This window comes from Neoarius graeffei, chromosome 14 (genome assembly GCF_027579695.1).
Source record: "Neoarius graeffei isolate fNeoGra1 chromosome 14, fNeoGra1.pri, whole genome shotgun sequence".
Classification (NCBI taxonomy): Eukaryota; Metazoa; Chordata; class Actinopteri; order Siluriformes; family Ariidae; genus Neoarius; species Neoarius graeffei.
The window spans coordinates 56,624,058-56,745,953 of NC_083582.1; the positions used below are offsets into that span (position 1 = coordinate 56,624,058).

Consider the following 121,896-nt stretch of genomic DNA (forward strand, 5'->3'; position numbering starts at 1 on the left):
ACTGGTGCCTGGCTCTGACTGATCTGAAACATCGTTAAAATGAGGAAGCAAAGAAACTCCACAACTGTTTATTTTTGGTGGCAAGTTTAAAAGCTGACCATTTTTTCTTTATCTAGTCTACATGTAAAGATTTGCTATATAAGCTATCATATTAGACTATTATTATATACAGTATAAACACTACACATATCATGGATGTGGAAATGAAATATTCAAATATCTGCTGGATTTTAGTCGTCGACAGCAACACTGTTGACTGCAGCAGTGATTTCTTTTCGTACTGCATTCTTCTGATGTCCTATGATGACAATTTTCAGGCTGCTAAATAAAAGTAATTCGTTCAACTGGAATCGAGATGCTAGAGCTTCTTTTTTGAGGGCGGATCATTTTCTCTTTTTGGCCGTATTATGCCTTTCCATGCTGTAAAGTCTATGGGCATGGCTTCTAAACCAAGAACATTAAGAGGTGTGACTGGTTTTTAGTTGCCACATTTATCAGTATCCGATAATTCTTATGGTGTGATTGGCTAGATACTAAGCCAGTTTCATGTTTCATGAATCAGACATCAACCATGTTGGATGATGATTTCTACACTTGAATATTTGCTGTTTTCTACACTATATTGATAAATGAAGGCCAGTATGTGCATACATTTGAAGTGGAAGTATGTACTGGAAATATGTTAAATAACAAAAAAGAAATGTTTATCTAGTTAGTGGATACAATCCTGTGCTTTATGAACACTACCTTTTCTTAATGGAAGTGAAGACAATGAAGAGCCAAATGGGTGATGGCCTTTAACCCTCTCTTTAAAAATTTTTTTTTTTTTACTGGTTTCTTCCACATGGCATGGTGGTGTAATGGTTAGCACTGCCACCTCACAGCAAGAAGATTCTGGGTTTGAGCCCAATGGCTGATGAGGGCCTTTCTGTGTGGAGTTTGCATGTTCTCCCTGTGTCTGTGTGGGTTTCCTCCGGGTGCTCCGGTTTCCCCCACAGTCCAAAGACATGCAGGTTAGGCTAATTGGTGGCTCTAAATTGACCATAGGTGTGAATGGTTGTTTGTCTCTATGTGTCAGCCCTGCGATGATTTGTCGACTTGTCCAGGGTGTACCCCGCCTCTCACCCATAGTCGGCTGGGATAGGCTCCTGCGACCCTGCACAGGACAAGCGATTATGGATAATGGATGGATGGTTTCTTTCAGTAAGCTTTCTCTGATTTTCACCGTCTGTCACAGAATTAAAATAAAAAAAACTCTGTGATGGTGCAATTATTTCTGTTGGAATTATTGTTAATTAATATTATTGTGTTGTGTGAAGCTCTTGATTGGGTGTGATTGTACCTGTATATGTGTGTGTGTGTGTGTTTGTTTTGTGGGTGGGGCTTGGAGGTGGGTTGGTGGATGAGGTTTGTTGGGGGAATGGGGCTGTTCCCTATGAACAGTTTTACACTACCGTTCAAAAGTTTGGGGTCACTTTGAAATGTCCTTATTTTTGAAAGAAAAGCACTGTTCTTTTCAATGAAGATCACTTTAAACTAATCAGAAATCCACTCTATACATTGCTAATGTGGTAAATGACTATTCTAGCTGCAAATGTCTGGTTTTTGGTGCAATATCTCCATAGGTGTATAGAGGCCCATTTCCAGCAACTCTCACTCCAGTGTTCTAATGGTACAATGTGTTTGCTCATTGCCTCAGAAGGCTAATGGATGATTAGAAAACCCTTGTACAATCATGTTAGCACAGCTGAAAACAGTTGAGCTCTTTAGAGAAGCTATAAAACTGACCTTCCTTTGAGCAGATTGAGTTTCTGGAGCATCACATTTGTGGGGTCGATTAAATGCTCAAAATGGCCAGAAAAATGTCTTGACTATATTTTCTATTCATTTTACAACTTATGGTGGTAAATAAAAGTGTGACTTTTCATGGAAAACACAAAATTGTCTGGGTGACCCCAAACTTTTGAACGGTAGTGTACATATTGTGAATTATACTGTATGTCTAGTATCAACCATTCCTGGCCACTTCTGTAGTTTTCTGCATATGGTCATTCCCCTGCCCTATCCCCCATCCCTCCCTCCCTTTCCCCTCTTTTTTTTTTTACCCTTTCTGCATGGTGCGATTTAATCTATTCTCACCCTTGGTGTCTTCAGACAGATTATATCTAATAAGTCAGGTTCCTGCTGCTAGTAAGTCAATCTGCACCAAATCTCTTTTTTATTCCTCTTCTTTTCCTCATTCTGTGAGGATGACAGATGACTAGTAGTATTAAACAAATCTATTAGACACCATATCTTCTTTTGAAAGTTACAAGTTCTTTTTTTAATACTGTACTTTGATATGAGGCATAATAGTGTTGAACATTTTCCATTGCAAATGTTCTTTGCTGCATTTTTTTCTTAGATCAAATGTACCGTTTTAAAATGTCCTCTGTCACGATTGTGCTGTTTGCAGCCATAAGACTCACAACCCCAAGTTGCAGCACTGATGAAAAAAGAAAGGAAGTGGGAAAAAAACAAGGGGAAAAAGGGTCTTCTGTACTAGGAATGGCATCTCAAACCCCATTCTGTTCAGTTAAACGAGTCTCCAGGAGTCTTCTCATCCTGTTTCCATCCCTCTACTCCTAACTCCCATTACCGCTCACATCGCCCCCTCTCTCTCAACCTCTTCCCTCTTCAGCCCTCTACTCCATCCTGTTGTCATGGCAGCAGGGACTTTAGGGAACTCTGGTTAAAAAGTGGTCCCTCATTTACTGACATTACTTGGGTTGGGCCTGGACTTTCGGATTCCTCTGAGCCACAAAAATGATCATAAACACACTCACACATCACACACCTACCTACACTGGCACACAGGATGACACAACTTCTACAAAAGTCTCTTTAAGATTATAATATGTTGTTTCAGGCTCGGAAAAAGAGAGAAATAACTGGAGGATAGAAGTATTCATAACAGAACAGTGTTGAAAAGAAGAATAAACAGTGTGTTTAGATGGACACTTTAGAAAAAACAGCATGTGGTAAACACAAGTTTAAAGTGGTAAAATGTCTTCTCATACTCCTCAAGTCCACCATTAATTCCAGAGCTACATTTCAAACTGCATCGAAAAACGTTCCATGGAGTAGAGGTGTTCGACGTTTCTTACTTTTAAAAATCAACTCCATCAAGTTTCTTAAAAAAATGTAACCTAAGCATGATCTTTGCTGTATTGTTTCTTATTTCGATCTTTTCTGACAAAAATGGAGTTCCATTATTAAAAAAAAGTTTCCACACCTTGATATCAGCTCATCCTGGGGAATAACTACAGAAATATGTTTTCTAATCATATCCAGTATGTCATTGTTTACTGTGTGAAAACATGGTTATTCTAACTAAAGCATACAACCCCGATTCCAAAAAAGTTGGGACAAAGTACAAATTATAAATTAAAACGGAATGCAATAATTTACAAATCTCAAAAACTGATACTGTATTCACAATAGAACATAGACAACATATCAAATGTCGAAAGTGAGACATTTTGAAATTTCATGCCAAATATTGGCTCATTTGAAATTTCATGACAGCAACACATCTCAAAAGAGTTGGGACAGGGGCAATAAGAGGCTGGAAAAGTTAAAGGTACAAAAAAGGAACAGCTGGAGGACCAAATTGCAACTCATTAGGTCAATTGGCAATAGGTCATTAACATGACTGGGTATAAAAAGAGCATCTTGGAGCTGCAGCGGCTCTCAGAAGTAAAGATGGGAAGAGGATCACCAATCCACCTAATTCCTGCGCCGACAAATAGTGGCGCAATATCAGAAAGGAGTTTGACAGTGTAAAATTGCAAAGAGTTTGAACATATCATCATCCACAGTGCATAATATCATCAAAAGATTCAGAGAATCTGGAAGAATCTCTGTGCGTAAGGGTCAAAGCCGGAAAACCATACTAGGTGCCCGTGATCTTCGGGCCCTTAGACGGCACTGCATCACATACAGGCATGCTTCTGTATTGGAAATCACAAAATGGGCTCAGGAATATTTCCAGAGAACATTATCTGTGAACACAATTCACCGTGCCATCCGCCGTTGCCAGCTAAAACTCTATAGTTCAAAGAAGAAGCCGTATCTAAACATGATCCAGAAGAGCAGATGTCTTCTCTGGGCCAAGGCTCATTTAAAATGGACTGTGGCAAAGTGGAAAACTGTTCTGTGATCAGACGAATCAAAATTTGAAGTTCTTTATGGAAATCAGGGACGCCGTGTCATTCGGACTAAAGAGGAGAAGGACGACCCAAGTTGTTATCAGCGCTCAGTTCAGAAGCCTGCATCTCTGATGGTATGGGGTTGCATTAGTGCATGTGGCATGGGCAGCTTACACATCTGGAAAGACACCATCAATGCTGAAAGGTATATCCAGGTTCTAGAGCAACATATGATCCCATCCCGTCTCTTTCAGGGAAGACCTTGCGTTTTCCAACATGACAATGCCAAACCACATACTGCATCAATTACAGCATCATGGCTGTGTAGAAGAAGGGTCTGGGTACTGAACTGGCCAGCCTGCAGTCCAGATCTTTCACCCATAGAAAACATTTGGCGCATCATAAAACAGAAGATACGACAAAAAAGACCTAAGACAGTTGAGCAACTAGAATCCTACATTAGACAAGAATGGGTTAACATTCCTATCCCTAAACTTGAGCAACTTGTCTCCTCAGTCCCCAGACGTTTACAGACTGTTGTAAAGAGAAAAGGGGATGTCTCACAGTGGTAAACATGGCCTTGTCCCAACTTTTTTGAGATGTGTTGTTGTCATGAAATTTAAAATCACCTAATTTTTCTCTTTAAATGATACATTTTCTCAGTTTAAACATTTGATATGTCATCTATGTTCTATTCTGAATAAAATATGGAATTTTGAAACTTCCACATCATTGCATTCCGTTTTTATTTACAATTTGTACTTTGTCCCAACTTTTTTGGAATCGGGGTTGTATTTTGAGAACTTTACTCCTCTGCATTTACGTTGCTTTCTGAGAATCCATGCTATGCAAAATTGCTTACACACACACACACACACACACACACACACACACACACACACACACATATACATCCTGTACAGAGGGACATTTTCACTCCAGTGGATCGCTCTAGGCTACTGTTTGTTGTTCTTCCTAGTTTGAGGTTAGCATTTGTGTAAAAGCCTCTGTGTGCTGATCCAACTGACAGCTACTGAATAATGTTAAACATTCTGGGAGCTTCCGGCTTTCCTTCTCTTGATCAAAAGTCACATTAATATGCTGTGTTTATTTTTTAGAGTTCGACTTTCCAGCCTGATTTTATCACCTGACTCCTATGAAGGACCTTTATGTCTCGGTGTGTCCTCCTGCAGTCTTCAGGTGTTAGGGTAAACAGTGCTGTCTACTTCCAGTCGGATGCCAGGCCCAGGATGTGGAGAACAAAGTAGATGGAAAGAAAGAAAGAAATAAAAGGATGCTAATTGAAAATGTGGAAGTGTGAAGGGCATTTTTTTTTTTTTTGGCTGGGATATAAGAGTGTATCTGTGTGGCAACTGTGAGTTTCACACACTAAATCACACTAATAAATGGTGTCTGTGTTTTTTCTTCCCCAATATACACCCACACACAAAAACACATAGCTAGGGGCAAGTGAATAGCGACACACGTCATCCCTAAAGGGTTGTGTATAGGAGAAAGAGAGGGTGTGTGTGTGTGTGTGTGTGTGTGTGTGTGTGTTTAGTTAGTGAATGAAGAAGAAGACAGGCGCCACTGTTTATTGTGTGTATATTTGAGGAGTGTCACTAAAGTCTGAAAAGAGAATAAATGCTTTAGGGACACACTGAATGCAGTGTATTCTGCCCACATAAAGCTTCACTCTCAGGTTTTCAGAAACACGGCATTATATGTGTCCACTTGTGTCAAAATTGGTTTGTAGATAGACATACAGACTTTGTTCATGCGTGTGTGCGTGTGCATGTTTTTGCTTTCAAGCAACATTTCCTCGATGTCAAAATTAAAACAGTCTCAACCAAAACCCAGACCATAAACACCCTTATCCTAACACTTTCAAAGATAATTTTCAAGTCACAGTAACAAAATGTATCTTCACCCTGACACAGTGACACACTAACTAGGTACAAGATGTCCAAAATAACCTGACTATAATAAAGAATGGAAATAAATGTCAACAAGATGTCAAAATGTCTAGATATACAGCATTCTATAATGTTATAAAACCTTATAATAGAAACACATTTTGCAGTAGAGATGAATCAGGAACACTTTCTATAAAGACATTGTTTATTACATATTCTGAAATGTTTAACCATATTAGTCCACCCTGTTATTTATGAATGAACATCATACCTTTATAGCAGTACACGCCATCATGTTTCACTCCGTACTTTACATAATACCCTACATTATAAGTAATGTTTGTAGCACATGATAATGTTTCTGGTGAGTAGGAACTCTGTATACCCACTGAACCCTTTCCTCTCTGTCAGCACACTGTTTTAATTATTACTGTAATTTTCCTTCCATTTTCTGAGGTTTGCTCCACTTCACTTGCTTTCCCACATGGGGCAGTGGCCAGTCCAGCATCCGGTGCGACAGCCAGCTTCCATAGCACTTTTTCCAAGACGTGTTTCCTCTGTTTTGCACCTGTGTGCATTTAACCACACTTGGTATATAGTTCAACAAAACATATACACAATTATTATATAAAATCTAATTCCTGTTTAAAAAAATCATCCAGGAATGACTAATTTGACAGATTAGCCTTCTCCTCATAAACAACAAACTCTGTGCTGACCTTTTTAAATGAAGTCCAGCACATTGTATTTTAAATAAAACGAGACCATCAGTGATGGTGTAGCTCACTCCGGCCCCGTCTAGTCCAGAAGGAACAATCTAAAGTGGGCCACTTTGCGCAATAATTGTTGCAAGCTCTATAGACTATATACAAGCTATATATAGAAGCTATATACACCCTAGGAATACCTATCCATTTGCCAGAAAGAATCCAAAACGGTGAGGAATTGACTGAGAAGAAACGATTTTTTTTTTTGTTGAACTGCTCATTAAGGTTTAATTAGTCCATAACTTCGTTAATAATTGTAATTAAGCAAATCTGGGTAGAAGTTATATGCACCCTAGGTACCCCTACCTTCATGCTGGAAAGAATCAAAATCGATGAAGAATTGAGGGAGAAGAAGTGATTTGTGTGGAAACTGCTCATTAGGGCTTAATTATTCCATATCTTCATTATTAATTGCAATTATGCAAATTTAGGTAGAAGATATATGCACCCCAGGCAGACCTACCATCCTGCCAAAAAAAATAAAAATCAGTAAAGAACTGAGAGAGAAGGAACGATTTTCATGAAATGTGGACAACACCGGATGGGCGACAGACGGACGACGGACAAGACATGATGGCATAAGCTCATCACCTGTCAGCCGGATGAACTAATAATAATAATAATAATGAATAAAAATTTCATGTTATGCTCATTTACAAACCCTAAGAGATATTCTTTAGTAGCTACATAGAAAAAAACAAAAAAACAAATGCAAAATGTTTAAGCATTTATTACAAAGTGACAATGTTGAAACATCCAAAAGTAATTGTAGTTTAGAATGTAAAGTATATCATTAAATGTGTATAGTTATTTCAGTAACACAATATATGTTATTGTGTATCTACATACTGTATTGCCATGCTTTAAAGCCATGGTGAGCAGAAAAGCATCTCAGCACATGCAAACCATCAAACCTTGAGGTAGATGGGCTACAATAGCAGAAGACAACATCAGGTTCTACTCCTGTAAACCAAGAACCAGAATCTGAGGCTATCATGGGAACAGACTCACCCAAACTGGACAGTTGAAGATTACAATAAAATGACCTGGTCTTTTTTCAGTCGTCAACTGTCCAGTTTAGGTAAATCTGTGCCCATGAAAGCCTCAGATTCCTGTTCTTGGCTAACAGGAGTGGAACCTGATGTGATCCTGATGCTGTCGTATCCCATCCATGTCAAGGTTTGATGTGCTGTGCATTCTAAGATGCTTTTCTGCTCACCACAGTTGTAAAGAGTGATTATTTGAGCTAGTAGTCTTCCTATTTACCCTTGCAAGGGTGCTGGAGGGTGCATGGGAGTTTGTCCAACTGGTCTACATGTATTTTGTGGATGTGGAGAAGGCTTATGATCGTGTTCCTCAGGCCCCCTGTGGGGGGTGCTTCGGGAGTATGGGGTTCGGAGCCCACTGCTGAGGGCCATTCGGACCCTGTATGACCGGAGCAGGAGTTTGGTTTGCATTGCTGGCAGTAAGTTGGACTTGTTCCTGGTGCATGTTGGACTCTGCCAGGGCTGCCCTTTGTCACCGGTTCTGTTCACAACTTTTATGGACAGAATTTCTAGGTACAGCCAAGGGGCGGAGGGTGTCTAGTTTGGTGGCATCAGGATCGCATCTCTGCTTTTTGCGGATGATGTGGTCCTGTTGGCTTCATCAATCTGTGACCTACAGCATGTGCTGGGACGGTTTGTAGCTGAGTGTGAAGCAGCTGGGATGAGGATCAGGACCTCCAAGTTTGTGGCCATGGCGCTCAGCCGGAAACGGGTGGAGTGCCTACTTTGGGTCAGGGGGAGTTGCTACCTCAAGTGGAGGAGTTTAAGTATCTCGGGGAGTTGGACAGACGGATCAGGGCAGCATCAGCAGTGATGCGGACATTAAACCAGTCTGTTGTGGTGAAAAGAGATCTGAGCCAAAAGGCAAAGCTCTCGATTTACTGGTCCATCTATGTTCCCACCCTCACCTATGGTCATGAGCTGTGGGTAGTGACCAAAAGAATGAGATTGCGGATACAAGTGGTTGAAATGAGTTTTCTCCACAGAGTGGCTGGGCTCTCCATTAGAGACAAGGTAAGAAGCTTGGTCATTCAGAAGAGACTCAGAGTAGAACCGCTGTTCCTCCACATCAAAAGGAGTCACTTGAAGTGGTTTGGGCACCTTGTTAGGATGCCCCCTGGACACCTCCCAGGGGAGGTTCTCTGGGCATGCACCACTGGGAGGAGACCCTGGGGCAGACCCAGGACACACTAGAGCGATTATATCTCTCAGCTGGCCTGGGAACACCTCAGTATGTCCCCGGAAGAGCTGGTGGAGGTGGCCGGGGAGAGGGAAGTCTGGGCTGCTCTGCTTAGGTTGCTACCTCCGCGACCCAGACCAGGATAAGCAGCAGAAAATGGGTGGGTGGGTGGGTGGGTGGGTGGGTGGATGGATGGATGGATGGATGGATAGATAGATCCTGTCAGCTCAGAGCAGTCTGGTCCTCTGATCTCTCTTATCAACAAGGCGTTTCAGCCAACAGATCCTCCGCTCACAGGATGTTTTTTGTTTTATGCACTATTCTGTGTAAACTCTAGGGATTGTTGTGTGTGAAATTCCAGGAGATTAACATTTTTTGAAATAATCAAACCAACTCATCTGGTACCAACAACCACTGCATGATTAAAGTCACAGAGATCACATTCTTCTTCATTCTGATGTTTGATGTAAACATTAACTGAAGTGCTTGATCTGTGTCTGCATGATTTTATGCATTGTACTGATGCCACAGGATTGGCTGATTGGATAACTGCCTAATTGAGCAGGTGTACAGGTGTTCCTAATAAAGTTGACAGTGATTATAGATGAATTAAGTATTAAGAATTACATGCAATATACAGAAACAGATGAGTTAAAACCTGGTGAAAGGACATGGAGAGAGTATCATGACATTTACACAATACACCACTGGTAAGCCTTGGGAAAGATCAGCTTACTGTGTATTGTGAAACTGTATGTTGTGAAATATACAAACGATTCTGATTTTGAATCAAATTCAAAAACCAAAACGGCCCCTTAACATAAAAGACTGTGACAAGGATGGATAAATGAAAAGTTTTAATTTCAGAAAGAAAGAAAATTGAAAGCACATTAATAACTGCAGGCTGAAACGAATGGCAATGACTGGTGTTTGTTTAAGACAGATGGGGGATCAGCAACAGTGTAGAGTGCCGCTCTAATCTGCCTTTCTCAGTAAACAACCTGTCAGAATAACGGCTCTTAAAATAAATGAGCAGCTTGCTGCTTTTGGGGCCCTCCAAAGTGCTTTAACACACACACACACACACACACACACACACACACACACACACACACACACACACACACACGGTATCAGGCAAAAGAATGAGACAGATCATAGTAATTGTACAATTTTCAGCATTTCAGAATAAAACTGAAGATATCAGTGAAGTAGTACAAGTGGAGTGTGTAAAGGATGTGAGAAAAATCAAACTTGCTTCATGAAGCACACCACTTGGGACACAATTTTAAATTTCAAGCACAAACTTGAAACACATTGACACATGCAGGCCAATTGCTTGATTAGAGATAATCTGGATTAATCAATCATGCTGCCACTCACACACACACACACACACACACACACACACACACACACACATTATTTTAAAGCTCTTAGGAAACAGTCAGACCACCATGAGGTGAAGGAAAATCCTCCTGCCTCCCATCTTAAATGTGTGTATTGTTTTTGGTTGCATGTGTCCAGGGAGTGGAGGCAGACACCAGAGAGTCGTAGATTCAGGATCGCCAGAACGATAAGGAAGTCAGCAGGAAGGAGACATCCCAGACCCCTCTAGCGCCCAGACTGATGGACTCCCCCAATGCACATATGCACACTATGATTTCCCGTGCAGCAACACACACACACACACACACACACACACACACACACACACACACACACACACACACACACACACATTCCACTCCCCTCTCCCCACCCTTAAATGACAGAGGGACTTTTCATGGTGTGTTTCATTAAAAAAGAGAAAAATAACTTCAGCAATATCCGATGGCTCGATAAGAGAGTTGAGAACAGGCCAGGGGTTTGAGGGAGCGAGTGGGTTGCAGGCCATCTTGACTTAATTAGTCTATGTGCTCCATTTCACATAAAGTACCTCACAGCTTCTGTTCCTTTAGTTTAGACGGCTCAGAGTCAGCTGCTACCGTGGGCTTGATTATTGCTGACACACAGCCACCGTAGTGTGAACTGTGTCGAAGATGATTTTTAATGCATAAATGCTTGTTATTCTTTAAGATGTTTAAAGAATAACAAGCAGAAAAAATATATATGATATGTACTAGGAGTGGATTTTCATAAATAATCTGCATAAGCTGCACTTCTCAAGTTAAAACAGTGTAAATGCAGAGCAAATAGAGCACATTTTCTGAAGACTGTAAAATGATCTCACATTTGCATTTCCTCCATAGAATACTTAAGCTCTATGATTAACCCTGCCACTGCATGCTTAAACATAACAAGGTTTCTTTTTCATGTCCCTGTGAAGAAACAGAAGCCTGTTGGACAATAGACGTTAAACAGAAGTCATGCCTGTGTGTTTGTCTGTATGTGTGTTTGGGGAGTGGGCACCATTCATCATCTGTACACATTCCACTGTTTGCGTGCATGTGTGTGTGTGTGTGTGTGTCAGTATGTGTATGAGGGGGGTGTCAATCAGCTGCCATTTATCACTTCATGATAGTTCTTCACGTTAAGATGAACATATAGGTCTGGACAGAAAGGACAGGTGGGAGAGAAACGTACCAACATCTCACACTAACAAACAGAGGCAGCAGAGCCAGAATGAAAGCTTAAAGTGCATATCCTGGACCAATTTCGTTTTTTTTTTTTTTTCAAAATATGAAAGTATGTCCCTTTACACACTCATCCAGAAGGGTAATTTTGCACAAGGCCATCTGTCTACAGCAGAAAAAAATAAAATAACAAAACGCGTCTGGAAAAATCCCAAGGGAGTCTGGAGCCAGATTCGTGACGTTACCTGCGGAAGCGCCAGCAGGCTGCAAGAGCTTGCACGGTTTCAGTGCACAGCCTGTGTAGACCAAGTTTAGCAGCTAGCGATTTTGCATTGAAATATGGAATTGTCACCTGAGCGCAATGCTACTTCACCTTTGGATGAAGAATATAATGAGATGTCAGAAGTGGGGCTTCATCTGTTTGGATCTGATGATGATTCAAGTAGTGAAGACGACGGAGACAACACCGGGGATGTAAATAATACAGTCGTTTTCTCATAAACAAACCAGCGCTGATGTAGGATTCAGAAGGCGGCGTCCCGCACATGATGTCACGAAAATCAATGTTTGCCGGGAAATCCAAATGCCAAGTTTTTTCAGAGGCGGACCAATTCGCGTCAAATGGCTCGATTTCAACTGAATTTTTCTGGTATTGCGCAAGGTAAAAAAAATTGCACAAAATGCAAAATGTGACAGATATTTGACCAAAGTTTAATATAAAATAGGAGAATTACATTGATCTTGCTCCTGAATTTACCCGTGATATGCACTTTAGAGGTTACTCAGACTTGTGCTGTTAATCTTCGTCATGCTCCACTTCAACAAACTTAATCATTTCCCCTTCATTTTCTGTTCTGTTTTTCTTTAGGATTTGTATCTCTAATTTTATTGCCCACTCTTCAGTGATATGCAAATTCTCATGAAATGCTTGTACATGGGACATGTAGCATTAAAATCATGAGCCTTAAGTAAAGTTTCACCTTCTTTCTGAACTTCTACAAAACCACTGGCAAGTACAGAGTTTGCTTTATTGTTCATTGACTGCAGTTGGCTTTATACTGGTGTCACCAAAATATGTCATTTATATTGGTTTATGGAAATTTTCACTTCAGCAGGAGTTTTAGGAATAAACAGAATCATAACTAGTATATTTTTAATACTTAAAAAATATTTAAATTGTCTTTTAATGATTCATTTTTACTTATATATTTTTATTATTTATAATTCCTATATATAATTTTTATTATCATTTTAAGATAAGTTTCCTTACAAAAAAACTTTTACAACAAAATCACAGTTACATATCCAATCCAATTAATAACTCCAATTAAATGTTTAGTTAAATACTGTACATCATTATATTTCTTAATTTTATACTGAACCATAATCTTATTTAATATATATTTTTTGACTTTTAATATTTTTTGCTGTTAAACTTTGTTTCCATTTGTCCATGTTTGCCTTCGCTATCTTTGTGATATGTTGTGATATGTATTACAGGTCTTGTTTCCAACATTACCATCCACCCTTTAGTGATATGCAGGTACTTTTCCAGAGGCCAAAGTTAAAACACTTTAGCCATGAAATAAGAGGAAAAAAATGCCCATGAAATGATGGAGTGCATATGACTAACACTCCAACAGTTCATTCATATGAGCTGAAGATGATCTCAACACTACACATTACTTAAAGGGGAACTGAAGTCATTTTTAAACTTGCTTTATTTCTTAATTAACGTGTTATTCAATTACGTTTTCGGTTTTAGTAACCTTATATCGTGACTCGTATTGGCAAGTAAATATTATACTTATCGGCCTATTCGGTTTTTAGCCATGTTGAATGTAGTTCGTTTGGTCCACGGCAGGCGTCGCTTATCCGTGCGATCTTTACGAGACTTGTGCGAGACTTCAAACGTGAAGTGTCAGCGCCGCCATTTTGAAAACTGTTTACACAGCAGTCAGATCGCCATATCATTCCAATTTAGATTCATTTCGAGATTTGCCAGTTTCATTAGTGATGGAGATTATTCCATACGACTTCGAACCAACGTGGAGTAGAGAAGAGTTGGAAAGACGACAGGATAAGGACGAGTCCGTCGCCCTGGTATTTACGTCATTACTGTTGCACAATTAAAATGTGGCAGATCAGGCGGCTGGTGGGTTTTCAAAATAATAAATGCATGCATGTATTTTTGTGATAAATCCATATTTTACATAGCGCATTTCCCACATAATTCTCACTAAGGTTTCGGACCGGACCCGGCGCCGTGGGGGGGCCAAAGGTGGCGTCACCCCCTCATGGCTACAGTCCCGCCCCCTCAACGGAGACTCAGATCACTTAATTGTTTTCTTATGAAAATATAATGTATTATAGATGTATTAATAATTTGCATTTTCAAATACGAAATATTAAGTGGTTGCGCATTGCACAAAAATATATTTCACCCCCCCATGCAGCAGGGATGAAAATTCATCACTTCAGAGTGTTTTGTCCCCTACACGCCTAAACTGGGATCGCGGATTAAGTGGTTAGCGTTGACTCGGTGCGAGTCAGGAAGGCTATTACTGGTGCAGCCGCGGGGTCTGTTGATTTTTTTAAATTATGATTTTGGCCGCCGAGCCAAGTACCTTAGACTTGCATTGACGTTTTGTTTTCATGCCACGGAGCTATTTGTATGTATTTTAAATTTAAAGGACTTGCCTGTAGGTTTGTGTACCGTATGTTGTTTTATGTTTGGCATCTTTCCGGTTGTAACGTGTGTCTGTGAGAAAATTGGAGGGGAGGGTTAACAGGTGGGCACGGGAGTTGATAAAGCGCAACTGCCCTGGTAATATGTCACATGATTTTCCCGTACTAAAGCAACCTTCGGGGCCGTGGTTTTGTGGTTGGCGCAGTTAACTGTTTGAAACACGTTGTCAGACCGCCATCACTACTACACACTATATGAAAAATATTTGTCCCCTTGCGATTTCTAATTGCCCCCTTAGTAAACTGTTCCTGGCGCTGGGCCTGTTTCGGACAGCACTACAAAATGGCGTCCCCACTATACAGTATAGTGCCCTATATAGTGAGTAGGGAGTGATTTCGGACACAGGGAAAACTTCCAGCTTGATTACGTCAGTATTTGAAAGAGGGCACACGCATCTTTTGACAATGTTGGCAGATGTTGGTCACTTTGATTTCCGCTGTACGTTTTACTTCCGTCCTACGATGTCTCACACAGGTCTCGGCGAATCTCGTTTACGGCCATTGCTTTGACATATAGACTGATATATATTACAGAGCATATTTCAAACACTCATAACTTGCTATAGCAGTGACAAAATAGCTGTCAGAAATGCATTCCTATATTTAATAAAATGAGATAAATAGAATTTTGATAAAAAAAATTTGCCTTCAGTTCTCCTTTAAGATGATCTCAGCGCTACACATCTGGAAAAAGAGCCAACTAAGTTCAGTGTTTTTATCTATTTGATCTTGATCATATTAAAAGCAGTACCTCGAGCTCTCATCTGATCCCATGCTATCTTTGAAATAAAATAGGACCTCAACTAAATTGCATATAATGTTGAATTGTATGTATAAAGTCAATAATCAGTAAAGTCAAAGATCTCTACAACAGCAGCCAAACTTTAGATGTCAGCTAAGAATGTGGTCCCAAGGTGGGATACTTATAATGTTTTTTATTATATAATTACACTATATTACAGAACGTTTTACAATAATGCAGCCCCACCATTAAACCTAACAGAAGAAATAAGAAATAGAGAAATAGACAATGGAAAGGAAAGTTGGGATTTAGAATGTCAGAATAACATAAACTTTAGGGAAGGGGTGTCTAGTCTGGCATGGCTGGGATTAACAAAGTGGACTCTGAAGACTCTGAGACTCCATGTCTTTCTATACCTGTGTATTATAACTTTTATTTGGCTCGGCTTTACGTAAAGGAAAATCCACCCTGAATGCATACCAGTACATCCATCCATCAATTATCTGTTCTACAGGGTCACAGGCAAGCTGGAGCCTATCCCAGCTGACTATGGGTGAGAGGTGGGGTACACCCTGAACAAGTTGCCAGGTCATTGCAGGGCTGACACATTAGAGACAAACAATCATTCACACTCACAAACATGGTCAATTTGGAGCCACCAATTAGCCTAACTGCATGTCTTTGGACTGTGGGTGAAACTGGAGCACCCGGAGGAAACCCATACAGACACGGGGAGAACATGCAAACTCCATACAGAAAGGCCCTCGCCGGCCGCTGGGCTCGAACCCAGGACCTTCTTGCTGTGAGGTGACAGTGCTAACCACTACACCACCGTGCTGCCCCATACCAGTACAATATTTATAATATTAACATGTGATATTCAGTCATATCCTGGATATATTTTAGTTCAAGTTTTTGGTTATTTCATTGACATGTTGGTCTAGTTACAGTTTGGCTAACAGTTTCTTGGATTACCCACAATGCCATTCACCTACTTGCTGACAGAGGCACCAGCTCCTCATCATCATTATCTGTATTCTCTGCTCAAACAGTCAATAATATCACTGTCAAAGCCAATCAAAGCCATTGCGTGTGTGTGATATCTTGTGGTTTACTAACTAGCTGAGCTGAAAGTGATGCTGACCATGACCCCTACTTATAATATCACATTAAAATCACTGGAGATTTCTCCTGACAGCAAAACTGGAGCTTTATCCCTTGTGTTTGATTTTTTTTTTCTTCTATCCACCGTAGCTGCACTAGCAATGTCCCTCTGTGATGTCAGAGCGTCACACCACCACAGAATTAGAGAAAATAAAAATCAGTTAACAATTTAGCATCAGAATCACTTCTGATACCAAGTTGATGCATTCCTCAACTACATTAAAAGTCAAGACAGATTACAAATTACCAAAAACAGGCTGACTAATCTCTGAATAATTTTTGTAAATATTAATATAGGTCATGCAGTCTTAAACAGCTTAGGGGTCATGTAGCTTTATGAACACTAGCCTTGAAAATAATGTTACCATCCATCCATCCATTATCTGTAACCACTTATCCTGTGTAGGGTCGGGGGCAAGCTGGAGCCTATCCCAGCTGACTATGGGCGAGAGGCGGGGCACATCCTGGACAAGTCGCCAGGTCATCACAGGGCTGACACAGAGACAAACAACCATTTACACACCTTCACACCTACAGTCAATTTAGAGCCACCAATTAGCCTAACCTGCATGTCTTTGGACTGTGGGGGAAACCGGAGCACCCGGAGGAAACCCACGCAGACACGGGGAGAACATGCAAACTCCACACAGAAAGGCCCTCGTCGGCCGCTGGGCTCAAACCCGGACTTTCTTGCTGTGAGGCGACAGTGCTAACCACTACACCACCGTGCTGCCCATATAATGTTACCTTTTTTTTATTTAAAGTTCTACTTCTAGAAAATGACTGGTTAGTGTACACTTTGTTTTAATGTCAAACTTCTGCAGGTAGTTTGATATTGTCATTACTCAAATATGTTAATTACCTCTGCCAAGGAGGTTATGTTTTCGGTAGTGTTGGTTTGTTTGTTTGTTGGTTGGTTTGTCTATTAGCAACATTACGGAAAAAGTTATGAACGGATTGCTCTGAAATTTTTTCCAGAGGTGTGACTGGGCACAAGTAACAATCCATTAAATTTTGGCGGTGATCCGGATCACCTTCTGGATCCCGGAATTTTTTAAAGGATTCTTGGCGGAGGTCTGCGCTCTCCGAGTGCTTTTCTTGTTGTATTTGGTATGTTGAAGTTTAATTTTTTTCATTTTTCAATTTTTCAGAAGGAGCTTTATCAAGAGAAAAATAAAAAGAAATAAAGTTTTTTTACAATTACACTGTAAAAAATGTCCGTAGAATTAACAGTGTATTTATGTAAAATCATGACATAAAAAACTGTAAATACAAAAACAATGAAGCAGTGTGTAATTTACATCAATATACTGTAAAACTTAATTTAACAGTAAGAATATGTTGAATTGATCATTTTTTTGTAGAATTTACAAATTGTTGTAGTTTAAACACAGACAAACTGTAATACTAAAACAGAATGTGATAGTTAAAATTACATCATTGCCCTGTTAAAAAAAAATAAAAAAATGTCAGTAGAGGCTCTCCGGCACATTTCGTAAAACTCTAAATCAAATAAAATATCTAGATCATTGCTTTGTAACCATCATTTTGGAGCCACAAAAACCAATAATCGAGAACACTCGCAATTCATTCCTAGATGCTTTTTTATTGTACAATGAATATCCGTAAAATTAACAGTTATGTATTGATTATTGTACATTGAATACCTGTAATATTTACATTTAGTTATCATTAATTGTATGTGGAATCCCAGTGAAATGAACAAGTTATTCTGTAATGTTGTTTACATTTCACTGTATTTTTAACAGGATTATTCTGGCAACCACAGCTGCCGGTATTTTTCCGTAAAAACAACGGATTTTTTTTTTTTTTTTTACAGTGTAGAAATAAACATAGAAATAACTCTGAAATGTAAATTTCTTTCTTTATTTATGGGTGAGTTTTTTCTTTTTTCTTTTTCTTTTTTTTACTAAGGCAGTGTCTTAGTCTATCTACAGAACGAGAAATAGCTGTCTGTTTAGTTAAAACTTTAAAACCTATATCACTACTCTTTATGTTAAACCGTTTTTAATCCTTTTTAATATTCTGCCTTTTTTGTGCTTATTGTATATATTGCCTGCTTAGCTTAGTTGCACTGGTTGTGTAGCAATACAGCTAACAATCTTTCACAACAGCATGGCTAAATTTTTGCATGACGTCTCACTGAAGTCCTCGTGGAGCTTAGTTTGTGTTTTCCACCCTAATCACCACAGTCTACATGTCTACCTGCTCAGATACACGTGTTCAGTCAGGATGATCAGACAGCAGTCTGTCCAGGCTGTGAGACGTCACTGCTGCTGGGAGAAACCCCAAGTAAAAGAACATAAACACAGCTCAGGGCAGCTCTTTGTAACTCAATAGCTGTGGAATTCAGTAGGTAGACTTTTCGTCCTGTCATTAGCTTACTGCCGTGTCAGCGGAGGTTGCATTAAAATACCTCAATTATTAAACATCAGACCCAAACTCTGGCCTGTCACTGAAAGAGACCTTTGTAAGCCTGGCTGTGTGTATGTGTGTACTGTATGTGTATATGTGTGAATGAGAGAGAGAGAGAGAGAGAGAGAGAGAGAGAGAGAGAGAAGTGGATGACATTGAGAATATCCTGTTTCTCAGGGATTTTGAAGCCTGCAATAATGTCAGTGGACAGACTGAGCTCTTATAATGTCATGTCAATACATGTGGAGGAAAGGCAGCGGCCTGTGAAATCGTGTTTCTAAAGACCGCTGTGGCTCTGTCTTGTGTCAAACACACAGAGACCGGTTTTAATGCAGAGGAAAAGGCATCTCAAATGTCTCTGTGGTTTACTGAACATGTACAGATATTCATCAAGCACTTCTTGCATTTAGTAAGTTTGCTGCTGAAAGACATTGTTTCTTTTTCCTCGTGAGGTATTTTCTTCTTAAGAAGCTGAGGTAATTGGATTTTCCATGCTGCTTAAACACCCTTGTCCAAACCATTTACACAAACCAGGTGCTACCAGATGCATAGCTGCCCCGCTATAAAATTCATTTGTGTCAGACAGGCTGCAAAACTGAAAAGCTATAGCACAGGAAGAAACGACTTCCACTTTGATTTCTTAACTTCAGCTCCTCAAAATGATATGAAAGGATTTTTACAGATGTTAATAAATGAGCAATCATTCAAATAGACAGTAAATGCACGAAGACAGTTAAATTAGACAGAAGTGAGCCGAGATGCCCTTTTTGGTTACACGTTGCTCAAGAGAAGTGTTTATAAAACTACATTACACCTGCATTAGTGCGATATCTGGCATCAATCAACATAAATGTATATAAATGAGTTATCTGTCATTAAAGACTGCTTTCATCAAGTGACTGATTTTGGTTGGAATAAAGTTGTGTTATGACATGTTCAGTGCTGACATGAATCATGACAGTTGACTTTGTTGTACATCTGGGATGTTGGAATCACATAACAGTAACAATGTGACATAGCTCATCAAGTGGGGTCAAATAGATAAATGAAGAACTGTAAGCATTTTGAAATAATGATGTGCTGTACCCAGAACTTGGTGGAAACATTAAAAAAAATGTACAAAACTATTGCATAATCATTCAGTTATGACACTGTAATAAATAAACGTTATGCATATTTTCTATGTCCCTTAATAGTGAGTGTCATATTTCTGCTTATAATATTTTTTAATGAATACTTATGGAAGTGTTACATATGATGGTGTATTAGGGTCATTGTAGGTTAAAAAATTAGCATCTGGGATAATATTCTGAGAAAAACTCAGATCTTCTCAGCTGAAAGTCATAAATTTCCAAGAGAAAAAAAAATCAGAATTTCCTAAAGTCCTAAAATCTCATCTCATTATCTCTAGCTGCTTTATCCTTCTACAGGGTCGCAGGCAAGCTGGAGCCTATCCCAGCTGACTACGGGCAAAAGGCGGGGTACACCCTGGACAAGTCGCCAGGTCATCACAGGGCTGACACATAGACACAGACAACCATTCACACTCACATTCACACCTACGGTCAATTTAGAGTCACCAGTTAACCTAACCTGCATGTCTTTGGACTGTGGGGGAAACCGGAGCACCCGGAGGAAACCCACGCGGACACGGGGAGAACATGCAAACTCCACACAGAAAGGCCCTCGCCGGCCACGGGGCTCGAACCCAGGACCTTCTTGCTGTGAGGCGACAGCGCTAACCACTACACCACCGTGCCGCCCAAGTCCTAAAATTTAAGGGAAAAAATGCAGATATTCTCTAAAGGAGATATGCAGAACCTTTATTTTTAAATACATTTCTGAGTGGATAGTATCTCCATCCTTGACTCTTGTATGCTGCATAAATGGGAATTTAAAAAAATATATTTTTAAGAGTTAAAATCAACCGCAAAGTTGGTATTCGAGCTGCCCCGCTGAGCCAGCCAGTCCTGAGTGCGTGACGTCACGGCAGTAACCGGCTTTAAGGCCGAGGCCTTTGTCAGCTATAGACCAAAGTTATATAAATACAAATTTATGGTGAAAGTAAGAAATACCGTTACCGACTTGTTCAACTAAGACTGATTTGACTTCGTTGATTGTGGGTTGACTCTCATTAAAACAGGATAGGTGTTATAACTTATGCAACATACATGTACATGCATGCATTTTCACTGATAAAACATAAAAGGCTAATTAAATAATCAGATGAACTGAGACAATCACATTCTAAAGCAAATTAAATAATCTTATACCGGTAACTTAAGCACACAATACAAGTTACATGTATTAATCTAAATGCAGGTAAACAACGTGTTGTTTTGTATCCAAATGAGAGTTGGCGCATACCCGTCTGTGTTCTCGCTTCTTGAAGGCCGATCTTATGGCCGATTGTTTTGAAACAATCTGACATTCAGTTGTTTGTTCAGTTCTCTGTTCATTCGCTTCTTCCACATAAGGGCGAGATGGCAGCGATATCCAGTGAAGAAATCAGACGGCTGTTCTACTCATTCTCCATTCTCTCCATTACTGAGTACTCCGCCATTACTGCTTGGCTCAGGCAATTACTAAAACCCGGGACGTCACCAGTTTTAGCAACAACCGCAGGGAGGTCACTGCCCGAGCGATATGTCATGTCCCATTCCGTCCCGGGTTTTACCAACAACCCTCGGCTCACACCGGGAAAACTGGTGCAACTAAACTCACTTTCCTTTTAAAAAAAAATAAATTAATTAAATAAATAAATACTTTCCTTTTCTTGTAGTTTTATTTAATTGTTGGTACTGCCCCCTCTTTCAATACGGGCTTATAGCCAACACTCCTCAACAAATCAGAAGTCTCGTACGAGTCTTCAGTAAAACGTGCAGAGCAGAAGAGAGACCACTTCATAGGTGCCCAATGTGCCTGTGAACTTCTCGCAAAACGCGTCCAAATCTTTGCAGTTTGAGCATTCTTGGGCCATAAATCCACCTTCTGTCATGGTGCTGTACCTGCCAGCAACACATCTACATGGCATGGCGAGACATTAGCTCAAAATGGAGGATCGGAATTGCAGTCAGCTCTGTGTTTTAGTATAGCGGAAATGGCGATGAGACCGATAGACTTCCTGCTGTGACGTTATGGACGTCAAGGTCATTCACTCGGACCGCTACCTATATAAATCACTTTAATCATAAAAATTACTATATTAGATTTATTGTTAACGCTTAAAACTATTCCTGTGCCATTCTTGAGGTCTCAAGGCATTTATAAACTAAAAGTGAGGCCATGGTTCTGCGTATATGCTTTAAGATTATAAAGTCATGAGTTTGCAAGAAAAAAGAATAAAGTTTTTTTTATTCTACTCAGTGTTATTTGTACATATTTAGTATTGATAATACACTCAATTCCATTATTAAACAGTCAACATAGCGCCATCCTGTAACTTTTCTGAGAATTACAATGGAAATAAGTGTTTTATTCTTTATTGTGCTGTCTTTGGTTTAGTGTCATGTATTGAGTTCGATTGTATATTGTCCTACTTGCATGTAATTTTACCTTTATCTATCTATCTATCTATCTATCTATCTATCTATCTATCTATCTATCTATCTATCTATCTATAAGGGTGGCATGGTGGTGCCACAGCAAGAAGGTTCTGGGTTCGAGCTCAGTGGCTGGCAAGGGCCTTTCTGTGTGGAGTTTGCATGTTCTCCCCGTGTCTGCGTGGGTTTCCTCCGGGTGCTCCGGTTTCCGCCACAGTCCAAAGACATGCAGTTAGGTTAACATACTGTAGGACGGCCTTGGGCTGAAGTGCCCAAGAGTGGCGGTGCGTACGTATGCAGCGGCTTTGCTCTCCTGTGATGAACTAAATTTTGTTGTACATTTGTGCAGTGGCAATAAAGGCATTCTATCTATCTATCTATCTATCTATCTATCTATCTATCTATCTATCTATCTATCTATCTATCTATCTATCTATCTATCTATCTATCTAAAGTGCAAAGGGATTTTTGACTACATTTTCTAGAATGCACTGCAGCCGGGAATCTGGGAAATATGTGATTATTGTCTCAGAGAATATCCAAGGCTTTGCTTGTAAATTTATTAATTTAATCTCAAAGAGTATCTGAGTTTTTTCCCTTAAATTTTAAGACTTTTGTCTTGGAAATTCAGATTTTTTTTTCTCTCTCTCAGAATATCACCCCCCCCCCCCAACTCTGTATTTTTTAATTTTTTTTTTTTACCTGCAATGGCCCTAATACACTGTCATGGTTATGACACTGTAATTACAGACCTACATATGTTTCCCCTCTGTTTATTAAGCAACATGAGTTTCTTATTTATGCTTATAGAATTATAAATGCTTATGGCAATGTTATGGTCTTGTAATTACAGAGTTATATACATTTTCTCTGACTTGATTAAAGCGAGTGCAAGCTCTTTATGAAATCCTATGGAAATGCCACTACACCGCTTTGCCAAGTCAAATCTCCGGGTTATATTTTCAACAGAACTCTGTCTCTTGATTGAAGTGTTTTTTCAGCTTGACATCAATTGACAAAAGCAGTCTTTACTACAGCTGACATGTTGGAATAAGCCCTTAGATATGTTTATGTAGTTTATGTCAGTTGTCAGGAAGGGTTGATGTAGGTTTCGTGTACCATGTAGTATGAACACTGCTCTTAAGTAAACTATCACTAAATTTTCTTTCATGTCCTCATTCCCTCTTTTAATGTGCTGTAGTCTTTTTCTTTTTTCAGTGCCAGACATTTTAATGCCTGTCCCATGCGGTCTCGCAGCCCTCATTTGTGCATGCATGCAAAGTCCACAGGACTGCAGGAGGTCCCATTTCTCATTTTGGGTTTAAAAAAGGTGAGGTGTTTATGAGACCTTAATTCACCCATTGGCAGAGTCTACATGAGCGCAGCCTCTACAGTGGTCTTGTATCCAAAACTCCATGAGATATTGACACCAATCACAGCAAATGGGATATACAAAATACTGATGAAGAGAAAGATATCTTCACCTGTATTATTATTATTTTTTACAAATACAATCAATTATGAAATTATATCTATAGCCTCATTATTTGTGCTCCTGTCATAAGCTGATTTAGTATTTATGTATTGTTTATCTGCTTTTTATTTGCTTAACTTTTTATGTGAAATTTCTATTTTGGTGCCATAAACAACAAAATATCACCATAACCAAATAAATAGGCGGCACAGTGGTGTAGTGGTTAGCACTGTCGCCTCACAGCAAGAAGGTTCTGGGTTCGAACCCAGCGGCCGATGAGGGCCTTTCTGTGTGGAGTTTGCATGTTCTCCCTGTGTCTGCGTGGGTTTCCTCCTACAGTCCAAAGATATGCAGGTTAGGTTAATTAGTGGCTCTAAATTGACCGTGAGTGTGAATGATTGTTTGTGTCTATATGTGTGTGTCAGCCCTGCGATAAGCTGGTGACTTGTCCAGGGTGTACCCTGCCTCTCACCCATAGTCAGCTGGGATAGGCTCCAGCTTGCCTGTGACCCTGCAAGGGATAAGCGGTTACAGATAAAATAAATAACAAAATGTCATTTGCCTTTGAATGAAATGTGAGTTATGACACACTGACTCTGTGATAATGCTTTGTCCTGAATGCTTCATTATTACACCAACTCATTCTTGAGGACTTGAGAATTAGTGTAGCTCAGCCAGACTTTGTCAACATGACCAAGTGCAGGGCTTAGGGTATAAAATGAACCAGTTCATGTGGGTGTGAAATATCCATCCATCCATCCATCCATCCATCCATCCATTATCTATAGCCGCTTATCCTGTTCTACAGGGTCGCAGGCAAGCTGACTATGGGCAAGAGGTGGGGTACACCCTGGACAAGTCGCCAGGTCATCGCAGGGCTGATACAGAGACAAAAAACCATTCACACTCACATTCACACCTACGGTCAATTTAGAGTCACCAGTTAACCTAACCTGCATGTCTTTGGACTGTGGGGGAAACCGGAGCACCCGGAGGAAACCCACGCGGACACAGGGAGAACATGCAAACTCCACACAGAAAGGCCCTCGTCGGCTACTGGGCTCAAACCCAGGACCTTCTTACTGTGAAGCAACAGTGCTAACCACTACACCACTGTGCTGCCAGTGTGAAGTATAAGAAAGAAAGAAAGAAAGAAAGAAAGAAAGAAAGAAAGAAAGAAAGAAAGAAAGAAAGAACTGGTTGCATATTCCAGATATAAAACAACAACAACAACATTCAAAAAACAACAAAATAAATTAAAAAAAACTGCACGAATCTAAAATGCTTTCAGGCTTTACCTTTGTGTTTTTAACAAGAAAGCAAGTCCTTATTTCACTCTTGGAACCAGATGAAAGTGTAGATTCAGTCTAGCGTGTGCGTGTGTTCGTATGTATTTGTGCCTGTAAGTGGATTTGAGTGTGTTTCAACAGCACAACAAGCATGCTGGCATTGTCTAGATGTTGACTTTACCCATAGTGTGTGTTAGCTCAGTGAGTCAGGATATGACACACACTAGGCTGTAACCCTCTCCTCAGCTTGGCAGTACCAGTCGTGCTGGCACTACTGACGTCTGGGCAGAGATCTGTGGCTGCTGTATGATGCCCTAGAGGCAAATCTGGCTCTTTTTGCAATCACACACACACACACACACACACACACACACACACACACACACACACACACACACACATACAGAAAGACCAGGCTCAGAACATTCTAGCTGGAGGCAAAGAAAATAATAATATGAAGTATGATTCATTTACAGAGAACCTGAACATAGTGTGCACTGGCCCTGCGTTATTAAAGTCTGTGTCTGGACTGACAGAAATGTGAGGGTCGAGGACAAATTTTCTTCATTACAGCTTAAATTCAAGCAATTGCTCACAGACCAAATGGCAAGCCGAAGACAAAATGACAGGACCAGTTCTACAATTCAAGCAGGCACTTTCATCTCGAAGCACTTCGAAGTCTTATAATAAGTTGGATAATAAAAGTCCAAAGCGAACACAACAGTCCCAGTCAAGTGACAGAAAAAAAAACCATAGAATATCGAGCAAGCGAGGCATAAAAGTAATTTCTATTCAGACACATAATTATAAGTGATGAGTGAGCAGAGTCCTGACTCTCGTCACCCCAATCATCAGTGACAAACAGGACGTTGAGGTCCGGATGTCTTAGTTTTGCTTGGCTTGTTTGTAAAAAAGAATGTATGGCTTATGAAAAGTAATAACTGCATTGTGGTGGCGCTTTTGTTTGTCCAGTCTGGAGATTAGGAGACTGTGTGTCTCTGGTTAACTGCTCATCCAAAAAAGGGCTATTGTACATAGTAGCTTACAATAACATCAGTGGTGCCATGCCACAGGCTATCTGTCTGTGCATAAGGAAATTCACTCATAAGCAAAAAAACGAAAAGAAGAACGAGTGAGGCAGATTACTGTCCAGATAACAATGTGGAATAAACAAAATATTACTTTGTCAGGAAGAGGATAAGGATGAGATACTGCTGAATCTGTCCCAGTCTCCCAGCCTGAGGCAGCAAATAAGAACAGTAAAGATAGCTTAAGTAGAAATTATTTTTATGTTTTCACTTATGCAATACACCTCCTTGGTGCAGTTCTTAGTACAGTAAATCTGTATCATACTATATCATTTTTATAGGGCCTGCTACTTAAGATGGTCCCATATGGCCAGCCTAAAGATCACCATGTGATTATTGTGGATAGTATCACATAAACCACACAGATGGCTGTTGATGCATTTCCTTTACAGGTTTATGATTGCAATTACGATAAAGAGTTTTGCTTTCGAGTCTCCATCAGTGAGCAGCTGATAACGTCAACAAAACAGACTCTGATGCTCATACTCATACAGTATGTTGCTCGTAAGTTCATAAGTTCCTGTTTACACAATTGCACTTCTTGACTATAGAGTATACAGGTAAAAACAGGAAGTGATTTATAATCACACAATATGGTGTCACTCGGACGAGGATGGATTGCTTTTTGAGTCTGGTTCCTCCAAAGGTTTCTTCCTCAAGTCATCTCAGGGAGTTTTCCCTTGCTACTCTCATGTCTGGCTTGCTCATTCAGGATAAATTTATACACTTCAAATTTACATCCAGAATTTCTGTATTTCTCTACAAGCTTCTTTCTGACAATGTCCATTGTTAAAAGTGTGATACAAATAAAAATGAATTGAATTGAATTGAATAGTTGGCATAACTTACCTTCCAAAGCATTAAGCTGAAATATTATGTCAAACCAAGAAAATGTTCATACGTTTCATTAGTCACTGTAGAATAAACAACTGTATACAGTACCAGTCAAATGTTTGTACACCCCTACTCATTCGTAGGGGGTTGTATTTTGACTATTTTCTACAGTGTAGAACAATACTGAAGACATCAAAACTATGAAGTAATACACTACCGTTCAAAAGTTTGGGGTCACCCAGACAATTTTGTGTTTTCCATGAAAAGTCACACTTTTATTTACCACCATAAGTTGTAAAATGAATAGAAAATATAGTCAAGACATTTTTCTGGCCATTTTGAGCATTTAATCGACCCCAGAAATGTGATGCTCCAGAAACTCAATCTGCTCAAAGGAAGGTCAGTTTTATAGCTTCTCTAAAGAGCTAAACTGTTTTCAGCTGTGCTAACATGATTGTACAAGGGTTTTCTAATCATCCATTAGCCTTCTGAGGCAATGAGCAAACACATTGTACCATTAGAACACTGGAGTGAGAGTTGCTGGAAATGGGCCTCTATACACCTATGGAGATATTGCACCAAAAACCAGACATTTGCAGCTAGAATAGTCATTTACCACATTAGCAATGTATAGAGTGGATTTCTGATTAGTTTAAAGTGATCTTCATTGAAAAGAACAGTGCTTTTCTTTCAAAAATAAGGAAATTTCAAAGTGACCCCAAACTTTTGAACGGTAGTGTATATGGAACTTATATGGAATTATGTAGTAAACAAAAAAGTGTTTAAACCCCCCCCCCAATATTTCATATTTTAAACTCTTCAAAGTAGCCACTGTATTCCTTGATGACGCTTTGCATACTATTGGCATTATCATAACCCAGCTTCAGGAGGTCGTCACCTGGAAGGCTTTTCAATTAACAGGTGCCTCATCAAAAGTTAATTAGTGCAATTTCTTGCCTTCTGAATGTGTTTGAGATCAAACAGTAAACAGTAAATAATCAAAATACAGTAAATAGCCCTATTCCACAACTGTAGTAATCCATATTACATCAAGAACCGCTCAACTAAGTAAAGAGAAACGACATCCATCATTACCTGAAGACATGAAGCATCTTTTAATTATTATAAATAAAGGTGTGTCTAAACTTTTGACTGGTACTGTATTTAAGTATTTGGTCCTGTAAAGGATGGCTCCAGTGGCATGGTGGTGTAGTGGTTAGCACTGTCGCCTCACAGCAAAAAGGTCCTGGTTTCGAGCCCAGCAGCAGTCAGGGGCCTTTCTGTGTGGAGTTTGCATGTTCTCCCCGTGTCTGCGTGGGTTTCCTCTGGGTGCTCCGGTTTCCCTCACAGTCCAAAGACATGCAGGTTAGGCTAATTGGTGGCTCTAAATTGACCGTAGGTGTGAATGTGAGTGTGAATGGTTGTTTGTCTCTGTGTCAGCCCTGCGATGACCTGGCAACTTGTCCAGGGTGTACCCCGCCTCTTGTCCATAGTCAGCTGGGATAGGCTCCAGCTTGCCTGCGACCCTGCACAGGATAAGCGGTTACAAATAATGGAAGGATGGCCCATATGGACAGTCAAATGTCGCATTTGGAAGATGGTTCTGGACACTTACAGTAATGCATCTATGGCTGAGGACTACAATTGCCATGATAACTTTAGCACTGCAGTTGTCATGAACACTTTTGCACTCAAGTTTCCATCAATGAACAGTTGATAACTTCAACAAAACAGAATTCATCTCATCTCATCATCTCTAGCCGCTTTATCCTGTTCTACAGGGTCGCAGGCAAGCTGGAGCCTATCCCAGCTGACTATGGGTGAGAGGCGGGGTACACCCTGGACAAGTCGCCAGGTCATCACAGGGCTGACACATAGACACAGACAACCATTCACACTCACATTCACACCTACGGTCAATTTAGAGTCACCAGTTAACCTAACCTGCATGTCTTTGGACTGTGGGGGAAACCGGAGCACCCGGAGGAAACCCACGCGGACACGGGGAGAACATGCAAACTCCACACAGAAAGGCCCTCGCCGGCCACGGGGCTCGAACCCGGACCTTCTTGCTGTGAGGCGACAGTGCTAACCACTACACCACCGTGCCACCCACAGAATTCATGTTAAAACTATAATGATTTTCCTGGCTACATACAGTAGTTGTGGTTTGTGACTATACAGGACACTGTTATAGAAGCAAATTATTTATAATCACATTGTCTGTTATCACCCAGATGAGCATGGGTTCCTTTTTGAGTCTGGTTCCTCTCAAGGTTTCTTCCTCATGTCGTCTGAGGGAGTTTTTCCATCCCACAGTCACCACAGGCTTGCTCATCGGGGATAAATTAGGGATAAAATTAACTCATGTTTAAAGTCTTTAATTTTCTGTGAAGCTGCTTTGCGACAATATCTGTTGTTAAAAGCGCTATACAAAAAAAAAAAAAACCGACTTAAGTATTTCTATATTGGACTGTATAAAGAGCGATTGGGTAAAACCTGTCCTTTACTGCCCTCTACTGGCTGCATGGTTGTTCACGTCAAAGAGTTTAACTACTGATCATTTTTTCTCTCTTTTTTTCTGCCTCCAAATAAATCATTTTTGAGTTCCAGTCATGGCAATCTGAAGAGCTGCACATTATATTCCCAGTCCTGTCCTGATTTGTTAGGTAATAATGAAAACATCTAATGTTCATTGTAATACAAATGAGAACTGAGACAATGAAAGATAGAGAACCATTGAGAACCCATCTCATCTCATCTCATTATCTCTAGCCGCTTTATCCTGTTCTACAGGGTCGCAGGCAAGCTGGAGCCTATCCCAGCTGACTACAGGCGAGAGGCGGGGTACACCCTGGACAAGTCGCCAGGTCATCACAGGGCTGACACATAGACACAGACAGCCATTCACACTCACATTCACACCTACGGTCAATTTAGAGTCACCAGTTAACCTAACCTGCATGTCTTTGGACTGTGGGGGAAACCGGAGCACCCGGAGGAAACCCACGCGGACACGGGGAGAACATGCAAACTCCGCACAGAAAGGCCCTCGCCGGCCACGGGGCTCGAACCCGGACCTTCTTGCTGTGAGGCGACAGCGCTAACCACTACACCACCGTGTCGCCACCATTGAGAACCATTTAATTAAAACAGCGTTTCTCAACCACTGGGCCGCGAAATGGTTTCAAGTTTGAAGCCAAATACTAAATAGTTCAGGATATTGTAGTGTCCCAAATCTGGTAGCTGGTTTGCCGTATACCTTTCAAGTGGAATAAATACATTTGTGGATAAATTAAGAAGAACCAGCCTTTATTTTGTCACATTTAACACACACACACACACACACACACACACACACACACACACACACACACACACACACAAACAGAGCACAGGGGGCTGAATAAATAAATACATTTGTGGGTAAATTATATGGATCTGTGATGCCTGCTGGAAGAGAAAAGCAGGGAGGATTGAGAATCAAGTGGCTGTGGTTTGTTTACACCCGATACTAAAACTTGTAGCGTCCTAGCAACCTTCCCAAAGACGCGTACAATAGCCCAGAAACTCCTATTTACCTGGGCAAAAACGATACAGGATTTTCTTGTTAAAGAGCCCCAAATCTTTAACCCAGCCACATATAAAAAGTTGTACGCCTCCATGCTCTTCCAGGTTTTCATCTGTGTGTCCATGTAGAATGATGTCTTCAGCCCCAGGTAGACTGAGATGTCGGGGAACTCAACGGATGGATAATTTTCCAACTCTTAATGAATGAATGAATGAATGAATGAATGACTTTATTTAAACATAATAAGTTGATCAGCAGAGCTGGTGGGGTCGCGCATGTACAGATACAAATAATTTCAAACATAAAAGACTAAAAATATACACAATCTTTTAAAAAAAATTAAATCTGTTTATCTGTTAATTATCTTCACACTAAGTTAATTAAGAGTATGCATAACTATTGTCTTTGTATTTCGTTACGCTACAATAGGATCAAAAGTTTATTCTACTCATGTCAAATTTAGCTAGTAAATTTTTCTTTCATAGGAAAAATCCTTCTTAGTTAGCGTGTAAGGATCTAGTCCCATTGAGTGGTTTCTATATCCACTTCTTTTGAGTGTACTTCTTGGGTTTTAATAACTTGCTTGTTTGCTGTGCACAAACATGGCAATAAGTTCTTGTGTTAATCAACCAGACTCCACTTTTGGATCATTGATCCCTTTTGGCTGAGAATGCCCTGCATGCAGGGTTTTATGTTCACTTCTGGTACATCCATACAGTTTTAAATACAACACCTACAATTAAAAACAGTTTGTTTTTATTGCATTTATTTAATTCCTGGACTCCCATCTGTAACAGGGAGTGATGTTGCATCCCGTTTATACACGTTACAATAGATTATTAGATTCTAATAGAATAGATGAGACAAAATAATTGGGGATCTTTTTTAATGGGCCCCAACTTGTTACAAGTATGAATAGGTGGGCCTCAAGCAGAAAAGGTTGAGAACACCTGGATTAAAATATCTTGCACTGCCCTCTGCTGGATGTGTAAATGAATGTCTCATCTCATCTCATTATCTCTAGCTGCTTTATCCTGTTCTACAGGGTCGCAGGCAAGCTGGAGCCTATCCCAGCTGACTACGGGCGAAAGGTGGGGTACACCCTGGACAAGTTGCCAGGTCATCACAGGGCTGACACATAGACACAGACAACCATTCACACTCACATTCACACCTACGGCCAATTTAGAGTCACCAGTTAACCTAACCTGCATGTCTTTGGACTGTGGAGGAAACCGGAGCACCCGGAGGAAACCCACGCGGACACGGGGAGAACATGCAAACTCCGCACAGAAAGGCCCTCGCTGGCCCCGGGGCTCGAACCCGGACCTTCTTGCTGTGAGGCGACAGCGCTAACCACTACACCACCGTGCCGCCCGTAAATGAATGTATTTGAATTAATAAATTAATAAGATGAGATGAGATAAGCAGGTACAATATCTATTTAGAATGCTTTTCTCCAGTAAACTGATTTATAACTTTCATGTACTTTTACTTTTTAATGACAAGTGAATGTCTAACTGAGAAGACTGAGAAGGAAAAGTGTTTTGAGCACTTTTATGTGATTTTTGTTTAATTCTCTACTGTTTTTCCTTTTTACAAGTATGTTATACAGTTATACAGCAATACAGATACACAGAGGTTTGCTACGAAACTCTTGTAACAGCCCCACTGTAATTCATTTGTTTCATCTCATAAGCTAATTGTAAGTTAAATTATGATACAAATAAGATGTGTAAAAAAAAAACCAGGGAAAACACCATGCACTTAATAAATGTCAAGGTACTAGATGTTAAAATATCAGGTTGGGGAGAGTGGTATGAGGTGAGAATACAAAATGCGGAACTATTACTAGTGAGTCAATGAAGCCAGAAAGTTTGTTTTAAGATTTATGTTTTTCTGTTTTATATTCCTAGATTGAACATCTGGTTTATTTATCTGAAGTGTTATTCTGCCATATGTTAGAGAAGGTAAATGTGAGCGGTGCTCCTTTACGTAATTAATCTTAAATCAGTCATGAGATCAGGGACTACCTTCTCACACTCATACGTTCACTGTTACCATGACGCCAGCAGAAGACTGATAGGGAAACCCACTTCCTTTTACGTTCTTTTCTACTGAATTTATGTATGTCTCTCTCTCTCTCTCTCTCTCTCTCTCTCATACTCTCTTTCTCCTTCCCCCCCTCTCTTTCTGTTTCCATTTCTCTCCCATAATTTCATGTTCTCTCATGCTGGATCTCTCCAGTTCTGTTTCCATCAGCATAGCTGTAAGACAAAGGCCAATCTGATGTAAGATTAAAATGTAAGAACGAATAATTAGTGATACCAACTAATGGCAAACATTCATAATTCATAATTCCTATTATCGTTTCAAATGGATAATTGTTGGTTTGATGGCTCTGGTCTGTTCAGTGTCACTTTATTTCACTTTCAACTATCTGAAGAAGAGCAGGCTATAACTGTATATAAAGCAAGAGGTCATACAATATGCTGCACATGACCAAAGTGACCAAATATATATCACACTTGTACACAAGGTTTGCTCTAAAGTTATAGAATGTTTTAGCTTTCCACAGTATAGAAACATACAGTGGTGCTTGAAAGTTTGCGCACCCCTTAAAATTTGCTATATTTATGCAGAAATATGACCGAAAACATCATCAGATTTTCACACAAGTCCTAAAAGTAGATAAAGAGAACCCAGTTAAACAAACGAGACAAAAATATTTTATTTATTTATTTATTTATTTATTTAGGAAAATGATCCAATATTACATATCTGTGAGTGGCAAAAGTATGTGAACCTCTCGGATTAGCAGTTAATTTGAAGGTGAAATTAGTCAGGTGTTTTCAATCAATGGGATGACAATCAGGTGTGAGTGGGCACCCTGTTTGATTTAAAGAACAGGGATCTATCAAAGTCTGATCTTCACTACACATGTTTGTGGAAGTGTATCATGACATGAACAAAGGAGATTTCTGAGGACCTCAGAAAAAGGGTTGTTGATGCTCATCAGGCTGGAAAAGTTTACAAAACCATCTCTAAAGAGTTTGAACTCCACCAATCCACAGTCAGACAGATTGTGTACAAATAGAGGAAATTCAAGACCATTGTTACCCTCCCCAGGAGTGGTCGACCAACAAAGATCACTCCAAGAGCAAGGCGTGTAATAGTCAGCGAGGTCACAAAGGACTCCAGGGTAACTTCTAAGCAACTGAAGGCCTCTCTCACATTGGGTAATATTAATGTTCATGAATCCACCATCAGGAGAGCACTGAACAATAATGGTGTGCATGGCAGGGTTGTAAGGAGAAAGCCACTGCTGTCCAAAAAGAATATTGCTGCTCATCTGCAGTTTGTTAAAGATCATGTGGACAAGCCAGAAGGCTATTGGAAAAAATGTTTTGTGGTCAGATGAGACCAAACTAGAACTTTTTGGTTTAAATGAGAAGTGTTATGTTTGGAGAAAGGAAAACACTGCATTCCACCATAAGAACTTTATCCCATCTGTGAAACATGGTGGTGGTAGTATCATGGTTTGGGCCTGTTTTGCTGCATCTGAGCCAGGATGGCTTGCCATCATTGATGGAACAATGAATTCTGAATTACACCAGCGAATTCTAAAGGAAAATATCAGGACATCTGTCCATGAACTGAATCTCAAGAGAAGGTGGGTCATGCAGCAAGACAACGACCCTAAGCACACAAGTCATTCTACCAAATAATGGTTAAAGAAAAATGAAGTTAATGTTTTGGAATGCCCAAGTCAAAGTCCTGACCTTAATCCAATCAAAATGTTGTGGAAGGACCTGAAGCGAGCAGTTCATGTGAGGAAACCCACCAACATCCCAGAGTTGAAGCTGTTCTGTACGGAGGAATGGGATAAAATTCCTCCAAGCCGGTGTGCAGGACTGATCAACAGTTACCGGAAATGTTTAGTTGCAATTATTGCTGCACAAGGGGGTCACACCAGATACTGAAAGCAAAGGTTCACATACTTTTGCCATTCACAGATATGTAATATTGGATCATTTTCCTCAATAAATAAATGACCAAGTATAATATTTTTGTCTCATTTGTTTAACTGGGTTCTCTTTATCTACTTTTAGGATTTGTGTGAAAATCTGATGAAGTTTTCGGTCATATTTATGCAGAAATATAGAAAATTCTAAAGGGTTCACTAACTTTCAAGCACCACTGTATGTAGAGGATATTATATGGTTGCATGAAGATATGAAGTTTATTATCAAGTGGTAAGTGTGTATATTCACAAGGGAGTGAAGTGAACGAGTGAAAATAATTTCAACACGACAAGATAAAATTCATATCTTCATGTCACTGTGTAATGTTCTTTATATTATATGGACACATCCGCAAAAAAAAAAAAAACACCAAACAACCAAAAAACAAAACAAAAAAATGCAGGTTAATCAAAAGAATTTTAATTTTGAACCAACGCATGTCTAGTCAGCAGGAAAACACTGGGAGTGACGTCGTCAGAGTGAAATATCGGAAATTATTATACATACAGGACACTTTTTCGATGGAATAAAAACGTATTCTATTCCCTTCTAATGGGTTTCATTCATTTGGTTTGATAGCATGCAATATTGTTTGTATATTGCATCGTATAATAACTCATACTGGTTCAATATCATGCTCACTGAATGGAATATATCTGATGTACCATGAAAAAAAAAGCCAGCCAATATTATTTAAATATGCCACTCAGCTCCGCAATGTATTTTGTATGAAAAATACGAACTTTCAACATGTGAAGATAAACTTCATATCTTCAAGCCAACATGTGATTTTCTTTTTATTATAATGACACATTCACAGACAAAAAGTACCCAAATTTATCAAAACAATTCATCAGTTTCCTCATGAATGACATATAGAGATTTATGTCACGGTTTTGGTTCTGCATGTCCTGGATGTAGCTCGTATGAAAAATACGAGTGGGGCATTTCCCAGTAAAACACTCATGTCTGTATAAAATATAGTATATGCTGTGGATGGGCTGGCACGGTGGTGTAGTGGTTAGCACTGTTGCCTCACAGCAAGAAGGTCCGGGTTCGAGCCCCGTGGCCGGTGAGGGCCCTTCTGTGTGGAGTTTGCATGTTCTCCCCGTGTCCGCGTGGGTTTCCTCCGGGTGCTCCGGTTTCCCCCACAGTCCAAAGACATGCAGGTTAGGTTAACTGGTGACTCTAAATTGACCGTAGGTGTGAATGTGAGTGTGAATGGTTGTCTGTGTCTATGTGTCAGCCCTGTGATGACCTGGCGACTTGCCCAGGGTGTACCCCGCCTTTCGCCCGTAGTCAGCTGGGATAGGCTCCAGCTTGCCTGCGACCCTGTAGAACAGGATAAAGCGGCTAGAGATAATGAGATGAGATATGCTGTGGATGAATATTCATTATCCTGCCTGGTACATAGTGTTCCTGGGACAGGCACCACAACTCTGACCTGAATAAAGCAGTTACTGAATGAATGAATGAATGAATGAATGAATGAATGTTCACCTAACAGCTCAAAATAATCCAGATGATAAGCCTGCACACAGGAACAGATAATTTGAGGAAAATTTGATTCATAAATTTGCCAATGCAAATATTTTTTTACTATTCATGTAAATATATTTATGCAAATATAAGATGTTGAAAGGACATCCTGTGGCACATAAAATTACCAACAATGACTTTTCCTGAAGCAGATTTTCCTTTAATTTCCCATAGAAGATTATGTTTTATATTCTTATATAAATGTGTATGTACTATATATTTATGTTTGTATTTTAATGTTTATGTTTATATGAAACATTTATATTTCCTGGTAGTTTCTGTTGCTCTTTGGTGAAACGTGAAACATGAAAGACAGACAGAATCCTTGGACTGGAACTATCAACACTTCTTTGTAGAAGTAAAAGGACAATACTAGAAAAGCAAACGTACTCTTATTGGTACATGGTGTCAGCCTGACGTATCAGTGCAGCAAATACAGTACATCTATAAATCAAATATTAGCAAAGGATTAGAGTTGAAGGGAAATGCACACAGTAGTCAGAGAATGAAGGTCACACATGGTTTGGCTGACTCACTTTACATGGGGAAACTTGTGTTCTCGTACATGGGTAACATTTCATATAAACATGTCGCAACTAATTCCCTTCTGTGAGAGCTGACATGCAGAACTTTAGACTTGATAAGAATGTGTGGTTTTGTAAACTGTACAGGTCTGTGTGCTTTCCAGAATTGACTGACTGAACGTTTCTACAGAACTGATGTTTTCCATTTAACTTTCTAGTAAGGTACAGTGGTGCTTGAAAGTTTGTGAACCCTTTAGAATTTTCTATATTTCTGCATAAATATGACCTAAAATATCATCAGATTTTCACACAAGTCCTAAAAGTAGATAAAGAGAACCCAGTTAAACAAATGAGACAAAAATATTATACTTGGTCATTTATTTATTGAGGAAAATGATCCAATATTACATATCTGTGAGTGGCAAAAGTATGTGAACCTCTCGGATTAGCAGTTAATTTGAAGGTGAAATTAGAGTCAGGTGTTTTCAATCAATGGGATGACAATCAGGTGTGAGTAGGCACCCTGTTTTATTTAAAGAACAGGGATCTATCAAAGTCTGATCTTCACAATACATGTTTGTGGAAGAGTATCAAGGCACGAACAAAGGAGATTTCTGAGGACCTCAGAAAAAGCGCTGTTGATGCTCATCAGGCTGGAAAAGGTTACAAAACCATCTCTAAAGAGTTTGGACCCCACCAATCCACAGTCAGACAGATTGTGTACAAATGGAAGAAATTCAAGACCATTGTTTCCCTCCCCAGGAGTGGTCGACCAACAAAGATCACTCCAAGAGCAAGGCGTGTAATAGTCGGCGAGGTCACAAAGGACCCCAGGGTAACTTCTAAGCAACTGAAGGCCTCTCTGACATTGGCCAATGTTAATGTTCATGAGGCCACCATCAGGAGAATACTGAACAACAATGGTGTGCATGGCAGGGTTGCAAGGAGAAAGCCACTGCTCTCTAAAAAGATTCAGCTAAAAACATGGCGGACGGTAGTTGCGGTAGACTGGCAGGTGCTGCCGCTTCACCTTTCCTTAAACTATCTGGGAAACTGCCTGATCACCAAAATGATTCTAAAAACTGGACATTACAGAAATTATCTTGCAAAAACTCAAAAATCAGTGAGTACTTGCGTTTGGTTGTTTTGGTTCTGTTCCTCACGGTTACACAAATGTGGGGAAACTGGTCTGCTGCTTGTGGACGCTCATCTCCACTCGTTACAACTCCTGGGAATTACGCGGCTAGCCTCCCGTTGACTTCATGGAGTGAATACATCCTATACTCCAATGTCCTTGCAAATGGACAAGCTCGGTGTGAGCGGAATGTTAAACGGTGTAGGCAGAACGCGACCCCGGTGCCAGCTAAGCAGAGCTACTCCATTGTGTTCTGTTTATTTTTGCTGTTATGTGGAGATATTCATCTGAATCCTGGACCTGTAGTGCCAGCGAAACCGCAACAGGTGGACAGTCTAGGGCCTACACTTCAACTAGCCTATGGATGTGCGATAACAACAATGGCGGCCACTTCCGTGGGTGAAGGCCATGGACCAACGGTAACATCAATGAGCATTCCTCTCGCTGGGTTACGAGGTAGGCCTAACAACAACAACGCTTCAACAAACAGTGTAATAAATGGTGATTTTAGACAGACACTTCATCATGCCCATGTGGAAACATCAACGAGGAGCCTGGGCATTTTGGATCAAGGCCATGGACTAGCGGTAACATCAACGACGAGCCTGGACATTCCTCTCGCTGGGTTACGAGGTAACAACATCAATGCTACAAACACTGTGGATAACGCTGATCTCATACAGACTTCGGAACTTTCTTCATGTAAACGTAACACTTTGCGAACAACCGCTGCGGCTTTAAAGCAAAAACAAAACAAACTGTTTCAGACTGTAAACCACGCCGCTGTAATATGGAATAAGAAAACAAAACCTAAGGGCATCTTCAGCGGACATTTAAACATACGCAGCATCATCTCAAAAACTGAACAACTTGAGCATTTGCTGACGGACTCAAATTTGGACTATCTGTGTCTCTCTGAAACCTGGCTAACTCCAGCAACTCCCGTAGCTGTATTTAATGTTCCAGGCTACAAGATGTTTAGAAGAGATAGGAATAAGGGGAAGGGTGGTGGGGTTTTGATTTATGTAAGGGAGAAAATACAATGCAAGCAAATAGACATTCATGTTGAAAATCTTAAGTGTGTAGGGGTTAGTGTCTCACTGTCACCTGAAATGTCTTTCGCTATACTTGCAGTTTATCGACCACCAAATGCTTCAAATGATTTCTTTGACAGCATTTTTTCTGTTCTTAAACAACTTGAAGGGAAAGAAATCCTGCTAATGGGTGACTTTAACCTAAACTGGCTTGATAATGCACACAGGAAGAAGATAAAGAGTATTGCCAGTGCCTTTCAGCTGACACAAATGATTAGTAAACCCACAAGAATTCCGAAATCATCACAAACATTATTAGACTTAGTTTTTACCAATAAACCAGATAGGATTATTAAAACTTATAACTAGTCACTGGTCTGTCAGATCACAATCTCACACTGACTGCCAGGAAGTTAACTAAGTCAAGGTCACTGGTCTGTCAGATCACAATCTCACACTGACTGCCAGGAAGTTAACTAAGTCAAGGTCACTGGTCTGTCAGATCACAATCTCACACTGACTGCCAGGACGTTAACTAAGTCAAGGTACAGGAATCTCAACTCTACAAGTCACAACACTATATCCTCCATTCCAAATAAAAATCTAAAATTAGTTGAGCATGACCTAAAGCAGGTACAATGGAATGAAATTATTGGAAGTAAATCATGTGAACATTCATGTAATGACTTGGTAACAGCCTATAAAGATATATTACTAAAACACACTAAAACACTGACACAGAAACCAAAATCAAAACAAAATCTCCCCTGGTTTAACAATGACCTCTGGGACCTAATGAAGAAAAGAGATGCCGCCTTAAAAACGTTTTTAAAATCAAGGTTGGTTACCGATAATTTAATTTTTTAAAGTTTAAGAAATAAAGTTGTAACACAGCTCAGAAAGGCGAAAGCAAATTTTTTCCTTGACATCATAAGAGATGCAAAAGGAAATAGCAAAAAACTATGGAAACACATTGACAAACTTCTTGGAAAGGAAAATCGCAAGTGTGGTAAATTAGAACTCAAAATAAACAGTAGTATTGTAGATGATAGCTTGGCTGTTGCAACTCATTTTAACGATTATTTTATAAACTCTGTGCAACAGCTAGGTCAGATATTTGGAAAAATAAGCACCTCACAAATACCCATTAGCGCTACATCCTCATTAACCTCATTAACCTTGGCACCCATAAATGAGTCAAAGGTTGCAAAGATTTTATCTACGCTTACAAATAGTAAAGCAAAAGATATCTATGGAATGGACACTGCCTTGATAAAAAAAACATAAAGAATGCATAATTACCCCTTTGACTAAATTGGTAAACCAATCTATTGATGAATGCATCTTCCCTAGTGTATTTAAAAATGCTATAGTGACACCTGTGTTTAAAGCAGGTAATGCACAAGAAGTATGCAACTATCGACCAATTAGTATTCTCCCAGCCCTTTCAAAAATATTTGAAAGGGTAGTTGTTGAACAACTAACGGACCATCTTGATTATAATAGCCTTTTACATCCAATGCAATTTGGCGTCAGGAAAAAGCACTCCACAGGAACTACCTGTTGCTATTTCATTGAGAAAATAAAAAATTATCTTGATCAAGGGCGGCACAGTGGTGTAGTGGTTAGCGCTGTCGCCTCACAGCAAGAAGGTCCAGGTTTGAGCCCCGTGGCCGGCGAGGGCCTTTCTGTGTGGAGTTTGCATGTTCTCCCTGTGTCCGCGTGGGTTTCCTCTGGGTGCTCCGGTTTCCCCCACAGTCCAAAGACATGCAGGTTAGGCTAATTGGTGACTCTAAATTGACCGTAGGTGTGAATGTGAGTGTGAATGGTTGTTTGTCTCTATGTGTCAGCCCTGTGATGACCTGGTGACTTGTCCAGGGTGTACCCCGCCTTTCGCCCGTAGTCAGCTGAGATAGGCTCCAGTTTGCCTGCGACCCTGTAGAAGGATAAAGCGGCTAGAGATAATGAGATGAGATGAGATGAGATCTTGATCAAGGAGGGGTGGTGGGAGCAGTCTTCCTTGATCTTCGCAAGGCTTTCGATACAGTCAACCACGAGAAACTAATAAATAAACTAGTTAGTTACGATCTGTCTGTTGACACACAAAACTGGATTAAATCTTATCTTAGTGATCGTTACCAGTGTGTGCAGGTTGATAGTGCACTTTCCTCATCCAAGGCATGTGAAATGGGGGTGCCACAGGGGTCTATTTTGGGGCCATTGCTGTTTAGTATTTACATTAACGACCTCCCACTTGTATGTGACCAAGTTAATATTGTAATGTATGCAGATGATACTGTATTGTATGTGCACGGTAATAATGCATCTGAGGTTGCAACTATACTTTCAAATGAAATGAAAAGGGTTGTAGAATGGCTGCATAGTTCTTGTCTTGTCTTAAACACTGATAAAACGGTATCCATGTTTTTTACAAGCAAAACCAAAATCAGAAACTATCCTGAAATCACAATCAACGGGCAAGCCATAAAGAATGTAACTGAGTTTAAATACCTAGGCATCACTCTTGACCCGACTCTTAGTTTTTAATCTCATGTAAAAAAAACTCAGTAACACACTGAAGTTCAATCTATCAAATTTCAGATACATACGCAACTCTCTCACTACTGATGCATCTAGTTTATACTTAAATGCAATGATTATGTCTCATTTTCTATATTGCATCACAAGTTGGTCACAAGCCTGCAAAACGGTATTAAGACCCCTCAGCTCAATTTACAAAAGTGCCATAAAGATCCATGCCAGGAGAAAACGTTCTTACCACCACTGTCTTGTGCTTCGTAAATATAACATATTGAGCCTTGAAAATCTAATTAGGCATGCAAATCTCTGCCTGCTTTTTAAAATTATACATAATGATGCACCACCACCTTTGAAACAATTTATTTCTTTGTGCTCAGAGGTATCAACACGTACCACTAGATCAGTGCTGAGGGTGGAATGTAGTGTCCCACTACGAAAGACTACATTTGGTAAATCATCTTTTTCTTCTGTAGCCACAAATCAGTGGAATAACCTCCCAACAGAATTAATATTCTGTACAAATTTTAAGTCTTTTTCACATTTGACAAAGAAATGGATATTATCAACTCAGTTATGTACACATGGATAGAAAAGGATAGTTAGGGCATTTTATTGAATGGTATGTGTGTGTGGTGTGTGGTGGGGGTATTGGGGGGGGGTATGTGTGTGTGGGGGGGGTATGCAGATCTTGCACTTTTTAGTGTGTTTGTGGGTGTGTGGGGATTGTGAGGGATGGGAGAGTCCTGTGTGTGTGTGTGTGGGGGGGGGGGATTTGCTTATTCTTATTTTATCTTATTATGCTTGTGTATGACCATTAGGTGTGGGAGGGTATAACCTACTGAAATGTGAAGTTTTTGGTGGTTTGGAGAGCATGTCTTGCGCTCTCTCTCTCTCTCTCTCTCTCTCTCTCAAGGTTGGAGTGGTAAAATTTATACTCTATGTAAAAAGGGGGGAGTGGGATGGGATAATGCATATTTGTACTGGCTTGCACATTCCTTTGCACATTTCACTTAACTTATGGTGTGTGTGTGTGTGTGTGCGCGCGCGTGTGTGTGATTGTGAAAAATGACGCTGCTATGTATGCTTTATGAGGCTATCCATTTCTATTCTACTGGTCTAAATCACTACAAACTGTTTTAACGACAGATTTGGTGACATTTCCTGTACATTTTATTTATCTTTTTTATTACATCCACCTGCCAAGGGACTACAGGCGGAAATTAGCATGTACTGCTATAACCTGGTACAGACATCTGTCCTTACTACAAGGATAATGTTTAATTTGTACACTGTCCCTTTTAAAAATAAACTAAACTCTAAAAACTAAGAACATTAGCAAACTGCAGATGAGCAGCAAAGATCACGTGGACAAGCCAGAAGGCTATTGGAAAAATGTTTTGTGGACAGATGAGACCAAAATAGAACTTTTTGGTTTCAATGAGAAGCGTTATGTTTGGAGAAAGGAAAACAGTGCATTCCAGCATAAGAACTTTATCCCATCTATGAAACATGGTGGTGGTAGTATCAGGGTTTGGGCCTGTTTTGCTGCATCTGGGCCAGGATGGCTTGCCATCATTGATGGAACAATGAATTCTGAATTATACCAGCGAATTCTAAAGGAAAATGTCAGGACATCTGTCCATGAACTGAATCTCAAGAGAAGGTGGGTCACGCAGCAAGACAACGACCCTAAGCACACAAGTCGTTCTACCAAAGAATGGTTAAAGAAGAATAAAGTTAATGTTTTGGAATGGCCAAGTCAAAGTCCTGACCTTAATCCAGTCGAAATGCTGTGGAAAGACCTGAAGCGAGCAGTTCATGTGAGGAAACCCACCAACATCCCAGAGCTGAAGCTGTTCTGTATGTAGGAATGGGTTAAAATTCCTCCAAGCCGGTGTGCAGGACTGATCATCAGTTACCGGAAACGTTTAGTTGCAGTTATTGCTGCACAAGGGGGTCACACCAGATACTGAAAGCAAAGGTTCACATACTTTTGCCACTCACAGATACACTACCGTTCAAAAGTTTGGGGTCACTTTGAAATTTCCTTATTTTTGAAAGAAAATTGCTAATGTGGTAAATGACTATTCTAGCTAAATTCTACTAAATGTCTGGTTTTTGGTGCAATATCTACATAGGCGTATAGAGGCCCATTTCCAGCAACTATCACTCCAGTGTTCTAATGGTACAATGTGTTTGCTCATTGCCTCAGAAGGCTAATGGATGATTAGGAAACCCTTGTACAATCATGTTAGCACAGCTGAAAACAGTTGAGCTCTTTAGAGAAGCTATAAAACTGACCTTCCTTTGAGCAGATTGAGTTTCTGGAGCATCACATTTGTGGGGTCGATTAAATGCTCAAAATGGCCAGAAAAATGTCTTGACTATATTTTCTATTCATTTTACAACTTATGGTGGTAAATAAAAGTGTGACTTTTCATGGAAAACACAAAATTGTCTGGGTGACCCCAAACTTTTGAACGGTAGTGTATGTAATATTGGATCATTGTCCTCAATAAATAAATGACCAAGTATAATATTTTTGTCTTATTTGTTTAAATGGATTCTCTTTATCTACTTTTAGGACTTGTGTGAAAATCTGATGATGTTTTAGGTCATATTTATGCAGAAATGTAGAAAATTCTAAAGCGTTCACAAACTTTCCTGTACCACTGTAACTGTGCAATTACTGTTTTTACCTGAAATAGGAATGTTTAATAGATTAAACTGTACCAAAAAAAGGCAAATGTTCAATTTTAAACTTTATTGACTTCATAAACACTTATGAAAATATAAACAAAAATTATGTTCACCTTAATAAACCATATTAACAAATTCATAATCTATGTACTTTGCAGAATTTCAACACAGTGCACATTCATACCAGACTCATGGTGTAGAAACAGAGTCACATCAAAGTAAATAACGAAAAATTAACGTACACTATCAGAAACACTTTAGTGGCAGTATATATATACACACACATACACATACACACACAGAGAAAGAGAGAGAGAGAGAACATTTGTGTGTATAATTAACAAGACTACGAAACTAATACAGAATGTTTGTACATGCCACACTATAGCTGTGTTGTAATTCTTGCCTAAAGCACATGATCTATTGGGACTATTTGCACTGCAAGTACTCAACAAAAAAAACACATTCCACAGGAACAACAACAAGATTTTCCAGGAACATCTGAAAATGACAACAGTATTGAAAACACAAATGTGGGCAAACATCCAGTGTCCCATTTAGTAAATAACTTCAAGAGATATATAATGCTAAATTCTGTAATGCCATGTACTGCATCATAATGATTACATTGTGCCTAACAAAGCAGAAGTGCAATATGCATACAGCACATACAGTAAATCAAGGGTGTCTAATCCTATCAACAAAGGGCTGGTATACCTGCAGAGTTTCATTCCAACCAAACAGGATCCACACCTAATAATTCTATTGAAGACCAAAATGCACTGATCAGACATAGCTTCAGATTGGCTGGTATGAAAACCTGCAGCCACGCTGCCTTTTTGCAAATAAGACTGGAAACCCATACAGTATCTAAACAAAGGATTTGATCCAGCAAATCCTATGGAGAGTGTGTGTGTGTATAGTTGACCAATTGAGCCTGGAGGATTATATCTCAATTGTACTTCAACTATAAAACATAACAAAATGTCTACCAGCATTCATGCTTCAGCTTTCAGCTAACATTCGCTATATTTTTTCTGTCTTTTACTCTATAAAAGATTTTTTTTTTGAACAGACTAACTTTTTTTTTGACATACACTGGTGTATAATTACACCATTAACTCTTGTGTAGTCTTGAGAAGGCCTAGCCTAGAGCTTATAGAACGTAAAACAGAAGGAAACTCTGAATCCAGCACTGCTATAATGAATAACACATTTTCCAGAGACAGTAAATATTATATTAGGATTTTCCCCCCTATACTGTTAATAAATGTCTCATCAATACAGTAATCCACTTACATGCACATATGAGTACTGTATATTTTCTATAATGCAGCATTACTAAACTTTTCATCTTTATCGTCCTTTATATACTTTTTGGACCATTTTCCTGTATACAACAACAATGAGCTACTACTGATCACTGGTTTTTTTTCATTATTGAAGATGTCCTATACATAATCTCCAAAGTGAGACAATGATTTGCTCTTTTGTCTTTTTTATCGCTAACGATAGTAATGATATGAAAGCATGCAAGTTACAACTCTACTGTTATTGCTATTAGTCATATTGTTCCGGTTTCCATACATCTTTGGACTGAATGAGCACGTGTAATTTCCAGCCCATCATCAAGCAAATCAACCTTTTTAAATCAGTACTTGAGATGATTGAATTGCCAATGATGATGAAACACAAGGTTCCATATGTATGGACAGTCCATATGTACTGTATTTTCAGGACTTTGGTACCTTATACATGTCCCACCAGTCCAACAAACACAAACTAAGTGTCCACTCAAAAAGAGCTCAGGATTCCTCTAGCCGTACTCTGCAGTCGGTGGTCCCCGGACAAAGTTGTAGTAACCAGCCAAAGCGCCGAGGTCAACGTAGAGGGAACCTTTTCTTTTAAACGGGCCAGAATCTTCAGTGTACAATGATGAGGAGTCTAAAATAACAAGAGAAAAAGTGAAGGAATGCAAATAACTAGACTGACAGGATGTGCCAGCATGTGTGTGTTTTTGCATGTTTACCTTGTGTGCTATCAGTCATTTGACTGTGTTGGCGTAAAAGTGGGTGCGTGCTGTCTCCAAGAGCAGAGTCTAGACTCCAGCAACGAGGCTGGTCTTCTCGTGAAGGGTGGAGGGCCTCCTCATTCAGGAGCTCTGTGGCAGAGCTCCTCCGCGACGGGACTCTCTCCAGTGCTCGCTCCAGAAGGCCTCGCATAGCCGGACTACAGTCCTCTGATATGTCCTCCAGAGGAGGAGCCTGCTTATGGATCTGTACAGAGAGAAAAAGAGACATAAGAGAGACATTTAAGTTACTTATGAAAGCAAATAGGATTGTAGCTGCAGAACTGATTGATTATACAATGCATACACTACCGTTCAAAAGTTTGGGGTCACCCAGACAATTTTGTGTTTTCTATGAAAAGTCACACTTTTATTTATCACCATAAGTTGTAAAATGAATAGAAAATATAGTCAAGACATTTTTCTGGCCATTTTGAGCATTTAATCGACCCCACAAATGTGATGCTCCAGAAACTCAATCTGCTCAAAGGAAGGTCAGTTTTATAGCTTCTCTAAAGAGCTCAACTGTTTTCAGCTGTGCTAACATGATTGTACAAGGGTTTCCTAATCATCCATTAGCCTTCTGAGGCAATGAGCAAACACATTGTACCATTAGAACACTGGAGTGAGAGTTGCTGGAAATGGGCCTCTATACACCTATAGAGATATTGCACCAAAAACCAGACATTTGCAGCTAGAATAGTCATTTACCACATTAGCAATGTACAGAGTGTATTTCTGATTAGTTTAAAGTGATCTTCATTGAAAAGAACAGTGCTTTTCTTTCAAAAATAAGGACATTTCAAAGTGACCCCAAACTTTTGAACGGTAGTGTATCACTGACATTTGTACACCAAAAGAAGAATATTAGGGAACTGAAAACTAAGGTTGGACCAATGTGGCACACCAGTAACGTCAGTTCACTGAAACCCAATATGTCACCAAGTGTGATAACAACTCTGACATCATGGGACAACATTATGCCAAGCAGTATCTTCCCACATCAAGCACCTGAAAGACTATGACCAAACCTGCATTAAAACATCAGTTTCAGTCAAATGCCTTGACAACAAATTCACAAACAGAACCAAAAGCACTGATGTCTGTCTAATTACAGTCATTACAACAGTGTAATGACAGAATACTGGGTACAGGCTCCATGATGAAGCTAAAATGTAAACTCCAGAGGATTTAAAAAAAAAAAAAAATCTGAAACATGTAATATTTCTTTTCATTGCTAAACCATGATGCTAGATAATCATTGCCATACCCAACTACGGCGCCTATTATACTCCCAGAGGTTATATTTCAAGACCTTGGAATTATAAGCTTCTGGAGTTTTGAGTTAGAAGAGTTATCTACCAAATTAAGCATAAAAGCATACAAAAATTGAAAGTTAAAAATGTTGCATCTACTTGGATTTTATTTGGGGTCAAAGCTTTATGGCTAAATATATTATCACAGAATCATGTTACCCTATATTTTCAACGTCTCAATTTCAATTTTATATTGAAAATTTGTTTAGATTGTCCGCAACACGGTGGTGTAGTGGTTAGCGCTGTCACCTTACAACAAGAAGGTTCTAGGTTTGAGCCCAGTGGCCAACGGGGGCCTTTCTGTGCGGAGTTTGCATGTTCTCCCTGTGTCTGTGTGGGTTTCCTCCGGGTGCTCCGGTTTCCCCCACAGTCCACAAACATGCAGGTTAGGTTAATTGGTGGCTCTAAATTGACCGTAGGTGTGAATGTGAGTGTGAATGATCGTTTATCTCTGTGTCAGCCCTGTGATGATCTGGCGACTTGTCCAGAGTGTACCCCGCCTCTCACCCATAGTCAGCTGGGATAGGCTCCAGCTTGCCCATGACCCTGAACAGGATAAGCGGTTACGGATAATGGATGGATGGATGTTTAGATTGTTCAGAACTCCATATAATAACCGATAAATTGAACGATACTTTGAAGTAGGAATCCCGCCCCTCTTAAATCCCAATGTAACCCCTGGCTACAGCTCTTCGGTGATGTTTCCAGCAGTGCATATGATTCAGTTTTAAAAAGAACTCATTTTGATGAAGGAAAATGTCAAACTTCATTTATACAAGTTCCTCCAAACTACTGCCTAATAACTGAAACAGCAGAACTAAAAAGGCAAGGCTACTTTAACTACAAATAGTTTCTGCAGAAACCTTTTACAATAAAAGCATATGCAGAGTGAAAAAAAAGAAGCAGCTAGGTCATGGAAAGGAGAACTAGTGTCAATACCGAAATACAAATGACCCAGTGATACTAAGTGAACTAAAGAGGAACAACGCTAAATTGAAAGAAACTGAATCAGACTGGCAGCATTATAAGAAGAGTGTAGGAGATAAAAAGGCATAACCTTCACCATCAGGGCGTTTTCGGTTTGTTTTATGTGGTTGTAATATGAAGGAAGCATATCTGACCACATTCAAGGAAACTGCTTCCATACAGTCACAGAAATATTACTTCTGACATACATATACTGTACAGTCAGATTCACCATTTTACTCAGGTGTGCAGTTATTAATTGTTTATCGATTTACTTTGATATGTGAATCTAATGATTTTCTACTTAATTTCAGCTAGTCTTGGTGTTCAGGATTTAAAAACTGGAGAAAGTAGAAACTATATACAGGAAACCAGAAATATAACATGAATTACAAATTCTATTTATTCAATTATTTGTATAGTGCCTTTAACACCAGATACTGTAACAAAGCACATTTACAAAAATCCAGATGTAAATTTAGAGGTCTAATGAATAGGCCAGGAGCAACAGTGGCAAGGAAATAACCTTTGTGATGACATGAGGAAGAAAACCTAAAAGGAACCAAACTCAAAAGGGAGTCCCATATAAGTCCTACAAAGTCCCTGTGAGTTAACTCTTCCTGAAGAAATTATAACGTATAAGAACCAGCTCATTAATATAAACTGTCAGAGTCAATGCTGTGAAAGAAAATTAATCAACACCTTCTGACCAATCAGAACTGAGAATTCCACAGCACTGTGGTATAAAAACCAAACCTCTATTATTGTATTTTTGCCCCTATTTAAAACCCATCATATGTGATATACTCACTATGTAGAGGTACGAGGGGTATGCAGAGCGTGGGTATCTCCTCACCCAAGGTGGGCTACCGGTCTGCATGTGAATAATGGTAGTGCCCAGGCTGTAGATGTCCGTCTTTGTATTGTGTCCTCGGCACAAAACCAGCTCTGGACTCATGTACATCTGGACAAATACAAAAAAAAGACTATGATCAGAGATTTAATTCTTCTGGCCATACATTTCATATAGTTATACATAAATATCGGCTTTTCATACACTTTGCATGTTAAGCAGTAAATCTACTGGCATGCTGTGGAGTTTCAGAGGGACATTTTTGTAGATGATTACTTCCTTCTGCTGAACAGATGATTATACAAGTGTATGTAACTTAGTGTTTTCCAGATAATCAAAAAGAAATACAGGATCCATAATCGCATGAGGGACACACGAGCCTACTCCACTATTGTAACATAAACACATCAGTCAGCGTTAAACCTACTAAAACCATCATAGGAAAGGAATGAAGCACTTAATAAGAGGTGGCACAATCTGTGGGAGTTTCAGAGTCTGTCAGTCAGCAAAATGCAATTCATCTGTACAGTGGACTTTCCAGGCAGGATCAAAAGTGTGTGTGGGAGTTTCCTACTAAGGCATAGGAGTAAACGAGACACACGTGAAGCTAATAGGGGTCTTGGCATGGGTTTGCTGATTAAAGATTATTTAAAAGACACTGAAGTTTCTTCACAAGGTAAATATAAGTAAAGAATATGCTATCTATTTATTCATGTATTTCAAAAACTACATGTACTACATATGCTCAGTGTGTCGGCGCTTCTCTAAAACTGTCGAATCCTCTTTCTTGTAACAGGGTAATATCTCTCACTTGCAATTGCAACCATGAGATGAATCATGTGTATTGTTTATCTGAATGTGAATTATGGTTGGACACCTACGCAAATGCGTACGGTACTTACCTCGGTCCCTCTGAGGTCTCTAGGAATGTACACATCCTCTGTCATCTGCACTGTTAAGCCAAAATCCACCAGCACAGCTTTGGCAGACATCAGCACAATGTTACTGGCTGCAGTGAGGAAGATGGAGAGAAAGAGGGAAGAAGAAATGAGATGAAGATAAAGAGGCTACATGGGTGACATGAGACTTGGACACTGTCGCTCACTGTAATGCGAGATACGCAGTAATTGCTGGACTGAAAGGACTTCACAGAGACATAATTTCCTCTGTCCTATTATTTCTCTGACACTGAATAACAAGTTTAATCTCAAAGCCAAAATCATCTAGTAAAAGGCCAAAACTATACACCATGGTTCAGAACACTTGTTTTAGAACACCCTGTTCTCCCCCTCCTCCCCTCTCTCTCTCTCTCTCTCTCTCTCTCAAGCTGGAATTTCCAGATGTCGAAAGGTCATGAGTTTTAGTTCTTGCTTTTCACTGGCATTCAGGCTGACTTAAAGGAAAGGGAATGCTACTGGCCTTAGCTCTTTTACTTTACTATGACGGAGTTAGACTGTGGTTCCAGACTCTTCAAAAGGTAAATTACAGAGGAAAACAAAGAGCTAAGAAAACACAGCACCACTTCCTCCTAACACTGGCCTAGATTCCAGTTCTTGCTCATTTGCTGTCTGGCCTTTACCAGACAGGGGTGTAATCTGATTTACCTGAAATAAGCATAGAGGTTATATAGCTATGCATATCCTGCTTTAAGACAACTTGTGATTCATCTGAACTTTGTTTGCATAAATGCATCATTTGCATAATCACAAGAACAGTAGTAATGGACAGTATGTCTAATATGTGCACAGAGAAACTCACAGTTACTATTGCAATACTAATCACTATTCCACACCATCTTCTTTATTGAGTATTGGTGATATAATGCAATACATAGTTATGTTTACTAATGAGATTTTCTAGGAATTACACAGTTCTTTTCCCCTCCAAATTTTCTGATGAGATGTAAACAGTCGTGCAGAATAGATTGCTCCAAGAAAAAATACTTCATCAGAATTGTGATAGGAAACACTTCCCAAATAGTTAAAACCTGTAAAAGCTACCTCACAGAAAGCCGTGCATTGTTTTTTAATATGTTTTTTTTTTTGTACGTTTCCTGATGCATCAGTGACTGTTTTATATTAATGTTCAACTGTGCAGTATAGCTCGGAAAGTAGTCTAGTAAAGTGTGAACCTGAACTCTAAACCATAACAGGTTCTTGTGCTACTTTAGCCTGCGATTAAAGCCAATCAGCTACTGTGAGCACGTCTTTCATTTACAGTTTAGAAGGATATAAAGGATCTGAGAGAGCCAGAAAGGAAGACACACTGAACCCACTGGTGCAGAAGCAGAACAGAACTGAAATTGACTGTCTGTGTTGGTACAATACACCATTCACAATGTCACTTATTCAAGGACTCTGCATGTCTGGAGAAGAGAACACAGCTGTGCAGTGCATTTCCAGCAACCAACAATAAAGACTTTTATGCCTAAATCATGCCTTGAAAACTTTTTTAGCTGTGCACCTGAAATGGTTTACAAAAGACAGGCAAAGTCAAAGAGACGTATTGTCAAATTTGTAGCTGCAAAATGTGCCACACTGCCCTTTCAACAGTCGGTCTGAGTTCCTGCAACTCCTCTGATACGTACTAGTAATTTCCCATTTCAACTGCTGGTTTGTTGATACAATTAAGGACTACCCAACTGGGGAAAATACATACTAGGGTGAAATAATACCCCATGTAAACTGACCATTTTTCTTTAAAATCCTCTGCACGACTGCTTACTTCTCAATAAACTAATTCTCAAAAAAAAAAACAACAACTAAGCTCTAATATAAATATCATCCAAATCAGGAATGTAAGTGCATTAGACTCACGTTTGATGTCGTGGTGGATGATATTGTGCGAGTGCAGATACTCCAGTCCACGCAGAACCTGCTGCGTGACCCAAATGATCTCAAACTCTCTCATGGGACCGCAGCTCTCCAGCTTCTCCAGTATCGAGCCACCTTCTCCAGCCTCCATGAAGAGATACACACCCTGCTCCCACAGCAAGGCACCATACAGCTCAGCAATGTTCTCATGACGGAACCGAGCCTGGATCTCCACATCTGCTGGTTTGAAGTGCTCCAAAGGGATCTGTATATGATTACAGGGATAGGCAGAAGCTTAAATAAATAAGAATCTATATTTTCTTACCTACATAGGTTACATGCATATTTGGAGTCAAAAAGCTACTAAGCTTAAGCTTGAAATTTACACGATGCATGCAAAACGGTCATATTTGCTGCTGTACGATAATATAGGACGGGAAAGTGTAGACAAACACTTGTGGCCTCAGATAAGGGGACTCCCAAAGTGCACGTGAAGAACAGGAAGTTTTTCTCAGCTCTGAGAAACTGGTTCAGTCTTCAAGCCTTGAATTGAGTGTTACATTGATGAGAAAGATATCTAGGTCTGAATGACTTCTAACAGATAAATCGGCAAGAAGTTTAAACACTAAACTGTACATTCCTGCTGTTTATTCAGGCTATGATCCTTATAAAGATTTCTATTTTCATTCTTACCACAAATATTTGTAATCTGCCTGTATGTACAGTATGTTTGCATAGTATATCAGTCAGACGTGAATGCCATCTGCAGGATGTCTGTTTGAGTTGGAGAAGTTCCTGTCAGTTTTCTAGTTTCACCAATGGTATTTTTAACAAAAAAAAAAAAAAAAACCAACCACCAAAGAGGCTTTTAGGCAAATCAAGTCCTTCCTGATCATATTCTCTTCCTCTTAAGAAAATATTCTTTTATTGCAACAATGTCTGTTGTTGCAGCAGATTGGCTTTCTATTCCGCACGGCCTTGTGAATGTCTCATGAGCACACACATGATCTCTAGAAGTACATGAGTAAACACTTTGACTATTTTCCTTCTCTTGATCTAATTTTGCACTTGTACCGTATGTAGCTATAATTACCTACAGTTCCACATATAACAGCTTTGTTACTAATAGACTCCTATAAACAGAATCAACGTGACAAGAGGCAAACTGACACATTATGATTTTTGCTTCTTCATCACAACTATTTCAAGCTGCAGCTAAACAGGATGTATAGTAATGAGTTGATGGGAAAAGTTGTCTTGTTGCTGACAGGAAAAAAAAAAAGTGTGTACCTTTGCCTGGAAGACATTAACACAGAAGGGGAGGGAAACAAAAACTTTGGCAGACAGCACACAAATTCCTGGCAGTGCAAAAACTCACCCGTTTGCATGCCATACGCTTGCGTGTCTCGATGTCTTGTGCCAAGTGGACTTTCCCAAAAGAGCCTTTGGGAATGTGGCCTGTGCCTGGAGCCTTGTAGGTCAGCCTCCACGGAAACAGGAGCACATCCAAATCAATGCGATATCGGCCCTCTTTAATAACCATGTCTGTCTGTATGGGTGCAACAGGAAAGGGAGGTAAGAAGTGAAATTGCAACAACAACAAAAAAAACCATAAACGGCAGCCATTCATCAATTCAAACTCTGAAATAAAGGCTACAAAGACAATCAAAGGGCAGCCCTAGTTTATAACAGTATGTACCAAGCACCAAAATGATTTACAAAAACTCACAAGCTAGCATGTTGCTATGAGTAAAGAACAGACAGGAAGTGATCCTGGACCATTTTAAGACATGCACTGTGTCTGATCTTGTGTCTATTCACTAATCCCTACCACCAGAGTAGTGCATTATGGGTGGTCTGTATGGGTTTCAATGCTCAAACAAAGAAGTTGCTGACTGCTTTCTTAAACATTTTGCTGTCAGGAATCTTTCTGACAACTCTGGGCTCTCTGACAGTCTATCATGTGCATTTAAAAAAAAAATCAGTACTATTCTAACAGCTTTTTAAAAATTCATAGATTCCATTGACATGCGTCATGCACCCCACTTTTTGAACTACAAGCCTAAGAGATGCACAACACTCATAATCCACCTTTTTTGGAGGGTTAGGGCACAGAGTGCCACTTTAGACGCAATGACAGACTATAAACTGAATAAAAGTGCTCTCTTGAAGAGCCCATGCCTCACCTTGTTCAGTAGCACCCCGAGCTCCTCATCTACCTCGGAAAGTGTGGTGGCAGGTGTGTTGGACACCATGTTGACAAATGCCAGCAGGTCTGCCACATTGCCGTACCTCACTTTGCCATTCTGCACACGGGAAACCAAGTCAGGTGAAGCCGTGTCATCCGAGAGCTCGTTTTCATCCATATTATCTCCTGAAAGACCCTCCACAAGTGACTCGCTCGATTCCTCTTCGTCCTCTCTGTCCGAGCAGAGCCTCTCCACAGCCTCGATGATGTCTCCAATATTCATGTGTGCCAAGAGTAGTTCTAAGCCAACGTTTTGGTTCTTGAAATCCATGTTTTTGAATGCAGAATGCTCTGAAGTCTGAAACAGAGTTTCACAAGGGCATGCTTCATCAGTTACAGTAAGTGTGCCATTCAGTCAAGTGCATGTGTGAGGCGTTCAGGATTAAGTTGTAAAAACAAGCATACCACAAAAACTAAAAGTCAGGCGGATGTCTGACCTCAGGTAGCTCATGCCAAACTAGAAGAAGTCAGTGCGTTTGCACCTGTTTGTTGTTTGTTTTACAAGTTGAGGGGTTTTTTTTCTTTTCAAGGGGAAGGAAACAGCTGTGCGTGACTTTGTTAGGAGATCCAGTTGCTTCCCTTTTAGAGAGCTCTTTAACAACTTTTATTTAAAAAAAAAAGCATAGTGCCAAACTTAATGTATAATAAAGGTATAAATCTATTTATTTTCTATTCTGACAAAAGTCCAATCTAGTCAAAGTGCTGAGAGGCAATTATTCAAAAACAATCAACAAATACTGTATTACACTGCACATTCATAATAATAATAATAATAATAATAATAATAATAATAATAATAATATCCATCCATTATCTGTAGTCGCTTATCCTGTTCTGCAGGGTTGCAGGCAAGCTGGAGCCTATCCCAGCTGACTATGGGCGAGAGGCAGGGTACACCCTGGACAAGTCGCCAAGTCATCACAGGGCTGACACATAGAGACAAACCACCATTCACACTCACGGTCAATTTCGAGCCACCAATTAACCTAACCCTCATGTCTTTGGACTGTGGGGGAAACCCACACAGACACGGGGAGAACACGCAAACTTCCCACAGAAAGGCCCTCGCCGGCCACTGGGCTCGAACCCAGAACCTTCTTGCTGTGAGGCGACAGTGCTAACCACTACACCACCGTACCACCTACCGTATGGGATAATAAACTTTCTAAAAATGTGTGCACTCTTTTTGTATCTGTATTTCTAACACAGTATTGAATAATGTATACTTATTGGGTTATATCCTTAATCGATGTAGATATTAAAACGATCGGGCCAAAAATTCTCATCTCATCATCTCTAGCCGCTTTATCCTGTTCTACAGGGTCACAAGCAAGCTGGAGCCTATCCCAGCTGACTACGGGCGAAAGGCGGGGTACACCCTGGACAAGTCACCAGGTCATCACAGGGCTGACACATAGACACAGACAACCATTCACATTCACGGTCAATTTAGAGTCACCAGTTAACCTAACCTGCATGTCTTTGGACTGTGGGGAAAACCGGAACACCCGGAGGAAACCCACGCGGACAACATGCAAACTCCGCACAGAAAGGCCCTCGCCGGCCACAGGGCTCGAACCTGGACCTTCTTGCTGTGAAGCGACAGCGCTAACCACTACACCACCGTGCCACCCGGGCCAAAAATTCTCTTTGTTAATTTGTCCTGTACATATTTGTAACTGACTGGTAAATTTTCCTTGTCCTTCTCTTTAGTGCCTCACCCATTGCTGGATTCCTGGATCCAGCCCCCAATAATAATAATAATAATAATAATAATAATAATAATAATATATTATATATATATATATATATATATATATATATATATATATATATATAGTGTGTACTGTATATACTATTGTGATTTTATACTACTAGTTACTGTCTCTTTTTATTTAAGTGTGTCTGCAGCATTCAGAAGCTGTGCATTGTGTAAACATTACATATATCATAAACTTGAATTACAGCTTGATATGCAGATTAGTCTTTGACGTCATCTGGTGATTAGTAGAGACTTTTAAAGCACGCATTGGTTAATTTCCCCCAGAAGCTTCGTGTTTTAGCTCGAATATCCCCTGCTAAACTGTAAGAAGGCAGTGTGTCCGAGTTGTTTGTTTCATAAATAAGGGGATTTCTGCAGGGGAAGAGCAGCCCGAGGCAGAACAGCCCCCTCTCATGAAAGCAAAAGTACCGACTCTTAAAAAAAAAAAAAAAGTGTGTAAACACAGTAACACTGTCATGAAAGACACAACTGGAGGAAAGAGAAAAGAAAAGAAAACCTTGTTACAGGTCCAATCCAGTCATGAAACATCAAAAGAAAGCAAGAGAGAACGACAACACACACATTTCTATTCTACATTCCCATGTTAAACATGCCAGTATTTATCAAACACAAACAGCACAACAAACACACCTGCGGTCACTTTCAACCATATTCCCGACTTCAGTGTTTATTCAAGACATGAAGAGTGTCTGCACTCACCTCCTCTGAAGTTTAGATCCCACAGAAGCGGTGTGTGTTATGCTCCATGCTGTGAGTGAAATGGCTGCTGTGCTGTCCGTGATGAAATCAATAAGTCATGCAGTTTCGTTCCACTGCCTTTCTACATCACAGCCTCACCTCCCACGTGTGCACTTTCGGTTCTCCTTTTCACACTCATGTTTTCTCATAAGTCACTTCAAACCAAACCAGAGCTTCTTTCTTGCGCCCCCTACTGGATTTTTTCCCCCTCTTTCCATTTTGTATGCAGCTTTTTCACTTCATACTGTACACACACAGTGCTCAGTGTAAATGAGTACACTCTCTTTGAAAAGTAACATTTTAAACAATATCTCAATGAACACAAACAATTTCCAAAATGTTGACAAGACAAAGTTTAATATAACATCTGTTTAACATAACAGGAAAGTAAGGTTAATAATATAACTTAGATTACACATTTTTTTCAGTTTTACTCAAATTAGGGTGGTGCAAAAATGAGTACACCCAACAATAATAATAAACTTATGGGCGGCACGGTGGTGTAGTGGTTAGCGCTGTCGCCTTATAGCAAGAAGGTCTGGGTTCGAGCCCCGTGGCCAGCGAGGGCCTTTCTGTGCGGAGTTTACATGTTCTCCCCGTGTGCTCCAGTTTCCCCCAAAGACATGCAGGTTAGGTTAACTGGTGACTCTAAATTGACCGTAGGTGTGAATGGTTGTCTGTGTCTATGTGTCAGCCCTGTGATGACCTGGTGACTTGTCTAGGGTGTACCCCGCCTTTCGCCTGTAGTCAGCTGGGATAGGCTCCAGCTTGCCTGCGACCCTGTAGAACAGGATAAAGCGGCTAGAGATAATGAGATGAGATGAGATCTTTACCCAACAAAAACTGGACAGAAAAAAAAAATCACCAGGTCTTTTTCCTGTCTTTAGTTGTCCAGTTTGGGTGTGTCTGTGTCCCTGATTCCAGGTCTTGGCTGACAAGAGTGGAACCTGATGTGATCCTGATGCTGTTCTACTCCATCCATGCCAAGGTTTGATGTGTTGTGCATTCTGAGATGCTTTTCTACTCACCACGGTTGTAAAGAGTGATTATTTGAGCCAGGGGCGCCGCTAGAAATCTTGGGCCCTATGAAAGATTACAATTTAGGGCCCCCTCGATAAAATTTTCAAGCGTAAGCAACTGAATTTGAAGTCTGTTTTTGGCTGGCACTTCTACTTTACTATCCATGTGATCAGCTACCTAGCAAGTTTAGGTGATACAATTATTTGGTATATGAACATTTGAAATGCAGAACTGTCAGAATTAGACTGAATAGACTGTTGCCTTAAAATGAAAATTCCATGATATATATATATATATATGGAAGCGGGGCGGCACGGTGGTGTAGTGGTTAGCGCTGTCGTCTCACAGCAAGAAGGTCCTGGGTTCGAGCCCCGGGGCCGGCGAGGGCCTCTCTGTGTGGAGTTTGCATGTTCTCCCCGTGTCCGCGTGGGTTTCCTCCGGGTGCTCCGGCTTCCCCCACAGTCCAAAGACATGCAGGTTAGGTTAACTGGTGACTCTAAATTGACCGTAGGTGTGAATGTGAGTGTGAATGGTTGTCTGTGTCTATGTGTCAGCCCTGTGATGACCTGGCGACTTGTCCAGGGTGTACCCCGCCTTTCGCCCGTAGTCAGCTGGGATAGGCTCCAGCTTGCCTGCGACCCTGTAGAACAGGATAAAGCGGCTACAGATAATGAGATGAGATGAGAACTTACACAAGGCAATACTATTAAAATAATATTAATATCCCTCACAGGCCCTCCTGTCAGTGCCAGGCCCTTAGAATCGTCCTAACTCCCCCCCATCACAGCTATTACAGTCTCAGAGCAGTCTGGCCATTCTCCTCGGATCTACTGATCAGCAAGGTGTTTCAGCCAGCAGATCCTCTGCTCACAGGATGTTTTTTTGTTTTGTTTTTCGCACCATTCTGTGTAAATTCTAGGGACTGTTCTGTGTGAAAATCCCAGGGGGTCAGCTGTTTCTGAAATACTCAAACCAGTCCATCTGGTAACAAAATCCACTGTATGGTTCAAGTCTCTGAGATCACATTTTCCCCCATTCTGATGTTTGATGTGTACATTAGCTGAAGCTCTTGATCTGTATCTGCATGATTTTATGCATTGTACACATCAAATCATGAGTGAATGACTGGATAACTGCCTAACCGAGCAGGTGTACAAGTGTTCCTAATAAAGTGAACGGTGAGTGTGTATCTATTCCATTTGTCACCATGGGAAAAAAAATAAAGAATAATCTACTAGAGTTAAATCAATGTCAGTAAGGTACATTAAATTAAGCATAGAATAAATATATATGGTAAAAAAAAAAAGTTTACAAAGATGTTTACCCTTAAAACGAAACTACAAGTGCACTTCGTGTGAAGATGATTTTGAAAACGCAAACGCGAAAATTTCCCCTTTGCAGTTGCCGTAGAGTGAAAAGTGCGCATGCGCCGGTTTCAGTCCAACAATGGCGGCCTGCTTTGGGACGTGTAGGTTACAAATTAAAGGAGCAGAAAGGTTCGTTGTACTGGGCCAAAAATCAGGTTTACGAGCTCGGCGAATACTCACCGGATCCACATTTGCTACTAAAGCACAGACAGTGAAAAAACCGCTACAAACTGGTATGTTTAAATCTCTTCATTCTCGTTCACCACAGAGGCAGAATCATGCTGTCAGGATGTGAGGGAAATGACCCTCTTGCAAAAGTATTCATCCCCCTTGGTGTTTGTCCTGTTTTGTCGCATTACAACCTGGAATTAAAGTGGATTTTTGGAGGGTTAGCACCATTTGATTGACACAACGTGCCTACCACTTTAAAGGTGCACATTGTTGTTTTATTGTGACACAAACAATAACATGAAAAAACCCCCAGAAATCTGGAGTGTACAGAGGTATTCACCCACCCACTTATTCCTCAAGGCCAAACTGCTCCAACTCCTTCAAGTTACAGTGGTGCTTGAAAGTTTATGAACCCTTTAGAATTTTCTATAAATATGACCAAAAACATCAGATTTTCACACAAGTCCTAAAAGTAGATAAAGAGAACCCAGTTAAACAAATGAGACAAAAATATTATACTTGGTCATTTATTTATTGAGGAAAATGATCCAATATTACATATCTGTGAGTGGCAAAAATATGTGAACCTCTAGGATTAGCAGTTAATCTGAAGGTGAAATTAGAGTCAGGTGTTTTCAATCTATGGGATGACAATCAGGTGCGAGTGGGCACCCTGTTTTATTTAAAGAACAGGGATCTATAAAAGTCTGATCTTCTCAACAAATGCTTGTGAAAGTGTATCATGGTATGAACAAAGGAGATTTCTGAGAACCTCAGAAAAAGCGTTGTTGATGCTCATCAGGCTGGAAAAGGTTATAAAACCATCTCTAAAGAGTTCGGACTCCACCCATCCACAGTCAGACATATTGTGTACAAATGGAGGAAATTCAAGACCATTGTTACCCTCTCCAGGAGTGGTCGACCAACAAAGATCACTCCAAGAGCAAGGCGTGTAATACTCAGCAAGGTCACAAAGGACCCCAGGGCAACTTCTAAGCAACTGAAGGCCTCTCTCACATTGGCTAATGTTCATGAGTCCACCATCAGGAGAACACTGAACAACAGTGGTGTGCATGGCAGGGTTGCAAGGAGAAAGCCACTGCTCTCCAAAAAGAACATTGCTGCTTGTCTGCAGTTTGCTAAAGATCACGTGGACAAGCCAGAAGGCTATTGGAAAAATGTTTTGTGGATGGATGAGACCAAAATAGAACTTTTTGTTTTAAATGAGAAGCGTTATATTTGAAGAAAGGAAAACACCACATTCCAGAACTTTATCCCATCTGTGAAACATGGTGGTGGTAGTATCATGGTTTGGGCCTGTTTTGCTGCATCTGGGCCAGGATGGCTTGCCGTCATTGATGGAACAATGAATTCTGAATTATACCAGCGAATTCTAAAGGAAAATGTCAGGACATCTGTCCATGAACTGAATCTCAAGAGAAGGTGATAGCAATGATGCCACCAACATAGGAAACCCACCAACATCCCAGAGTTGAAGCTGTTCTGTACAGAGGAATGGGCTAAAATTCCTCCAAGCCGGTGTGCAGGACTGATCAACAGTTACCGCAAATGTTTAGTTACAGTTATTGCTGCACAAGGGGGTCACACCAGATACTGAAAGCAAAGGTTCACATACTTTTGCCACTCACAGATATGTAATATTGGATAATTTTCCTCAATTAATAAATGACCAAGTATAATATTTTTGTCTCATTTGTTTAACTGGGTTCTCTTTATCTACTTTTAGGACTTGTGTGAAAATCTGATGATGTTTTAGGTCATATTTATGCAGAAATATAGAAAATTCTCAAGGGTTCACAAACTTTCAAGCACCACTGTAGATGGGTTGCATTGGTGTACAGCAATCTTCAAGTTATGCCACAGATTCTCAATTGGATTGAGGTCTGGGCTTTGACTAGGCCATTCCAAGACATTTCCCTTTAAACCACTCCAGTGTAGCTTTAGCAGTATGTTTAGGGTCACTGTCCTGCTGGAACGTGAACCTTCATCCCAGTCTCAAACCTCTGGCTGACTCAAACAGGTTTTCCTCCAGAATTGCCCTGTATTTAGTGCCATCCATCTTTCCTTCAGTCCCGACCAGCTTTCCTGTCCCTGCAGATGAAAAACGTCCCCACAGCATGATGCTGCCACCACCATGCTTCACTGTAGGGATGGTGTTCTCAGGGTGTTGGGTTTGCACCACACATGACATTTTCCATGATGGCCAAAAAGATCAACTTTAGTTTCATTTGACCAGAGAATCATCTTCTATGCGTTTGGAGAGTCTACGACATGCTGTTGGGCAAACTCCAAATGTGATTTCTTAAGCAAGGACTTTTTTCTGGTCACTCTTCCATAAAGCCCCACTTTTGGGGAGAGTGTATGGCTTAAAGATCCCATCTCTGTTGTGGATCTTTGCAGCTCCCTCAGCATTATCTTTGGTGTCTTTTTTGCATCTCCAATTAATGCCCTCCTTGCCCGGTCTGAGAGTTTTGGTGGGCGGCTTTCTCTTGTCAGGTTTATAGTGGTGCCATATTCTTTCCATTTTGCTATAATGGGTTTAATGGTGCTCCCTGGGATATTCAAAGTTTGGGATATATTTTTTTTAATAACCCAACCCTGATCCTTCCTTCCTTCCTTCACAACTTTGTCTCTGACCTATTTGGAGTGCTCCTTGGTTCTCGTGTTGCAGAGTCAGGGTCCTTCCAGAACAGGTTGAGTTATACAGACATGATGTGACGCTTTGATTGCACACAGGTGGATCTCAATCAAGTAATTATGTGACTTATGAAGTGAATTGGTTGGACCAGCTCTTATTTAGGGGTTTCAAACGAAAGGGGGTGAATACATATGCACACTCCAGATTTCTGTTTTTGTTTTTTTTAATCTTAATTATTGTTTGTGTCACAATGGAAAAAAACAACAACAATTTGCACCTTTATAGTGGTAGGCATGTTGTGTAAATCAAATGGTGCGAACCCCCTAAAAATCCATTTTAATTCTAGCTTGTAATGCAACAAAACAGGACAAACACCAAGGGGGATGAATACTTTTGCATGACGCTGTATATGAACTGTGCACACGGCTGTCAAATCCATGATAGAGATGTATGTTTGAACTGGTAAAGACTGTTCTGATTGCTACTTGTTTTGGTTAGTTAAATCCTTGAGCTTTATCTTCACTCGCACATTCTACTCTCTGGTTAATGAAGGTTATGTTGACCAGTAATGTATTTCTTCTTTTCATAAGATTATGATCCTGACGGGTGATGTAATGGTACATAATGTTTCTCTTCTTTCATAAAGTAGTGTCATCTAAACCAGTGATGTAACGCTTTATCACCCCTTTACATTATACAGGTAGGCTAGTCGTTGACTTACGACTGTGTTTGGTTACGACTGACCGGTCATAAACCGATCTGGTCGTAAGTCGGCCTATGTTAAATGAACGTAAGTATATTGTGATGTGTAATGATATTGTAATCATCTTAAAGTCTTATTTTATCAACATTTTCTTATTTCATTACCTTGGCTCATTATTTGGTTTAAGTCAAACACTGCATACTACACTGCGTACAGTACAATTTGTTTAATATGTGTGAAACAAAAAATACGAAATACAGGTGTGAAAAATAGAAAACTTTTAGTTTGAAACATACCAAAATACAAATGTAAAACATAGCAAAATACAAAACTTAGTGACCACTGGCATCACTGGTGCTTGGCTGTGGGTCGTCTACGTCATCATCAGCTGTTGCAGCGCTCGGGCTGGCGGGAGGATTTGCTCGTTTCATAAACCAGGAGCTGGGGCGGAAACTGTATGACGGAGTGCGCGAGGGAGCGCGAGAGAGACTGCGCGTGTGCCTGGAGCTGGGGCGGAAACTGTTGTACGCGGCAAGAGGCTGGATGCTGGGCGCTGCCAGGAGCTGGGGCGGAAACTGTTGTACGCGGCAAGAGGCTGGATGCTGGGCGCTGCCAGGAGCTGGGGCGGAAACTGTTGGACGCTCAGCTAGCTCAGCTGGGAAACACTTGCCAGTCATAACCAGACGGTCGTAAAGTCGATCGGTCGTAAGTTGCATAGGTCGTAAGTCGACAACTACCTGTATATAGATAACTTAGTTTTATCAATTCAATCATCATCATCCAATCACATAGCTACAACACACTCGTGAATGTGAATATATACTTATGTTTGTCTTACAATAAACTGAGAAACATCTCTGAGCAGCTGTGTCTGTGTCAGTGACTGTTTGCTTCCGGATCGATCTGTGAGCCAGAATCTCTTATGTGGCAGAGGTCGACATTTTTAGATCATACTTTGTCAATTCAACCTCCTTCGGTACAAACAGATCAAAACCTAACAAGTTGATTTCAATGACGAGTTATTCACTGTTGGTCCCGGCAATCATAAAAGTGTACTGTGATGAAATTAATCAAGATGATATGAAATCATGTGTCAAATCACTCCGCCTTGAATTTCAAACTAATTTAGGTGCTGCAGCAGCAGCAGACAAGGAATCATTTTCTGCTGTCCAAGAGGAAAGACAAGAACAAGCTGAGAGGTCTGTCCTCATCAGCTGCCCTCCAAACATCAACCAGAAAAGGTTCTTAGACTACTTCTCCAAACACGGACACATACAGAACCATTTCTTCTATCAGTCTTATGTAAGTATCAGTGCAGCAGAATATTCTATAGTTTCCTGTGTGCGTTTGGAGCTCATGCACTCGGCCAGTTTTCTTTGGAATCAATTTTGTGCCAAAATGTTCATACAATACTTTTGAAATATCAAACAAAAACGACAAATCAAAATACAAAAAAGTCAATTTTTTTAGACTGGCAAACAAATTATTCGTGTAATCGTGCAAAATATCAGTCTATTACTCTTCAGAAACCTTTTATTTTTGTTCCGCGTCTTTCTCAGTTTTGTTTGACGTTATTTATTTTGGTTGCGATTCCAGCTTTCTAGTTTGCGCTCCCTGACTTTTTGCTTGCAGTTTTGGCACAAACTTCACGTGTGGGTGGGCTGTCCAGGAATGCATTCCCATTGGGTAACTTGTGTTTGACTGACAGCTACTCTCAGCCATTCCCCCGGAGGCTGTTGTGGCCATTTTCTACTCGGATTCTGGCGGACTGTTTGACAAGTGACCGATCCATTGACGGTAAACAAGGATCGAGTGGACTTCAGTGGCGACTATGATATTGAATTAATTCAATAAAGTGTAAATTCAATATCATAGTCGCCACTGAAGTCCACTCGATCCTTGTTTACCGTCAATGGATCGGTCACTCGTCAAACAGTTCACAGGAATCCGAGTAGAAAATGGCCGCAACAGCCTCCGAGGAATGGCTGAGCATAGCTGTCAGTCAAACAGAAGTTAGCCAATGGGAATGCATTCCTGGACAGCCCACCCACACGTGAGGTCTGTGCCAAAACTGCAAGCAAAAAGTCAGGGAGCGCAAACGTGAAAGCTCAGCTGGAATCGCAACCAAAATAAATTACATCAAGCAAAACTGAGAAAGACGCGGAACAAAAATAAAAGGTTTCTGAAGAGTAATAGACTGATATTTTGCACGATTACACGAATAATTTGTTTGCCAGTCTAAAAAAATACTTTTTTTTCCTTTTTTTGTATTTTGATTTGTCATTTTTGTTTGATATTTCAAAAGTATTGTATGAACATTTTGGCACAAAATTGATTCCATAGTTTTCCAGTCATGATCTATCATATTCCCTTGGGCTTCACAATACTGCCTCCTTGTCAGACAAAATGAAAATAACAAAGTCGTTTATTTTATTTCAACAAGATAGGTGTGATAAGTTTCATAGAGTATTACATGTAGGAAAAGTGACTAAACGATGATTGGTATAAATATGGAGGTGATTATAGGAAATCGTGCGTGTTGATTGGTCGAGAGATTGGGACTATCGCTGCATTCATGTGCTATGGGAAGATGATATTTTCCAGTTGGGAAGTGGTATTTACCAGTGTGTTGTGTTCACATGTTTTTTTTGTTGTTGACAAATTAAAGATGGTGGACCAGATTCAAGTTAGCAATAGTTAGTTAGCTATCGTTCGCAATAGCGTCTGCTCTGGATAGGTAAAAACAAACCATAACACATTTTTAAAGGAAACGGATTTCTAACGTATTATATTACACTTGTTAATGACGCAACATTGCATAGACATAAAAAACTACCCACTAGTTCTAGTAAAAAAAAAACTTTAGTAGTGTACAGTGCTTAACATTCAAGTGTCTTGTACCGCTCGCCGCCATGTTGAAAAGGTTAAAGTTCATCTCATCTCGGCAACTCGTGTATCAAAATTTTCTACGAGTTGCCCAGTGGAAAATACCACAAGAGGGGGCGTTCATGTGTGCTTTCCATGTCGGCGTTTGGTATTTACCATAATTCCCATAGCACATGAACGCAGCATATTTCTCGATAATCACCTCAAGCGACTGAGCAAAATGGCGGCCAATCGCTTCGTCACCGTAAGTGAGGAAGAATTACAAATTATGAAAGAAAATGCTGTTCCTAAAAGCACTAAAGATGTGATGAAGTTTGGTCTAAAACTATTCAAAGGTAAGGTGGAATTGTGATTGATTTTATCGATTTCAAAACAAAGTATTTTATGTGACACAAGTCTGCGCCGCGCCGTTATTACATTTGCATGCCGCTTTTGAAGTTTGAAATAGATGATTTTTAATATGATTTTTAAAAAATAATCACCTGTGTATTTGTACTAAAACAATTATCTGCCTCAGGCTCCGTGAATATCAGTGAATAATAGCTTTCACGTCGTCTCGGTTATTATTTACCGATATTCACCTCCCCTTCGGTAAATGATTGTTAAATGAAAAGATAGTAATAGTGTTCAACCCAAATGAAGTCAGTTCAACAGTTTACATCATCCTGATATAAATATTGACTAATAGCCAGTGGCGTGCACTGACATTTTGGGGGGCAAGTGCTCTGGGGGGGAAAAAGGGCACTTTTTTGCGCATGTGGAACACCTTATTATAAAAATCTGAGATTTAATCCTCCTCTTGTGTTCGGGTCGCCACTGACCCGTTTTAGTTTTTAAAGGTGTAAAACAACCACTTAATGTTAATTTATTACATCAAGCCTTTTTGACTTTGCCAGGAATCTCTAGTTGAACAAAATAGAAAAAGAAACTTTTGTTTTCCTAAATCTGAAAATGGTCTAGCAAAAAATATAATACTTATGTGCAGTTGTTTCTGTATGCGACGGGCTACTTCACGACAAAATAATTACAGCTTGGGCTTAGAGGGCAAACAATACATTTTCACTCGATTCATGTGTTACCTGGCTGGTGGGGCAGGGGAAGAGCTGACTGACTGCCCGATGTGTTGTCTGCGCTACGACAAGGCCGTGGCTTCCAGGACGCTATGCTGCTGCAACCTCACATTGAATGCACTGCACGCTTGTTCACGTAACAGAGCAAGAGAGACAGAGGTCCGGTGTGTGTGCGGAGGGGGCACACATCGGGACATTATTTTCACACACGCTTTTAATGCCGCGGCTTTTCTAAAAGATCATGTCGACATTGGCCTCAGTAAACTGTAAAAAAAAAATTCAAAAGGGCACTTTTTTGGACAGAGGGGCAGGTGCTTGAGCACCACCTCGTGTCTGTGCACGCCACTGCTAATAGCTGGTATGCTGTTTTCTGCCTTTATCACTGCCTCCATTGTCTTTCATGTTAACCGAGTAATTTTTGGGTGTTTTTTTTTTCTTCTGACGTAATTAAATCAAAATTGTTTGGCTAGATTTTTCCTGCTCTTTTCGATATACAGTACATGTTAGATATCATACACTGCCTTCAAGTCTGGACACCATTAGGGTTATGGCAAAGATTTGGCTTATTGCTTTTAGTTGTTTTCAGACACATTTTTTGAAATTTTTTTTTCCTCTTCTGTTCCAAGTGACATTCATTTAATTAACATTTAACATTTTGCCGTTGTTTTTATTTATAAATAAACAGCAAAGCAGTGGCCAAAAAAAATTTCATTTGACAGTAAATTGCCTTTTTGTCTTGCGTTACATTTCTAATGTTGCATGTTTTCTTGTAAATGACCGTTAATTTTGATGACCGTTTGTGCTTTGTTCTCCAGGGTGTTTATGCAGTGGTGGAATTCTCTACAAAGGACAGCATCAGCGCACTGAAAGCAAACTGTACCATACCAAATGTCCAGCATGAAGCCGCTGTGCCTTTCAAATCCCGTCTCCTCTCACTGAAATGGACAGGGCAAGGTGGCCAGTCAAAGGCCTCAAACACGCTGAAGTTCCAAAAGCACTTGCCTATTCCTATCAATGAGCTCACACAACATCTCTCCAAACAAGAGAGTGTAAGTTATCTGTAAAAACAGATTTGAAACAAAATGAATTGATAATTCATTTGAAAAGTGAGCAGTCCTTTTGTCTCATCTCATTATCTCTAGCCGCTTTATCCTGTTCTACAGGGTCGCAGGCAAGCTGGAGCCTATCCCAGCTGACTACAGGCGAAAGGCGGGGTACACCCTGGACAAGTCGCCAGGTCATCACAGGGCTGACACATAGACACAGACAACCATTCACACTCACATTCACACCTACGGTCAATTTAGAGTCACCAGTTAACCTAACCTGCATGTCTTTGGACTGTGGGGGAAACCGGAGCACCCGGAGGAAACCCACGCGGACACGGGGAGAACATGCAAACTCCGCACAGAAAGGCCCTCGCCGGCCCCGGGGCTCGAACCCAGGACCTTCTTGCTGTGAGGCGACAGCGCTAACCACTACACCACCGTGCCGCCCGCAGTCCTTTTGTATGCACTTATAATAACTTCTTAGTTATTATAATCGCATTGTTATGAAACAATACATCATTACACACGATGACTATTATACTGGTGTACACACTTTTTTTTTTTTTTATTATACATTCATAACAAAATGGTTATGAATAGTTGGGTCATAACTAAATATACACTTTTCAGTGTTCTCCACGGGCGCTTTTAAAGTGGCGCACCGCCATATTATAATTCTGGCCCACCACCCTTCCCTTGGCCAAAAAAAAACACGTAACTTCAGCAGTATACACCAAATAAATCGTAAAGTATTTGCTTTATTATAATTTTGTAACTCTGTAACATGCAGAAGACCATTAAATGAATGCATACGGGGCTACCTGAAGCGGCTACGTGATTGCAATAGAAAAACATCTGGCCGGCTGCATAAAGATTGTGACACAGAGCTCTGCAGATTGAAGTCTATCCCTGTGTTACACTACACCGCACCGCATTACGCTATACTGACACACAGTAACGTTGGAAGCTACCGTATAAGCTTCAGCTAGCCAGCAGCTAAATAACTTTTCGGGTGCACACGCAAGTTGCTTGTAGCGTTATTGTGCAACTGTTACGCTTATCTATCATCTTTTCTGACCATACACTGTTACAGTAGTCATATAACAGCGCACACACACACACATTAGTTAAGTTCAGGTCTTTTATTTTACGTATCTGTGATTGTGTAGGCCTCCGGTTTCCCCCACAGTCCAAAGACATGCAGGTTAGGTTAACTGGGGACTCTAAATTGACCGTAGGTGTGAATGTGAGTGTGAATGGTTGTCTGTGTCTATGTGTCAGCCCTGCGATGACCTGGCGACTTGTCCAGGGTGTACCCCGCCTTTCGCCCGTAGTCAGCTGGGATAGGCTCCAGCTTGCCTGCGACCCTGTAGAACAGGATAAAGCGGCTAGAGATAATGAGATGAGATGAGATTTAGCATTTCTTATCCATTTATTGGCCAGTTTCACTGTCAAAAAAGTCCAAAGTCTGTCAGCTTCAGGGGGACTTCTTCCCCCTGGCCCCCCACGGGGCTCCGCCCAGGACCCTGTTGGGGGCTTAGGTGGCCCCCAAACCTCCACCACCACCTTTTATTTTTGAAAAGTGGAGAACCCTGCTTTTAACTGCCAGATACACCCGAATATATATTTTCCATCTCTCCATGTGTTCCAGATAGATCAGCAGCTGCAGTGTCTGACTGATCTGTATCAGCTGACTGAGGAAAATATCAGTTTGCGCTTCTTGGTCTGTTCGCTGCTCAGAGACATTGCTGCTGCCTATTTCCCAGAATGCGTCATCAGGCCTTTTGGCTCCACTGTGAACAGCTTTGGAAAACTGGGATGTGACCTGGACATGTTCCTGGATCTAGATGGCATTAGTGGGCAGAACCAGAGGAAGGTCAGTAGATATAAGGGCCATGTAGGGGTCTGACAGTCGAAGGGTGGGACTGGGTAATCTGAGAGTAATGTTTTAATAATCTTAATCAACCAAGACTTCCTGTTTACAAGATTTCTGTGTTGGAAATTTTGCACATTATATATTACATACTATATACTTACTACCAAGTGTGGGCACATGTGAAATGCATAGAGGATATTCCACAGTGGTACGAAGATATGAAGTTTAAATACGATACGGAAGTTTATCTTCGATATTCACGAGGGAGTGAAGTGAATGAGTGAAAATACTTTCAACACGAGACGATAAACTTCATATCTTTGCGCCACTGTATAAAATTCTTTATATTGTATGGACACAGCCACAAAAAAAATGCAAGTTAATCAAAAGAATTTTAATGTTGACAACACGCATCTAGTCAGCGGGAAAATGCTGGAGGTGACCTCATCGGAATGAAATATCAGGAATTATTATACATACAGGACACTTTTTTTGATGGAATAAAAACATGTATTCTATTCCCTTCTAGTGGGTTTCACTCATTTGGTTTGATAGTATGCAATATTGTTAGCATATCGCTTGTCCTACGTGTATTCCATCACTCTACCCAATGGAGAATGAGCATGCAATATGGATTATAAGTGCAATATGCAATATTGAACGTTGTCAAGACAACACATCACGCGTCAAAGATGTAAAACTTCAGCGTTAGTGAGTGATTGTGACAATTTGTAAACAAACATGGCCATCAGGTTTGCTTCATTAAAAACGGAAGATTTTGAGAGAATTCTGGCTACCAGGTAGCTCTCTTTTATGTAGTTGCCGATGCTGATTTGAAAAGTAACTAAGTAAATTACATGGAGAAATGAATACTTAAGTCTGAGTGAAAAATACTGTGGCGAGTGTGCATGGAAGAAGAGTCTGGAGACAGAAATCTTAGGCTACATCCACACGACAACGGCAACGATATATATATATATATATATATATTTTTTTTTAAATATCGCGTCCACATGGGCAACGGATCAGTAAAATATCAGGTTCATATGGCAACGCAACGCTTGCTGAAAACGATGCAATACACATGCCACACCTCTACGTGCACTGTAAGACGGTCCCATCGGAGACACCAGAACAATAGAAGAAGTAGACGCATGCGCATAAACCCCTTCTTCTGTAGCATCAGCCACATAAAGTTTTGATTATTAGTCAGTAGCGTAAAATAGTATCTATTGTCTAAGACACTTATTTATATTTCATATTAAAACGTCTATGTAAATTAATACATAGAAAGCCTGGCCAGGCGCTGAACGTTCTTCTGCCTTCACTTTAAGAGAAATTCAGGGCGAACATGAGCCTAGGTTCTTCCCTGTCACTGTCACACGCGCACACCTTCTCACTCCCTGTCCTATGGCTATAGTCCCTTTAAATCACGTGCTCGTTTTTTGAATGGAGACGTGGAAAGAGGAATGAACGGGGGTAGATGGAGAGAGAGAGAGAGAGGAATGAACGGGGGTAGATGGAGAGAGAGAGGAATGAATGGGGGTAGATGGAAGCCGGTACGCCAACATTCTGAGATCCTCCAGAATTCTTTAATGGTCTGGAATAAATTGAATGCTACACGTTGATGGATTACTTTGTTCTTCTACGCCCTTTTTGAGGAATGTGTTGTCGGACTTAAACCAACATCTGAAGAGGTGAGATCGCTCCTTTTTTTTTTCCCTATTTTTGCTGGCGGGATTGTCATGTGGTTGTGACGTCATCGTAAACAAATCCGTTCTACTCATCCAGACGACTTCGCAACGGCGCTGTTGCCAGATTTTTCCACTCTGGGACCCGTTCTCAAAAGATTTCATTTTGGGGCACCCAAAACACCGGTGCCGTGTGGATGCCAGGCCGAAACGATAAACAATTTTATCAGATTCACCTGAATCCGTTGCCGTGTGGACAGGGCCTTAGTTTCTTGGCCGTTAGCCTGTGCTAGTTGCTCTCGATCGCACTGGCTTGACTGCGCTAGCGTTGGCCTTCGCTAACATCACTATTTAGTGCTACACCGGCTGGAAGCTAACTAGACTGCCATGCTAACAGCACTGAGTCACGGGTAAGCTAGCGTTGGCCTTCGAGAATGCTGATATGATGTGTGTGTGTGTGTGTACAGGGTGTTTCAAAAATGTTTATATTATTGGAAATGTAAATATCCCAGAAACTACATAGTCTAGGCTAATGAAACTGAACAGGCTTAATGTTGAGCAATATAAGATTTATTCCTCAAAATTTGAATGAGAAATTCAAAGGTATGTGGATTCCATGAACGATTTCACAAATTTTTAATATGCGTGCCACCTGAGACACAGACAGCCTTCCTCTTTGAGCTTTTTGTGCCGTGTCCAAATCTGCATTGCAGTTGGTGTATTTTTAGAGAATTCTCTCATAAATGCACGCTGCACAGTCTTGTTCGACTGTGTTCGAGCGTACTCTAACACACACAACTCCTTTTCTTTTCCCGTGAACAGCATTTCTATACCTAAAAAGATAAAAACAAAAAACATTACACATAAAATTTTGACCTGTTTCCACACAGACTCGTTCAGCATCATGCTAGCTGAATGGAATATATCTGATAGACCACAAAAAAAAAAAAGCCAGCCGATGTTATTTAAATATGTCACTCAGATTCACGATGTATTTCGTATTAAAAATGCGAGTTTTTCAACACGAGAAGATAAACTTCATATCTTCAAGCCAACTTGTGATTTTCTTTTTATTATATAGACACATTCACAAAGAAAAAGTGCCCAAATTTATCAAAACAGTTCATCAATTTCCTCACAACTGTGATATTGGAAAATATGTCACAGTTGTAGTTTTTCATGTCCCGGATGTCGTTAATGTGAAAAATACGAGTGGCGTATTTCCCAGTAAAACACTCCTGGGAAATACGCCACTTGAAGACTTTTGGCACTAGCTGACGTTCAGCCAAAAATTTGGGACCACTTTTAAGAAACGGATAACTTTAAGCAAGCAAAATTATAACACTGCAACTTAATAATTTAAAATGTGATGTATTTTTGTATTGAGCATGCAGATATTATAGAAATTTAGTATTCAAACAGTCTAATTAATTCTGGAAGCCCTTAGATTGGGATTGAGAACTTTTTCATCTAGATCATTCAAGTTGTAAAGTGAGATGATGTCCGATGTGCTTTTCAGCTGTTTCACTCAGTGTCCCATATAAAATTCTGAAATCCAGTAATAGTCCTTAATGCTCAGTTTTAGAAAAAGAAAATAAAGTGCCAATGGTTGTTTAATACACTGTTTTGTATAATGATATATTAAATACCATGGCTCTAAAACTTTTAATTAACTTTCACTTTATTCCTCACTTACAGGGAAGTTTAACAAAGCTGAATTACACGAGCAATTACAGTCCGTTGAATAATTTTAAAATGATTAAAGAGAGTATAAATCTAAAGTGCATTCTTATATCCACCAGGGTTCTGGTCTGTCTCTTGAGTATCAAGTAAAGCAGGGGACGTCAGAGCGGACGGTCACACAGAGTGTCCTGTCTGTTATAGGGGAGTGTGTGGACCAGTTTGGCCCCGGCTGTGTGGGTGTTCAGAAAATCCTCAATGCCCGCTGCCCCCTTGTCAGATTCGCTCACCAGCCTTCAGGCTTTCAGTGTGACCTCACAGCAAATAACAGGTACAATTCTTACTAAATCCCATCATGTTTAATGATTCAAGCAGAGCTTTAGGGCAAAGCTGAAGGTTCAGATGACTTGTATCCATCTCAAAACAAATATCAGGATGTATATGAGGTTTACAAATACAGTAGATATAAAGAGTCTACACACACCTGTTACTGTAGCAGGTTTTTTGAATGCGAAAAAAAAAAGACACTAAAATGAAGCATATCAGATCTTTTCCCACCTTTAAAGGAGAACTGAAGCCATTTTTAAACTTGCTTTATTTCTTAATTAAAGTGTTATTCAATTACGTTTTCGGTTTTAGTAACCTTATATCGTGACTCGTATTGGCAATTAAATATTATACTTATCGGCCTATTCAGTTTTTAGCAGGGCTTTGAACCAGAATTTTTTTCCAATTGGTTCGTTCCGAACAGAAACGGAATTTTAACATTTCCGGTTTTGGGTTCCACCATTAAATAGACGTTCCCGAACCGGTTAGAACAAAAAAATTTCGTTCCCGGAACGGTTAATTACGTTCCCTGTCAGCTGTTTAACAAATGGCTATAAAATTATGTCTCTGTCTCATCCAGCTTAAGCCAAATGTAGGCTAATTCTATTACAACCTTCATTAAATAAGACAAGAAATAATTCAAAACAATTATTTCAAATGTTGGCGATTTGGATTCTCAGTATGTCTTCCCATCTACACAAACAGAAAAAGTGCCAAAAATTAAAGATAATTCATTTAGTGTGTTACCAAAGGCTAGTCAGGCCCTATGCATTGATAGGCTAACAGAGGTTAACGTCATTTAATGTTCGCGAGCCTCTCATTAACGTGGACAAATATATTGATATCTTGTTTGAAATTGACGTTTTTGAATAACGATAGACTGCAATATTTACCTCTTATTTAAGACGTGGAGACGTGATAGTAGTCCACCCTCCCGCTCTCTCCATTCAGTCAGTGAACGTCACACAGGAAGTGAACCCCAGCGGGTCATAGAAACTTGCGCAGGAGAAGAATGACTTTTTTATTTGTAGGCTACAGAAACTTTGAGGAACGAAATAAAAAACGGTATTAACCAGTTACCATTATTTTTAATAAGCGTTTCTGTTCCGGAACATAAAAAATAATAAAGTTTCTGGTTTCGTTTCTGTTCCATGTGAAATAGAAAAAGTTCCCGGTTTTCGTTTTCGTTCCTTGAACCGGTTCAAAGCCCTGGTTTTTAGCCATGTTGAATTTAGTTCGTTTGGTCCACGGCAGGCGTCACTTATCCGCGCAATCTTCACGAGACTTGTGTGAGACTTCGAAATGTGAAGTGTCAGCGCCGCCATTTTTAAAACTGTTTTCCAAACAAAATATTGCACAAAAACGAGTTTAAATGACGATTACTGCCTACTTTATTCAAACTTTCCTGATTGCTATCAAAACAAACAAAACTTCCGGCTTGATTCGAAAGAGGGCGCGCGTCTTTTGCCAACGTTGGCAGGTGTCTGTCACTTTGATTTCCGCTGTACGTTTTACTTTTACGTTTTACAGTTGGGTCACTGTCATGCAGAAAGATGAAATTCCTTTTCATCTTCACTTTACTAGCGGACACTAGGGTTGGGCGGTATCCAAATTTTGATACCTTTAAACTGTCTCTGTGTTTTCCCGGGGTATACGGTATTACCGAGAAAAAAAATAATATTTTGTTTCGGCCTACTGTGTAACGTGCGCCTATGCCTCAAATGTACTATTTAAAAGCAGCATAGCGAATTGTGTGCATTGTGGTATGGATTAAGCAGCAAAGCGAATTTTGTGCATTGATGAATGGATTAAGAGATATTTCAAAGCATCACGCAACTCTTCCTTCATCTTGAAAATAGCATTCAACTGTCGTTTACACATGTCTGCGTTGAAACGCCATTTGCAGCACTATTTCACCTACTCCATCAAAAAAAAGTACACGATGAGCAGGATCATACCCTTTCAAGCATGGGAAATAAAAAAAAGAAAAAGAATCAACCAACACCCAAGTCCGTTTAGACTGCGCGATAAACCATATTCTTCAGCGCAAATGAGGCGAACCTAATTCAAATGCGTGATAGCTGCACAAGGCAAAATCATATGGGCCCACGTCATGCCATGGCGGGGAAATTAATAATCAAATGGCCTTACCTTGCTTAAAACGTTGTCTTGATCACATAACTCCTTACAATTATTCCACTTAAATCCATACGGTTTAACACACCCAACAAAGATAGCAAGCGCATTGCTAATTCCCACCAGAAACCTAACAGTTTACGCTACGATGTTTTCTTCCGTTTCTTCAGTAGATGACATTTCAAACGTTTATTACCCACATCCCAAATGTCATACGTTATATTATTTTACCTTGTTGTTACTCATGTAACCTACTCAAAACACAACTCATTGGAGAGATCTCGTGGAAGTGGAGTACCCCAGGCTATGGTGTGCCTTAGGGGACATATTAGATTTTTCGTTTGGTTTGAAACCAAAATACTGCCACACTGCCGATGTTGTATTTTTTTTGCCACTAACTCGTTATCTTGACTTGCCATCTTTCAACCGCGGTCTCAGTCTCTCTTTTTTTTTTTTTAGATAGGACAGTATAGAGAGACAGGAAATGAGCGGGGGAGAGAGAGACGGGATCGGGAAATAACCTCGGGTCGGAATCTTACCCGGGTCCCCGGATTTATGGTACGGTGCCTTAGCCATCTGAGCCATGACACCCGCGGTCTCAGTCTCTTGCGAAGCTTTCTGTCAGACTCCAAAATGTCACGCAGGGTTGCCATGGTAACGACATAAACAACCCTGCACGCGATGAAAACTTCTTTAGGAAATTGATAGAATTAGTGAAAATACGATCACACAGTTATTCGGGATGATCTTCAATTTATTATTTTATATTATGACCTCATGTACTCCATATTTATTTAGATATTATATATTTTTTTAAAATGACGGTAATGAGACCGATACCGTTGGTACTTTTGGATACCTCGGGATACCTTCTTACCGTAATACCGCCCAACCCTAGCGGACACCTGAATGTTTTGCACTATAATTGATTGGTACTTGGAGATATTCATGATTCCCTCCACCTTGATAAAAGCCCCAGTTCTGGCTGAAGAAAAACATCCATAAAGCATGATCCTGCCACCACCATGCTTCATCATAGGTATGGTTTTCTTTTCGTGATGTGCCTTTTTTTTTTTTTTGGTCCCAAACATATCTTTTTGGAATTATTGTACCTTTTGGAATTGGTCTCCTCAAACCATAACACACATTTTGCCACATGGTTTAGGGTGATTTAGTTGGGCTTGGATATTTTTTGTGAGAAAGGGCTTCTAGTCAGGGAGCATATGTAACCTACTTTGCAAAATTTGTCAAGTCTGGTTTCTCAGTATTAACCCTTTATTTACATCCCAAACAAATTATTTTTACTTGTTGTAATGTCAGCAATCACCATTTTCACCAAAAAAAGGAAATGCTAAATATCGCATGTAAAAACGTAAAAAAAAAAAAAGCAATAACCATATATCCGTATCACTTAAGTCCATTATAACATCTGTATTTTTTTTAATTACCCGTTTACTAACTTTATGTGAATAGAAATCATATATTTACATGATATTATCAAGTTAAGTTCAAAATGAGACATTTAAGTACATAGAGAACATAAAAAAGCCAGAAATATTTTACACTATTGCTACAGGACTTGAATATTTATAGCTTATCTACATTCCAGAACTCAGCTCACAATCTCTCATTTCAGAAATTTCTGTGATACATTTATTACTAAGCTGCTAGCAGTTTCTGGGGGTTTTTTTGTTTGGTTTTTTTTATATCCAAACTACATCAAGAACTCACACTTTGCCTAAGGATTCAAACAAAGATCACGAAGATAAAAGCAGTTATTGGTAACACATATGACCAGAAATAAAGCAGAATGAGCATTTTCTAAGAGCATGCATATTAAGCTACCTTCAAACGTGTCCACATGTTTATGATGCAATGAACTAATCATTTGATATTCCATATTAATGAATAAGTAAAAAAACAAATGATCCTTCTAATTCGAAATATTATATTTGACATGTGCAGGTTTCAAATTTTGTCATATAAAATCTTTTATTCAAATAAGGAATCACTTATCCCAGCTTTTTATTGAAGAGTTGGTATGTGGACACATTGTTATTAAGCATTAGCATATTAGCACAGAGCATATTTACAGGATAGGTGCAAGGATGAGGAATCTGTTGTGGTACCGGTATGTGGTTGTGTATGGAAAGTGCATGGACAGATGAACGTCAGACATCAGACATTTCTGTAACTCTATAACTAACAGGTTCACTAGTTATCTACAATTTGTAAGAAAGAGTTATATTTCATATATTTCTTAATTATGGCAGACATCTGAGACAAGCATGCAAACATACAGATAGGCAAAGATAGACACACAAAGAAGCGACTAACTTGATGAAATATTTTTGCAACAAATCTCACAGTTATGGGACCCCAACAGAAAATCAGTCACCTTGTTAAACACTTTTTTTCATCAATCTTGAAACAAACATACTTTTAGATAAAGAATCTACAGAGTAACAAACTCCTAAAAGCAAAAAGTTATGTCAGTTGAATAGACTGAGCAGCACACCACACCACCTCTGAGGTTCGAACTGATCCCACTCAATAGCTTAGGTCCTTTTAGGGTTAAATGGGTATCTAATGTATGAACCATGCTTTTGACCTGAGTAAAAAGGTTGTGTGCCACAAATAACATCTATTACGGATATAATAATCACATATTAATGATGTAATACTTTTATACCAATTTCCTATATGTGGTTTCAGGGCTCTTTTTATGTGTAAAGTTCCCCTGCATAATTACGGTAACTATGAAACAGCAGCCTACCAACATTCCAACAAGTCCAGATTTATGAATTTATATCTGAACTTGTATATTAATACCAAAAACAAGACTTGACAAATTTTGCAAAGTAGCCTCCAAATATATATATAAAAATATGAGCCATTCCACTGAATCGGTGCCATTTCCGTCCCTCGAAAATTATATGTATAAATGCACATAAAAATGTACTTTAAAATACATTTCCTTATTACGCAGAATGTCCTGCACATTGATCTGATTTCAAATTTAAGATATATAATTGTAAGGATTAATAATAACTACCTAAAACACTGAAAAATAGCATGCGTTACCTGTCCCCTCACTCTAACTTTATACTTAACTATGAAATATTATGATTAAAATCCTTCAGAAACAGTATTTCTTTTGCACTGTTGTGTGACTCCATATCCTATCCATGGTTTAAATATATTTTTTTTTCATAAGAAATCCACAATATCTTAGTTAAAATACACATTTTAGTCGTGTCCCTGGGTTTTCACTCAGTCCTGTTACCCAAACATATTACCCCATCTGACAAATTTGGAACATTCCATAAATCACATGCTCAACAGGAAGTTACATCAGTTGTGTCTTCTGAAGGCCATGGGAAGACCAAAAGTTAGTTCTCTCATTTACTTTTCTGTATATTTGATGATTTTTTAACTTTGACTGATAAGGTCAATGTCAACATACTGTCCTGTTGCTTAAATTATTTCTTAGATGATATTTGTTTATTTTAAAAATACAGATTTTTGGTAAATCACTAGAATGTGCCAAGTGTGGTCATGCTATTAGCGATGACGCCATGTGGCTTAATTCCATGTATTAGCTAATCCTAGGCTAAAAACTCATTCCTGTTACTTTCAGTCCTGTTACTCGTATAAAGAGTATGCAGCAATCTTTGACTTCCAAACCTTGTAAAAAAATAATAACGTAGCCTGAGGTTGAACAATACACATTTTGAATAGTAAAATATGTGTGTTATTATAATCAGTGTTGAAATGATATAACAAATTAAGTTTAATTTGGGAGTGGTACAACAAGCAAATGGCACCCATTCGGTGGACTGTCCCATATGTGTATATATAATGTGTGTGTGTGTGTGTTATTTACCAGCTGGGAGGTCCGTATCATGAAATACCGTGACCGAGGTCTTGAAAGTATAACCTTAATCTGGTAAATAATATATTAATTTTTTTCTTTACCAAATTCTAACAGAAAACGAGAGCGACCAAAAGGGAAAACCGAGCCCAGGCGAGCCGTCATTTTGAATCCTCATTCACAGCTGTAATGCAAATTGCTTCCTCCTCGGTATACAAGTGCACTTCCATAGCAGGAAAAAAACTACATTTTGCCGCCTATGTAAGGCAAGGCAAGTTTATTTATATAGCACATTTCATGCACAGTGGCAGTTCAATGTGCTTTACAGAAGTAAAAGCAAAACAGTAAACAATAGAAAATAAAATTACATAAAATAAATGGGGAAGAAAAATAAGAATTAAGCAATAGTAGAAATAAAATGAGATAAAATTCAATTAAAAAACAGCAGAATAAAATAGAATAAAGGTTAAGTAAAATTTAAAACATGGAGAGACTGTAAAAGTAAAGAGTTTAAAACATGTAGAGATGGGAATATTAATAATTTAGCAGAAAGCATCTGAAAACAGCTTGGTCTTTAACCTAGATTTGAAGCTGCCAACAGCAGGAGCATTTTTGATGTCCTCTGGCAGTTGGTTCCATAGCTGTACTGCATAGTAGCTAAAAGCTGCTTCACCACACTTTGTTTTAACAACAGGTTTTACCAGTAAATTTTTCTGCTGCGATCTGGTAGATCTGATTGGGTTCGGCCGCTGCAACATATCAGAGAGTTAATTGGGCCCTGTACCATTTAGAGATTTGTACACCAGCAGCAATGCTTTAAAGTCAATTCTGTAGCTTACTGGAAGCCAGTGAAGGGACCTTAAAATTGGAGTAATGTGCTCTGTTCTTTTTGTTCGTGTGAGAACCCTAGCTGCTGCATTTTGAACCAGCTGAAGTCGTTTGACGGGTTTTTTTTGGCAGGCCTGTGAAAAGGCCATTGCAGTAATCAACCCTACTAGAGATGAAGGCATGTATAAGTAGTCCCCTATTTATACAAAATTGAGTCATTCAGGATTCATCCATGTTTTTGCTCGGTGTTAGCAAGTTAGAGGTTTTTAGCTTTCTCCTGAAATGTTTTATTTTATTTTGTCTTCCTCAGGGTAGTAAAACTCGCTTTCGCTGTGAACACTGTCGTTATCACTATCCATGCTGTAAAATTAATGCTATTTTGAATCGTCATTCACAACTGTAATGCAAATGGCTTCCTCCTCGGTATACAAGTGCACTTCCATGGCAGGAAAAAACCTACATTTTGCCGCCTATGTAGTCCCCTATTTATACAAAATTGAGTCATTCAGGATTCAGCCATGTTTTTGCTCTGCATTAGCAAATTACAGGTTTTTAGATTTCTCCTGAAATGTTTAATTTTGTCTTCCTCAGGGTAGTAAAACTTGCTTTCGCTGTGAACACTGTCATTATCGCTATCCATGATGTAAAATTAATGCTATTCTCCTGAGAAATGCTGGCAAAAATTTATAAGATTTTTGATAATCTTATAAATAAATCTTATAAAAAAAAAAGATAAATGTTGACAAAAAATTCTACTATGTTTGTTGTTGTGAACGAGCGAGTCGCCAGGGGTCTGTAACCGGGGTCCGTACCGTAGGATACGGACCTACTCACCAGCCAATCAGGGCGCAGGATTTGATGGAAACTGCACTGCGAAAAAAATAAATACCGCCTGACTATTCTATCTAGCCACCCTGCCCCATAACGCAGACACGTGAGGAATACGAGAGATTGTTGTCACATGCAGAGAGCAATCAGTAGTTTGTCATTTGTTCCTGTAGCTCATTTAATAATGTTGTAGATCTCTTAGCAGCCTCTCTGGTAAGTTTTTGTCTTGTCTTTTTTTTGTAAAGTTTGTCATCGTGGTGCCCCATTTTCGCCATTTGTTGATGGTCTTCACCGTGTTCCATGGTACTTGTGATGTTTTGGAAATTCTTTCGTACCCCTTTCTGATTGATATCTTTCAACAAGTGAGATATCATACATGCTTTTCAAGCTTTTTGTGGACCATGGCTTCACCAGTCAGATGAAACCAAGAAGAGGTCAAGAAAATCCTACATAAAAACAGCTGATCTTTATTTAGGGTTCATCAAAATGAATACATTTGAACGTTGATTGTTTTTTCACTTAATTTTTATACATTGTAATTTCCGATTGAAATATCTCTGACAGGGTTTACCTTACTTTTTTTTTTTTAAATCAACAAAACCTTCCACGCTAACAGGGGTGTTTAGATTTTTATATCCACGGAAACTCACCAAATCATCTTTTAATACAGAAATATTCCCTGATTCACAGGATATTTTTAAAAGATTGTCAGACATGAAGAGTCTGTTTGCACTGAGCATGTTGGTTGTGCATCCTGAAAAGCAGCTGAGGAAAACGCTGAGAAGAATGAGAAGTGAGAGTTCACTCTACACGTGTAAACCGCAGTGAAACTACAACTTGACGCAAAGTGAAGCAGAGATTAAAAAAAAGGCGCAGGGTGAAGATCTTTCTCCTTCTCACGAAAGATCATGTATTACTAGGGGAAAGAGAAGGCGAGAGACTTCTTACGAATGTCAAGGGGAGAAAAGCTGAAATGTCAAACAGCATGCTTTACATAGTGCTTATGTCCAGTTCTATTTTCAGTTCTGATATATACATGAAGGTGACAACACAAAGAAACTCGTGCATTTTGTGGAGACATGATGTATAAATTGCTGAACTCCGATACCTCTGGGGAAAACCCCTGGGCTCTCACAAAAACGATGGAAACCATTTCAGTATAAATGGTTCTAGCAGGGCAGCACGGTGGTGTAGTGGTTAGCGCTGTCGCCTCACAGCAAGAAGGTCCGGGTTCGAGCCCCGTGGCCGGCGAGGGCCTTTCTGTGTGAAGTTTGCATGTTCTCCCCGTGTCCGCGTGGGTTTCCTCCGGGTGCTCCGGTTTCCCCCACAGTCCAAAGACATGCAGGTTAGGTTAACTGGTGACTCTAAATTGACCGTAGGTGTGAATGTGAATGGTTGTCTGTGTGTCAGCCCTGTGATGACCTGGCGACTTGTCCAGGGTGTACCCCGCCTTTCGCCCGTAGCCAGCTGGGATAGGCTCCAGCTTGCCTGCGACCCTGTAGAACAGGATAAAGCAGCTAGAGATAATGAGATGAGATGGTTCTAGCAGAAAACTGGAGATATGAAGGAAAACCATGAGTAGTTCCTTTTCCTGAGTACCCCTGCAAATGTTTTCAAGAAACAGGAAGTCACTGAGAAATGCAAACTCTTACATGTGTAGAAATATAATCAATTCAGCAGCTCTCTTGCGTAAATGGCTCTGTCTCTCTTCCTCTGTCCTCGGGTTTAAACTTTCAGCCACTGGTCTTCCTTCCTGCGTCACTTTTTCCTTGTCTGTATATAGACAGTCATGTGTTCTGTTATTTCTCAGCACTTGCGTTTTGCCTTTTCATCAATTACAGTGCTGTGAAAAAATATTTGCCCCTGCTGATTTCTTCCGTTTTTGCCTATGTGTCACATTTTAAATGTTTTAGGTCCTCCAAATAAGACAAAGACAATGTAAGTAAACACACAATTCAGCTTTTAAATGATCACTCCATTTATTAAAAGTAAGGGTTAATCAAAACCTGGATCACCTGTGTGAAAAAGTAATTGCCCCCTTAAACCTAATTACTGGTCGGGTCACCCTTGGCGGCAACAACTGCAATTAAACGTTTGTGATGACTTGCAGTGAGTCTTTCACATCACTGTGGAGGAATTTTTCCCCACTCTTCTTTGCAGAATTGTTTCAATTCAGCCACATTGGAGGGTTTTTAAGCATGAACTGCCCATTTAAGGTCTTCCCACAGCATCTCAATTGGATTCAAGTCAGGACTTTGACTAGACCATTCCAGAACCTTAATTTTATTTCTTTTGAGCAATTCACAGGTGGACTTGCTTGTGTGCTTCAGATCATTGTCCTGCTGCATAAACCAGCTGCGCTTGAGCTTTAGGTCATGAATTGACATTCTCCTTCAGGATTTTCTGCTAGAGAGCAGAATTAACGGTTCCATCAATTATGGGAAGTCGTCCAGGCCCTGAAGCAGAAAAGCAGCCCCAGAAAATCACACTACCACCACCGTGTTTGACTGTTGGCATGATGTTCTTATTTTGGAATGCTGTGGTAGCCTTACAACAGATGTACCGGGACCCATGTCTTCCAAAAAGTTCTATTTTTGACTCCTCAGTCCACAGAATATTATCCCTAAAGCCTTGGAGGCCATCAAGAGGCTTTTTGGCAAATGTGAGACAAGCCTTTGTGTTCTTTTTGGTTTAGCAGTGGTTTGCGCCTTGCGACTCTCCCATTGATGCCATTTTTGCCCAGTGCCTTCCTTATTGTAGAATCATGAACACTGACCTTAACTGAGGCAAGTGAGGCCTGTAGTTCTTTAGATGTTAATCAGGGTTCTTTTGTGACCTCCTGGATCAGTCATCAAAGCGCTCTTGGTTGAATTTTGGAAGGCCGGTCACTTCTGGGAAGGTTCGCCACCGTTCCAAGTTTTTTTCCATTTGTAGATAATGGCTCTCGCTGTGATTCGCTGGAGTCCCAGAGCCTTGGGAATAGCTTTTGTAACCCTTTCCAGACTGATAGATTTCAACTGCTTCAGATGGGTTAAATGCAGACTGCAGAGAGGAAATTTCATAAGTGTGTGATGAATAAAGTTGTGCTTTCTTTCTTAATTATTTTGTTGCACATCTGTTCTCGTAACTCTTTATTTCGCGGCATCTTTAAGCTCTATTAGCCTACTTCACATTGCCAGCCTGGTTCTACTTATGTGACATTTAGATTGAACAGGTCTGGCAGTAATCATGCCTGGGTGTGGCTAGTGAAATTGAACCCAATTATCAATTAAATTTGGTTAATTGTTTGATTGGTTAAGGGGGTAAGTACTTTTTCACATCGGGCCAGGTTGGGTTGGGTACCTTTTTTCCATCAATAAATGAAATCATCATTTGAAAACTGCATTTTGTGTTTACTTGGGCTATCTCTGTCTAATATTAAAATTAGTTTGATGACATGAAGCGTTTAAGTGTGACAAATATACAAAATCAGGAAGGGGCAAATACTTTTTCACAGCACTGTACTTGGCTGGCTAGCAGATGTCAGATATTGTTAAAATAGCTGATTTGGTGTAGCTTATAGTTTTAATGTTGATTTTGTATAAAAACTTTTAAAAGAAGCATATTAGTGAGAGGTGGATTGAAATACAGCTGCTAAGTTTTCATAGAACTTGGAGGTGGGCAGTACAGCAGTGTGATATAAATCATGTTACTGTGTACTAGGGATGTGCATGGGTGTTCGAATACAGGGTTAACAGTTTGAGCCACCAGTATTCGATTACTGAAGTCATTATTCATGAATTCATTATGCCCTACAACTTCATTAAGTCTGTGATGGGGGGGGGGAATAAAATAAAAACAGATGAGCAAGACATGCCACATCTGGCAGTATTTTCATTCAGAGCGCTGCATGTCTGATCAGAGAGTGAGCTGAATATTTCTGTAAAGTAGTACTGCTCTGTGGGGATTAAAGTTGTCGGTCCTTTTGCGTCCTCAGGGTGGCGATGAAGAGCTCTGAGTTGCTGTTTGTGTATGGGAAATTGGATGCACGTGTGCGACATTTGGTGTTTGCAGTTCGGTGCTGGGCTCGTGTGCATGGCATCACCAGCAGCATTCCTGGAGCCTGGATCACCAATTTCTCCCTTACAGTCCTCGTGGTGTTCTTCCTCCAGCGCAGGATGCATCCATTACTGCCCACTGTGGACCAGCTCAGAGACCTGGCAGGTATGCGTTGCCTCCTAGACACAATTTATTCTGGGGGAAAAAAAAAATCTGATTTGTTTTTTTTATTCTGCACAAAGACACAATTCTGTAAAGACACCTTAAATGTATATACGTCACAAATTCACAGCTTTGTGTGTCTTTGCTTTGTGTGTGTTTTTCCTAGACCCTTCAGATCATTGCATTATTGAGGGGAATGACTGCACGATTGTCAGTGACCTGAGCAAGATTAAGCTACAGAAAAACACAGATACACTAGGTATGGAGTCCTTGAACTGTTAAGGATTGGTTACTAATAAAACAAAAAAAGTTTGTGGACACCCAACCATCACACCCTTATGTGCTTGTTCCAGAATTATGGCCCTTTTCCACTACCCTTTTTCAGCTCACTTCAGCCCGACACGGCTCGCGTTTCGACTACCTTGGAGCAGGACGACTCAGCTCGCTTCAGCCCTGCTTAGCACCCAAAACTCGCACGGTTTTGGAGTGGGGCTGAAGCGAGCCAAACCGAGCTGAGTGGGGCTAGGGGCGTGAGCAGACACTCCCCTGTGCACTGATTGGTGAGGAGGAGTGTCCTCACATGCCCACACACGCCCCGCAAGCACGCTGGGATCTGTAAACCCGGAAGAAGAAGAATTACGAATTACAAGAATTTCTGAAGCCTTATGCGCCTCGCCTCATCTATACGCTCTTGCCAGTATCTGTTGGCGTTGTCGGTGACAACAAGCCACAGCACCAAGACCAGCAACACTAACGACTCCATGTCCTCCATGTTTATTGTTTACTATCCGGGTCGCGAGGCTACCGCTTAAAAGATCACTGATGTCACTGTTTGCGCCGCCTAACGACATCACGTGACCTCCACCCACTTTCGCTAACTCCACCCAATGTGTCCACTCACTTCCAGCCAGCACGGTTCAGCGCGGTTGTAGTCGAAATGCAACTCCAACAGCCCCGCTCAGCTCGACTCAGCCCAACTCAGCCGCGTTTGTAGTGGAAAAGCGGCATTAGTCTCCCTTTACTGATCTAATGACCTCCACTCTTCTGGGAAGGCTTTCCACTAAATTTTGGAGTGTGGCTGTGGGGATTTGTGCTCTTTCAGCCAGAAGAGCATTCGTGAGGACAGACACTGATGTCAAAGTTTGTGTTCAGTTGGGTTGAGGTCAGAGCTCCGTGCAGGCCACTCTAGTTCTTCCAGTCCAACCCTGGCAAACCATGTCTTTATGGGTCTCACTTTGTGTACAGGGGCATTGTGTGCTTCCAACTTTGTGGCTATGGTTTGGGGAAGAATTACATACGAGTGTGATGGTCAGGTGCCCATATACTTTTGGCCATATAGTGTACATTTGTACAAGGACTGTACATTTTTAATATAAAATGTGAAGGAAAAGCCAATTTTCTATCCATTTAAAATGATAAAGTGCAATAATAAAATTGATTCTGTTCTTATTATGATGGCAAAATGTTGTTTATTATTATTATTATAAAAATAATTCCCATGTGTCCTCAACAGAGAAACTGCTGCAGGAGTTCTTTGAGTTTTATGGGAATTTTGCCTTCAGTTCAACATCCATCAACATAAGAAAGGTGCGTAATGAGTATTATTCTGTCCACATTCACTGGATATAAGCAATCGCGTGCTCTGATTGGCTACTCTACTACTAGGCTATCAGCTCTTATACCATGAGTAGAGAAAAACAAAATGGCGGAGCTTGTTGCTGAACCAACCGAGAACGAAATAAAAACTACTCGAAAACAAACCCCCCAAAATACAAAAAAAGCAACAAAATATGGAATAAAAGTCTTTGATGGTAAGAACATATTTTTTTCAAGAATTATTATTATTATTATTATTATTGAATTTTTATTTCGCCGGTTTAAGATTTTATTTAATCGAATTTACAAAAAATAAAAATTCTCTGTTTCTCAAAATCCAATTAATGTGGATATAATAGTTATTCCACTCAATCTCATCGTACATGGCTCGGTGCTACGCGCCTTGTCGGCTATCAGCTCATGTACGACTCGATTTTGTGGAATAACTGTTAAATGTATATTCCTGAACACACACACTGCTGCTTGTTGTACACTTCTGGCTGAAAATGAGATGTAACCTTAAGGTGAAGCATCATAATCGTACTCCGATTTGCCTTAAAAAGCAGTTGTAACACAGCCCATATATGACAGATGTGAGTGGGTAGAGGATAAATGTTCTGAAATATTCACTTCCCTTGGCCACACAACACTGTATGTTTCTTTACCCACGCAAATGCACACTCACCCTCACTTTGCAGTAGCTGTGCTGATGTATTGAGGGACTGCTGCTGCTACTGCTGTAAAATCCAGACCTTGGCCTCTGAATGTGCCACTTTTGGGGAATCTATCACCAGGCCTCTGGTCATTTATCATTTTTATCATTCTGTCCATCCACTCTGTTTTACTGAGTCATCTTCCATAAAGTCTCGGCTGTGTAGGTGCAGAACCTCTGCAAGCTCAAGATCTCACAGTCTTTTAGCTTGGAAGAAATTTGAAAGTTGGTCATATTCATTTTTAAATATATTCTTTCCAGGGAAAAGAGCAGAACAAACCTGAGTCGACCCCTCTGCACATCCAGAACCCATTCGAAACAGGTCTAAATGTTAGCAAAAACGTGAACACAACTCAGCTGGAACGCTTCGTGGCACTGTGTCGTGAGAGCGCCTGGCTCCTTGAACAGAAGGAGGTGCTTAAACGAAGTGCTGGTCAATCAGCAGACGTAATCCCACCTTGGGGACTGGCTGCCCTCCTGTTGCCTTCAGTTGCTCAGTCAGCTGGGGTGAAGGGTCGCAGGAAGAGGAAGCATCATCCAGCGAGTGAGAGGATAAAGACTTTACTGGAGTCACTAAAGAGCAACAGTGGAGGAGCAGGTGTGAAACAGAGTGCTGTTAATGGTCACCACTAGGGGGCAGCATGCTTCTGGACTCTAGTGGGGCTTGCGTGTGGGTACAAAACAACTGGGAATATTTCACAAACTCAAAGCGTCTAACCAAGTGGTGTTTAGTTCAGCTGAGTTAGGCTGTGGTGAGTCCAGCCTGGAGAATCAGCTCCACTGTCTGCCTGTTTTACCGCAGCCCAGCCTGTTTGGACTACAATAACAAAACGCCACATCCACAAAAAAAAAAAAACGACAGTGCTTCTCTTTAGGTATTGTTGGCTATTTTAGCTTTGTGTAAACAGGAAGCCTGCTAACGTGTTGTTCCATTGACTAAGATGGATAGCTGACAGTGGAGATTCACTCACTGTGTTCAGATTAAAGGGATCATGGCACTGTAATGAACCAGACAGACAGCATTGTGGTATAAAGCCATATGGCTTTGCTCTGCCGTGATGTGGACTTCATCCTCCAAATTAGTCTGCATAAAGCAGAAAAACATTTACCTTTATCCTATATACATATATAAATAACTCTGTTTTATATGAGATTAAATTACTTTAACAAAATGTCTGCTTTGTGGTACTTTGACATTTCAAAATCTATCTTATCTATGGTCTTTTAAAAAAAATAAGAAAAGATTCTATAGAGTGATGCCAGCGAGGAACCATTTTTCATTTCTGACAGAATTTCGATGGACAAAAGAACTGAGGAATCATTTCTTATTCTAAATGTTTGCGTTTTTTTTTTGTTGTTGTTTGGTTGGTTGTTTTTTTTTTTTTGCTTGGTTTTTCACTTCTTTGAGGCACTAACAAAACTAGTTGTAGAATTGTCTGATGAAAGGTCTTTTGGACCATGATGATATTATAAAATTTTAGTTTTTTTTGGTTTTTTTTCCCCTCGCTGGACAAAGGGGATTATGTCGTGGCGATTTCCGTCCGTCCATCCATCCCGGGAAGGGTGCTCACCTTCTAAAATCAACTCCTCTCACAATTTTTGGAGGAATTTCACAAAACTTGGCAGGATTCTTTGTTATATGTTGGTAATACGCATATTGTAATTTTTGTTCAATTCGGTCACGTTTTACCAGAGTTATAGCCCTTGATTAACAAAATTATAATTTGACAATTTCATGAGTGTGTTTTCCTTCTGAAATCAACTCTTCTCACAATTTTTGGAGGAATTTCACGAAATTGGTAAAAAGGCATTGTTGTATGTCAGTAGTACGCTTATTGTTATTTTGTTCAATTTGGTCACATTTTACCAGAGTTGTGGCCCTTGATTAACAGCCTTGTACTTTCACAATTTCATGAACGTTTGCTTGGCTTCTGACATCAACTCCTCTCACAATTTGTGGAGGAATTTCACCAAAACTTGGCAAAAGGCTTTGTTATATGACAGTTATACACACGCTGAAATTTCATTTAATTTGGGCAAAATTTTACCAGAATTATGCCCTTGATTTTTAACAAACTTGTACTTTGGCAATTTCATCAAGGTGTCCTTGCTTTCTGAAATCAACGTCCCTCACAAGTTTTATTATCCCCCGCTGGCCGAAAGGCCTGAAGGGGGTTTATGTCGTGGCGATGTCGGTTCATCCATCCGTCCCAGGAAGGGTACTCTACTTCTGAAATCAACTCCTCTCACAATTTCTGGAGGAATTTCACGAAACTTGGCAGGATTCTTTGTTATATGTCGGTAATATGCATACTGCAATTTTGTTCAATTCAGTCGCATTTTACCAGAGTTATGGCATAGTTGCCAGTGGGGGATATTGTGCTCTCAGAGCACTCTTGTTATTCTAGAGATGGCACAATACCACTTTTTTTTTCCCCTCTTCTTCGATACCGATACTGAAACCTTGAGTATCAGTCAATACTGATACCCTTCTGATAGTTTTCTTTAAAAACTGCTAAACTTTAAACTCTCACACAAAAATCACTTGCACTGTAAATTTAATAAAGTGTAAATATAATAAAATCTGTTATAACAAAAGACATAACTCAGTTGATTGGCTTTATATGGAAGTAGTTACTGAATACTGGTAATCAGATTGGTGCCATCTCTATTTTATTATTTTCATCCATATGTTAATGGTTCTCCAGAGAACAAAAAAGATTCACTGTCCAAACGTATAGCTGACCACAGAATCAAGCTTCTGCCATGGCCATCTCAGTCCCCTGACCTGAACCTCATTGAAAACCTATGGGGTGAGCTGAAGAGGACAGGGCCTTGGACCCTGGATGGTCTGGAGAGATTCTCTAAAGAGGAATGGTCTCAGATACCTTGCTGTGTATTCTACAACCTTATAAAGTCATGTCTTGTTGGAATACCCAGCTGTGTTCAAGTTTCAACAGTCTCGCTGAAGAATTCTGAGGTAGTCCTCCTCCTTAATTATTCCCTCCACTTTTGTATAATCATGCTTAACAGTTAGTACAGTGCTGTTGTGTTCGATTGCCTCACTTTTACTCTTCCAAACATACCTCTTATTTCTGTGGCCAAAAACCTCAATCTTTGTCTTATCTGGCCATAAAACTCTTTCCTCCGGAAAGCTTGTTCTTTGTCTATGTAGTCAGCTGCAAAGTGGAACTTTGAGGTGTCGATTTTGGAGCAGGGGCTTCTTTCTTGGACAGCAGCCTCTCAGTCCATGGGGATATAATACTCGCTTGACTATAGAGTGTCCCAGCAGCTTCCAGTTCATGGCAGGCCTGTGCCTTGGTGGTTCCTGACCATCCGAACCAATTTCCTCTGTCAGCAGAGGGTGACCGTATGGGTTTTCTTCCAGACCTTGGCAAAGTGGCTACACCTCCCAATAATCTGTATTTGTCAAACAAACCCTTTTTTAATGTTGGCACAGAGAAACTACTAGCTGTAGTCAATCATGATCACTAACAGGAAGTTAAGAATCCCTGGCAAGTTAAGACATTTTGGAAGTTTCAGCACCACCGAGTTAATAATTTAAGTGGTGTATGTATAATTTTGACTCGGTGTGTATAATTTTGATCTTGCATTCATTTCAGAAAACCCAAAATAAATTGAACCTTTTGTACAGAATTCTTGTTTGTTTTTCTGTTAAAGATGTATGCATGTTCATTACTGAAAGCCCAATATTGCCATGATATTCACGTCCATGATGAGTGTATTTAAACTTCTGACTGCAACTGTAAAGCTATAATTACAAAGTAACTTTCAAACTAACCTAGAGATGGACAAAGATGACTATAAGATGACTCGAATGATAATACATTAAAAATAAGATTGAATAACCATTATAAAAAGCTGAACTAGCTTAAATGTTGAAAATAGTAACAATATAGTACTTCATACTGATTAGTACTTTATATAAAAATAGTAATTTCCAAAAATATTAGTTTCTGCATAATAATTTTACACTATTAGCAATTAAAAATAGTACAACCCCAATTCCAAAAAAAAAATAAAGTTGGGATGCTGTGTAAAACGTAAATAAAAACAGAATGCAATGATTTGCAAATTGTTTTTGACCTATATTCAACTGAATACAATACAAAGACAAGATATTTAATCTTGTCTTTGTATTGTAAACTGAAACTTTATTTGTTTTTGTAAATATACACTCGTACTGAATTTGACACGTTCCAAAAAAGTTGGGACAGGGCAACAAAAGACTGGGAAAGTTCTGGAATATTCAAGAAACACTTGTTTGGAATATTCTACAGGTTAAAAGGCAGACGGCCTTTTGATTTCATAAAACCGGTGAAATTTCGTTCCCTCTGAAATTTGGTCACTGTGATGTACATTTATTTCTGTAATATCTTTAAAAAAAAAAAAAAAAAACAGGCCATTCTGTAGCTGGGAGGTTATTTAATTTGAGGGGATTCCCTAGCAAATAATGTGCATGAAATCGCTTTCTTCGCGCAGTCAAGCAGACAGGGGAAGTCCGTGTGCGCATGCGCAGGTTTACCTTTTGGCGTAGTTGTCTTCTTCTCTTGGATTTTACAGCAGCTAGCATCCAGTGTTGCATTAGTGCCATCTACAGGTTTACCTTGACTGTGCACTGACCGTTACATCATTTTGTCGCTAGATGAACAGCTGATCACACCAAGGTGCTCGCTGACCGCCGATATTTATTAGTTTGGTCCTGCGTTTCCTTTCCTTCGCAACATAACGTCTTTTCTCACTTTCCATTACTGTAGTTGGTCTTCCACGTTACATTCGCATCCTCCATTTTCCTCTCCTGTTTCAAATTTGTGTCCCACAATGCCTTGTACAAATGGGGAAAGCCCACTACGTGATTCATGACGTAGTCTCTTGGATTGCATCATGGTAAAGCAAGAAATAATAGCGGGGAATTTAGAGCCATGTGGCCCTAAATTCATGAATTGTTCTATTAAAAAAAAAATAATAAAATTGGAAGTCTGTGATTCAAATTCAGTAGCTTTCATTCTACTAAACAAAAGTAATTGAGTGTCAGGGGAAATTCTTTTTATGACCTAAACCTGAAAAATCTGAAAGTCAGTCTACCTTTTAATTGGTAATTGGAAAAGCTCAGTTGTTCACAAGTAAGACAATCCATAATATCAAAAGATTTAGAGACTCCAGAGAAATCTCTGCAAATATGGGGCAATGCCGAAAACCAACACTGAACACCTGTGACCTTCAATCCCTCAGGTGGTACAGAATTAAAAACTGATATGATTGTATAAATTATATTACTACATGGGTTCAGTTACACTTCAGAAAATCATTGTTAGTAAAGACAGTGCATCGCTGCAGCTACAATTGCAAAGCAAAAGCCATATATCAACAACATCCAGAAGCATTGCCAAATTCTCTGGGCCTGAGCTCATCTGAGATGGACTGACACAATGTGGAAAAGTGTGCTGTGGTCTGATGAGTCAAATTGTTCAAATTGTTTTTGGAAATCGTGGACATTGTGTCCTCTGGGTTAAAGAGGAAAAGGACCATCCAGATTGTTACCAGTACAAAGTTCAAAAGTCAGCATCTGTGATTTTATGGAGGTGTGTTAGTGTCCATGGCATTGGTAACTTTCACATCTGTAAAAGCACCATTAATGCTGAAAGGTACATGCAGGTTTTGGAGCAACATATGCAGCTGTCCAGACGATGTCTGTCAGGGATGTCCCTGCTTATTCCAGCAAGACAATGCCAAACCAAATTCCGCATGTGTTACAACAGTGTGGTTTCATAGTAAAAGAGTGCATGTGCTAAACTGGCCTGTCAGTTACATTGAAAACGTGTGGCATGTTTTGAAATGCAAAATAAGACAACAGAGACTCTGGACTGTTGAACAACTGATGATGTATATCAAGCAAGAATGGGAAAGAATTTTATGTTCAAAGCTTCAACAATTCCTCAGTGTCTGCAGTTCCCAAACACTTAGTGAATGCTGTTAAAAGAAAAGATGATGAAACACAGTGGTATCCCAACTTTTTTGGGACATGTTGCAGGCATCGAATTTAGAATGAGTATATATTTACAAAAAAAAAAACAAAGCTTATTAGTTTGACTGTTAAATATCTTGTCTTGTTTTGTATTCAATTAAATATAGGGCAAAAAGGGTTTACAAATTATTGCATTTTGTGTTTGTTTGACACAACATACCAACTTTTCTGTAATTGGGATTGTAATTTATACTATTTTGTTATGATTATGCTTGTGCAATAAATATCCTGACTGCCTTCAGAATATCTCTAAAATGTAATGCTACTGTGTTAAAGGATGTGAGCATGTTTACAGTGTCTTGCAAAAATATTCATCCCCCTTGGTGTTTATCCTGTTTTGTTGCATTATAAGATGGAATTAAAATGGATTTTTGGAGGGTTAGCGCCATTTGATTTACGCAGTATGCCTACCACTTTAAAGGTGCACATTGTTGTTTTATTGTGACACAAACAATAATTAAGATGAAAAAAACAGAAATCGGGAGTGTGCATATATATTCACCCCTTTCATATGAAACCCCTAAATAAGAGCTGGTCCAACCAGTTCACTTCATAAGTCACATAATTAGTTGATTAAGATCCACCTGTGTGCAATCAGTGTCACATGATCTGTTATCTGTCACATGGTATTTGTATAAATCAACCTGTTCTGGAAGGACTCTGACTCTGAAACATTACTAAGCAAGCAACATGAAAACCAAGGAGCACTCCAAACAGGTCAGAAACAAAGTTGTGAAGAAGGATGGCTCAGGGTTGTGTTATAAAAAAAATCCCAAACTTTGAATATCCCAGGGAGCACCTAAATCCGTTATAGCAAAATGGAAAGAATATGGCACCACTACAAACCTGCCAAGAGAAGGCCACCCACTAAAACTCTCAGACTGGGCAAGGAGGCCATTAATCAGAGATGCAACAAAGACACCAAAGATAACACTGAAGGAGCTGCAAAGATCCACAGCGGAGATAGAAGTGTCTGTCCATAGGACCACTTTAAGCCGTACGCTCCACAGAGCAGGGTTTTATGGAAGAGTGGCCAGAAAAAGCCATTGCTTAAGAAAACACATTTGGAGTTTGCCCAACAGCATGTGGCAGACTCCCAAACACATGGAAGAAGATTCTCTGGTCAAATGAAACTAAAATTGATCTTTTTGGCCATCATGGGAAACGCCATGTATGGCGCAAACCCAGCACCCTGAAAACACCATTCCTACAGTGAAGCATGGTGGTGGCAGCATCATGCTGTGGGGATATTTTTCATCTGCAGGCACAGGAAAGCTGGTCAGGACTGAAGGAAAGATGGATGGCACTAAATACGGGACACTTCTGGAGGAAAACCTGTTTGAATCGGTCAGAGGTTTGAGACTGGGATGAAGGTTCACGGTCCAGCAGGACAGTGACCCTAAACATACTGCTAAAGCTACACTGGAGTGGTTTAAAGGGAAATGTCTTGGAATGTTCTAATCAAAGCCCAGACCTCAATCCAACTGAGAATCTGTGGTATAACTTGAAGATTGCTGTACACCAACACAACCCATCTAACTTGAAGAAGTTGGAGCAGTTTGGCCTTGAGGAACGGGCAAAAATCCCAGTGGCTAGATGTTCTAAGCTAATAGAGATGTACCACAAGAGACTTGCAGCTGTAATTGCAGCAAAAAGGTGGCTCTACAAAGTATTGACTTTTTTGGGGGGGGGGGATACCTATGCACACTCCAGATTTCTTTTTTTTTTTTCAATCTTAATTATTGTTTGTGTCACAGTAAAACAACAATTTTCACCTTTAAAGTGGTAGGCATGTTGTGTAAATCAAATAGTGCTAACCCTCCAAAAATCCATTTTAATTCCATCTTGTAATGCAACAAAACAGAATAAACACCCAGGGGGATGAATACTTTTACAAGACACTGTATATGTTCTGGTGTGAAACAATTAATGTCCTGTGCTGTGCTAGACATCTTTTGATTCTTTCTGTTCTTTGTAGAAGTTGCTGACAATAGCTGCTTATGTCCAAAATTTTTCCCTGGTTCTACATTACATGCTGTGTTAAGTGTTTAAAAAAAATTCTACATTGTATATAAAATCCACATTCGAAATGCCTTATTTCGAATCCCAAGTACAGCATGTTAAATAATACTATTATGAATTTGCTAATAAATATCCTCTGCATTAGTGTTATGACTGTGAAAGTGTTTTCAAAATTTCTACTTTCCTGATGTTGCATTTGGTGAACTTTTACTCATATATTACTTTTTTGAAGTTATTTTTATTGGGCCATGCAAAAACCTCCCGCACCCATCATCACCTCACTTTTGATAAATACATGTATATTAAATAAATAAATCATGATTATAAAATAAATTCATTGAAAGATGTGTAAAGTAGGCGGCACGGTGGTGTAGTGGTTAGCGCTGTCGCCTCACAGCAAGAAGGTCCTGGGTTTGAGCCCCGGGGCCGGCGAGGGCCTTTCTGTGTGGAGTTTGCATGTTCTCCCCGTGTCCGCGTGGGTTTCCTCCGGGTGCTCCGGTTTCCCCCACAGTCCAAAGACATGCAGGTTAGGTTAACTGGTGACTCTAAATTGACCGTAGGTGTGAATGTGAGTGTGAATGGTTGTCTGTGTCTATGTGTCAGCCCTGTGATGACCTGGCGACTTGTCCAGGGTGTACCCCGCCTTTCGCCCGTAGTCAGCTGGGATAGGCTCCAGCTTGCCTGCGACCCTGTAGAAGGATAAAGCGGCTAGAGATAATGAGATGAGATGTGTAAAGTACTTTTATATAACAATAAATTGCTTAACAATTGTTGTAATAATAATTATAATTGTTAATTAATACAAATTTATTAACAATTATAATTATTATTACAATTGTTAAGCAATTTATTGTAAAAGTACTTTATAAAACAATTGTTGTAATAATTATAACTGTTAATTAATACAAACTTATTAACAATTATAATTATTATTACAACAATTGTTAAGCAATTTATTGTTATATAAAAGTACTTTACACATCTTTCAATGAATTTATTTTATAATCATGATTAATTTATTTAATATACATGTATTTATCAAAAGTGAGGTGATGATGGGTGCGGGAGGTTTTTGCATGGCCCAATAAAAATAACTTCAAAAAAGTAATATATGAGTAAAAGTTCACCAAATGCAACATCAGGAAAGTAGAAATTTTGAAAACACTTTCACAGTCATAACCCTACTGTGCATCACCAGACTGTCGGTGATCAGATCTGGAGTCTAAACCTGCATATACACAGAAGGCAGCCGCAATGTGGAGCATGCAGACATTCTAGACTACAATAAATGGTTTAATAGTCTATAGTGTGGACAGAGAGTGGAGTAAATAGGCAGTGATGAAGGGAGAGAAGAAAACTAGAGAGGCCCTGTCTCCTACTTAAGTGTAGGAGTGTGCTCCAAACATCTGCTTTTCTGCCCCACGCCTGTCAAGTTCAAGGGTCAGAGAATATAGTTGAAAATATCTCTCTTCAGCTCTTCTCATCTGGAGCACCACATGCACAGTGAAGGAGTGCGAGCTAGTTATTGACTTAAAAACCAACTGAAGAGTGACTTTGCACTTCAACTGACCTGGAAGGTGAGAAGAGAGACGAAGGTCCCTGAGAGACAGCGGCATGGAGGAAAAAAAGTTAAAATAACATGGAAAGAAAACACTGTGATCAAATAGATGCTTTTTCCAGTCGTACGTTTGTACATAAAGGACTGATGTAGCGATTCGTGTTCGATTCTGACGCCAAATCAATAACGTGTCTCAGAGACCGAATTTTTTTTAAATGTATTTTTGTGGTTGTTTTGAAGTATATTTTTCAAAGGATCATTGGTTGCATAATATGACTGAGAAGCATATGCTACTCATTATAAAGAAATGGTTAAACAGGACCAAGCTTGGTGTGAGAGCAGCTCGAGGGCAAGTCATGCCATGTTTGATCATTATATGAAACCTCAGTTCAATTCTCCAACCATATTCACCACATCATGTCCTCTCCATTTTTACTGAGCTCTTTGCAGTTCACTGATCCAGCCCCCTCTGTAACAATGCTAGCGAGAACAACATGAAGAACGAAAGTTAAGGTTGCTGCACAGGACTTATGGGAAAACCTACTCAAGAAACTGTGGGTTTGTCGTGACTTTGATCCTTGGCTTTTAGGCCATCAGTCTGATGAAGGAGTTGAACTCCGAGTATGAAACAGAAAGAATCACTTTCTCTATTCTTGGCTTTAAAGCTCTCTTGAGCCTGAAAGAATTTAGAAAGGTGGCTTGAGGGTTTAAAAAAAACATGGGATTTGCAGAAAAAACAGCATGTAATGAAAATGGTCTTTGCTTTTCCATCTTAGTGGGATTTTGGTCTAAACTTCAAATGTAAGCATTTTGGAGGCTTTTGCTGGTTAAATTGGAGTTCTGGGTTTTTTTGTTTTTAAGTTATCACCTGGTAAATGCTAACGTTTTCTATACAGTAGATGATATTGGTTTGTTGCATTGTGTGTCAGTCTTATTTTTATTTTATTTTGAAATAAAAATATCAAGTATTATTATACATACAGGACACTTTTTCGATGGAATAAAAACATGTGTCCTATTCCCTTCTAGCGGGTTTCATTTATTTGGTTTGATAGCATGCAATATAGGGCGGCACGGTGGTGTAGTGGTTGGCGCTGTCGCCTCACAGCAAGAAGGTCCTGGGTTCGAGCCCCGTGGTCGGCGAGGGCCTTTCTGTGTGGAGTTTGCATGTTCTCCCCGTGTCCGCGTGGGTTTCCTCCGGGTGCTCCGGTTTCCCCCACAGTCCAAAGACATGCAGGTTAGGTTAACTGGTGACTCTAAATTGACCGTAGGTGTGACTGTGAGTGTGAATGGTTGTCTGTGTCTATGTGTCAGCCCTGTGATGACCTGGTGACTTGTCCAGGGTGTACCCCGCCTTTCGCCCGTAGTCAGCTGGGATAGGCTCCAGCTTGCCTGCGACCCTGTAGAAGGATAAAGCGGCTAGAGATAATGAGATGAGAATGAGCATGCAATATTGTTAGCATATCGCTTATCCTACGTGTATTATGTCACTCCACCCAATGGAGAGCGAGCATTGAATATGGTTTATGATATTGTATGGTTGTCAAGACAACATGACGTCACACGCCAATGATGTAAAACTTCCACGCTAGCGAGTGACTGTGACAATTTGTAAACAAGCATGGCTGCCAGGTTTGCTTCATTAAATACAGAAGATTTTGAGAGAATTTTGAAAGAAAGATGCGTTGAACACCGGAAAGGGATGTCTCATCTCATCTCATTATCTCTAGTCACTTTATCCTGTTCTACAGGGTCGCAGGCAAGCTGGAGCCTATCCCAGCTGACTACGGGCGAAAGGCGGGGTACACCCTGGACAAGTCGCCAGGTCATCACAGGGCTGACACATTGACACAGACAACCATTCACACTCACATTCACACCTACGGTCAATTTAGAGTCACCAGTTAACCTAACCTGCATGTCTTTGGACTGTGGGGGAAACCGGAGCACCCGGAGGAAACCCACGCGGACACAGGGAGAACATGCAAACTCCACACAGAAAGGCCCTCGCCGGCCACGGGGCTCGAACCCGGACCTTCTTGCTGTGAGGCGACAGTGCTAACCACTACACCACCATGCCGCCCGGAAAGGGATGTATTATAATAATAATAATAACTAGACAGGGACACTCTAACGAGTGCAAACCCCGCCTTTTCCCTATTAAAATACATTGGGCGAAAATTTCGAAGTTCTGCCATGACCTTGACCTTTGACCTCCAAAATTTAATGGTTTCCTTCCTGGGTGATTGGCAACACATGTACAAAATTTGGTCCAAATCGATCCATTGGTTCTTGAGATATCTTGCAGACACACAGACAGACAGACAGATACACACACACACACACACAGACTGACGAAGGTGAAAATAATAACCCCTCCGACTACTGTCGGCGGGGTTAATAATAATAATGGCTTTTTTCCGTGGTATATCAGATATATTCCATTCAGCTAGCATGATATTGAGCTCGCCTTTGACTCGTTCAGTATCATGCTAGCTGAATGGAATATATCTGATATATCATGAAAAAAAGCCAGCCAATATAATTTAAATATGCAATATAATTGTGCCCCTGCTCCATTATTACTCCATACTGATGTACATGTTGCTGTTTTCACATGCACAGAATTTAGTGTGGAGTCGTCTTTTCATGAGAGTCAGGACCTGAAAGTGTTTTTGAGTCTTTTCCTTCCTGGGAGGGTTGAGCCAGCCAGTAGCGATTAGCTCACTAATCTGATGGAAAATCCAGCCTTGTTGTTTTTAACAGGCTTTTTATTAGACATGCGCACGCGCACACACACGCACATGTGTGCGCACACATTGTCTTCAAGTTATAACTTACACTGGACCTCTCTGTGTACTCCAACAAGTGCAATTGCTTCAACTGTCTACATCAGCAAGGTATAATAGGAGCCTGGCACCACTGCTATAACTCACAGGAATGATGCAGAACATTCTGCTCTGTGCTGGTCCCTGTCTCTTAACAGTGAGGAAGCAATGACAGCATCAACATGGCTTCTAGGAAGACTTGATTCACAAAGACAGGCCTTTCTCCATTCAAATGCACACTGTGTGCAGTCAACTGGACCCTGATTACACACATACAGACCTTTTGTGTCCTGAGACGTTGGTCTACAGGCTACATGCAGGGTGTTTGGTCATAGGAACGGAGTCAAGGTCAAGTTGGCAACACAACATCAACCACTCACCCACCTCTGATTAGAGCGTTTGTTGATTACACATTGTTTTTAAGTCTTAAGTTTAACCTTTCTTATCAAAGCTAGAGGAAGGAAGAGGCGTGTTGAGAGAAACGGCCTGAAAGTGCTGGAAGATGAAAAAGAGGTGGACACAAATTTGGATCAACTTATCGTTCAGACTTGGTGAGAATACAGGTTTTTCATATGGTTCAATTCAGCTACTGTGTGTGTGTGTGTGTGTGTGTGTGTGTGTGTGTGTACTTCCTTCAAGATAAGCTGGAGAGGTTCTCGAAAACCTAAAAGGGTTGTAAAAACTAGACATTAGTGGAGTGTATATTGTATGTTTTGCTTTATATTCTGAAGAGGTTTTTTTTTTTCTTATTTCAAAGAGCATGTTACCTCAATCTTATTCACTTAACATTTCTCTATTAATTTGAACTATAGCATCTTGCTTATGATACTTAAAACTCTGAATAACTTCGCTCAAGCATAATTGCTGACTCCTGAAGTAGTATATTCCACCACGTTATTAAATCTAGATAAAAGGACATTTTTGTTTAACCTGGCTTACTTTTTGGGGTCCTTTTACTTTATCTGGGTAAACAGACTTGTCATGATTTGCAATGCAACACCAAATCAGAAAAAGTTGGGACGGTATGTTGAAATTGAAATTAAAACTGAAAACAAATGATTTGTAAATATATTTTTTTCCAAAGTAAACACATTTCAGACAAAAAAAGTTGAGACGGTAAAGCATTTACCACTTTGTAATGTTGCCATTCTTTCTCACAACGTTTTAAAGATGTTCAGGGCCTGAAGACATCAAGCGATGAAGCGTTTCAGGTGTTATTTTGTCCCATTCTTTTTGCAAAAAAGGTCTTGAGGTGTGCAACAGTACGGGGTTGTCAGTGGCATATTTTTCATTTCAAAATTCACCACACATTGTCTACTGGGTGCAGAGGGGACAGGCACCCTCTTCTTCCACAGCCATGCCTTTGTAATGTGTGCAGAATGTGGTTTTGCATTGCCTTGTTGAAATATCCCTGGAAAAGCTGTTGTCTTGAAGGCAGAATATGTTGCACCAAAATCTCACTCTACTATTCTGCATTAATGCTCAATCACAGAAGTGTAAGTTACCTTTGCCAAGGGCATTGACACAACCCCATACCATGACAGACCCTGGCTTTTGGACTTGTTGCTGGTAACAATCTGGATGGTTCATTTTATCTTTAGTCCAGAGCACACGGTGTCCATGTCTTCCAAGAAACACCTGGAATACTGATTCGTCTGACCACAATACACATTTACACTGTATGATGATCCAGCCCAGAGAAGTTGATGATGCTTTTGGACAAAGTTAACATAAAACTTCCTTTTTACACAGTAAAGTTTTGTGGCTGTAACTCTGTATTGTAGTGCTTGACAAAGGTTTGCCAAAGTAATCCCAAGCCCATGTGGTTATATCAGCTCTAGATGAATGATGGTTCTTGATGCAGTGCCGTCTGAGGAACTGAAGATCACGGCTGTTCAGCTTAGGCTTGAGCCCTTGCCCTTTATGCACCGAAATTCCTCCAGATTTCTTGAATTGTTTAATGAGCTTACGCACCATAGAGAGTGAAATATCCAAATTCCTTCTTATCTTTCTTTGAGGAACATTGTTTTTAAACATTTCAATAATTTTCTCATGCATTTGTTGGCAAACTGGAGATCCTCGACCCATCTTTGCTCCTCAAAGACTAGGCCTTTCCTGGATACTGATTTTGTACCAAATCGTGATTGCAATCACCTGCTGACATCACCTGTTTCAAATCACATCATTATTTAACTTTTTTTTTTTTACCTCATTATTGGCTCTAAACTCCCAACTTTTTTTGGAACGTGTTGCAGGCATGAAATGCAGGAATGGATGTATATTAACAAATGAAATGAAAAAAAATTTAAATATCTTGGGTCCATACTGTCTGCAAGGAAGTACAAGTCAAAGTAAATTTCAATATCATTGCTTTCTTTTTTTATTTGCATTTTCAATACCATCCCGGCGGCACGGTGGTGTAGTGGTTAGCGCTCTCGCCTCACAGCAAGAAGGTCCGGGTTCGAGCCCCGTGGCCGGCGAGGGCCTTTCTGTGTGGAGTTTGCATGTTCTCCCCGTGTCCGCGTGGGTTTCCTCCGGGTGCTCCGGTTTCCCCCACAGTCCAAAGACATGCAGGTTAGGTTAACTGGTGACTCTAAATTGACCGTAGGTGTGAATGTGAGTGTGAATGGTTGTCTGTGTCTATGTGTCAGCCCTGTGATGACCTGGCGACTTGTCCAGGGTGTACCCCGCCTTTCGCCCGTAGTCAGCTGGGATAGTCTCCAGCTTGCCTGCGACCCTGTAGAAGGATAAAGCGGCTAGAGATAATGAGATGAGATGAGATACCATCCCAACTTTTCCTGATTTGTGGTTTAGTTACCATCGATCAATATAATTCATTAATGATTGTTAATTGGTTCATTAATGTTCCTTTATTATAAATACGTTGTTTTAATGTTCTGATTTTTTGTATGTAGCACAAGTTAAGGTTTTGAACTCAAAATGGAAATTGCTATATAAATATAGAATATTACATTTTTCCATGTAAACCCACTCCAAATGCACACCGTGCTAATAATTAGAGGACTAATCTGAATCTGAGTGCATTGCAGGGTCGCCAAGTCTGCGTGACAAAACCAACCCAATCCCAAACCTCTGAATCTGCGCCAATCAAACCCACATTGCTTTTAAAGTCCGATTGCATAAGGTTTTGTAATTGTTTACAACAGTATTCTTAAAAGCATACCGTTAAAGTTAGTTCTTTGACCAAGTCCCTAAAATGGTTTTGTATTATTACATAGGACTATATCATAAATCGCATAACAGGCTCCATTCATGCCGTAAAAGTAGATTTTGTTCCACGTTCATATTCATTTACTGTAGTTACAGTATCTTATTCTTAAAGGATACACCTTATAATTCACATGTTAATCATAACCACAATCTACGCATGTACAATAGGATATGCATGCATTTGCAAAATATAACTAATATGACATGAAAAATGCCCAAACCAAAACCACTGTAATAAACCATAGCCGTGGTAACACTGGTGTGTTGCATGTGTGTGCAGCCATGGACTGTTCAGAATGAGTGTGTGGGGGGCTGAGCAGCCAAGATAGAGAAATAATATGAGTTTGAATAAATCTTCATAAAACCAGTTCATTTTTCCTCACGCTAGTCATACAGCATGTGTTTGTGCGCGTCTAAGGACTAACTGCCAACGCTGTTCTCATAAACTCAAATTACATGGGCACTCTTTCACATGCACAAAAGTTTCCTTTTGAGCTTTTCTTGCCTTCTCTCTCTCTCTCTCTCTCTCCATCCTCAGACAACAGCAACAGATTTAGTCAGCTCTGGAAGTTCTGCACAGGCCCTTCAGAGCTCATGTTACTTGTGGTTGTGGATCCTTAAGTAATGACACCCATTCCTGGAACTATAAACAGCAGGATCTGTCTGTTAAAAGCATTAGGATAGTAGTACGAGGGTGGTAGCTCTCCTTCTTCCTCGTTTTATTAGTGAATGACCCAATTGTAGGCTCTAATTTCACCTTTCATGCTAAATTTCCTTTCGGAACTTTGAGAAGTATGAAGATGATTCCTTCCTAGTTTCCGACCTGTAACCATTTATCGTGCAGTGTGTGTGTGCGCACGCGCGTGCATGTGTACATTTTGTACAGCTGTGAAAAAGGTTTTTATTTTTTATTGCTTTTCAGTAAAAAAGGCTTTCATTAAGGCCGTGTGATAAAGCTGTATTATGCACTAAGCCCTATAAACATTTCGCCTAACTCTTATATGTTGCTTTTCTTCTGCAAAAAAACATGAGCTACTCCTTTAAGGCATAGAAAATATAGCGTCGATGGAGGGTCACTGAACTGTGAAGTTGAGGTCGAGGACAATTATAACTCCCATCCTCTCAGGGAGTGCGGATACATACGTGGGTAGACAAACACAAAGCAAGCTCTGTCAGGTCTGGCCTTCATCGGAGATCCTCCCTACTGTCCCACACCAGTTACGTAAAGTCCCAGCATTGTCTGTGTGTGGGGGGGTTTTGTCTACACTCCAGCTGTGGTTTGCAGTCCATCTTTTCTTGTAAACACAATTTCTTCACTTCTGATGCCTATAAGAGCCATTTATAAAAAAAATTTTCTCTAACTTATTGTTGCATGTTTATTAGAAACGAATTCTGCCATGAGAGACACAAAAGAATAAAAAGTCATCTTTTTTCAGATCAGGGAATTATTCCTTCAAAGATCGTAATTAGACACACTATTGATAGCAGCACATTTACACTCGCTGACCACTTTATTAGGAATACCCGTCCACCTGCCCATTGATGCAATTATCCCATCAGCCAATCATGGGTTAATGTTCGCATCAAACATCACAACGGAGGAAAAAAAAAACAGACTTTGACCATGGCATGGTTTTTGGTGCACAACAGGCTGGTTTGATTATTTCAGGATCTGCTGATCTCCTGGGATTTGAGGGGAACAGTATCAACAGCATCATTTCATTTGACACATTTACAGCTCAATTATCTTCTAGTGTATAAAAATTAAGCACGTCTGTTTATGAGATTGATGTAGGCTACCTGAGGCACATATTAATATTCAAATCTATTAAGGGAATTGGCAATATAAATATTAAAATTAAAATAACCCTGAAATGTACGCGATGGTACAGTCAGGTCCATATATATTTGGACACTGACACAAGTTTTGTTATTTTAGCTGTTTACCAAAACATATTCAAGATAGGCGGCATGGTGGTGTAGTGGTTAGTGCTGTCACCTCACAGCAAGAAGGTCCGGGTTCGAGCCCCGTGGCTGGCGAGGGCCTTTCTGTGCGGAGTTTGCATGTTCTCCCCGTGTCCGCGTGGGTTTCCTCCAGGTGCTCTGGTTTCCCCCACAGTCCAAAGACATGCAGGTTAGGTTAACTGGTGACTCTAAATTGACCGTAGGTGTGAATGGTTTTCTATGTCGGCCCTGTGATGACCTGGCGACTTGTCCAGGGTGTACCCCGCCTTTCGCCCGTAGTCAGCTGGGATAGGCTCCAGCTTGCCTGCGACCCTGTAGAACAGGATAAAGCGGCTAGGGATAATGAGATGAGATATTCAAGATACATTTATATAATCAATATGGGCTTAAAGTGCAGCTTTAATTTGAGGGTATTCACATCCAAAGTGGAGGAAGGGTTTAGGAATTGCAGCTGTTTAATATGTAGCCGCCTCTTTTTCAAGGGACCAAAGGTAATTGGACAGTTAACTCAAAAGCTATTTCATGGGCTGCATGGGCTATTCCCTCGTTAATCTATCATCAATTAAGCAGGTAAAAAGTCTGGAGGAGTTGATTCCAGGTGTGGCATTTGCATTTGGAAGCTGTTGCTGTGAACCCACAACATGCGGTCAAAGGAGCTCTCAATAGAAGTGAAACAGACCATCCTTAGGCTGAAAAAAAGAAGAAATCCATCAGAGAGATAGCAGAAATGTTAGGAGTGGCCAAATCGACAGTTCGGAACATTCTGAGAAAAAAGGAGTGCACTGGTGAGCTCAGGAACTCAAAAAGGCCTGGACGTCCACGGAAGACAACAGTGGTGGACGATTGCATGGATCCTTTCCATGGTGAAGAAAAACCCCTTCACAACATCCACCCAAGTGAAGAACAGTCTCCAGGAAGTAGGTGTATCAGTATCTAAGTCTACCATAAAGAGAAGACTTCATGAGAGCAAATACAGAGGGTTCACCACAAGGTGCAAACCATTAATCAGCCTCAAAAATAGAAAGCCCAGATTAGACTTTGCCAAAAAACATCTAAAAAGCCAAGCCAGTTCTGGAGCAGCATTCTTTGGACAGATGAAACGAAGATCAACCTGTACCAGAATGATGAGAAGAAGAAAGTATGGAGAAGGCTTGGAACAGCTCATGATCCAAAGCACACCACATCTTCTATAAAACATGGTGGAGGCAGTGTGATAGCATGGGCACGCATGGCTTCCAGTGGCACTGGGTTACTAGTGTTTATTGATGATGTGACAGAAGACAGAAGCAGCCGGATGAATTCTGAAGTGTATAAGGATATACTTTCTGCTCAGATTCAGCCAAATGCAGCAAAGTTGATTGGATGGCGCTTCACAGTACAGATGGACAATGACCCAAAACATAGTGCGAAAGCAACCCAGGAGTTTTTTAAGGCAAAGAAGTGGAATATTCCACAACGGCCAAGTCACTCACCAGATCTCAACCCGATCGAGCATGCATTTCACTTGCTTAAGACAAAACTTAAGGCAGAAAGACCCACAAACAAGCAACAACTGAAGACAGCTGCAGTAAAGGCCTGGCAAAGCATCATAAAGGAGGAAACCCAGCGTTTGTTGATGTCCATGGGTTTCAGGATTCTCAACAAAGTATTAAAAATGAACATTTTATTTATGGTAATGTTAATTTGTCCAATTACTTCTGAGCCCCTGAAATGAGGAGACTTTGTAGAAAAATGGTTGCAATTCTTATACGTTTCATAGGATACTTTTGTTCAACCCCTTGAATTAAACCTGAAAGTCTGCACTTCAATTAGACCATGAAATGCATCAAAAAGTCAAAATCCTTCCCATGCCAGGACTTCCCAGGCAGTCTCCCATCCCAGTACTAGCCAGGCCCTTAAGGTGCATTGGGCGGCTCCGATCTCCCCTTCTATAGCTCTCGGCCTCTAGCCTATACAGCTAGGGTTACAGTGGGGGGCTGGTCCTCTGGTAACCACAAGAGTTTGACTCCCCACTTGCATCTGTATTGCAGCATGCCTTGCCAGAAGGTACCATTTTTATGATGGTCTTTGGTTATGACCCGACTGCAAGTAGAACTCGTGATCTCCCAATCGAGAGGCAGGCACGCTAGCCAGCTCGTGGTGAATGTCTTGCACACTGCTTTATAATTAAGGTATTATTTGTCTTGAGAATAATTTTAACTTGCTCTTTTTGCCCGGAGATTGATGGCTTATGCCGAACAAAAACGTGATTGCAAATCCACAGTTGAATTCAAATTTTGTTTGAATTATAAACCAGCGCTCAGAATTTTTTATGATTATTTTTACGTATTCATGGTTTGATTCTAAAGGCAGAAGATGTCCTACAAACAGCAGATGTGCGGCATTCAAGCAAGACCTTTTGAACAATTGGACAGTACATTTTGTTATTCAGGCCATACACTAATCATAAGTGCTGAAAGAAAAAAAAAAACTATCAAAGATTGGGGAAAAACGTCTTAGACTTCTAAGGGTTAATTAGGAAGAAACAAAAAAACAAAGGTGAATGGTTAGTCAGTTAGTTAGTTATTCTGTTTCATTCATTTATTATTCATTACAGGCATTTAGCAGACGTTTTTGTCCAGACCGACATACAACATATGGATAATGGGAGCAGTTGGGGGTTAGGTGCCTTGCTCAAGGGCACTTCAGCCATTCCTGCTGTTTCCAGGGAATCGAACAGACGACCTTTTTGGTCCCGAAGTTTATTTATCCATCTATTTATTTTCAATAAAGTGTCTCCTGTACCATTATCTAGTACAACGTGCTGCTGTGAGCTTAGTATGATATTCCTAATGACTAACAATGCAGAAAGTGTGAGAGTAAATAAAAGCTGCAGGAATGACTGAGAGGGTAAATGAGCAGGTATGGACTAATAAGGTCACATGAACAACGAGGTCTTTAGTGCTGTTTGTCTGGAACTGAAATAGAGGCACATCACTGCCAAAGGGGAAAAGAAACTGGAAACACGCTTCATTGCCATGACGAATGTATCACTTCAAAGAAAACCACATCTGAAAATCCATCTCCATAAGCATATACTGCAGGGTCTTATACAGTATATAATTATAATTTAAAAAAAAAATGATGGCATTCATTTATTAATTTGTTTATTCATTCATCTTTAATAACCACTTTCCTGGAGGCAAGCCAGGACCAAGTAGCTAATAAACATATCAGTTATCTCACAGTAGAATAAAAACAGCATTTCGTTAGCCACTGCATGAAAACTTTAACACTTTCCTTATTTTGAAGGTTACTACATTCTATAAACACTTCATATTGACATGATAATAAAAATGTCGAAGCTTGTCAGGTCACGTTTAAAATGTCGGCTGTGTTGTTGATCTGTGTGAGGTCAAATATCACACTCCATAAACAGGTAGCCCCAAGTTTTTCCTATTTCTACTTCAGATTTTCTGAGTTTTTGTTTAATGCGTGTCACTCAATCCAAGGACAAAAGCACTCTGTCAAAATTAGAGATATATTCTATATAAATCTATGTTTCTAGGGTTCAAATGGAAAAAACTTTGAAGATTCAGCAGACGGAATATACTGCTACATATTATAGTGTCATATCTGCTAGTTAGATAGGCCATGAATACAAAATGTAAAAAATGTTGCTGCTTTTTTGCAAACAGCTTAATCAGCAGGTGATGAATCAGCTGAAGCTTGAATGACATTTGATGTTGTTTTGACATTTGAAGGTTTTTTTTTTTTTTAAGGAATTTGCCTCTAGCAAATTTGAAACTCCAGAGTTTGCTTGGTGCCTCTTTGCTAAAGACATTACCAAGGGTCAAAGCTATAGTGCAATACTTTGCATTATTTCATTGGTTTACAAGCACATTTAAATAAAAAAAAAGAAAAATATTTTATGAGCATACTCATGTTTACTTGGAAACAAACCACAATGTTCATTAAGCTATTGCTTTTCCTGTTCAGGGTTTTCTTAATGGTAGTCCTCTCGGATTCTTGTCTTAATCAGGGATTGAAGTAAAAACGTTTCTCGTGGTGTAACAGGATTTAAAAAAAATTTTTTTTTGAGAAAGAGTTTGACTTTGTGCCTGTGTGTATGTAATTTGGGTGATTTGTATTTCTGAAATGTGGGCACTAAAAACATCTCTAGTTATTCCTGGTTCTGGGTCTAATAAATTACCTAAACTTTTATATCAGAGTTAACCAGTCTAATATTTTATTAGGTCTGACTAATCATCCACTATCTATAACACTTATCCCTCAGGGTCACCTGGAGCCAATCCCAGCTGACTTCAGGTTAGAGACACTCCACATAGAAAGGCCTCAGTCAACTGTGAGGTTCAAACCCAGAACCTTCTTGCTATGAGGCAACAGTGCAAACCACTACACTACTTGTTCATTCTTCTTCTTCGTCTAGCTTGTCCCACTTATGTGTGTGGGGTCGCTGCCATGTCCTTGACATGTCATATTAATTGGAGCACAGTTTTATGCCGGATGCCCTTCCTGCCGCAACCCTCCCGTTTCCAGGCTTGTGACCAACCATTCACATACACGTTCATGCCTATGGACAACTTAGGCTACATCCACACGACAACGGCAACGAGATTTTTTTTTTTAAATATCGCGTCCACATGGGCAACGGATCAGTAAAATTTCAGGTTCATATGGCAACGCAATGCTTGCTGAAAACGATGCAATACACATGCCACACCACTACGTGCGCTGTAAGACGGTCCGATCGGAGACACCAGAACAATAGAAGAAGTAGACGCATGCGCATAAACTCCTTCTTCTGTAGCACTAGCCTTCTTCTGTAGCATTAGCCTTTTTGAGGAATGTATTGTCGGACTTAAACCAACATCTGAAGAGGTGAGAGCGCTCCTTTTTTTTCCTATTTTTGCTGGCAGGATTGTTTTTGTTTTTGGAAAGCGCACGGGCGGTGCACGGTTTGGTACTGCTTCCGCAGTGTTTGGACTAAAGACTTTGCCCTAAGGGCTATTCTCTCTCTCTCTCTCTCTCTCTCTCTCTCTCACTTTGCACCATTACACAATAAATATTCACAGTGAAAATATTTTGTAAGCGCGTTTCATGAACCAAATTATAGGATTTGTTGACAACTCGCATCGAGTTCGTTACACTTCTACCCGGCGTGAAGCACTGACAGTCATGTGGTTGTGACGTCATCGTAAACAAATCCGTTCTACTCATCCAGACGACTTCGCAATGGCACTGTTGCCAGATTTTTTCACTCTGGAACCCGTTCTCAAAAGATTTCGTTTTCGGGCACCCAAAACGCCGGTGCCATGTGGACGCCAGGCCGAAACGATAAACAATTTTATCAGATTCACCTGAATCCGTTGCCGCGTGGACAGGGCCTTAGAGTAACCTAACTACATATCTTTGGACTATGGGGTGAACTGGACCACCCGGAGGAAACCCACACAGATATGGGGAGAACATGTAAACTCCACACAGAAAGGCCTCTGTTGGCCACTGAGTTCAAACCCAGAACCTACTCCACTACTTGTTCATTGCTTAGATCAAATGCTTTATCCTTTAAAAGGAGCAAAATTCTGGAGGCTTGCTCATCTATAAACCAAAAGCAAATATGACTAGTTTATTTGGTAAGGAGTACTCATACACTCACACAGAGCTTTTCTAGGGTGTGTGCTCGCTCATACACATCTGTGTTTAGGTAGCTCGTGGGGATGAGAAGATTGAACTTAGGGGCTGGAGGGGATCCAGAAGTTTCCTTCCGACCCCTCGGCAGCAGGTCCTAATTCCCTTCTGGTAGGCCAGGTTAGGCTGGAGAAAGTGGGCCAGGTTTGTTTTCTTTTTATTAAACTGGCATTTAGGGTATTCACATCTGCACTCTCTAACACCCTTCTCTTCTCTAACATGCCAAGGAGTGAGAAGAGGTGCAAAGAATGAGAGGCAGAGTTAGAGGACATGTACTTGTCCATCCCTGAGGAGCAGCTTCTTTCCCTCCCTGTCTCTTCTCTGTCCTTCTCCTTTGATGTTTTCCATCAAAATTAATAATGCATCTCTGATTTCCACCCTGTCCTGACCCCCATCTTCGGATTTTCCCTTTCACATTCATTTTAATTCGTCTGTCACTTTAGATATACCTTTCTCTCTCATTATCCACCCTTTCTCGAGTACTCTCCTCATCTTTCTGCTATTCTTCTTTTGCCTCACTGTCAGAACCTTGGCTCAAGATTCCACACATGCCTTTAATTTAGGAGGGAGGCAGCCCAGGAGTGCAGCTAGCTTACAGCTCAGGAATTTTCCACCCTCACCCCGATCAGCACACATCCATGCTGATGGAAGGAGGGAGACAGCGAGAGGTGTAAAGCTACTGCCCAGTTTTACCCCGCTGCTCTGACATGGCTAACACAGCCTGTTTACTTAAAGGAGATACGCAGAACCTTTATTTTTAAATACATTTCTGAGTGGATAGTATGTCCATCCTTGACTCTTGTATGCTGCATAATTGGGAATAAAAAATATATATTTTTGAGAGTTAAAATCGACCACAAAGTTGGCATTCGAGCTGCCCTGCTGAGCCAGCCAGCCCTGGGTGGGTGACGTCACAGCGGTAACCGGTTTTAAGGCCGAGGTCTTTGACAGCTATAGACCAAAGCCGGACTCGGCAGGCGAGCGTGGTTGCAATGGCCTCTTCGTTTGGATTTATTGGAGATTCTTTGGATTCCTCAGATAGTAATACATCTGACTGTAATAGTCCTGAAATTGGAGTGTGTGTACATGCTACTGCTATACACGTAGAACCGTATCAGTTCGAACCATAGGAAAGTGAATCCGATAGTGCCACGGAGGCCCCCACCTTACGAAATAAAGCCAGAGAACAAAGCCGTCTAGAGAATTGGATGGAATTGAACTGACAGTCTCATGTGACTCTCATTAAAACAGGATAGGCCTTATAACTTACGCAGCATACATGTACATGCATGCATTTTCACTGATAAAACGTAAAAGGCTAATTAAATAATCAGATGAACTGAGACAATCACATTCTGAAGCAAATTAAATAATCTTATACCGGTAACTTAAACACACAATACAAGTTACATGTATTAATCTAAATGCAGGTAAACAACAAGTGTTGTTGTTTTTGTTGTTATGTAACCAAATGAGAGTCGCATCTTACTTGTCTGTGTTCTCGCTTCCTGAAGGCCGAGCTTGTGGCCGATTGTTTTGAAACAATCTGACTTTCAGTTCTTCGTTCATTTGCGTCTTCCACGTAAGGGCGAGATATTGCTGCTGAGGCAAGCATATCCAGCGGACAAATCTGACGACTGGTCCATTCATTCTCCGTTTTCTCCATACTGAGTACTCTGCCATTACTGCTCGGCTCACACTCCAGGAGAACTGGTGCAACTGAACTTACTTTCCTTTTCTTGTAGTTTTCTTTTCCTTTAACTGTTGGTACTACACCCTCTTTCAATACGGGCTTATAGCCAATGCTCCTCAATAGATCAGAGGTCTTGTACGAGTCATCAGTAAAATGCGCAGAGCAGAGGAGAGACCACTTCGTAGGTGCCCATTCTGTGAATTTCTCGCAAAACGTGTCCAAATCTTTGCAGTTTGAACATTCTTGGCCCATGAATGCAACGTAAATCCACCTTCTGTCGTGTTGCTGCACCCGCCAGCAACACATCTATGTGGCATGGCGATAAATTAGCTCAAAATGGAGGATTGAAGTTGCAGTCAGCTCTGTGTTTTAGTATAGCGGAAATGGCGATGAGACCGATAGACTTCCTGCTGTGAGGTCACAGATGTCAAGGTCATTCACTCAGACCGCTATTTATATGAATCACTTTAATCGTAAAAATTACTATATTAGATTTATTGTTAACGCTTAAAACTATTCCTGTGCCATTCTTGAGTTCTCAAGGCATTTATAAACGAAAAGTGAGGCCATGGTTCTGCGTATCTCCTTTAAGTAATGTCACATTCGAGAGGGACAAGGGAGCTATTAAGAAAGACAAAGGCAGAGAGTGTAGGAGAGTGGCTATAGTATAAGGAAAGTTATAGCACAGAAAAATGGTTGATTCATAAATAAAAATATTTATGAATAATTGCTCTTCCAAAGAAACCCTTTTATTTCAATAAAGCACTTTTTCTGTTCTCTGATCATTGACATACATACAGTTTTAAAGAAGGGGTTACATTTAAAACCCTAAAGTGTTCTTCAGTTTGTCCCACAGATGCTTTTATAATAGACTAATAGAGGATAGATTCAAGATTAAAGAGAGCTTTATTGTCAATACGCTCATGTACAGTGCCTTGAAAAAGTATTCATACCCCTTGAACTTTTTCACATTTTTCCACCTTACAACCACGAACTTAAAAGTTTTTATTGAGATTTTATGTGATAGACCAACACAGAGTAGCACATAATTGTGAAGTGAAACAAAAATGATAAATGGTCTTCAAAATTTTAAACAAATAAGAATCTGAAAAATGTGGTGTGCATTAGTATTCAGCCCCCTGTACTCTGATACCTCTAAATACAATCCAGTGCAATCAATTGCCTTCAGAAGTCATCTAATTAGTTAATAGAGTCCTACTGTGTGTAATTTACTCTCCGCATAAATACACTTGTTCTATGAAGGCCTCAGTGGTTTGTTAGAGAACACTGAAGAACAAACAGCATCATGAAGACCAAAGAACTCACCAGACAGGTCAGGGATAAAGTTCTGGAGAAGTTTAAAGCAGGGTTAGGTTATAAAAAAATATCCCAAACTCTGAACATCTCAAGAAGCACTGTTCAATCCATCATTCAAAAATGGAAAAAGTATGGCACAACTGCAAACCTACCAAGACATGGCCGTCCACCTAAACTGACTGAGCGAGCAAGGAGAGCACTGGTCAGAGAAGCAGCCAAGAGGCCCATGATCACTCTGGAGGAGCTGCAGAAATCCACAGCTCAGGTGGGAGAATCTGTGCACAGGACAACTATAAGTCGTACACTCCACAAATCTGGCCTTTTTGGAAGAGTGGCAAGAAGAAAGCCATTGTTGAAAGACAGGCATAAGAAGTCCCGTTTGCAGTTTGCCAGAAGCCATGTAGGGGACACAGCAAACATGTGGAAGAAGGTGCTTTGGTCAGATGAGACCAAAGTTGAACTTTTTGGCTTAAATGCAAAGCGCTATGTGTGGCGGAAAACTAACACTGCTCATCACCCTGCACACACCATCCCCACTGTGAAACATGGTGGTGGCAGCATCATGCTATGGGGATGCTTTTCTTCAGCAGGGACAAGGAAGCTGGTCAGAGTTGATGGGAAGATGGATGGAGCTAAATACAGGGCAATCCTGGAAGAAAACCTGTTGGAGGCTGCAAAAGACTTGAGACTGAGAAGGAGATTCACCTTCCAGCAAGACAATGACCCTAAACATACAGCCAGAGCTACAATGGAATGGTTTAGATCAAAGAATATTCATGTGTTAGAACGGCCCAGTCAAAGTCCAGGCCTAAATCCCATTGAGCATCTGTGGCAAGACTTGAAAATTGCTGTTCACAGACGCTCTCCATCCAATTTGGCTGAGCTTGAGTTATTTTGCAAAGAAGAATGGGCAAAAATTTCAGTGTCTAGATGTGCAAAACTGTTAGAGACATACCACAAAAGACTTGCAGCTGTAATTGCAGCAAAAGGTGGCTCTACAAAGTATTGACACAGGGGGGCTGAATACTAATGCACATCACATTTTTCAGATTTTTATTTGTTTAAAATTTTGAAGACCATTTATCATTTTCGTTTCACTTCACAATTATGTGCTACTCTGTGTTGGTCTATCACATAAAACCTCAATAAAAAACTTTTAAGTTCGTGGTTGTAAGGTGGAAAAATGTGAAAAAGTTCAAGGGGTATGAATACTTTTTCAAGGCACTGTACAAGTATACAGTGCATTGAAATCCAATTTCCCTCAGGCTCCCCATGGTACACTTATCGAGAAAATAGAAGATTACAAAATAAGGTAGGATATATAAATAACTATCTATCGGGTGGCATGGTGGTTAGCACTGTCGCCTCACAGCAAGAAGGTTCTGGGTCTGAGCCCAGTGGCCGACGGGGGCCTTTCTGTGTGGAGTTTGCATGTTCTCCCTGTGTCTGCCTGGGGTTTCTTCTGGGTGCTTTTGACCAAGGCACCTAACCCCCAACTGCTCCCCGGGTGCTGGAGCATAGCTGCTCACTGCTCTGGGTATATGTGTGTGTGGGTGTGCATGCATGTGTTCACTACTTCAGATGGGTTAAATGCAGAGGACAAATTTCACTGTGCTTGAGTGTGCATGTGTCAAATAAAGGCTTCTTCTTCTTCTATAGCTGTCTAAGAAGACATTTAGCTGTCTAAACATCTAGCTATCATAGCACATAGAATACTTTAGTATCGTCTCTCATTATCTCTAGCCGCTTTATCCTTCTACAGGGTCGCAGGCAAGCTGGAGCCTATCCCAGCTGACTACGGGCGAAAGGCGGGGTACACCCTGGACAAGTCGCCAGGTCATCACAGGGCAGAACACTTTAGTGAAACACCTAAAAACTATTAACTACGTGGGGAAGCCATGGCCTAATAGTTAGACAAGCAGCTATGGGACCAAAAGGTTGCTGGTTTGATTCCCTGGACCAGCAAGAATGGCTGAGGTGCCCTTGAGCAAGACACCTAACCCGTAAGCTGTTCTGGGTACATTGTACATCACTCTGGATAAGAACGTCTGCTAAATGCCTGTAATGTAATGTGAAGAAACCTGGAGAAGCCCATTTTTCTAATAAAATAGCATCACAAACCCTATCTGATGCTATGAAAAAAAATAGCATTTGTTCAAGGAAATGAAGGGAAGGTACTATTTTTGGATTTCAGCAAGTCATAACCTTAACCAAACATTCCTTAATTTTTCATACAAAGAATTGTTATGATTTTGCAAGTCTAAGGCCATGTTGCTTAACACTGACCGGTTAAAAACACAAGAGTCTGTTGATATGGCAATTAAAAAAAGGAGATAATACAGTTTATCGTGTAGTAAGGGAGTCAGATGAGCCACAGTTAAGGAAATATTTTTTTGTATTTAATATGCTCTTACAATACCCAATGGGATGATGAAAGGAAGGCTACTAGAGTGGGAGGAACTACAGGAGACACACCACATGTGCTTACAGTGACTAGCATCATTCTTGTTTGTCTCCCTGTCACATTGTGTTCGTTTATTCCCTGGTTTGAAAGCTTACGCCACTCTTTTATTGTGAATATATGCATATTTACTTCAGCTGTTTGACTGAAATGCTCTCTGCCTCACACTCCTCATCTGCACGTTGCCCGAGTCTGAATAAGCTGAATTCAGCTGAAGAAATGCAACTTTTCTTTTTCAGTGTGTGAGGTTAAATGGCGAGGTTCTGGTGAGGAGTCCCAAAGAATTGAAATAGTAATTACAAAGGACTTTGTGAGCGGCTGGATTGTGGGCTTAACTAGGTCGCTCTCTTGCTCTCTTTGCTCCCTTTAAAACTGTAGGTTTTGGTTTTTTTTTTTTTTTTTGCTTCTGGATTTAGTCTGACTGGAAATGTTCTTTATTTGAAAGTAATTATCTAGGACTCTTGAGAGTCTGGGACTCTGCCTTTTGTACTATGAAAAAGGATGCTGAAATAGTTGCTGAATTTTCATCTGTAACCCATTTAAGACAAACTTAAATGGCCTGTATACAACTTGTAGTATTATCAGATAAATTATATGCGTTCGTCTATTGTGAAATTTCAGCTTTCAATCCCTCGATACTAACTTTAACCACTCATTATTAACTCACAGACTAGCTTTTTGTCAGTCAGCAGGATGCTGTACAACAGCCCTGAGTTCCCCAAAAGAACTGCAGCACAAAGATCATCGTTGGATGGTAGACCGAACAACACTCTCTCTCCTAGTTAAGATGCTCTTAGCGTTAAGAGGCTTTTGGGAAACCCACCCCAGTTTGTTTTGAAATTTCATCAGAAGGTTGATTACAAACAAACAGCTTGGGGGACAAAATGAGTGCCATTGCATGTCATTATTATGCATATGCTAATACTACCAAAACTGCCAGCATGACATTAATATAAACTTATATATACTTATTATAAAATGATATACTACCATGCAGTCTGTAAAATTTTTCTCTACAGGATATTGGATTGAGATAAAACAGTTAATATTCCATTAAACTGGATACTGTCAGCTTTAATTAGATGCTTAGGTTTATCCAAAAGTTTTTTTGGTACATAGTCTGACATAGATCCCATTTTAAGGGATCAGAAGTATTTTAACAGTTGTCCATGTCCATTCCGCTATGGGCCATTACTTTATCCATCCATCCATTATCTGTAGCTGCTTATCCTGTTCTACAGGGTCGTAGGCAAGCTGGAGCCTATCCCAGCTGACTATGGGTGAAAGGCAGGGTACACCCTGGACAAGTTGCCAGGTCATCACAGGGCTGATACAGAGACAAACAACCATTCATGCTCGCATTCACACCTACGGTCAATTTAGAGCCACCAATTAGCCTAACCTGCATGTCTTTGGACTGTGGAGGAAACTGGACCACCCAGAGTTAACCCACGCAGACATGGAGGGAACATGGAAACTCCACACAGAAAGTCAAGTCAAGTTTATTTGTATCGCGCTTTTAACAATAAACATTGTCGCAAAGCAGCTTTACAGAATTTGAACGACTTAAAACATGAGCTAATTTTATCCCTAATCTATCCCCAATGAGCAAGCCTGTGGCGATGGCGGCAAGGAAAAATTCCCTCAGACGACATGAGGAAGAAACCTCGAGAGGAACCAGACTCAAAAGGGAACCCATCCTCATTTGGGCAACAACAGACAGCATAACTATAATATTAACAGTTTTAACATGAAGACAGTTTCGTTGATGATGTAACTCTTCATTGATGGAAACTTGAGTGCAAAACTGTTCATGACAACTGCAGTCCTAAAGTTAGCAAGTCAACTGTAGTCCTCAGCCATAAAAGCATTACTGTAAGAGTCTAGAGCGTCTTCCAGGTGTGACTTTCAACTGTCCTCATGGGAGCCGTCCTTCACAGGAGCGATGCGATGAGACTCCAACCAGACACAGGGCACCAGGATGGATCAGGCAGGTCTGAGGAGCAGAAGAGGTCAGCATCTCGATCCCAGGACCGACATGTAACTCAGAGGGACAGATTTTTGGGGGGGAGAGAGAAAGGCCCCGCTAGCCACTGGACTCGAACCCAGGACCTTCTTGCTGTGAGGCGACAGCGCTAACCACTACACCACCATGCTGCTACCATTACTTTATGTACTCATCTCATCTCATTATCTCTAGCCGCTTTATCCTGTTCTACAGGGTCGCAGGCAAGCTGGAGCCTATTCCAGCTGACTACGGGCGAAAGGCGGGGTACACCCTGGACAAGTCGCCAGGTCATCACAGGGCCGACACATAGACACAGACAACCATTCACACTCACATTCACACCTACGGTCAATTTAGAGTCACCAGTTAACCTAACCTGCATGTCTTTGGGGGAAACTGGAGCACCCGGAGGAAACCCACGCGGACACGGGGAGAACATGCAAACTCCGCACAGAAAGGCCCTCACCGGCCACGGGGCTCGAACCCGGACCTTCTTGCTGTGAGGCGACAGCGCTAACCACTACACCACCATGCTGCCACCATTACTTTATGTACTAAGTATAATAAAATGTCTCAGTAGGTCATCTTGATGTTAAAAAATCTAATTTAAACAACCACAAACGTGTAGCAGTAGGCTTCAAGGCTCCTCAAAATTAACTGTTGGAAATATTGTTAAAAATTAGGAACATTTGTATGCAACAAGTCTGCAGCAACATATTCAACTTTGATTACATTTCTCAATTTTTGAATGAAGTTATGTAGTAACCCAACATCCTTAATGAAAATTTAACATGCAAGATCGTGCAGCTGAGACTGATCAGTTCTGGTTTCATTTAAAATCTAACATGCCATAAGACAGAGACAAAACAACAAAATGTCGAGTTGTTTTGCATCCAGTTACTCACAGCCGTAATCCTAGTTGGTTCCATTTCACTCTCTGTCATCAAGCTGGTTCTGTCTCAACAGCCCAAGGAGCCAAAACATGGGTGTGTGCCGTGGAATCTCTCTCTCTCTCTCTCTCTCTCTCTCTCTATATATATATATATATATATATATATATATATATATACACACACACACAGGGTTAGTCAAAATTATATTAACACTTAAATGGTAGAAACCATTTATTCACAAAACATACATCATATGTGCAAGATGATTTACAGGACGGTCTCAACCTGTTCGCCATCGTATTCAACACACAAAAACCAGCGAGCAACAGTACCATTTAAAGCCCAGGCACACATTTCGCAGGGAACAGATGATACCACAGTCCTTATTCTGTCTTTGAGGTCATTGATATCACAAAATTTTCCTGCTATACACGCTTTCCTTCACCATAACCCATCACCAGAAATCACAGGGCTTCAAATCAAGGGAATGTGGAGGCCACGGCAATGGTCCAACGCAACCTATCCATTGACCTGGAAATGCGTGGTCGAGATAAGCACGAACAGTACGGCCAAAATGCGGCGGTGCGCCATCCTGTTGGAAATACCACGCCAATCGGATCTGTAGTGGAAGTTCATCAATGGCGTACGGTTGCTTCATCTGTAAGTAGACATCTGATGTCACTGTTGGGGTGTCAAAAAAGTAGGGCCCAATTACGCCAGCAGCAGTCACGGCGCACCACACATTCAGGAGAAAAATAATCCATTAGTGTTAACATAATTTTGACTAACCCTGTATATACCGTACTCACCAGGCACTTTATTAGGAACACCCATCCACCTGCTGTTTTATGTAGTTATCTAATCAGCCAATCCCAACGCATAAAATCATGCAGATAGAAATCAAGAGCTTCAGTTAATGTTCACTTCAAACATCAGAATGGGAAAATTTGTGATCTCTGTGACTTTCACTGTGGCATGGGCATTGGTTTGAGCCAGATGGACTGGTTTGAGTATTTCAGAACCTGCTCATCTCCTGGGGTTTTCACACACAACAGTCTCTAGAGTTTACACAGAATAGTGTGAAAAACAAAAAACATTGAGTGAGCGACAGTTCTGTGGGTGGAAACGCCTTGTTGATAAGAGAGGTCAGAGAAATGGCCAGATTGGTTTGAGTTGCCAGGAAAGATACACTACTGTTCAAAAGTTTGGGGTCACTTTGAAATGTCCTTATTTTTGAAAGAAAAGCACTTTTCTTTTCAATGAAGATCACTTTAAACTAATCAGAAATCCACTCTATACATTGCTAATGTGGTAAATGACTATTCTAGCTGCAAATGTCTGGTTTTTGGTGCAATATCTCCATAGGTGTATAGAGGCCCATTTCCAGCAACTCTCACTCCAGTGTTCTAATGGTACAATGTGTTTGCTCATTGCCTCAGAAGGCTAATGGATGATTAGAAAACCCTTGTACAATCATGTTAGCACAGCTGAAAACAGTTGAGCTCTTTAGAGAAGCTATAAAACTGACCTTCCTTTGAGCAGATTGAGTTTCTGGAGCATCACATTTGTGGGGTCGATTAAATGCTCAAAATGGCCAGAAAAATGTCTTGACTATATTTTCTATTCATTTTACAACTTATGGTGGTAAATAAAAGTGTGACTTTTCATGGAAAACACCAAATTGTCTGGGTGACCCCAAACTTTTGAACGGTAGTGTATACCGGTACCAACTCATATAATTACTCTTTACAACCATGTCACCAGCAGAAAAACAGCTCAGCATGTAACAGCAGAAGACCATAATGGGTTCCACTCCTGCAGCCAAGAACAGGGATCTTAGAATCAAGAACAAGTTCCTATTCAAGTGGTCAGTGTGTGTGTTTCTTGACCACTCATGTGAAATCTTGCTTATTTGTTCTGTTTTTAGTCACTGTCTATGTCCTTTTTTTCAGAAACTCTTTATGGGTGGAAAGGACACTTAAGGGGTCATTCCAGCCTGGTGCCATCCATCATCTGGAGTTTCTATATTTGCTTTCAGTTCTTTCCCATGTAAATTCTATTCTAACTTAATATTGTCATCGCCATATTCTTCATTTCTTGCCTCACACATTACATTTGCTTCTTCCCTCTGGACTGTTATAATGAGAGTGTTCAGTTACTGATGAACCAATGCAACTTTATTACAGCATCTCTCTCTTTCTCTCAAGACAGAATGGACCAGCTTATAAGATTAAGACATTAAGACAAGGAAAGTCAGAGGTTAATACACTGGTCAAATGATCTTTAAGCCTAGTGAACTCCACTTCAGGTTATATGTATGGTTTTGGTTGGTGTTGGGTCACGGGTCACATACTTCAGCACTCACACACATTTCACTTCAAACAAGACCTAAAATAACAAACACTTTAACATGATTTAAGTAAGGAATAAAAATATAAACTAATCCATGGCATGGTGGTATCCATTACCACCCTGAAGTTGATTATTTTACCTTCAATAAAGCTTCCTGAAGTGCTTTTTTTTCCTATTACACCTCAGCAATTTACCAATGATTGCATTTTATTATTTTCACATCCTTCTTTTTTTAAATCAGTTTATAGTTGCATCAAATGTTGTGTGTCATCTGGGAAACAAGTTAGTTCCTCACATCAGTAATGTTATAGC

General features: G+C 40.2%; 2 protein-coding genes across 5 annotated transcripts; one reads left to right on the plus strand and one right to left on the minus strand.

The window, feature by feature from the left end:
• Positions 1-44,110: 44,110 nt before the first annotated feature.
• map3k8 (mitogen-activated protein kinase kinase kinase 8) lies at positions 44,111-56,932 on the minus strand. Its single transcript, XM_060940086.1, has 8 exons — positions 56,808-56,932; positions 54,264-54,623; positions 53,456-53,626; positions 52,081-52,342; positions 50,167-50,273; positions 49,223-49,375; positions 46,091-46,337; positions 44,111-46,005 (listed from the first exon to the last, which is right to left on the minus strand). The coding sequence occupies exons 2-8, from the start codon at positions 54,594-54,596 to the stop codon at positions 45,878-45,880; spliced, it is 1,401 nt and encodes a 466-aa protein (XP_060796069.1). The 5' UTR covers positions 54,597-54,623; positions 56,808-56,932; the 3' UTR covers positions 44,111-45,877.
• Positions 56,933-59,304: 2,372 nt separating this feature from the next.
• mtpap (mitochondrial poly(A) polymerase) lies at positions 59,305-121,662 on the plus strand. Of its 4 annotated transcripts, XR_009656523.1 has the most exons (10): positions 59,305-59,466; positions 63,896-64,068; positions 67,538-67,771; positions 69,423-69,647; positions 73,141-73,349; positions 84,988-85,214; positions 85,378-85,470; positions 86,725-86,798; positions 121,000-121,099; positions 121,185-121,662. XR_009656523.1 is itself a non-coding variant. In XM_060940089.1 (9 exons), the coding sequence occupies exons 1-9, from the start codon at positions 59,313-59,315 to the stop codon at positions 121,212-121,214; spliced, it is 1,419 nt and encodes a 472-aa protein (XP_060796072.1). In that variant the 5' UTR covers positions 59,305-59,312; the 3' UTR covers positions 121,215-121,661. The 4 variants fall into 4 exon arrangements, 3 of the variants coding, with proteins under 3 accessions (XP_060796072.1, XP_060796070.1, XP_060796071.1); XM_060940089.1 differs by lacking the exon at positions 121,000-121,099 and having other exon boundaries at positions 121,185-121,661; XM_060940087.1 differs by lacking the exons at positions 121,000-121,099; positions 121,185-121,662 and adding an exon at positions 87,781-91,143.
• The last annotated feature ends 234 nt before the right edge of the window (positions 121,663-121,896 follow it).

Bases quoted from the DNA above. Each gene is read 5' to 3' on its own strand.
- map3k8 (XM_060940086.1), bottom strand. From the start codon at position 54,596: ATGGATTTCAAGAACCAAAACGTTGGCTTAGAACTACTCTTGGCACAC. The intron at 52,343-53,455 runs GTGAGTTTTTGC...AATCATATACAG, and splicing joins AGCGTATGGCATGCAAACGG to ATCCCTTTGGAGCACTTCAA. The intron at 49,376-50,166 runs GTAAGTACCGTA...GTATTTGTCCAG, and splicing joins GAGACCTCAGAGGGACCGAG to ATGTACATGAGTCCAGAGCT.
- mtpap (XM_060940087.1), top strand. From the start codon at position 59,313: ATGGCGGCCTGCTTTGGGACGTGTAGGTTACAAATTAAAGGAGCAGAA. The intron at 64,069-67,537 runs GTAAGTATCAGT...TTTGTTCTCCAG, and splicing joins ATTTCTTCTATCAGTCTTAT to GGTGTTTATGCAGTGGTGGA. The intron at 85,471-86,724 runs GTATGGAGTCCT...TGTCCTCAACAG, and splicing joins GAAAAACACAGATACACTAG to AGAAACTGCTGCAGGAGTTC.